At 36.3% G+C, this 108,533-nt stretch overlaps 3 protein-coding genes and 2 long non-coding RNA genes across 10 annotated transcripts; 2 read left to right on the forward strand and 3 right to left on the reverse strand.

Annotated features, from left to right (window-relative positions):
* The first annotated feature begins 932 nt into the window (after positions 1-932).
* On the forward strand, positions 933-77,436 carry LOC101746344 (protein turtle). 4 transcript variants are annotated; one of them, XR_009974516.1, is made up of 18 exons: positions 933-1,831; positions 47,212-47,241; positions 58,531-58,656; positions 58,761-58,903; positions 60,102-60,248; positions 60,610-60,745; positions 60,826-61,067; positions 61,146-61,416; positions 61,801-62,061; positions 62,317-62,387; positions 62,761-62,952; positions 67,171-67,392; positions 67,853-67,961; positions 68,107-68,190; positions 68,563-68,748; positions 69,776-70,003; positions 71,446-71,532; positions 72,423-72,563. XR_009974516.1 is itself a non-coding variant. In XM_038014593.2 (18 exons), exons 3-18 carry the CDS (start codon positions 58,584-58,586, stop codon positions 73,399-73,401), a joined length of 3,414 nt encoding a protein of 1,137 aa, XP_037870521.1. In that variant the 5' UTR covers positions 933-1,831; positions 47,212-47,241; positions 58,531-58,583; the 3' UTR covers positions 73,402-77,436. The 4 variants fall into 4 exon arrangements, 3 of the variants coding, with proteins under 3 accessions (XP_037870521.1, XP_037870522.1, XP_062527527.1); XM_038014593.2 differs by having other exon boundaries at positions 71,463-71,532; positions 72,423-77,436; XM_038014594.2 differs by having other exon boundaries at positions 58,761-58,891; positions 71,463-71,532; positions 72,423-77,436.
* Positions 13,251-51,045, reverse strand: LOC134199869 (uncharacterized). Its single transcript, XR_009974523.1, has 3 exons — positions 51,006-51,045; positions 35,367-35,522; positions 13,251-16,778 (listed from the first exon to the last, which is right to left on the reverse strand). It is a non-coding gene; the product is annotated as an uncharacterized LOC134199869 (long non-coding RNA).
* Positions 68,773-72,416, reverse strand: LOC134199868 (uncharacterized). Its single transcript, XR_009974522.1, has 3 exons — positions 70,755-72,416; positions 69,755-70,066; positions 68,773-68,937 (listed from the first exon to the last, which is right to left on the reverse strand). It is a non-coding gene; the product is annotated as an uncharacterized LOC134199868 (long non-coding RNA).
* A 292-nt stretch (positions 77,437-77,728) lies between the features above and the next one.
* Positions 77,729-80,956, forward strand: LOC101736553 (pancreatic lipase-related protein 2). 2 transcript variants are annotated; one of them, XM_012696771.4, is made up of 5 exons: positions 77,729-77,741; positions 79,357-79,534; positions 79,656-80,053; positions 80,124-80,327; positions 80,627-80,956. In XM_012696771.4, the coding sequence occupies exons 2-5, from the start codon at positions 79,365-79,367 to the stop codon at positions 80,842-80,844; spliced, it is 990 nt and encodes a 329-aa protein (XP_012552225.1). In that variant the 5' UTR covers positions 77,729-77,741; positions 79,357-79,364; the 3' UTR covers positions 80,845-80,956. The 2 variants fall into 2 exon arrangements, with proteins under 2 accessions (XP_012552225.1, XP_021208619.1); XM_021352944.3 differs by lacking the exon at positions 77,729-77,741 and adding an exon at positions 78,396-78,553.
* Positions 80,949-106,945, reverse strand: Psf (PTB-associated splicing factor). Of its 2 annotated transcripts, XR_001140193.4 has the most exons (14): positions 106,761-106,945; positions 106,507-106,675; positions 104,231-104,572; positions 103,492-103,707; positions 103,194-103,415; positions 102,419-102,720; positions 102,221-102,329; positions 101,989-102,143; positions 101,308-101,530; positions 100,070-100,135; positions 82,951-82,994; positions 82,458-82,509; positions 81,886-81,949; positions 80,949-81,361 (listed from the first exon to the last, which is right to left on the reverse strand). XR_001140193.4 is itself a non-coding variant. In NM_001043943.2 (11 exon segments), coding segments are annotated over 10 exon segments (1,926 nt in total). In that variant the 5' UTR covers position 106,675; positions 106,761-106,857; the 3' UTR covers positions 95,346-96,321.
* Positions 106,946-108,533: the final 1,588 nt, after the last annotated feature.

A 108,533-nucleotide genomic window follows, 5' to 3' on the forward strand; every position in this document is an offset into this window, starting at 1 on the left:
AAACACCGACTTATGTCTTAACATCATAAATAGTGACTACGAGTATTAAATACACTATTTTTTCTAGTGCGTAAAAAAGCTGAAACTGTAATATAATAATAGGTTGGGGAAAAAGTATTTTCGCATTTTAGAATGTATGAACTTGTAATAAAATCTCTTTGGCTATACTATTTGTATCTGGCTGGTTTTGGTATCATTAAAAGTTTAAATTTTAAAGAAGATAATTCCAAATTGAAATTAGGAAAATGTGTGATTTTTATTTATTTTTCGTACTGTCAAGATAAGTGAATCTAATCAATAAATTTGATACATCATAAAATTTTACTACAAAAAAGGTAAAAATACAAACGCAAGCCGCGGAAAAAAATTGTGATGTTTATGGACCTAGTGCAGTGTCTGTGAGAGTAGCACAAAATTTGGTTTAAGCGTTTTCAATCCGGAAATTTTTATGTCAAAGAAGCACGTCGCTCTGGGTCGCGTAAAAAAGCGTGGGGTGCTTTTCAGGATATTAACAAAATAATTCTTCTACTCATATCTGTTCATAAAATATTCATAACTACTGATACCACCCACCCCACGCTTTTTTTACAATAAAATCATTTTTTCTTCCACTATTTTTAATTCAAATGTATTAAAAATTATTTTTTAGTTGAATTTTCTATAAAAGCATATTTTGTTCGTTTTTTTAAACTATTATTTATTTTTTGATCAGACAACTTCATGTCTCAAGTTTGGTAATACGGCCACTCTATCTATCAGACGTAACGAATGTTTCGCGGCAGAAATAACAATCAAATTATATTTAAATTTTTTATCACCCTCACCTGTATTAGGTATACATATTTTATTTTCATTAAGCATTTCCTAATGAAAAACCGTCTTTATTTTGTACAGATAAATCACGCTAATGAGAGCGTTAACCTTCAATGCTGGGATTAAATTGCAGTTTCTGGTTTTTTTTAAGCTTATTTAATTACGCCTTTTATAATTCAATAACGTATTGTAATAAAATATATATTATCGTTTTATTAGTACTAATACTTTTATCAAATAACGATAATAAGCTGACTATAACTTTCATCGGTAGGAACTAACCGCCAATTGTTTTTTTGTAAAAATAATATGCGTAAACGGATCGTCTTATGTTACGTTTTGTGCACATATTACGATGTTAGCTAGACGTACAGTTACAGTCTAAAACATCGTTACGTCAAAGCGCCACTCCCACGATTTCTAGTCGTATTCAAGTATACGTGCATGAGTTTGGAACTAGGTCAAATCTGTACTCCTTATATATGACACGATCTCGCCAAATTACCAGGGCGCTCTTCGGCTGCCAAGCGTTTTGTATTCTGATGCTGAGATAACCTGCCGGACTGCATAGAACATTTATAGTGCGGGTTCATGTGTGTAAATGAGGCTTCGCTTTTGGGCTTTCGGTAAAGCTCAGAAGCGAGCGAGCGGGAGGAGTGGAGAGCGCAGGCGCGTGGGGGCGCTGGCGTCGCCCGCGAGGCAGTCCCGTGCGCGTCCTCGTATCCGCGCCACCTGCGTTCTGCTGTCCCGTCCACCGAAAGCAGTCTGCCGTAGATCGCATTCGACCAATGATAAAATAATGATCTCGCACTATAGCCACATTCTACATAGTGTTTGATTAGTTGTTTAAGTGATCAAATCGCTTCAAGTGTAGTCACGAGAGCATTGCGACCGGTCCAGATAGAGAGGCTACGCCGGTCTCACGCCCGACTATAGCGGAATGCGGTAATTTTAACTACTGCGGACCCCAGGACCCATTGAAGAATAGGGATCAAACGACAACGGCCTACGAATTAAGGTAAGTGTACTATGTTAGTGGATTAATCCTATTATTAATTGTCTAGTAGGGCCGGGCTCCACGCCATGGCGTAGACCACTTTTTTAATTTAGATTGGACACTACAATAACTTTACAATGAAGAAAATTACATTCAAACATTGAAATCAAATAGTAGAACTGTAAATGTCTCTTAATATGAGTATTTCTTAATTTATTTTCTCTAAGCTCTTCACCTATCAGAAAAAATTATATCTCACAACTAAATATTTCCTTAGTATAATTTTTTTAAGAACATCAAATTCTATCAAATGTTACGGTCGGTTCCATAAAAGGTTTTACTGAATTCTATATTTTTTAACAAAATTTTAATCCTCCTTAAATTATTGTTCTACAAAAGGAAAATTATATATTATTATAGATTATAAAGTTTAATGATAACTTTATTTGTTAACAAACGGGTACTGAACTCATATGTATGTGTTTCGGAATTGTTTTAATGTCTTTGATCCACTCGTTGTTTTAATATCAGAGAATTAATTGACAAAAAGTAAGTTTTAGTCAAATCTAATGTCAATGGTTATCACTGTAAACCATATGAGCATTATAACAGAGATAATGGTACGATACTATTATTTACGATTTAATGTATATAATAATTAAATATTTACTTAAATTAAACAGTTTTAATGTATGCTATTTTTGATCTCTAATTGTTTGATCTCTTACCAACATTTATTTAAATTTGACAATACGAAATAAACATACTCATTATGTAAATAAGGTTTGTATGACATGCAGTACATAACTATTTTTTATGAGGCAATTGCTACTGTTTTTATATAGTTACTAAAAATATAATAAACGGTAAAATGAGTTTAACGTGGCCACGAAGACAATGAATCATTGAAACCTTGGAATTTTAACAATTTAATTGCTAATTTAACATAAGCGCATTAGGGGAATTAGATGTAATTTTTTTTTGTTATATAATTAGGTATTTTTTTTGTAATTTCAAGAGTCCGAAACGCCTGCGGTAAATAATCCTTTTTATATTACAATTCCAAATATATCAAATAGATACTTTACGTATAAAACTTGAAAATAGTCGATAATTCAATATAACATCAATGGGATTCTCGAATTACTGTCATTGGCTTGTTTTCATCAATGTCATTCCGTAATAAATAAATAGGTAGGTATTTGAAAATCAAAACTGCGAACTTTATATGGCTGTCGTTTGTTGCATCGTACCTCTACCGTAAAGTCGTCTCAGGTTCCATGTCAGGTGATGGAATGACGAGATGGAATGAACGCAGATTGCACACTCATACATTCCTTGTGGTATTAAATACCGGTGCACTGTATCTTAGATCATTTTAAACAAAAAAATATTCATAATTATGTCTACAGTATTCAACGTTATGTAGTAATGTTAAACATTTGAGGAAGGTAACAGCTAAGTTTTGTCGAACAAAAGACTAGCGCATAATTTATACAAAATTTATATTACATAGCTTAGAATGAAAAAAAAAACACAATTTAGCGCAAACATTCTTTTCCAGTAGTCATTCAAGGATTCCGTGATTCTCCAAAAGGCTGTTTTTCCCCCTACCTATTCGCTGGTAGCCTTAGGCTATTCCAGTTATGCGCGGACGGGTAGGTGAACTCACGGGCTCAACCTAAGAGAATTTTCTAACATTAGCCCTATCAAGAGCAGTGTGCTTCGCAGAATCTACCAATGGATCGGAATCGCGACCCACTTAAAAGATCCGGCGAGAAACTCATTAGTCTGTGTCTATTGGACCAGGATCATGATCACACTATGGACCTACACACCTATTACGTACTATTATATTGTCATTAGAGGTGCATACAATCGTCTAGTTTCATGATTACAAAGTACCTATTATAAAATTAGGTGACAATTGAATGGAAATATTCCATCACATAAAACACAAACATACATTACACACATTCATACCAAATTAAAGTACTTAAATTCCATTGTTTAGAATTATTTATAAAAGGGAAAAGGAAGTCATGTGTGTATTTCGAATAGTACCGAGTCATAGACTGTAACACAATATCACGTGTGAGTTGTTCAAGATGCGTAATGCGTATGCACATATTTTTGTTTACGTACTATGCAAATTGAAAATCACAATGTCTTCATTCGAAATCTTGAATGACAATCGTAAGCGCCGGCTTATGTTACAGCAGACTGACAAAGATACGTTTAATGTAGAGTAACGGTGTTCCGTAATTTCGAATCGTTGGTAATACCGCGGTCAGGTATACGGATTAAGATAGATCACTTTCTTTCGGCCGACGTAGAGTCTGCGAGGGATCTATTCAACTTCGCTCTCAATTTCTCACGGTGCGGTGCAACCGAGCGACGTCTACGACAAATGCGAAATGACTATTGTAAGTTTTTTTCATTCGACTGCCAGCTCTAATGACTTCGTGAAGTTATGCAATTGCACTCCGGGTTTTTTTTATTTCTACAATCCCACTACACTACATCGAAGCATGGTAATTATTGCCCTGTTTGATGTTGATACAAAGCAATTACATAATAATATTATGCGGTGAGGGGAGCAGCTTGTATCAAATAAATTAAGTAACACGAAACTGATTGGTATTCGCGCTGTGACCTCTGTGGGTCCGGATAAACACATCACGAGTGCCCTGAGCTCATCTATTTATCTTAACAAAATAATAATGAAACACCGACAAACAGCAAATATTAAATAAATAAATAAATACAAATAAATATTTACTAATAATCACGCCACGTTAACTGGTCCTGTGATAAGTTCGTAAAGAACTTGTGTTACAGGTACCGGATAACGGAAATAAATGTAAGATTTTTTATTATACACATACTCATATTTAATATACATCCATAATCCTGGAAAAGACATATAAATTTATCATACAAATATCTTCCCTTGGCGGGATTCGAACCCTCGACCCCCTTGTGTAGTGACCATGTCACTTACCACTACACCAGACGGCCGTTAAATATTAAAACAAACTCGTATTATATGTAATAACTAGAATATGTACTCGCATGATGTAGGTTTCAGTTCAATGCTTTTAGTAGCCATTACCACCTGCACGGATGTGGTCGTAGTTCAACGTCACTGACACACATATTATAAGGGGATTAATGCAAGTGGGACGACGGGGAGTTATTATTTATCGAGAACAACACATTACGATCGTTATTGAACGCTTGTGCGAAGCTAAGGGATTAACTATGATTAACAGTATTAGAGTGGAACCTAAGTTTTATTGGCTGAATAAAAGCTAGTCAGGTTACTTTATCTGAAAGGTGTAATGTCTGAATCGTGTATGGGCTTTGATAATTTCGAAGCTTTTATTTTCATTTAGATATAATAATGATGTTGAATTTGGAATGAACTCCCCTCCACGGTGTTTTCCGAGCGTTATGACATGTACTTCTTCAAACGAGGCTTGCGGAAAGTACTTTATGGTAGGCAGCGGCTTGGCTCTGCCCCTGGCATTGCTGACGTCCATGAGCGACGGTGACCACTTACCATCAGGTGGGCCGTATGCTCGTCTGCCTACAAAGGCAATAAAGAAATGTTTTAAACTTACATTAAATCATTATTTAACGGATTCTTACCACGAATTTCATGTTTACTGAGTTCCCGAGATTTCGGTACCCGATAGTTCCAAGCGCCATGATCACGGGTTAGACTGAAGATTGCGGGTAGGATGTTAGAGCAGACAAATCTGTCTGACCTTTTTCTAGTCCGTTTTTGGGTGTTACCACTGAAACTCGATGATTCGGCCTGATAATGTAATTTGTGTTATCGGCTGTTTTACCGAAAAACTTTGAGAAGGCATTATTTTTAATAAACTCAATACTGGATTTCATTCGTTTCATTACCTGAAGCCATCACCCGTATTGAAGTTTATATATTTCACTATTTCAATCGCATCTTTGATCAGTTTCGGTATATAGTGGATCGGTATTAGTTTCGGTATCAGAAGATAATATTTGTGGTTTATAAAATTCCGGTATATGAATAATTATGAAATTAGGAAATACTGGAGTATGTGTCCACTAATGGCATATTTATGCGTATTGTGGTGAGAACCCGTTAAATAATGGTATTTATAAACTTGAATACACATCTCGCAAGTTATGCAATATGGAACACCTGTGTGTCTAATACTTTTTATGACTTTGTATAAAACGTAGTCCCGAGTTGAAGTATCTATATGTGAGGTATCTTTTCGTCAACATGGGAAGATTGTTTATTACATTTCGTCTTGGTCGTTAATCGGACACGTTCCGAAATTTATAATGGGTGTTATGTAGGGAGTGGCCCGACCGCGGCGGAGCCCTTCTGTTATCAACCTACCGCGTCGTGTACAGACCATTGTGACAATTCTGTCCCTTCATTGTGAGTCGCGTCCTTGCCTTCATTCAGACTTAAATAAAACATGGGATGGCTGATATTCAAACATTGTATTATATGTCCTTAGACGAACAGGTAAGATAGATCGTGTCAAATTTAAACAAAGGTGATTTTTGAACAAAGATTTGTATCGGGCCGGGTTTCTGAGTAGAACTACATTGGGGTTTTGCTTGTATTTTTTTTAACAGTTATCTCTGAACAGATATTTCTTTGTTTTGGTGAAGATTATTGTGTTGATTAATTTATTACGAATGTGCGTCGTTTTAACACATCTAAATATTAACAATTTAAAAATGTAGCATCTGCTCTTTTTAATTTATTGCCATTTATATTTAATGTTTTTCTATAAACCACTGACTTTTTTTGTTTACTGTAATAAATACATTATTATATATGATTACGCGACTGTGTAGACTATAGTAATTATCATGGACAAACACAAAAAATACAAACACTAAAAGAATAATAATGATAATTGAAAACTTGTATATTTACAAACGTACAGACAAACATGTAAAAATCTAAATATGATTTTTTTTTAATTGTTTACTAGATTAATACGGCCATTATATCTGTTTTGTGCTCGAACCCATACCGAATATTGTGTGAGAACTTCAAATAATCTCGATGGTCCATTTACAAAAAGCATCGGGTAATGTAGGAATGTTTCGACGAACACAAATATTGGCTTTAGAACTAGAAATGTCTTCAATTTTTCCACATAAACCGGAAGATCTTGCTGCAGAGCTCTCCGTTCACAATAAAACTGTGAGTGAAACTGGTTTTCTGTTGAGTGTTTATTCATAAAGTTAAATCTGGGCGCATTTTCATGGTTCCCTATCCAAATGTGTAGAAACGAGACCCTTATAATTAGGCGAGTTCCTCCGTCTGACAGAGCATTCTTACGTTATTATCATATGTTTTAAGATGATATCTAAAATTGCATAGCGTCGTTGTCAAAACAAAATCTGCTATGTACACTTTTGGAGATTTTTACTTTTTGAACTTTTCGTATACTTCGCAGCCCTATCTGCCGTATAAAAAAAACTGTTATGTGTCTATAGCTTCAATATTTATCTATAGCTTTCATTTGATATAGTTCTTAAAAATTCACCTTCATATAAAATTTTATACGAAAATGTTTTTACTCGTTAATTCAAAATAGAGTTTTTGCACATAGCATATTTTGGTTTGACAGCGACGATATGATGAAATTTTATATGAATCGCATAGACAACGATGTTTCGGAAAAATTAGGAATTGCAGTCTTTACAGGGTCTTATTTAAAGTCCCTTAATATTTAACGTAAACGAACAAATATTTATTTCGTTAATACAAGCAACTCAAATTACTTGCCGTCTCAATAAGTCGATATCTCGTGACTGTTGACGAAGACTAGTGGGTAAAGCTTCCCCGTGCCTCACGACAACGTAAGCCCCGCGCATGGTCATATTTTAAAATGGAACACATCACGTTCAACGTAAAATATTATTGAAGAAATTTTTTCGGTTGTGATTTTCTTTAATTATTGTTCTAGGAACTGTCAACACCTATCCCGAGAAAATAGATTCTGTTATAGATTCGTTCGTCATTCCTGATACGAGAGTATTATAAAACATATTTCGCGTTGCACGCAATGTAACACGATCAGAAATGAACTGACGTGAAGAGCTTAAGGTCTCGGAGTAGCCGGGGTGTCCGTCTTTGTCTTCTATTGCGGGTTCACAAAATATGAACTCCGGAAAACGATATTAATTATTTACGCCTCGCTTAGTACATTAATATTGCGTTCGTTTACTGTAAGATAGCAGTTGACTCCTTTTTTGGTTCAGAAGCGGTTTGTTACTTTTATTTTTTTAATGTTTAAATAGGTGGATGAATTCAGTGGGCCACTTAGCAGTAAGTACAACGGCTGTCCCACCCTTCAAACCGAAACGCCATACTGCTTCACGCAGAGGGCAGGCTCATAAGACACCCTACCACCACTTTTACCTACGCATATATGTAATGATATTGTGTATTTCAGAATTAATAAACAATATTAAAAATTAAACAAAATTGAACTCTCTTTTTACTTCATGACAGACTTCACTCCATGTCACTGAATGACATTGATAAAATCCTTTTTAAAAACTAAAGAGTTTTAAATAATAAAAGTTTTTCTTTATATAGGTATACATAAAATAGATAAAAGTGGTGGTAGGGTATAATATACATGTGTAAACAGTTTACACTGTGTATCCATATGTATCTAGTGTAGGTAAAAGTTGCGAGATGAAAAAAGTTGAGCGTTCAGAAACGAATTTACACAAGCTTACGGCATTAGGTAGCACTTTGATAAGTTCTTTAAATTATTTTTAAGTCAACTGTTAGCGTGATATGCGCTTTTAAAGTTATATGAGATACCTCTAAGTTTTCCACTACTAAGCGGAAAATTCTGAAAAAGAGTATCGAATTTCAAAGATCTTTTCAATTATTAGATATTTTCAATTTTACACTATATTACGTTACGAGAAATAACAATATGATACATTAAAAATGATTTTCTCACTGTATTTACTTTACCTTTTTATTCTAAACTTATTCTCGTATGCAAGTGGGAACACCTACGAGCACACGAGTAGGTCACGTCAGCGGGAGTCGACAGTATTGCTCGAGGGTCTGGCCACAAGCTGCGCGGTATCACGGGTTAGAATTCACGACGCGTAACTATGGCGAGTGCGACCCGACTAATGATCACCCTTTTGTTATTCCACTGTGTCGAGCTTAAAATATTAAATGTCGCTTTTCGGTGATCGTGATTGAAACGTTCTTTTCAAATTGAATAATTAAATGATGTTCTAAAACGAGTTAATGAAACAATAAAATTTTAGAGCAAACTCTTTAAAAGGGTTCGGGTGAATCGTGTGTAGTAAATTTAAATTTTAACTTCATGTAAATATCGAATAGAAGAAATGTGAGGTGCGTTTAGAAATGGATTACCCTGTTTTATAGATAATGACCGCGGAGAAAAACTTTTATACCACCCTGGATTATATCATATTCCATATCTATGACTGCCATGTTTTTATGATCTTTTAGGCCATTAAGTCGTGGACGACCGAAAGAGACAGTAATACTTGCTTATATTATATCTCGTATATCATTATACCCATTTGCGTGCTGTTTTAAGTTTGCTTTCAACGTTCTATGCGTTTGAAATAACATACACAATCTGTTTATGTAAAATGATTAAGGTCTACCGTAACGTCGCGCATCACACAAAAGCAACTGAATATATGTATTCCATTTTGTGTTTAGACACTTATCAAAAAAAAGAAGTTATCTTAATTTATATTCCTATGAGCAACAGATCAGGGATAAAATAAATAAATTAGTGTACATTGATTCATTAGTATGTACATACATAAAGACGTGTTAATTTCTTCGCTATCGCCTTCTTGAGTAATAAAACTCTTAGATAATAGAAATTAATGAAAACCACAAAAGTGTACATAGAATATCTTTCCGTACCCATTAGTATCTAATTATATTAATCTCTATATCACTAATAGCAGACTGGGTTGCACTCTAATCTTTGTTTGCAATCGCTGGTCGCTTGGAATTGCATCGTTTTTCTCGTTTCACGCTTTGCTGTTCAAATTCTGTGTTACCGCATTCATTCTGTGTTGCTGGTCTGATCCTTGCTATTTATTACTATTGTTGTCTGTTTGTTTATTAGTGCTAGTTTTTGTCAAAAGATGACCGTCATCACTCGATGCAGTTCTAACAATTTAAAGTTATTTAAGTTTATAAGTGCGTTAACAGCGTTCGATAAAATGAGAATAAAGGTACAATTCAAATTCAAATGCATTTATTACAATTTGAATATCATCAAAACACAAAATATACTCCATAATCGAGTCCAAGGAGAGTCACAGTGCTGAGGAAAGCCGATGAAACAAACTCAGCGTGGATGTCCTTTTCTTTATATTTATGTTCTTTTGCAAGCACAACAGTATTGTGAATTGAAAATTTCAATAGAAAAATGACATAAACATAAAATAAAATACACTGCAAAAGCTGAAGAAGCCAAGAACTAGTGTCTCACTCCGACACAGTGAGTGCCACGTAGTCATCGATATATTACCACTCGATGCATGTAGTAAACAGTATTTTACTTTGTAATACGTTCTACTGTACAAACATTCTTTGACAGATTTCTTTAATCTACGAACAAGTAGCGATTTAACATTTTGTAGAAAGATGTATGGCATTATCAATCATCTGAATAGCGCTATGGTTTTGTTACGTGTATGAATATGAAAATGCATTTCCAAGCAACTACATAAATACTTAGGATCACTCAGACGATATCGCAGACACAGCTATCCAAAATACTAATCCCCCAGTTCTACTTGAACGGTATCTAAATTCAATGAGTGATACCATTTATATGGAAAGAATATTCATTCTGATTCTAATCTACTTCCCACGGCTTATCGCATTCTATGGAGGAATATGGTAATTAAAACGAAGACTATGCAACACTAATGATTTCTTTAAAAACGCAATATTTGGAATGTTAACTAATGGGCCTAAATACAAATTCGTCGGGCAATCAGTGGCCAATGGAGATATTTTAAGAAACAACAGGAACGGACCTCATTCTCTTGATGATGATGTATTTTTCATTTATAAATATTACATTTTCTTAACCTAAAATATAATTAAAACTAAATTTACGGTTTAGTTTCTCGTTTTTCTTTAATTATAAAACTTTGATTATCCGTAAAAGTACTTCAATTATGGCTCGCGAAAATTGAAGAAAATACTAACCTAAAATATTTAACTGCATCGCAAATTAGCAACAATGATCGATCTGTGGTTTAGTGCTTTAAATCAAAAACTGAATTTGTATTTAATGATCATTCGAAGATCTAGTACGTAAGCCGAAGGAACCCACGACTCAACTGGTGAAAAACCTTTACGGAAATCCATATATAAACACAAAACAAATGAGTTTCAATTTATTACGAACAGAGACAAGCTCTGTCGTTCACGTGTAGTCGGATTGTCAATGAGGTTGAAGCATGAATCGTAATGAAATAACTGGGAATAACTTTATGATTGACTCTGTCAAGAAATTGGAAAATTGTATTGAAGTGTACGAAATCTATATATTAATACGTGAAGCAAAAACTTTGTACCCCTTTTTACTCCTTTTTACGCAAATTGCGTGGACTGAGGAGTATGAAATTTTCCCACACTTAAAGAGAATATAGAGAAGTAGTACAGTATGCTAATATTTAAAAAAAAAAATGCATTAATAATACATTAATTCAATAAAACACATTACACACATTACAATGTATTTGACACACAACATGTGTATAAATACCCTTTATTTACTGTCAAACTTTTGTCATTGCATTAAAGTCTGTGGTCAAAATGAGAATACCTAGATTAATATTGTTTATTTTCATTAATATTTGTCTATAGTGTAGTTTTGGTGAAGTCTGTCATTATAGAAGTATGATAGTCTTTGACAATAGAACCTTAATAATGTCCAAAGTCATGTATAATTTCAAATAATTATAGTCGAATTTCGACTACAGAGGGACCACTAATAATGATAAATGTTTATTATTTAGGTTAGATATTCTTTAAATTATTAACCGTGCTTATTAGTCTGATCATCACAATTAAAATTTGCGTAAGAATATATTTTTAAATAATATATTTGAATTTTTCATAGATGAAATAATAAGAATTCATTTATTTAGTAAGGTTTAGACGCTTATCCAACTGGTATCTTTTTGTCGTGAAGATGAAGCAATAAAAAACTATCAGACCTCAAAATACTGTTAGTTGTCTACATGCAAAAGAACCTAAACATCATTGAATAGCTTATAAATTACTTGACGGTAGTTAAGACAATATTCAGATATCGACTATTAAGACCTTAATCGTACGTGGTTACGAAAATCTAACACGGCATTTTCATTCCACTTTATTCTTTTTTACTGATATTTTTGTGTGTAAGAAAGTTGTAAAAGGCATTTAATTGATTTGTTATAATTTATCTGTTATAAAAAGATATATTTACAAGTACCCACGTTGAAATAATACCGCAAAAGAACACTTATAACTCTTCGTTACTTTTCAAACCAAAGTAGGTACATAGTTTCGTGCTCCAAAATCATGTTACAACACGGATATCATGTGACATGTTTATTGAATGTCGAAATAATATCGTCCAGCGGTTTCAAAAAAAGCCACATCCGGCCAAGTAAACTCAGGGAGTTTGTTTTTTTAATTATTATTTTGTATTGCTTTTTAATCGCCAAAACTAATATTTTTTAAATAGTAAACAGGAATTAAGACTTCACGAGCCTCCAATGTAAAACGAAGTACCTAACTAAACAATTCTCAGAGTTTCACGAGGGAGACCGTGGATTCTGCGTGTTAACTGGTTTGCTTTGGTTTTTTTTCAATTGCGTTTTATTGAATAAAAGTTACTAATATAAAATCTGATATTACGATCTTGTTTTATTTAATTTTTACATAGACTAAGAAATATACCTAACTTTAAATCAGAATCATGCTTACTATATTTAAAAGATAAACCCGTAGAGGTGCTACAAGTTCCAATCCGTGGAAGATCTTTTGTTGTTTTTTGCCAGTATAAGCAGGCGATAATGAATCGCACCTGGTGGTGAGTGAATACTGTCACTCATGGACTGCCAGCCGTGTTAGGAGCACAGCCAAACTCTTGAAGTCGTCGTGGCCTAAGGGATAAGACGTCCGGTGCATTCGTATCCAGCGATGCACCGGTGTACGAATCCCGCGGGGGGTACCAATTTTTTTAAAGAAATACGTACTTAACATATGTTCACGATTCACTTCCACGGTGAAGGAAAAATATCGTGTAATTAAAATGAAACTCGCAAAATTATAATTTGCGTAATTACTGGTGGTAGGACGTCTTGTGAGTCCGCACGGGTAGGTACCACCACCCCGCCCATCTCGGCCGTGAAGCAGCAATGCCTATCGGTTTGAAGGGTGGGGCAGCCGTTGTACTGTTACAAGTGAGACCTTATAACTCATGCTCAAGGTGGAAGGCGGCATTCACGTTGTAGATGTCTACAGGCTCCGATAACCATTCAACAGCAGGTGGGCCGTGACCTCGTTCACCAAGCTAAGCAATAAAAAGAAAAAAACCCAACCTACTGCATTTTCCTTATCATTTCACCCCCTAAATTTCCCCTACTTTCACCTTAAAGTACTATCCGTATATACTGTATATATGACGGCAGGAAGTCATACGGCTTAAGAATATGAATGATAACAATGTAATTTTATAATTTGAAAACGTGAGATAGATGTAAAGAAATTGATTGTTGTAAGACTGTTTTTGTATTAAATACAACAATTGGTTAGTGTACGTTTCATCCGCACTCAAGCCGCCGCACGGTTCACATAATATCGTCGGCATCACAAAGTACTCTATCGTTCAGATCTAAGAAAACAGCGTGCTATAATTTAGAATAATCTCGTTGGAAACTCAACATCTGAATTTTATCTTACGTTCTGCGACGTCAACGACGATTGTGACGTCATTTAAAATACCGAAACGACCGAAAGCACCACGCCGAATTTATTTTTGTTTCGTGCAATATTCTTGTGAATTTGAGCATTTCGATGTGTTAAAAAAAATACATTACTTTACAAACATCGAGGCGAACGAATAACATTCAGATGTATGAAAAACTATATTGTTTATTTGATAATTCCGTTACCAATATTTAGAAATTGGACAGCTATAGTTACACACGCCCACGATTCATAAAAGCGACTATCTTTTTGTTGGGCATTACATTGGGTAGGTTTAAACATGCATATGGGTGGTTGAATAAAAAAATGAATATTCAAAACACTAAAATAAAACAGCAGATCTGCATCCCAGCATTAACTGTAGTCTATTATATAACTCGAATCAGCTTTTATTACTGTAGTAGTACTGCGCTTTACTACTTCAGTATATTGTGGAAATATATTCGCACATGCCAAGCTCAGACGCCACGCCCCGCTGACCCAGTCCTGGTAGGTACTTGGTCACTTGCCTCAATTTAATACGAATTGTTAATGTATGTAATAGCGTAAATTATCCGTTGCTGTATATTCTTTTTAGTAGGCTTTCCACTGCAAAAACTTAAGCAAAAAAAGTTGAGTTTTCGATTTATTTATGCCTTTACGGCTTTGAAAACGATTTTATTGAATATAGCGACCTGCTCCGGCTCCGCTCGGGTCTTTAACAAAAATTTCAACGACGTTGTTTTATTTTTTTAAATAAAAGACTTATTGCGGCATAACTATAATAGTTAAACATCTGCTGTCGCGACATTTTTTATAAATAATAATGTGTTCTACAAATTTATTCTATCATCAATAGTTTTCGCAGGGCACACGATGTAAAGAATATTTTAGGTATTGTTTTTACACCTTGGGTTATATTATTGGAGTTTTAGTAAGGATCCCTATTTTTTTTTCAAAAAAGATTATAGCCTATGTCACTCGGGAATAGTGTAGCTTCCAAACAGTGAAAGAATTTTTCAAACTGGGTCAGTAGTTTCGGAGTCTATTCAATACAAACAAACAAACAAATCTTTCCTCTTTATAATATTATTACTAGCGACCCGCCCTCGCTTCGCTTCGGAAACATTAAAACAAACATGAAACAAAAAAAAAAAAAAAAAGTAGCCTATGTTCATCAGGGACAATGTCGGCTTCTAATGGAAAAAGAATTTTTCAAATCGGTCCGCTAGTTTCGGAGCCTATTCGAAACAAACAAACAAACAAATCTTTCCTCTTTATAATATTAAGTATAGATTAGTATAGAAGTATAGATGTTTTTAACGTTGTTGCGTTACGTTTTAGTCTGCAATTTTACTACAAAATATAAATTCTGTTGGTGCAACTTAGTTAAGTGCTAGACAGAAATTGAAATGGCACGTACCTACTCATGAATGCATAGTGACCGATTTTGTCGGTTAGATTAGATTAAACGTAAAAGACAGTAACAAACATAATACCGAAACCAGAACTGCATTGCACTCACGTTACTAATGGAGCACTTTCTGCGAGCTATGTATTCATTTCGACGAGTTTAAAGGTTTTTCTTTTTAATACGCTTTTATTAGCTTCAGACGTATGTATGTTAGTCATTGATTTAAAAACCCTATATCAATGATGTTAGTATGTAACGGAATCTTTGAACATGATTTTGACCCCCTTCAAAACGTCGGATTAACTCGAAATTTGGTATATGTACTTATTAAAGACCGATGACAATTCAATATTTTAAAAAATAATCAAAAATTGAAATTCAACCAAAAAATGAAATATAAATAATAGTTTAAAAAAAACTAACAAAATACGTTTTTATAGAAAATCCAATAAAAAATAGAAAATAAATTTTAATAAATTTGAATTAAAAATAGGTAGTGTAAGAAAAAAAATTTTTATTGTAAAAAAAAGCGTGGGGTGCATGGTATCAGTAGTTACAAATATTTTATAAACAGATATGAGTAGAAGGGTTATTTTGATCCTGAAAGCACCCCACGCTTTTTAATCATAAAATTATAATCTTAAAACCATTTTTTAATTCAAAGCATAAGATTTTATTATTGCAAGCTTTGAAAAACAATTGACTTTGAAGTCTAGTTTTCCGTTTCGAGACGCAAAGGATTTATTGCCGACACGACTTGCCGCTGTTCTTAAGTTTTTTTTTTTCGCTATGCTTCCCTTCTTTTACCTGTAAGAACTACATTATTTTACCACGCTGAATAAATTTTCTTACAGTTATATTGTCTATAATGTACATAGTGGTTCCCTTTGCTCGATTTGGCACGGAAAAACAATTTAATGTATTATTATTACTCGTTATTCCTCAATTTTCTAGACACTATACATTATGTGCGAAAATATAATATAATAATAATAAAACATAATAAATAAGCTTTTGTAACTAAGGCCAGTCGGCATTTGACCTCGGTATTTGATACCCCAGGCCACACAATGAAGTCTTATAATACCCGACTTAGGAATTACATATGTTTAAACAAAAATCATTGTAGCGCAATTGCCAAGACGCATATCAAAACAATTAACCTTAATTTTTTTATTTACAACTCCAAAAATAGTACAATGTAATAGCCTAATTTTATGTTTTTTATATAACGGAAAGTTGGAACATCCGTTTTCGTAAAACATGACGCTCTCAAACATGTCTGGGTGAAATACGTCGAGTGTTAACAACTCATGCTATTTGTAAGCGACGAGTGTTTACAGAAGAGTCCATGTGGCATCTCTAATGAGCAGGGGATCGGTGAAAGTGCTCGTGTGGGACGAAAACCGCAGAAGCCGCAACGGAGCTTCACAATTGTTTTGTGTGCACTATTATCACTCAGCGTGTTGCTTCTCCACCAGCCTCTTGTTATTCTACACTACACGAGACATGTATCTCCACGCCTGAAACAACATTTCCGGATAAACAAAAGCGCTAAATTGAAAAATAACTTTTAGGATTTAGAGTACAAATTACACATTAAAAATTTTCTCATTTGATTGACAAATTATGATAATCAATTGGCTATTTAGTCTGAACGACATGTGCATTGTCAGCTCGATTACATCGTCTATTGACGAAACACGACCACCGCTATTGATGCAGATATCGCGATAACGTTGTTTCGAACACGTCTGAGATCTACAAAGTCAATTAATCAAATGATTTTCTCTTTGTTAATGAAATGAAAGACCTCATGAGGTGTTTGCATAATTAAAATGGACATAAAGAGACGAATGTCGTGTCGGTGATAAGTCGTCTTGGACAGTCGATGGATCGAAACCTGTCAAGCGTGGTTCGATGCCCGGCAGCCGAGGCAGTACTTGTCGCGGCTACCAAGCTCGCCCGAACATTTTTCTCGGCTCTCCCATGAGCGTACCAATGGCGCTCGGCTTTTTATAACCTTGACATTTTTAAAATGATACTCGAATTTAGCAACGGCCAAATAAGCAAGTGGCGGTTGTGCCTTAGACGGTTACATGTAACTTGTTTAATGTAATTATTATTAAACTTGCTGTTCTGCTACAATGAAATTGATGTAACAGGCTATTACAACGAAGTGTGATTGCTACGCCTTATTCACATAGATATTTTTCATCTTCTCACAAATGGTACATCTATTAAGCTTAAATTTTATTTTTACTGAGCTATGAGTTAGTTTGATATTTCCACTAAAAAAAAGGTTAGCTACATTTAATTTTATAGTGATTGGGCTAATTACGATCTGTAACATTTTAGAAAGTAATAAATATACCTGAAACAAAATATGTAATAGTTATTGAAACAGGAAAAGGACTCTAAAAAAGGCTGATCGAAGTCGGGTTAAGTGGTTACCGGAACCCATAGACAACTACAACGTAAATGCCGCCACTCACTTTGAGACGGGAGTTCTAAACAGTACAACGGCTGCCCTACCCTTCAAACCGAAACGCATTACTGCTTCACGGCAGGAATAGGCAGGGCGGTGGTACGTACCCGTGCGGACTCACAAGACGTCCTACCACCAGTAATTATTATGCTGTATTCTTATTAGTATTATTCTTACTAGTATACAATAATTATTATATTTTTTACGGGTTTGATTTTTATTCCACGATGTTATTCCTTCACCGTCAGAGTCACTCGTGAACATTTGCTAAATATCTATTTCAATAGAAAAATTGGTACACGTTTGCGGGATTTGAACACCGTTGCATCGTTTGATGCGAATGCACCGGATGTCTTATCCTTTAGGCCACGACAACTTCAAAATTTTATAAATGTACGGTATTTTTTTTCGAAATGATTATAAAGAATAATTATTTACTTTTACTCACAAGCGATCCAATTTAGTATAGATTGGGAAAGCTTTTACGTTTAAATTTCGCGTTCGTGAATAATTCAGTTATCGCTTAGAATTTCCGACCGAATTGGTACCTGGTCGGAGACCATCAAAACTCTGAGATTCAGGGTTTTAAAAAGTTTAAATTCGTAAAAGAGTTTTAATAAGGCACACAATTCACGAAACAAGCTGAGAGAATACAATTTCATTGTGGCAGCTTAATAATATCGCTCAGCAAAAAGGGGGGTAGCGTCGTAGTACCGGTGTTTACGTAGCTCCGGACTCGGCGTTGTTTGCTCTCAATAATCTGGAGTAAACACTACGGCCGAGCTATTCTTCATCTTCTACTCTCAAACACACGAACTTTGAATCGGATCCTTACTTAGATATTAATATTTACCTTCTCAACCCTCGTGTAGCGCGTATACAATTTCAGTTTAGTCGCCAATGTCGGCAACACTGAACAAAATACAGGTAGTTTTCCAATTACAGCACAAGAGCGCATTATGCGGCATAATGCTAAAACTACCTGTATTAGTTTTCCAATTACAGAGCATAATGCGACTCAGTGACGCACAATGCCGAATTATGCTGAAGCTTAGTTGAGCATTATGCCGCATAATGCGCTCTTGTGCTGTAATTGGAAAACTACCACAGTTTGTTAATACATTATTTAGTTCAAATGTCACGCAAGCGTACGAAAAGTTTTTATTAACATAGCACGGGCATAGTTGTCGTTTTGTTAAAAAGAAAAAACTAACAAATTATATGTAAACCTTCCTCGCTTATTATTCTTTCTATTAGTGAAAATCTTATCAGAATCGCTTGTACGGATTAGGAGAAATAGGAAGCGCAGAAACAGAGAGAATCAGACAGGGACTGTTTATGATATATGTATATATAATAGGAAGCTGTGACATGACTGCTAATGAATATGAATGAATAAATCGTAACTGTAACGACGAATTATTTTTCTTTTGAAGATAATGAAAATTTCTTTTGAATATCATAACTTATCAGTATAAACTTTCATTGGACAATCAATAGGAGTTCTAAAGTTGGTACATTATTAGTCTTGAACTCACATAATTTCTGAGCTTATGCACATAATATTAAAGAAACTTTCGCTTTGAATAATTATACTTAGCATTAATTCAGTAAAGGCAGATGGCTCGCGTTGTAGATGCCCGACTTTTATACAGTTTAATTTACATTTGATGTTGGTCTCTGGGTTCTGGCGACAGAATTTTCACTTAATAATTCAAGATTAGAAATCCCTGCGTAAATAACAGGAAATATTTAGATAGATATTAATAAGTTATATTATTAATAAGTCGGACAGAAATCTGGACTGCTTGGCAACAAATCATTATCATTTCAAATTTTTTTATTTGCGCAAAATGATTAGTTTCTTTATAGCGGTAGCTATCGTATCCGAGGGAAGAGATCCGACAAAAACTTGAATTGTGCTAACGACATTTTCAAGATAATCTTGCATATACACAAGTTTCGAAGGACAACAGTCGGTCTACCGAGCAAAAACACCCGCTCGGTATAAGATCTTCCCTTTGTCGTACCTTATATGAGTTAATAGCGCGAATCCATACATACCTCTGATGGGTCTGCTCTGTAAACTACACACATGTCTTTATTGTAATGTATATATTTTAATAATTAACTTTATATGAAGGACAAAAATAGTTAGCTAAGGTGATTGTACCGCTGACATACATACCTAGATTTCCAACAATGCAAACTCCCAGGCGTCTTTTGAAATTACCGTGCGTGCTTATATTGTATTGTAATTTTTTAGGTCCAAGTATTAAGCATGGTTCGCGTGTATGGATTTCATTTCTCGTGCTGTTTGCGTTTACTTTTAGATTAGCTTCATTATTAAGTTTCCTTATGAGTTCGTTAATTAAGCGTGGCACTGAGATTTTTTTTAAGACGAAACAATTGTTGTCCTATATTTTTATTAATGTTTCTTAAGACTTTTGAGACAGAACAAGCGTACGGTCCACCTAAAGTTGAGCGGTTACCATCCCTAATGCTAGTCAGCAATACCAAAAGTACAGCTAAGCTGTGGAATATCGTTGAGGACTCTACTTAAGCCTCGTTTGTAGCAGAACCTCTTATAGCGCATAATAGCTTTAAATCTTACTTATATTCAAATGGGTTATGTCGTTATCCGCCATTTATAGCTTATTAAAACGTTGTTACTATTCAACACGCTCTGACCATTCCTGGGTGTTTTGTCTGCTTTAAGTGTATCTTTGTCTTTGATGTCAGATTTGGGTACAAGCCCGTCTGATGGAGTGTGATCACCATCACTCACAGTCAAGTCGATTGTGATGAGAATGAGCGTCGGTGAGGTCCGATAACGTCAATCATCATCTCAAACAGTTCCCCAGGTACCAATAATACCCCTATAGAATATACCATAGAAAACAGAGGAATCCAAAGTGTTTGTAAACCCTAAGATCCTATATGATCCGTGATTGACTGAGAATAAAAATAACAACTTAAATGTCATCGTCTCATGATATGCACCTGTTTAATCTGTTGAATCCATTGCCGGTTCCAAAAAAGACGCGCCGACTACAATCGAAAAAAACTAAGAGTACATTTTATTATTTTGTAATCTCAAGCTTCATTTTACAGTATTGCATTTATTAAAATAATGATGACTTTTATAATTATTCCTACTTATTTATGACTATAAAAAACTTTTTTTGTACCTAGAACAGAAAAACGAAGTTAGTGGGAGCAACAATAATCCGACTACAGTCGAAACAAACTAAGAGTAAATTTTATTAGTTTGTAATCTCAAGCTATATTTTACAGTAAAGACGAACTATTGCATTTATTAAAATAATGATAATTTTTATAATTATTCGTATTTATAGCTACATATATAAAACTTTTTTTGTACCTAGAACAGAAGAATAAAGTTAGTGGGACTAACAATAATTTCACCAAGTCACTTCATGGCCTCAGGCGAGTGAGTGCATCGCGTGATCGCATGAGACGCCGCGAAGGCTAATTCTGATACAGCCTTCAAACATTCATTCCGAAAAACAAAGAGGAATTAAATTGCATTTCTTTCTCGTTTACTTAATTTCTCAATATCACGAATATTTACGTAAAAACTTTCGATGCAAACAGATATTTTAATTTGCTTGTACGGAATACTTGAACTATTAAATACAATATCTGTATATGTATTTATGTATATACATAAAGTGTGATTGAAGCACATATGCAATATAATATGACGGAACATTTTTTCCTTCAAAATTTATTAAAACAATTAGCAACATCGACAGCATTCAATCAGTAAACCACAGTCGTTTTTTTTTTAATGACGAAGCGATAAGCATTCGCGGAGTAAGGGTGCAATAGCTGTTGTTCGACCTCATGTCTCAACGTGAGATATCATATTGTGATGCATAAGGTATCTGCTAATAACTAGTTATTAATGACTGATTAGTTAGATCATCGGCACATCAACGGCCATCTGACATGACTTATCTGAATGAAAAATTAATTGTTTTATTAACACCTAAATTAATGAGAGAACTAACAACCTTTTACTGGTGGTAGGGCATTTTGTGAGTCCGCACGGGTAGGTATCACCAACCTCCATATTTCCCTAGAAAGAAGCAATGTGCTTCGGTTTGAAGACTGAATCAGCCGCTGTATTTTAAAACTGAGACCTGGAGCTCATCTCTCGAGGTGGATGGCGACATTTATGTTGTTGGTTTCTATGGGCTCCGGTAACCACTTAAAACTAGTTGGGCCGTGAGCTCGTTTTCCCATTTAAGCAATAAAAATGCAGGCTTACAATACAATTTCACCACTAAATGATAGCTGGCGAACGCTGTAAGCTGTAAGCTTTTATGATCCTCAGAAAAGGCTGCTGCTCATTCTCTGGTGAATCCTCTAGTCGCATTTACGACACCCACGGGAATAAATGAAGTCGTAATATCCTAGGCACAGACAGTAATAGCGGTGTTTTACTAGACACTAAAGCATACTTCCTACCGTAACTGTAGGTGCTGGAATGTGATTTCCAGATAGTTACCATGGCAACCATTCATGTAATAGCTATACTAAACAGCAAATTCACCTACCTATCTGCCAACATAGTCATTGAAGCAGAAATGAAAGCTCTAAATTAATAAAATTGTACGTAGTAAGTGAATTGAGAAATAACAACTCTAAGCTATTGACCCACTTACCTTGCGTTTCCGTCGTACTGGCAATTCCACATTCTACGTCACCGGTCCAAGGATACAAAATATTACTTACCGCACCCGAGGGGGCAATAATAAAAGATAGGAACCCGGGAAACTCTGATAGAGTTCCGCTTTCACAATATAATCTCAAAACGTTTCATTAAATTAATTCGAATTATGTATAAGTCGAAATATTTATAACAATTGATGTCACACATTTCGAAATTTTATTTCACTAGTAGCATTACAAAAATAATGTTAGTAAATAATGCAAAAGACCGAAAAGAATGGAGCGCATATGAAGAGGCCTACATACGCTCAGTATTGGGTGTATACAGGTTGAAAAAGAGAGAGAAGAGAGAGTAAAATAACTATTGCTATATTTAGTAAATGGAAAAGGAAATAGGTTTCGCTAATTTAGGATAGATTTTTTTACGTATTGCTGTCTACGGGACTTCACGACCCAAACCTGCTGAGCAGAGAGATTTTCTGCCCATACAGATAAATAAAGTAAATGTGCAAGATTGTTTGCCAAGGCTCAAATATCTGGTTCTTAATGACGCCTTCTCTCGTATTCGTGCACTGATTTGTCCCAAAACGCGTTGGACGTTACTTTTTTTTACATACTCTATAATAATCGTTAAAGAGAAATGTTCCGCCTTTGGCCCGGACCAGGAATCTATGATATCGCAGCAAGCACTTTTTTATCCTGCCCTCTCAGTTTGACTCTAAATCTATACTAATATATAAATCTACAGTGGTTTTTACGGATCTTCCGTTATAACTACTGAACCATACATCCGATTGACTTGAAACTTGGTATCCATGTAGAAAATACATGTACTTAATGGATAGGCTAATATTTATATGAGTATTGGACTCCCTAATAATAATGACAATAAATAATAATGTTAACTTTAAATGACCAGCGAAGCGAGCGAGTATGGCTAGTTGTTCATAAAAATGAGGCTAAATCATAAACATTCGAGCGAAAATGATTTAAAAGCTCAAACTTCTTTGTAGTATTTTTAATGCAAATTTCCATGTTTGTAGGACTTAATACTTCAGATGAAGATTCAACTTATGTTGATTGCATTGTAACATGTTGCTCCATATAATAGAGTATATCCAGATGAGATGTAAATAAGAGGTCTTACCTCTTTCTTTCTTATCAACAAAATTCGAAGTGATATTATTTTATTTGAACGAGTCTAGAGGTTTCTGCGTTATTGTTTTTGCGACAGTAGCTGGATATTCCATTACCTCGCATGAATTGAATTTGAATACGTTTCCCATTTGACCGTAGTTACGTCTTAAGTATTAATGGGTTTCGTGGTAGTTTCGCACATGTTTAAATTTTTAGAGGTAAAATTTACATATTCAGTAGCCGGGAGGCAGCCGCGAATCTGGCGCGAACCCAGTTTAGGTCACGCAAATAGGTTAATAGCCACGAAAAACGAGAAGTTTAATCAATGAAATATATAGGCTACTTACTCCTTTAATGACTCTCGAAAGGAAGACATAGCCTTTTAATTCATTCCAAAAAAGATTTGCTCTAACGTATTTCTTTCGTCGATTAATAAATGAAGAAACGTAATTAAGTAATGTTGAAATAGAACAGAAAATAATATTATTCAATATCTTGTTGATTCGCTTGTGAATCCCGGACCGTATCTTGTGCGGCCATCTTAATCGATGTTATGTATGTATATTATTTATTGCTTATATATATGGGTGGACGAGCTCACAGCCCACCTGGTGTTAAGTGGTTACTGGAGCCCATAGACATCTACACCGTAAATGCGCCACCCACCTTGAGGTATAAGTTCTAAGGTCTCAGTATAGTTACAACGTCTGCCCTACCCTTCAAACCCTGTGCGGATTCACAAGAGGTCATACCACCAAAAAAAAATGCACACGTAAAACACATACATTTTTAAAAACAAATCGAATGCGATCTGTGTTGTGTTTATAGGACTATATAGTTGCATTTACAAGGGACTCATGTTAAACTATAAACAAACCTATCATTCGTGCTAGCTACATTTTTTTAAACATTCCCCTAAGACCCTTCCTATAACCCTAACAAACGTGAAAGTTTATCAAATTACCTTCGCATTAATAAAATCAGTATGGACGCTAGAAACATTCCCTGTACAATTTCAATTCAATCGGATAAATCAACTAATATTTAAATTAAAAACATTCAAATAATATAATAATAGACTTATTGTAAATTTCGTTTAAAACTGCCAAACAAAAATTAATATATATTAAAATATATATTAAAACATTACCATCTGTTTCCGGTTAAATTACAGATTAGTTTCAATATTTCCTAACATACTCAGCGAGTAGATTATGACAAATCAGTATCCAGTGTCGGAAAGAGAACGAGGTTAGATAACTTGAGTTTTTCGTACATGCTACTTACTACACTTACTGTATGCAACGGTTACAAAACGAGCATTCCGCCTAGTCATTAGTCTCGTGTACAGTTATCAATGTCGTAACGTCTCTATAACGTTTACAGTTCAATGAGTTGACACAAGAAATGAGAAATATCGATAATCGACTTTCTAAATGAAATTTATTTCGAATCAATTAATTTTAATCTGTTTAATAAATACGTAAATTTAATTTAAAACATTAAAACACACACGCTCACAATGAACCGAGTCATTGGATGATAATTTGTGGTTTATTTAAATAGTCAAGCTCGTTAAAATGTTGAAACAAAGCAGACGGGGAACTAATTTTCCGAGCCAGTGAGGAGTTTCGATTCTAAAACACTGATAGGCTTTGAATTTTTAACGGGTATAAATAAACAAACGTAAACTCCACATACAAATACATACCCCAGAATGTAGGTCTAGCAACTAACTCGTGTTTAAATGTTTTCTTTTCTTTCGTCGATATAACAATAACATATTTCATATACGAAGGTACGCAATGATGAAAACAATGAGGATTAAAATGTACATTCAAACATTGTGATTGTTGTTAAAACTCGATTTACGTCTTAATCTCTATCAGCTAAGGGGCTGATAGATTATCATAGTCATCATCAACTTGAGAGATGTAACGTTTATGCGTCGAAAATATACAATGAAAATAATAAATGCGAAATCAAACCTAACCTCGCTACGTGTGAAATGAAACATAAAAGTTTAGAAATGATTTTTATAGAAAATTTGGACGATAGTTAGCACAATATTCAAATGTCGACGAATAAATACATTTAATGTCGTCCGTGACCACGAAAACTTTACTGAAGCGTCGGAAATAAATAAAGACAATAATAAATCAGCGATTAAACCGTAAAAGTTGTTTTAATTATGTCTATGGCTACCAAAAATCGATAAAAATACTATGATATAAAAACCGTAAAATGAGCTTTCATAAGTATAGGATTCTCGAAAAACGACCTATTCCCCGTTAGCGATTTCACAAGTATAATTTAGATTCATCAGCTCTGAGAAATAACTCGTAACTAAATTATCAAAACTAATTTAGAATCGAAATTTGATTTAAAAAGCATTGTGTATGCTATAACACAACTAACAAGAGCATTTGGCGGTACACTATCTAACTGCAGCATCTAACTATTAGTATTCCGTTGTATAATTCCGAGTTAAGTATAACATCAGTAACTACGTTAATGAATTCAAGCAAAGCAACTAGCGACTGCAATCAACAATGTTTATCTCAGTAAACCAAACGGATGTCGCACAACATCCCGTGTGCACGATACAAAATATATATAACTTTTATTAAATCGTCCCTGAAGAGTTATGGAGGCTGGACAGAAACAGGTCCACGGGACACAGTTATTTTATCGTATAAACCCCGCAAGAATACGAATGCCGTGTTATTTTTACGTAAATAAATGTTTCGGTCGATGACTTCGATGATAGATCGCGTTCTACGTGAATCCTGTTTTATTATTTGGTCGAAACTGGTAATTCGATTCGATTAGAATTATATTATTTATTGGTTTATATTAGCGTCTTAACGGGTATATAAGCTGTTATTAAGTTTTTTACTTATTTAATGTTAAAAAAATAAAGAAAGACAAAATGCTTTGACAAAAAATAAGTTGCATATTAATAGCAAAATTATTCAAAATAAAAAAAACCTTCCATGCTTTTTTTTTTTAATTTTAACATAGATTGAAGAACGAACACATAAGCGACCTGGTGTTTAATGATTACAGAAGCCTATAGACATCACAAATAATCACAACAAGATTGGCGCTACCGCAATTGAAATATTTGGAAATAATAATCACCGAACATGGCAACATATGTATATCATAATTTAAAACCTCAGAAACAATGTCTATTATACGTATTTAACAATAACGAAAACGTTAATGAGGCAATAATATCAACTAGATCTAAAGAAACCGCGGTGGCGAACCACCGGTACCATTACGTAAAATTGCGATCATGTGGCACACGCTTCACTTTGGTACGATATTAGGTAGGTAGAAGTTCTGATTAAACCGTAAAAGGGATTGGTTCCTCGGCAGAGTGCTTTATCGTTGACGTTATGTCGGCAATTTGGTATCGTCTCACCCCCAACGTCTCTTGTAGGGATTTCACTCGAACGACCTACTAAGGAAATGGTATGAAAAATATTAGTTCATCCACAAAAAAGTGTATTTGAAATTTAACTTTATTTTCAGATAACAATAAAAAAGGTTTAATAATCGCAATATGTACAATAAAATATTAACTTTTTTTTGTATATATCGAATAATTGTTGCACGTGCTTTCTTGACACGACTCCTTAAATTTCTAACGGTAACTTGACAGTAGATTATGTCAATTTATGTTAATCAGTATTCATGACATTGTTAGACAAGCTAATAAGTTACTTTCGTCCATTTAGTCCTCCCAATTATGTCTTGGTGAGAAGCTCTAAGAGGTAGCATGATTTGGTCAAATATTGGAATAAGCCATTGATAGATTGCAACTTAATTTGTACAAGTAAGGTACGGCTTTAATATGCGCAAATGTATTTATAATAACCATCCTCAAAACCAAGGAATTTATCAAAGCGAGTACGTGTTGAATAGGGACAAATCTGTAACACAAGATTGAAGTCCGGAACAAGATTAAGCTGACGATTTTTGCTAAAATTTTAATCATTTTTTTGTTTAATCGGGTCGACGAGTTCATGGTCCACTTGGTGTCAAGCGGTAATCGAAGACCATGGACATCAACAACGTAAATACTGCCACTCACCTTAAGAGTTTTACACTACAATAGCTACTCCACCTTTCCAACCGAAACGCATTACTGCTTCCCGAAAGAAATAGGCAGAACTAGTAATTTAATTTTATTAAATATGATCAATTATAAGGAAATTCTAAATGGAAACCGAAAAATCTTCCAAAAGCATATTTACCTAGTTGGTTTCAGGTAGCAATTTAGACAAGGAGTAGTAGTAGCTATATCCTTAAAATATTCCATACCTAATACAGACTTTCAATTTCAGTAACATTCCCTGGTATCTGACCATGCGGGTCCACAGCACGCCATTCTACCAGTAATTACGCAACTTATAACTTTTTGCGGGTTTGCAATAATTCGTGATCACATATAAGTTAAGTACATATTTAATTGAAAAAAATGGTATAATATATAATCGGCATGAGTCTTGAGCTTGATATGCGCAGAAGTCTATTTTTTGATCGGTTTGAGGGAACGAGACAAGGGGTTGAGGTGGCGCTGCCCATGTTGATTACGTGATTGGATCTTCCCGCGTCGCGTCAGATGCCATCAGTTGTGATTGGTTCCCTGTGTTGTGCACGCGCATCACAGCAGCAAACTACACTTTCGTCCAATTTAATTAGCCATACATTTTTTATTAACCTCATTTAATTTATATTGTTTTTGGTAAGTATTCATCAACTTAGGATTATTGTAATATTCTAATAATGTAATATATTATTTTAAATTTTATTCTCAAAATGATAATATATACAGTGTTCGGTAATAAAGTAGCCAATAATGCTGATTAAATAAAAAAATAACAATAATTAAATTAATTAATTGATTTAAATTGATTGATGAATGAAGATCGCATATCGGATACCGAATATGCAGATTATTTCCATCATGACACATGTGATGATGATGATGAATATAAAGTTCCTGCCGCTAGTACTTCAGGCCACGACGACCTCGCAAATGCAATTCGCAAAATACAATTGATTCGCTTAGAGAGATTTGAATCTCTCTATGATGTTGTTTTGTTTTATTAATTAAATATGCAAATATAAATGAAGCATTAAAACCAATTTTAATTTATTTGTCACGTGAGCCTGAGCGCCATAATTAAGAGGTCATGTTATTTTAGATAATTATTAGCATAGCACGCTAGAATTCATTCAAAGCGAAATTTATAATTTATAATCCTACATTACTATGCTCAAAATTGATTTTCACTGAGTAAAATTTAAGGGGACTCAAATTTGCAAAACAACAAATTTTTGAAGATTTCCCTATGTTTGAATTAAAAGTCGTACCAGTATTCTCTGACCAAACAATGCACTGAACTATGAATAAAATTCATATTAAAATAGTTTTGACCACTGATATCGATTGTCATGTTTCAAGACACTGACATCTTTACAATACGAATTTTACGGCTCAGCGCTTTCATGACGGAATCTGTGACCGATATCTATGCTTCACCTTTTTATTCATTGTACAAATCGTAGCTTTACTTTTTATTTCCATATTTCTATTTAAAAAATAAATTCAAATCAATTAATATTCACTGTGTAGGCCGTAGATGTTTAGTTACAGAGCTAGGTCGTTATTTTTACGTTTTCAGACTAAACAAGGAATATCAAAACTGTATATAATTAGAATTATGTTGAACAATAAAAAAAGTTACGCCTAATATTAGAGATGTTGCGATATTTTTATAGCTTATAGTGCTGTGACATTGCATTTTTTTGTCCATCTTTTAGTCTCCTAGTTTATAGTAATAACGGAGTAGGTGGAATTATATAATACTATTGTTTTTAATCTCTATACATATATAAATATGAATTGCTGTTCGTTAGTCTCGCTAAAACTCGAGAACGGCTGGACCGATTTGGCTAATTTTGGTCTTGAATTATTTGTAGAAGTCCAGAGAAGGTTTAAAAGGTAGACAAATATGAAAATTCTCGGAATTAAATAAAAATAACAATTTTGTATTTCCTTTGATGTGTCCCCCGTCGGACTGATTTCTTTTCTTTGTTTTAAGTTTATTTTATACAAAAGCTTAGGTCTTTTATGTATCGATTGAGGCACTACGAAGTCTGCCGGGTCAGCTAGTCTTTAATAATATCACGTTTTTAGTAAATCCGGCCACGTATGATGGGCAGCGTACACGGTTAAAAGGGCATGTAGACTCTTGGCGCTTGCAGCAAAAACAGCGCCAGATAAAACAGGTGCTGCCTACTCGCTGATATATGAGTCCGCATTGCCGAGCCTTCTCAATGCAGCTGCTCCAACACTACACTTGGATAATTTATTTGTTTATATGCGACACTCACAAATTGTAACGATGCTTATTATCCGAGATAGTTACGATTTTTAAGAAATATTTACCTTGAATACTAAATAACATTACTTGAATTTACGATGCATTTTATACTTACTTAGATACGACATGATATGAGAGGATAATGCTTTTGTTATATTTGACCTCCATAATGACAAAAAACATTGGCTGTATAGACAGAGATATTAAAAAAAGATGTAAAACAAAGAATTAAGGAACTGAGAATCTAACATAAATAAAGTATTTACAACTAACAAATGCTAAATCACATCAATGTTTGTTTTCATAACAGACATGTTTCCGTCAAAGATCATCTGAAAAACCTAGTTTCATACATATCTAACGATGTACGAAGCGCGTAAGCTCTCTTAAGGTCGTTGACCGTGGACCGGTCTGACGCGTAGTTTCCGACTTAGCTGTCCAACTCGACTGATAAGTGTATTAAATAGAATTTGCTATACTACGATACGATGTTTCCGTGCTTCGAAAAGATACGGAATAATCGGTTTGTTCTGTAAATGTTGACAGTGGTACAGATTTTTATATTACCAAAAGATATCATAAATTAACCAGAATATATTTTCAATAGTTTATACCACAGTATAATTTAGTGCGAATCAATCTCATTGGGGAAAAATCTTATTGTCTAGAATAACCTACTGTAACCTCAGAGCCTCAGAAACTATAAAAATCGTTAAAATAAAGCATTTAAACCTACACAATGCGTAACTGATTTATGTTAAAAAAAACTGTAACTACAGAATCGAATCGCCGCGGGCAAATTCATTGTATTGCCTTCACGTAATCGAATTACTTAACGTATATCTTGGAAATAGGGAGGCCTCAAAACGAATCCCAAAAAAAAAAAAACCCGCAACTATTATCTTGTTCAAACGATAATCAGATGAAATAGGCAAATCATTAATGAGAACTGAAGCTTTTAATCAGAAAACAACAGTACTTGGAGAATCGCTAACCGGTTCGGCTTTATCCGAATCACCGCTTGTTTGTCAAAACAACACTATACACGTATTGTGTTCCATCTATTTTATACTATAAATAAATTAATAGCAATTTCATTTATGTGAATAGTAAAGTACATGTCAACACATCCATGTAATGTGAAGTAATATTTTTTTAAACACATACTGATGCCAGTAGGCGCAGTTGTTATTACCTAATATATACCAACCTTTCCTCGTGTTGTTTCATCCTCATCGATTTAATGATTAGTGACGCTTATTACGGTATTAGGACGTATACTTTTGATTACGGACCTAGTATTTATTGTTAAAGATATTCAGTATCCGGATCTAAGTGTTCTTGTTTTAAGCCCCGTTGTTTTCATTACCTATGATAATTTTAGGTTTAATTTAAACAACTTTTACTGTTTAATCTAGCGTTTCTTATTGGTTGTGCTAACAGCCGTTAACTCAAATGTCGAACACCTAAAGTATTCGAAATGACGGAAATATTAACAATAAAAACGCTAGGTTAAACCGTAAAAGTAGTTTAATTGTTTCTACGTCTCACAAAAATCATAGAAAATATTATAATCGTTGATTAATATCATAATGTGTTCATAAGTACTGACTAGAATAGATGATGATCGAGCTTTGCTCGGTTTTTTTTTTTTGATAACGCCATCTTGTTGTGTCTTTAAAGCGGTTAGTTGCCCTCAATTAAGAAAAATAGTATTATTATTCGCCAATAGATGTCGGGAAGAGTTAATTATTGAAAACACGAATAAACCAACATTTCTGAAAATAAATCGTAGCTAGATCGTTTTATCGCCCCCGAAATACCCTGTATACTAAATTTTATGAAAATCGTTGGAGCCGTTTTCGAGATTCAGATTATATATATAGATATATTAATATACAAGAATTGCTCGTTTAAAGGTATAAGATTTTTACGATTTCTACAAATTTCTACAAATTCTTTTTACTGGTGGCAGGACCTCCTGTGAGTCCGCACGGGCAGGTACCACCATCCTACCTATTTCTGCCGTGAAGCATTAATGCGTTTCGGTTTGAAGGGCGGGGCAGCCGTTATAACTATACTGAGATCTTAGAACTTATATGACAGGGTGGGTGGCGCATCTACGTTGTAGATGTCTATGGGCTCCAACCACCGTCCAACCATCTGAGCAATAACAAAATGATATGGCATTAGTGTTTACAATGGAAATAGTTCACGTAGTACAGTTAAACCAACATCTGTTTAAGGGACAGCCTGGTTATACGAGTGAGTACGTGTTAATTTGGCGACACAACGCGGCGCTGAGTACGTGAACTGTAAAGTAGATGGTTGCGTAGGTTGCGTAGGCGCAACCTCCCACGCGTGTAGTGTTACTCCACTGACATTCATGTGCCTAAGTCTACACCAGTGATTCTCAACCTTTTTTTTTTGTTGCGGCACATATTTAAAGATTTCAAAATTTGGCGGCACACAAAAAAAAAGATAAAAATTATTTACTTACTACAAACACACTGCATAAATAGTTTATCAAAAAATTTTAATATACGAAATAAACTAAAATATACTATAATTTTTTTTTGTGGATTTAAATATATATACATGTTTAAAATATTTTTCTTTAAAAATGATATAATTTAATAATATTAACATTATTATATATTCCCAAAATTTGGCGGCACACTTTTGAAATTTGACGGCACACAAAAGTGCCGCGGAACAGTGGTTGAGAATCACTGGTCTACACTGTATATATACATATTTATACGACAACACCCGTACATTCTACGCTACACATTGCCTTAGTTTAAAACGAGTTATAAAACTTGTAACTCCTTTTAGCAATCTTCATTAACTTTCTTTGATTGTTGTTATGCGACTGCAACCCAACATCAAAATGAATTCTATAGACAATTTTGAGTCATTCACACATCAGTTTCGTTAGAACACTGACTATTCTAGGCTCCTCCAGAAAAATAAGCGGTGGTATTGTGACAACTAGTGGGAGACGAACAACACCCACCATCACTTGTGTGCCTAAGATATTAATTAGGAAAATAGTGGAATAATTCATCGTGGCTTAAAGGATAAGACCTCGGGCGTCCTGATATCAAGCGATGCGATTATCGATTCGAATCCCGGCAGAAGGTATATTTTTTTCTAATTTAACACGTACTTAAAACGGCTGACTTCCACGATTAAGTAATAAAATCGTAGAATAAAAATCACATCCGCAAAAATATAAATTGGCCTAGTACCAGTAATAGAGGGTCGTAATGTAAGCCCGCACGGATAGTTACAGCCATCCTACCCATTTTTGCCGCGAAGCAAACATGCATTTTGGTTTGAAGGGTGGAACAGACGTTATAAAATACATTTTTATTTATTGCCTAGAGCTCACGGCCCACCTGGTGTTAAGTGGTTACCGCAGCACATATATGTTAACAACGTAAATACGGCGACCCATATTGAGACATAACTTCTAAGTATCAGTTTTATAGTAGAACGGATGCTTTATCCTTCAAACCGAAACGCATTACCGCTTCACGGCAGAACTAGCCAGGGTGGTAGTAACTATATGTGTGGGCTCAGCACGTCCTATGACCAGTCATTAAGAATTCGGTCTCATGTGTCAAGGTGGGTGGTTCTTATATTATATTAGGTTACATCAAGTTACGCTAATATTTAAATAATGTATTCTACCTGTTAAAAATTTTAAAGCATTTCATTTATCTTGAAGCGTTGGTGTTGTATTAGCATAATAATGAGAAATGAATCGAGGTCAAGGTCGTATAAGAATACCTAACACACCCAGCGTATTACGAAACACTAAGAAACGTATTGTGATTCGTCAGAGACCACATTGTCTCTAACCTTTTAGGGCAAATAATATTAACAAATAAAAGATGTTCAACATTCTCATTAATAATTATGATAATGTATTTTGTGATGACAATGAGGATCCATGTTCGTCTGGATGGTATGAAACTGCATTAAAAACACCCGATCTACTTCTATATTAACTGCGAAAGAATAATATTAATAAAGCAACATCTCCCTACAAATCACGGTGGCTCATAATTTCCCCGGTTTTCATTCCGAATATAATTTAATTTCTTAAAACTCGTGCAACAAAATGGGATTCAGAGCTTCATTAAAAGTGATCATCTAGGGAGTTGTAATTTAACTTCCCCTCGCTAACAAGTGGAAACATCCAAGTAAAAATAAATGAGAAATCTACCGTAGTATCGGTTACCTATTCACCCGTAGTCTAGATTTGATTGCTATCTCCGCCAGTTACGGAAATGCGGAAGGCGACGAGCAGTGGATTCCGAGCCACCTAATTACTTAGGAGTTACCGATAATAATTTGATTCCCGCTACGGCTCCCGCAGTTAACACTATTCACAATTCTGTCTAAAGATTTATACATACGTAGATTGTAGATGTGTAAATGTATTAAAAATTACCATCTATTTCACTGTAGATAATGTATTAAATGGATCTTTCGCGATCTTCTTGTTAAGTGAGCTTAATTCCAGTTTGATATTTGCAGATGCGTATTATCATCTTCAACCTGTGTCTCTCTGCAGAATATAGGTCCAAAGTCGTATGCCCTTCGGATCCAATACCTACCCGCCAGTCGCCTCAGACCATTACCAGTTCATTTTAAAATCAGTCAAATTATGTGTGGACTTTTTTGCTTGAGTTAGCGAGTATTTCCCAATACGTTCAAATATGATTGTGTTGTTGAATACACGTGAATAAATAATGAACCCATCATTTAAAAAAAACAATTTCCCACGAATTACATTGATTTCTGTATTCTCTTTAGCGTGTTTATTCTTTCTTTTTTCAGCAATCCATTGGATTTATCTTAGTTATTTGAAAATTGTAAACGCTAATTCGAACAGAAACCATTCATGTTAATATAGTAAAAATACCCTTTTAAAATTTACTGCACCACCAGTTGTGTTGCCAGAGCAACAACATCCATTATTAATATGCACTCACCAGCTACCTTTTGATACACCGTTTCACTCGCCATCATAGGGCTATCACAGACAATACGTTATTTATATTAACGTTCACTTTGGAACGTTTGTAATATTGAAATCGTATTACATTTTAGTTTATCCAATGCGCGAAGCTATTTCAAAACTTTTCTAATTTAAATATAATGAAAACTGCAGTTAGCAGATGTTCAATGGTCGATTCATAGTAGCCCGTATCGACTTAATTAACAAGAGTCCGATGAATGGACGAATGAAATTGAATTGACGACCGGGGATTCCATGGGCAGCTCGTTTCGGAGCCTAATCCCTAATCAGCGGAGTTAATGAATGTGTACGTCAATCTCGTAGAAGCAACTGATAACCTGAATACCCTTGTATCCGTAGCCGCGGCGAGATTCAGCATCAAATATTCACGTGTGGAGGTATGGTTGCCGTTTTACTGCTCACCCCGTCCCGCGCCGGTCCGCGTCCCCTCTGCCCAAGCTTACCGGGGAGGCAGGCTTACTCGCGCCCTCAAACAGCCGGTCTGTAACAACAGAATGTGCCAAAATCAATAACTGTATTTTGACTACATTTTGACTCCAAAAGTCCCTAACAGTTAATCTTTATGGAGCTGTCCAAATTTTTACGTTTAATAATATAAAAAAAAAACAATATTCCAAGATATATAAATACATGTCAAAAGAGGTCTTATTTTGTCGACAGTATGTTCTTGTCACTAAAAATATTTGTTATTTCTGACAGGTTGTTTGTAATGTTATCAAGATAACACTTACCTCACTTTGCTCGACAAACATTTCAATCACATTAAAAGACGGTCAACATCTGAATTGAAGGGAAACCACAATGAATTGTCAACATTGGTTGACAACTGTTTGAACTACCATGTAATATTTGAACTATTGTTTAATACAATTTAAATATTTTTAATTATGTCACACGTTATAGGTATATTAAATTCATCTGTTTTCGTGAGTTTTACACTTAATTAAGAGTCCTTTTACCGTTTAATCTCGCGCTGTTAATGATAATGTCATTTTATGTATTATTTTCGACGGTTCGTATACTTTACAGTTTTCGTGGCCACGGACGACTATATGTGTTAATACAATATTCCAATGTTGATATATAGCTTTCGTCTAATTTTTTACAAAAATATTTCTTGAGTTTTAGGTTTGATTTCACACAAAACGATTTCTTCCGTTCTTCCCGTGCGCTGTGTCATGTCTTTCTCCAAGCGATGGTTGAGAAGAGAGCCTTTAGAAGTAGCTAGCAAGCCTGGCCATGCATCTGGCATTGCGATGCCCATGAGCGATGATAATCACTCACCATCACGTGAACCCATCAAAACTGTAAATCTATATATATAAAAATGAATTGCTGTTCGTTAGTCTCACTAAAACTCGAGAACGGCTGGACCGATTTGGCTAATTTTGGTCTTGAATTATTTGTTGAAGTCCAGAGAAGGTTCAAAAGGTAGATAAATATGAAAACACTCGGAATTAAATAAAAATAACAATTTTGTTTTTCCTTTAATGTGTCCCCCGTCGAACGGATTCCTTTTGTTTGTTTTAAGTTTATTTTATTACAAAAGTTTAGGTCTTTTATTTATTGATTGAAGCACTATGAAGTGTGCCGGACCAGCTAGTTACCTATAAAAATTATATTATAACAAGCTTTTGCCCGCGACTTCGTCCGCGTGGAATAGTTAGTTTGGCATAACGCTAAATTTTACCCGCCTCTTCATTTACGTAGAATATCATCTTTATAAAAACACCTTCACAAATAATGCTTTATTTTAGAAAAAAATTGGTTAGCATAAATAACGTTATAGAGAGCCAACTTTAACATATAGATATATTCTGTCGCGGAATTTTTTTAGATTTCTTTTAAAGGGGAACAATTCTCTCATACATAATTTTGGCGAAACTTTAACCGTTTCCGCAGCGCACGCAGTGGAAGCTCTCAAAAGGGGAAAAAACCCCGATTTTTAAACATTCTTTATTGGTGCTCCGCTTGCATTGGTCTTAGCTTGATGTTATATAGCCTATAGCCTGCCTCGTTAAATGGGCTATCTAACACTGAAAGAATTCTTCAAATCTCACCAGTAGTTCCTGAGATTAGCGCGTTCAAACAAACAAACTCTTCAGCTTTATAATATTAGTATAGATTATAAAAACTATAAATTTTGCGGTTCTTCGTGCAAACGTGCTAAGTAAGTGTTTGCTTAGAATTTAAACACCGAAATAGAGATATCACGTTTTGTTTTCCCTACCCATTCGCTGATAGCCTAAGGGGCTATTCCAGATTCTCACGGGCGGGTTGGTAAGCTCGCGGGCGCAACCTGCAAGAATTTGCTAACACTAATCCTAACAAGAGTAGTGCTTCGCACAATTTGCCACCGGATCGGAATCGCGACCTACTGAGACGATCCGGCGGGAGACTCAGTACGCAAGAGGTATCGCCCAATACTCTAGATAACACTACATATACGTGTACATCGGTAAATCAGGTTTGTCAAAATACGAATTTTTATTCCAGAATCATAGTACCAGTTTTCAACACAAAAAGTTTTATCTAATTATATATGACCTTGACGTGGTACATGCCATCATACAACTGGTATGGCATGTACTGCGTCAAGGTACTGTACCAAAGGTACAAAGTACAAACTTTTTTTTTAGTATATTGCACGGGGTTTCAATTTTTCCTGACTCTAAAGTCGACCCGCCACCCCGCAAAAGAGGCCCTAGAAGTTGGTTAGGTTAGATACCTCGACTTTCGGAGCCCATGGGCACCCGAGGGCCGAGCCGGCATGAAGCGATTTATTTGTTGGTACATTATAAGTTACTAAAATAAAGGATGCGAATCTCAATAGCTAGTTTTAAATTGAAGCAGCGCCATCTATTGATGACTAACACCAACAAACGATAACATAACTTAAAAATGACACTAGTCTAACTAAACACGTTTACAATTTTGAACTTCTTTGTTTTCATTTATACGAAGTCTTCTAAAAAGAAAAATTGATTTAGTGATTTTGGCTATGAACAAATGAAACAAATAAAATTATTGATTGACCCTTTCTGACACTTGTCAGATGTCTAAGCAAAGAACTATGAACTAGCGGACTTTATTCGTGTCGAAGGCATTATTTTGCTTACAAACAGTAGGATCGGTTGGTAATATCGGGATCGTACCTTGACTGTTGCATTCAGCACCTACAACAACTAAATTATAACAAAAAAGAAATAACTGCGTAAATACTTAATATTATCAATTTAAATATAAGAGAAATAATAAGAAACCTCTTTCCGATGTTCCGACACTAAGTCCCCACTATATAACTAGTCAGGTCATAAGTATTGTCACACAGTAAAAACTTTTCTTTTAAAATGCTGGCCACAAAAAAGTTTATTGAATTATTGCGTTGCATCGTTGCGGTTACGCGCCAATTCAAATTTTTAACATAATGAAAAATTTCAATATAACCAAAAGATTCGTTTATCGTACCATCAAACGATACAATGAAGACTCTAGTGTAGATGACAGGTCAAGTGGTCGCCCTCGGTCTGTTAGGACTCCAGCAGTGATAAAAGCTGTGAGGGCGCGAATTCAAAGAAATCCCAAACGTAAGGAGAAACTGTTGGCCCTTCAGATGGGGTTAAGCAGAACCACGGTGAAAAGGGTGTTAAATGAAGACTTAAGGCTTCGGGCATATCGAAGAAAAACAGGACATCGTTTGAATGCTCGTCTAATGGACCTGAGACTGAAGAGATGCCGCGCTTTGTTGAAGCGGTACGCGGGAAAAAAATATCGGGAAATTCTTTTTTTGGATGAAAAATTTTTTACCGTAGAAGAGAGCTACAACAAACAAAATGATAAGGTGTACGTACGCACACAGTAGTGAAGAAGCGAGCAACCGTATTCCGCGTGTCCAACGAGGTCATTTTCCATCCTCGCTCATGGTATGGTTGGGAGTTTCTTATTGGGGCTTAACAGAGGTACATTTTTGTGAGAAAGGTGTAAAAACGAATGCAGTTGTGTATCAAAATACAGTCCTGACGAACCTTGCGGAACCTGTTTCTCATACCATGTTCAATAACAGGCACTGGGTATTCCAACAAGATTCGGCGCCAGCTCATAGAGCGAAGAGCACACAAGACTGGCTGGCGGCGCGTGAAATCGACTTCATCCGGCACGAAGACTGGCCCTCCTCCAGTCCAGATTGGAATCCGTTACATTATAAGATATGGCAACACTTGGAGGAAAAGGCGTGCTCAAAGCCTCATCCTAATTTGGAGTAACTCAAGACATCCTTGATTAAGGCAGCCGCCGATATTGACATGGACCTCGTTCGTGCTGCGATAGACGACTGGCCGCGCAGATTGAAGGCCTGTATTCAAAATCACGGAGGTCATTTTGAATAAACTTTAGTGTCATAAGAATCTATGTTTTGTTAAGTTCATTTTGGTATATGAATGGTTACATAATGAATAAACTTGTTTCAATTATTTTACATTAAACATGTGACAGAACAGAATTTATGACCTGACTAGGTATAGTGCTGTACCCTACAAATTTTATTACAAAATTAATAACATTGAGCGTTTGTTTTTAATAGTAACGTAAATAGTAGCGTTCAAACGTAACGTGAAGTTTGTGTTTACGCTAAATTAACAACATCTCCCTATAATTTTAGTCGAGATAAACAGTTCACACAAGACAAAAACCAGAATCTTCTCAATAACAAACACACAAGCTCTAAATAAAAGTTTACATTCATTTAAATAAACGTAACATTTTATTTCACAGAATTCTTTTGAAATTTTTCAAAGTACATAATCGAAACGAAATCAAATGCGATGGAAATAAAGTGGATATGTGGAACACGTAAACATATATATTGTAAGCTTGGGCAGCTGTTTTCTCTATTACATTTATAAATTCACACGCATTGATTGAATGTTTATTTTATTTTATTTTTTATTGCTTAAATGTGTGGACGAGCTCACACATCCCACCTGGTTTTAAGTGGTTACTGGAGCCCATAGACATCTACAACGTAAATGCCGGCACCCACACTGAGATATAAGTTCTAAGGTATAGTTACAAAGGCTGCCCCACCCTCCAAACCGGAACGCATTACTGCTTCACGACAAAAATAGGCAGGGCGGTGGTACCTACCCGCGCGGACTCTCAAGAGGTCCTACCACCAGTAATTACGCAAATTATAATTTTGCGGTTTGATTTTTATTACACGATGCTATTCCTTCACCGTGGAAGTCAATCGTGAAGATATCTGAAGTACGTATTTCATTAGAAAAATTGGTACCTGCCTGCGAGATTCGAACACCGTTGCATCGCTACATACCAATGCACCGGACATCGTATCCTTTAGGCCACGACGACTTGTGTTTCGACAATGCTCCATCAACGACATTCAGCAGGAATGAATGAAATTAGTTACTGCTGGTCGAACGTCTTGTGAGTCCACACGGGCCTGAACTACTAACATGCCTATTTCTGCCGTGAAGCAGTAATGCGTTTCGGCGTTAAGGCTGGGGCAGCCGTTGAACTGTAAAAACTGAGATCTTAGAACTCATGTCTCAATATGGCTGTTGGCATTTACGTTTTAGATGTTTATGCGCTCCGGTAACCACTTAATCTCACGTGGGCCGTCGTCCACGCATCTAAGCAATAAAAATGAAATTAAAAAATAATTAATAAAATTGCGTAATTACCGGGCGGTGCTTTAACTGGCACCAAAGTTTATTGTATCCACCATCTTGATATTTTATACTAGTAACATATATTATTTTTCTATCAATATGTTCACCGCGCTTAATTTCTTTCCTTAGAGGTTTCTTTTTCACCTGACGATTGTCTGGAAAAGATCGCTCTTACCGATAAGACTGCCCATTGTACATGTATATTTCATGTTTTGCATTTAGGTGTATTTTATATTTGTGTATTCATCTACTCTGTTCTCTACTTGTACTATTTCGGCTGCGAATCAATCTTACAATTTTGTTAGAAGAGTGAGACAGTCTTTTCTAAAAATAAATAAATAATAAAAAACAATTGAGACTTCGTTTTTTTCGGTTTTCGGTATACTCACAATAATGCTTACTTTGGGATGCGGATGGGATTACTGGAGGGTCCGCCTGCGATTTAAGTATCAAGGACGAATGGGTGAGCACAGACCTTGCTAGAAGGCCAGTTGCTTACTCAACTACGGCAATACTTTTAAGGTTTAATTCATTTTCGATCGAAAGGAATCTCACAATCCAATTCACGAGTATAAGATAGATTTAACGCATCACGTTTAGTTGCAAAACCGGTAACACAAACTGTAAGCATATTTCCGGGTTCCAGCTTCTGAAGCCATATGAACAAACTACCGTACTTTATAGTATTTTCTTCGGCTTTCACGCGTCAGAATTAAAATTAGTTTTACAGTTTAATGACTTCGTAGTTCGTGACCATGAAAACTGTAAAGTATACGAAACACCGAAAATAATATAATGACCATAAAATAAACGCGCTTTGGAACTGTAAAATCAATATTAATTATACTCTAGTATCAAAGCTTTTGCTACAAGTACTTTTTTTTTACACTGATATCTCTGTTCCATGACTAATAATTATTTAATGTACGTACTTATTGATATTCATACAAAACTCAGGACTGTATGATTTAATATCGTATGCTATTATCCTGTTTTTACATGTAACTAGCTGACCGGCAGACTTCGTAGTGCCTCAATCGATAAATAAAATACCTAAACTTTTGTATAAAATAAACTTAAAACAAACAAAAGGATTTGTTGTTATTTTTATTTAATTCCGAGCATTTTCATATTTATCTTACCTTTTTAAACCTTCTCTGAACTTCAACAAATAATTCAAGACCAAAATTAGCCAAATCGGTTCAGCCGTTCTCGAGTTTTAGCGAGACAACGAACAGCAATTCATTTTTATATATAGAAGATAAAGATGGATTATCATATAAGGCTGAAATTCGCGTTATAATCTATGACAAAAAAAAGGAAGTACATTGTTATTTAAATTTTAAGAATAAAATGAAATTAAACGGGCAGGCGAGGTGATAAGGGAATTGTAGATTTTTTGCGCATAACGACTTCCTTTGGCAACAGCCTCGACGGGAACTTTACTTGAACAGCGAGCCTCGCAAAGCCTGTAAGCATTTGACGGGATGCTTTCTTTTTTACGGCGACGACGTCCGCTGCAACGTGATTCCTCTCATTTCCTTCGGTTTGCTCTCACAGTAGACTTGCGGTATCAGACAGGCCTCATTTGTCGCTTAATGGTTTCCGTTCTGAAGCCTTGCGGTTGTGTTTTGTGCTTTACCGTATATCAGCTTACCGTTCGTGGGTCGAATCAGAATTTCTATGGTTACTTAGAGCTTTGAAACTTTGCATTAACATATTAGTCATTTTACTTGAATTGTCTAAAGTTTTCATAAATAGATTAGCTGTACGCGTCCGCTTCGCTGGGCATTTAAAATTAACATTATTATTTCTCACCCCCACAAAGATTCTCATCATTAACGTCCCCGCAGCTGGTATAGGAAGTCCAACACTCATATAAATATTAGTCTATCCATTAAGTACATGTATTTTCTACATGGATACCAAGTTTCAAGTCAATCGGATGCATGGTTCAGTAGTTATAACGCAACATCCGTAAAAACCACTGTAGATTTATTTATGTATTAGTATAGAAAACACTATAAAGCACCTAAATATTATGTACATACAAAATATTATAATATATATTTCGTGAGTAATTCGGTTTCCTTTACTAACATTATAAGTCATTTCATTCTCGCAAAACCAAAAGTAAATTACGTTTATTTAGAGAAGTAGTTGATTTGATTTATTTCTTTTTACCTAGAATAATCACAATAAAACAAAACTGATAGCAGTCTTCCAAACTACGCAGTTTTGTGCAATGCGCGTAGCATTCAAAGGCACTATTAAATAAATAAATCAATTCGGTCAACGAATCCTTTATTTGCATGTAGAATAAACATAGGTCGTAATATATTTAAACACATACCTAATGTAGGCGAATTTGGTGATTATACGAGGCAGCGTCTGTGTCGAACAACTACACCCCTCGATGATTAAAACGGTCGAGTTGATTACGTTACGTGTTTGTACCCTTTCACGCAGCGCCACGGACGCCACCCTATAGGTTCATTTGAGGGTGAATTTGCGTTTTTTTTTTTTTTCAAACTGCCATTTTACAATATAAACGATGATGGGTTTTTTAAAATGTATTCCGAGTTTCGATTCATTTGTGTCATTTGTGGCATTTTAGGAGAGATAAAATTGAAACGATTTATGTTTCACCAGTTGATTTTTCCTCTTACAAATTATTCGTAAACGTTTTTTTGATTTAAAACATTCGATCAATGTGTTTTTAGTCTTCCCATGAACATATGCAGGTTGTTACTTAGGTCTTATTTTAAATGAGATTATGAATGCTCTTGGTTATGAAAGAAAGAGTATTATTTTTTTAAATAAAATATGTATGAAGTAATGTAAGGTAATGATTTTACAAAAATTTTAGTTTTGGTAAATAGGTGTTGGGAGATCAATTCTGTAAATTCTGTCATGGCGCCGCAATTCCAAGGAGTATCCCTACAACCTTCCGCGAGTATCGTGATACTTGGGGTCGACATTTCGAGTGATGTCCAATTTCGGAGTCATTTGGAAGACAAAGCCAAGTTGGCGTCCAAAATGCTGGGAGTTCTCAACAGAGCGAAGCGGTATTTCACGCCTGGACAAAGACTTTTGCTTTATAAAGCACAAGTCCGGCCTCGCGTGGAGTACTGCTCCCATCTCTGGGCCGGGGCTCCCAAATACCAGCTTCTTCCATTTGACTCCATACAGAGGAGGGCCGTTCGAATCGTCGATAATCCCATTCTCACGGATTGTTTGGAATCTTTGGGTCTGCGGAGGAACTTCGGTTTCCTCTGTATTTTGTACCGAATGTTCCATGGGGAGTGCTCTGAGGATTTGTTCGAGATGATACCGGCATCTCGTTTTTACCATCGCACCCGCCACCGGAGTAGAGTTCACCCATACTACCTGGAGCCACTGCGGTCATCGACAGTGCGTTTCCAGAGGTATTTTTTGCCACGTACCATCCGGCTATGGAATGAGCTCCCCTCCACGGTGTTTCCTGAGTGCTATGACATGTCCTTCTTTAAAAGAGGCTTGTGGAGAGTATTAAGCGGTAGGCAGCGGCTTGGCTCTGCCCCTGGCATTGCTGAAGTCCATGGGCGACGGTAACCACTCACCATCAGGTGGGCCGTATGCACGTCTGCCTGCAAGGGCAAAAAAAAAAAAACATGTTATAGAAATGATTGCACAGATCATATCCATGTCTCTATAGTTGCAAAATAAAAAATATATGTAGTTAAAAAAAATAATTATGTTACAAATTTTAATTTTTTTTTGCATAAGGATAACACAATCTTTAACGTATCCCAGACTCTGTCCGCCATAATGCATTGCGTCATAGGTCAATAGATGAAATAGAACAACTGAACAGAACACCGAACACCGCCGGAAATTCGGGCTGACAGGAAACCAGAACTAACTAACCGTCTAATCGATACTGTTTGATACATTGTGCAGTGGACACTACATGCAGATAGAGCTATGCATAATCATGTCATGAAATTATCCGCCATTGAATGATTAACATTGATTCAGTAACATTAATAAAACAGTATTTTTAATGATATCCAAAACATCTGCGGTTTTTTCGTACAATTTCTAATGTTTCAAAGATCTTTCGGTTTGGTGTGTTACTAGGTAAAAACGTGACATAAATGAATCGAGCGGTATTAGGTAGTGAGAATTGCTCCGTTGGTGAGTCGTCTGAAGATAGAAAGGTAATGATGGAATCACCTCAATAAACCCCTTCCTTAGATATAAAACTAACTTATAAAACACCGTAGAGTTCATACGACAAAGTTTACACATATATTTCGTATATTTCTTTGCATATTTTGTGTTATTTTTAATATTAGTTCTTATTAATTAAAAGCCTAACATAAATCTTGTACTGTGTGAAATAAACATTATAATCCGAGGTTAACGGTATCGGCGGCATGCTTAAGTTTTCCGTTTAAATTTTTTCATTAATGTTTTTGCACTCCGTCACTGAACGAGTTCACGGCTACGTTAAAGTTACCGGTGCCCGTGGACATCACCAAATGAATGCCGCATATTAATGAATACGTTTTTCTTTACGTGTTTTCTTGCACAAATATCGCCTGCTGGATTTGAACACAGGCATAGCCGCATCGCAGTTGGACTAACCAAGCGTTTTATTCTTTAAGCCACGATGACTTATGATCATTGTACACTAGCTTTCGGCTCGCAACATCACCTGCGTAGGTTATACTTTATATCCTGTGGACCAAGACACGTGCTCAACAATGCGATGAAATATAGCCTATATTCTTTTACATCGCACAAACAATTTTCATACCGAAATTTCGTCAAAGTCGGTTCAGTGGTTTTAGCGCGAATATGTAACAGACAGACATAGCTACTTTCGTATTCATTATGCTATATAACTTCTAACATATAACAGTGTTAAAGCAAAAGAAAAAATATTGAAGTTTTTGTTTCAATGTTTATTTTTAGTGGTTGTGTGTAATCTGAATGTAAAAATTTCAAAATCCAATACATATTTGACCTTAGATTACTTAAAAAATCAATGAAAAACTAAATACCTAATTGTATTACTTTGTTAAGACTAAACAACTGATCTTACTCCGGTAAGATTTTCAACGCATGCCTCTCAATTTCCACGTGACGCTTCCGCCGGCATAATCACCATTGAGACGTTTTTGATTGCATTCTTAGGATTCCGAGTCTTTCGAAACGGAATCTTCAACATTTTAAGTGGAATTTAGACGGCAGATCGATTCTATTCTATAAATTATTTATGAGCTATCAAGCTATGCATCTGTAAAGAGCTGTTTGTTTCTTCAAATTGTTGTTTTGTGATTTTTGCATTCAGAAGTATTTGCTGCATTATTTGTTTTTGGCTTTTTGTTTTTTCATTGTAATGCTTTATAGTTTTTCAATATGTCCTATATGTCATAAACTTGTCCCTTTATTGTGTTGGCAGATACATGACAAAGTTTAAGGTTTCATTAACCACTAAAAGTTTTGTAAACTTTATCAACACTTCTCCCCCAAACTAATATGACTTCGACGAGAACAAATACCGTTCATCTTAGGGTGTAACGAAATAATTCAATAGCTATTATTATCGTTTTGTTTCCACGTCCCAGTATTCTCATATGATTCATTCTCAATTTCTCTTATTTAGTGTCATCGTCATCTAAAGATGCTAATATAAAAATCGCTTGTACGTCTATCTTTTGTCAAATCTCTCACACTTTCTGTCAGATTTCTTATAATATATCTTATTAGCTTACAATTGAGGCCGTCAGCGTAAAAGTGGCCTAACCCACAATTTTTCATATTCGTGCTTACATATTGCAATTTATTTAAAACATAATAATTTTTTATACAAAAACGGTTTATCCCTAGTTTCACCCATAGATAACAGATGGCTTTGTGAACATAATTTTTTCGCGAATTGTTTTTGGCTACGAAGCCATGTAAAAGTAAATTCATACCTCATTATCTCCATACTAACTATGGTAAACTTAGGTCACTTTTACGCTGACGGCCTCAATTGTAGCGTTGTAAGGTAGGTTTAAGTACGAATAAAATTTTCTGGTTATGTTCCACAAAACAATTTGAATTTAGCTCTATTAAAATACGGTATTGTTAGTTTTCGATTCGATAAAGTGGAGGTCTCGTTGTTGGCAAGAGTGCCTGTGGCCTGTGGTCGGCGGTCGCAACGCCAATCAATCATGAGCGACGGGTGACAGTCACAGTTGGAGCGACCCGGGCCGTGCGGTTCGCTTCGTCCCCTGAAATTAGCCCCCTCCCTCCGCTTCCAATACCCAATCCGAAACATCTCTTTATCTATCGATTGACTTTACTATTTCTTTACATTTACTTGTGTTTAGTTTTTTTTTTTCCATTAAAATACGAATATTTTTATAAATATGTTAATATTACGTCAAAAACCTATCATACTTAATTAGGTAATTTTTGTTAAATTGTCTTTCTCGTTTGTTACAGATTTTGAAAAGAAAACATTAATTGCAAACGGTGAGTTAACTTAAAATTTTCATTAGAGTACATTTATAAACGTTGCCGATTATATGTACAAATAATCTTTATTAGGAAAAAATGAAAAGAAAAAAAACAGGATACATATATGACGATTTCTTTGTCACTCTCTATTTTTAATTTCGTTAAGTAGTACTTAGCGAATGGTAATGCTATTGATAAGCTGTTCGGTAATATCAAAGCATAAAAATGTAACCGATGCACTAGATGATCGGGAGCACCTTTGGCGGTGATGATGCTGGCTATCGGAAGCTAAAGACAAACACGTCACACCCATCAAGGCAAAGATACACATGGTTAAAATGTCAATTTCTTTAGAATCAGAGGGGTCTTTCTTACTTACAAAAGATTGTGTTCAATTCGCGGTTGATACCATTTAAAATCCCGCTCTTACAAGTACCTAATAAAGTAATAAGGGGGATGTCAATTAGGAAAATGAGGTGTGAAAATATTATACTACTATGCGGTTGTGAAGCCGGGGTCGCATTTTTTTTGTATTGCTTTGATGAATGGATGACCTTACGGCCCACCTCGTATAAGTCACCGTGGTTCTTTCGACGATGATACGCGCTTCACCTACAAGAAACATTAATTTAATATTCCAAGAAATATACAATAAATAGTAACGCCAATAGTGTCACACCTAAACTAATTATTCTTTTAAATAAATCTTTCACACAAATTTAAGAGAGTACGTAACACAAAGGTCGCCGGTGGCTACAGCTTTTTCGCAATAACAAAAACTAGTAGCGGTCTATCAAACAATTTACTTTATACGATGAGGACTCGTTCCTACCAATTACCTATTGTTAGTGGTGGAACAGACGCCAGAGCTCTGGATAAAAGGCAATTTATACACGCCACTCATTTCATTACACAGAGATAAGGGTCTTGTGAATATTTGCGTTCAATTACGTGCCTTTATATTTTGTTGCATGCTGACATCAAGTGGGAATGGCGAGAAATAAAACCAAGCGAGAATATTATACGGCTACTCTACCTACTTAAACCCTGAAAGTTGAGCGGCTAACATAGCCTGTTATACGTGCCCATATGGTTTGTATTACTTTTGCGGTCAACTCAACACTGCAAAGTATCAACCATCAAAAGAATAAAATAGCGAAGATACTAAGCGAGTTGTTGTTAATTTTTCTTTGGAAATGTCTACCCTACTTGTCAAACGGATAATTGAAAAGTTGAACGAGACCTCCTTGACGTAAGCCTCTGGCACTGGTGTAATTCACTCCAATTAGCGGATAGCCACGGAGAATGGGGATGTTCAAAGCCGTCTTGAAAGGCTAAGACGAGTTCCAATAACTGAGTTATCGATGCGATGTCCTCGGGCTAGAGCGGGGAAGTCTGAAGCGGGTAATCCGCTTTGGTCCCAACAGTCACAACTTCGCCGATACCACTCGAAACACTCAATTTTAAACTTGCACGCCGCGACAAAAGAGTAAGTAATAAGATCCATTGTTGTGCAACTTTACAACTTGCTCTAGCTGTTATTTAGTTTTGTGTATTTGAAATACAAATTAATGACTTCATTCCTAGAGAGTTCGTTAGTTAATTCTTGCGTGCTACCAAGGATTAAAGTAACTACACTAGTAACGATGAAGAAGTTTGCTTTGAAGCGAAACTGAATTTTAATTCTACATTAGTGCAGTATAGCACTGTAGCAGAGTTGCCAAACAAAGCAATTAGTAAGAAGGGTCAGTAATAATAAAATGTAAAAAATAATTAAAACTACAAAATCCTTAGATGACACCTACATACTTTCTGTATGTGTGAAATTGAATATGAAAAAAAACATATAAAGATGATATAATCTCGCCCAGAATGAGCCAAGGAAACTTTTATATGCGAGTGTGGGGGTAGTTGTCAAATAACTAAACATATTTGCTTAAAAATGAGAAGGAACGCGATTGCCATGAGAGCGTGCGAGAAGAACATATATTTCTCAAACACATATGTACAACATACATATTTCAACTTCTTCATCTATATACAACCAATTTTAATCGTACGCTTAAAGTTTCCTTTTAATATTAGTAATTGTTACGTTTGAAATAATGTGCGTAATAAAACATATGAAACACCATCATTATACTAAGATTATACTAGCATTGAGCAAAGTTGCCGCATTATCTATAAGTCTTCCGTTCCGTGGACTTTGCAAACTACCTACGATTGCTGCATTATTTTACTGCATCCTGCATTTTCAATAAACGTTATCGAAATAGCTGTTATATTATATGATATTATTTATAATATATTTATTGATATTTTATGGATTCTAATTTTTATTTATTTATTTATACTTGAAAATATTTATTAAAAAAAAAATTGATGTTAGTTTTTTTTTACAAAGTAATAAATACATTGTCGTTGGTGACGGTATCTACTACACAAATTATCAGTAGCTAGGCCTCTAAAGTCAAAAACCTCACGATTCGCGGCGAATCTAGAACATGTACTTTCTGCACCAGGCCCTTAAGGTACCTACTTCGTAACAAAATGATGCCCTTTAAAACATTTTTACCGTCCGTTATAGCCTATGGAAGTGTAGTGTTCACTTACACGGCCCGTACATACATTAACTCTCTCCAGGTCGTCCGATACCGTTTTTGCAAAATAGCCATCGGATCACTCTAGTATGTGAGGAATGTAGATCTTCACGACAATTTTCAATTAGAATCGGTTCGTAAGTATTTGAAGACAACGTCAGAACGCTCCTTCGAAAAAGCGGCACCACACGGTAACTCTGTTATCGTGGCCGTTTCTAATTACATAATAGACCAGACGTCGGGGCAACGCAAAGCCGCCGTCGTCCTAAGCATGTCTTATCAGATCCTCCCATCCACTGCTTTTAGGCATTCCAAGCACCTGTTACCGTTCTCGTCGGAATCATAGACGCAATCCATTGAGTTTCTCGCCAGATCTTCTTAGTGTGTCGCGATTCTGATAAGGTGGTAGATTCAAAGAAGCACTGCTCTTCATAGGGCAATATACTTTCTTTATTTCCCGTGTAGGCAAACGAGCATACGGCCCACTTGCTGGTGAATTGTTACCGTTGCTCGTGGACGTCAGCAATGCCAGGGGCAGAGCCAAACCGCTGCCTACCGTTTAATACTTTCCACAAGCCTCGTTAGCAAGTGTTACCAAATTCTCTCAAGTTGAACCCTTGACCCTTAGACTACCAGCGGTTAGGCAGGGATAAAAAAAATATAAGTGTTGGTCGAAAGTTATCGCTATAAAAGCTTACACCGACACAACTATTAGAACAATGATAATTTAATCAACATGCTACGAGTACATACGGTAGTCTCATGGGCCAGGTCTAAATGGTATTATTATTATTAAGCGTACAATGCGTTCGGGTTCATAGCACACTTGATATTAAACATTTATTGTGGCTTAGACACAACATGATTTAAAAAAACCCATCTAATTTAAACTAAAAGATTTATTTGAAAATTTAAAATGGATATTCAAAGCTTCGGTGTACTTTGATTACAATGTAACCCTTATTTTGTTTATTCAGGGTTAATGACACCGCACAACGCACAGTAATTATTATTGACCATAGTGATGTCGTTTTCACGAATACGTTACAAGGTTTACACAATCTAGCGTAACCTTCGATGAACAATAGTTCTAGATCGTAGGGCTAAATACTCAAAAACATTCAATGCGATTCATGTAAAATTATATTTACTTTTATTACCAACTTAATACATACCTACCTAATTGCCAAAAAGAGCTGCTTTGTCAATTTTTAATATATATCTTATACAGCTATCATAATATGATTTGCATTTTTCTAAATGGTCATCTTTGAATGGTACCATTTTCTTAGATACTATATTGGTACGTCTATTGCAAAAAACAAAAAAAAACTTTATATATCTAAAAAAACATCTAGTTTTCAAGAGCACCTGTTTTTTAATGACTATGAAATCCTTATTAGAAATATTTGTTTACACTGTGCGGAAAAATGCTATTAATGCTTAATTAATACCGACTGCAAAAGGGGTGAATGCCTACTAAAAGATTATTTTCTGGAAATTGCTATTGCTATTTCATTTAAGAGGGGTTAGAAGGAATTCGGCTTTTCATGAAAGACAATTAATTTTGTAAAATATTGTTTTCTACCTGATGAAATAGATACAAAATTAGAAAGTACTTTCACAAGGCTACCTTAATATAATATCTAACCTTAACTTTATTATTTTCAACTAGTGTAACATTACCTTTCAAAAAAACACCTAGATATAACATTGTAGATATACGACAACAGCATCCTTGTCTATAGTGCATAATTGGGTGTATACAACTCACATCAGCAACACCTACGGTAACATTGGGTCCGGATGATTGACCAGTTATTGTATATCCACAAAACAACATCTATTTTTGCAACATCATCTGATTACTATTTATAAAATGATGTCGGGAGTGGAGTTATCGAGGAGGTGCGACAGTCCCCTGCTAGGTCAGGACGAGCAGGGCCAGGCGAGCACGTGAGCTTTTCACCGGGGACCATTCATGAGCGAGGGCGGCGGCCTGCGCGCGCATCGATCGATACGGCGAGCGCGGGCGGCAGTGGCCATCCCGCCGCGCGACACTGTACACGCGCGTCTCGCCGATACGAACCGTCGAGCCCATGACCGCCCTCCACAGATGACGGAACCCGCCCGCGCCCAACTGCAACGCCGCACTAGCCCCGTGCTCCACACGATCGCACTCCGCACTCTGTCCCAGCGCGCGACGTCAAGGTACGACCACCGTAATCAATACCCCGCATGGTGCGACCCCGCCGGAGCTACCGCAACATCGAGACGAAGCACCTTACTTACCGTGGTAACGACAAAAAAAATTACAGCGCACGATAAATGTGTTATAGAATTAGCTGAATTCGTACCAGCATAGGAACGATAGAATTTTATTTCATACAATGCAACAGTAAGGTCGGTTGCATAAATAATAATACATTTTTGTACTTTCCGATAGTAAATTCAATGTTATCCTAAAAAAAATTATAAAAGGTACCTTTTCTTCTTTATGAAATGATGGTACAAATATTATACCATTTCAGAATAAATGTATTAATTATTGGAAGCACATTTCTACCAAACTGTACATTTTCATAGAATTTTATTGTGAGCGATAATATGATGTGCACAACAAATCTAGTTAGTATTTGTAGTAAACCTACGAGAAATTGTGAAATCTAATTGTAATTATAAAATTATAATTTAATTATATAGGCATTCAGATACATCGGCAAGTAACAACTGACATTTTACGTGATAAACGATTCGAATGTATGTTACGAGTATACACCGTGTAAAGACAACGGCCGTCTGGTGTAGTGGTAAGTGACATGGTCACTACACAAGGGGGTCGCGGGTTCGAATCCCGCCAAGGGAAGATATTTGTATGATAAATATAAATGTCTTTTCCAGGGTTATGGATGTATATTAAATATGTGTATGTGTGTTAAAAATCTTATATTTATTTCCGTTATCTGGTACCTGTAACACAAGTTCTTTACGAACTTATCACGAAACCAGTTAACGTGGCGTGATAGTTAGTAAATATACAAAAAAAAAAAAACTTGTATGGAGCACTAATTTCGCAGGACTAGGATTCACTATTAAACAGTGTCATTGTACATCATTTTGGAGTAGAGCGACAAAAATTATGCTCTATCCAATCAAAATTTCACGATTAAGCCGAAATGAAACCATTATTCGTGGTAACTATGGTAAATTCATAAATTCCCAAATCATTTAGGTCACCGTTTAATAATGCATTATTAAAACCCATTTTCCGCTTCTGCGAGTAACAACGGCTGTACTACTCGTGTTCATTTCTATGTTATTTTTATTTTTTCTTTTTTAGAAACACTGCAAACATGAATGTTCGATCATAAATTGAACCTGAAACAGCTCGTTGGAGAGCACGCTTTTAAGCTCAAGTTCCGTTAAAGTTAAATAGGACCATAAATTATATATTACTAGAGGTCCCGCAGTAGTCGAAATTCGACTATAATTAATTGGAATTGTAAGTTTGTACACTATTATGATTGTATTTTATACTTCTATAATCACAAATTTCGCCAAGACTACACTATAAAAAATATTAACAAAGACAAACAATATTTAATCTCAATTTGACAACAGACGTCAAGAACAAAAGTTTGACAATAAATAGTATGCATGCGTGTGTGCGTCAAATACATGGTATGTAGTGTAGTGTGTGTAATGTTTTCTTTATTGATTTAATGTATCTTTTATGCATTATTTAAAAAATATATTAGCATTGTGCACTTCTTCTCTATATTCTCTATAAGTGTGGAAAATTTCATACTCCTTCGTCCGCGCAATTTTCGTAAAAAGGGATACAAAGTTTTTGTTTCACGTATTAATATATAGATACTCGTACAAGTATACTTTTAATATAAATGTGTTTTCGATTCGGTATATAGGAAATCTATTAAGCACTTTATCAAAAATTTCAACTTTCACCACAGAATCGGATTGTTCAAACTTTTAAATATAAACACTAGTACATACAGCTTTCTTTTTTCTATTTATTTTTGTTACTATGTTGACACATTGAATTTTGAATACAGCTTAGCAAGTTGGTCATTCGAAGACGTATTTCTAAGACAAGTGAAACGTAACCGTTACCTGTTTAGGATAGGTGGTGTAAGCCCGTACTATGAATCATTGGTTTCGGTTTGAAGGGAAAGCTATATACCTAAATCTATAACTTGGAGTTTGACCTCGTGATGACTCGATCAAAGGTGGCATTGACGAAACAATGTCTTAGGCAGTAATTCTTTAGCAACAGTTCGAAGACTGTAGTCTGTTCATCAACCAAAAAAAATTAAGAGAAACACTTCAATATATAAATACACTACCAAGAATACCATCTGATACAGATGATTTAAGTTTAAAATATTATTTTAATAAAAAAGCATAAAGCATATAATACGCAGAATGTAGATAGATATATAAGTGTTTTTAGAAATACTAATCACAATTATATAAATATTAACATTTAAAAAAATATATATGCACAAATATACTTAGTCTAACACTATCTTAATTCAGTTCGTTTATAGCCGTTTCTTCCAAAACATTGAGTTATTTCATTAGTACTGTCTGATATCAGTAAAGTGCTTCTTGGTATCTCAAGTTAGGAACAAGTGACGGCCAGCTTAATCCAGCCTGCAGTGACTGGAATGCTCTGAATCACAACGAACAACGAATATAGTCGTCGTCGTGGCCTACAGGATAAGACGTCCGGTGCATTCGTGTTGAGCGATGCACCGGTGTTCGAATCTCGCAGGCGGGTACCAATTTTTCTAATGAAATACGTACTCAACAAATGTTCACGATTGACTTCCACGGTGGAGGAATAACATCGTGTCATAAAAACCAAACCCGCAAAATTATAATTTGCGTAATCACTGGTGGTAGGATCTCTTGGGAGTCCGCACGGGTAGGTATCACCACCCTGCCTATTTCTGCCGTGAAGCAGTAATGCGTTTCGGATTGAAGGGCGGGGCCGCCGTTGTAACTATACTTGAGACCTTAGAACTTATATCTCAACGTGGGTGGCGCATTTACGTTGTACATGTTTATGGGCTCCAGTAACCACTTAAACACCAGATGAGCTGTGAACTCGTCCACCCATCTAAGCAATAAAAAAAAGAACAAGCCAAAAAAACGACCAAGTGCCCTACAGCTCAGTGCTATGTTTAAAATAGTATGTTTGCTATGTTTATATAGTCGTCGTGGCCTAACGGATAAGACGTCCGGTGCATTCGCGTTGAAGTGATGCACCGGTGTTCGAATCCCGCAGGCGGGTACCAATTTTTCTAATGAAATAAGTACTCAACAAATGTTCACGATTGACTTCCACGGTGAAGGAATAACATCGTGTAATAAAAATGAAACCCGCAAAATTATAATTTGCGTAATTACTGGTGGTAGGACCTCTTGTGAGTCCGCGCGGGTGGGTACCACCACCCTGCCTACTTCTGCCGTGAAACAGTAATGCGTTTCGGTTTGAAGGGTGGGGCAGCCGTTGTAACTATACTGTGATCTTAGAACTTATAACTCAAGGTGGGTGGCGCATTTACGTTGTAGATGCCTATGGGCTCCAGTAACCACTTAACACCAGGTAGGCTGTCGCTCGTCCACCCATCTAAGCAAAAAAAAAGACAAACAAAAAAACGGTGCTATGTTTAAAATAAACAAACTTTGATCAACACTACTATGGCAGAAATGTAATAATTAGTCCCCTTCTAACTTTTTGACTATCATCTGATTGTCCTCTCCCTTTAAATTAATGAATTTTTTAGGTATTTGTCCTTTTTAACTTATTCAACGATCCCTCACATCATATACGTGAACAACTTTGAAACTCTACCGTAAACATGTGAGGTCCATAATAAAAGCATCCTTTCAAATTAGCTTAAACTTCCTTGTTATTGTTGTCTATAACATACACTGAGGGTCCGGCTTTCTAAATAATTCATACAGAAGACACGCACTCATTTAACTTTCAATTTAATTATGTGTTAATTAGAAAATTTGTAAGGACCTTTTCATAAAAAACTAATTAGGACCTTTTGATAGAGACTAAAGTAAATAATTAGCATTTGCAACTGTCAATTCGGTAGGTACATTAACTGTAGTAGGGAATTTGTTTCTCTTATTTTCTCTCTCTCTTCTTCAACCCATGTCCACCCAATGCTGAGTGTAGATCTCTTGGAATGCACCCATTCTTTTCGGTCTCTTGCATTTCGCATCCAGTCCACGCCAACCACTTTGACCAGGTCATCGGTCTACCGCGTTGGCTGTCTGCCCACGATACGACGTTCAGTACGAGGTCTCCACTCCAGTATGTTTGTGCCCCACTGATTGAGTGCAACCGCGGGAACCCCCCTACTCTGACCGGGTTCTAACCCCGGACGGATATCGGACGTCGGGTATAAGAGTTCAGGGGAGTCCTCTCCACTCCAGTATTTTTGTATTTTTGCAACGGCATGTGTGGCCATCCCACTTCCACTTTTTCCGAGCAATCACTTTGGCTATGTCAATCAAACCAGTTCTTCTGCGGATTTCGGTATTGCGCACTCTATCCCATATAAAAATGCCTAACATAGCCCGTTCCATGGCTCTTTGCGTGACTTGTATTTCGGTCATAATTTATTATTATTATATTCTTATTTTCCCAATGTATCAAATATGTTTTTCATTAGGTATAATTTATTTACACCTTTTAAAACCTTGGTATTCTTCGCTGTGTTCTCGGTAATTAAAACGACAAACGTATCACCTCATGGTACATTGATACCTACAACGGCTACAACTTACTGTATGGTTGGAAATATTTTTTATGGTAATACGTATATAAAATATTGTCAAATAAATGAGATATTATACAATCTGCAAGTGCATAAAAAACAACTATAGATTATACAAATTTTATGTAGGTCGCAATGTTGTCAGAACCGTAATCCATACATATAAATAAAATTGGAGTGTCTGTTTGTAATAATTTAAATAGCCTCTTTTTACTACATGCATATGTATATTCGATACGGTACGGTATATATACGGTACATACACCAAAATAACATTTTTTACAATTTTTGTCTGTCTGTCTGTCTGTTTGTTCCGGCTAATCTCTGGAACGGCTGGACCGATTTTGACGGGACTTTCACTGATAGGTAGCTGATGATATTTTTTTAGACTAGCTTCGCCCCGCGGCTTCACCCGTGGTACGACAATAACCGCGGGTAACATGGTCGATAATAAAATGTAATGTTTCCGAAGCGAAGCCAGGGCGGGTCGCTAGTATGTAATAAGTCTGTACCTATAAAGTTGTATTTTTACAATACTATTTGAAACGTAATTTATGTATGACTGGCAATAAATTCTAAATTCAAATGATTTTTATTAAGAAAATATGAAATTCTATTTTTAAATTTAGTCATTTGTTTATTAATTAGTGTTTTATTTTTATTAATCAATAAACCTAGCACCACAACGCAAACAAGCACCTAGACCATGCCCCAAACGACAAATTACATCTAAAAACAAAGGTCACTATTTAGTGGTCTAGTGCCGGCATAAATTATCGTAGCATCTTACAAAATGGCACCAACATTACTACGAGGCACTGCACTGGACTGGACTCTAATCTCTACTATGGACATCATAATTGTGGCACAAATGTCTCAATAATCGTCTCCATATCGCACCATGCTAGCACGGCCCAATCTCATTCTAAATCTGTGGTCTAAAGTCTATCATTTAAACCAGTTAACAAGTTTGAATTTAATAATAGTACATCAATGCCAACGCAATGAACGTCATCCCATTAAAAAAAATAAAAATTATGTACGTGATATGAACAGGAGATTATTGACGAAAAGTCTTAAAAATTACAAAAACAAAATTTTAATGTAGCAATTTTGATAACCTATGATGATAATACTATCAATATTAACTACCTAAAAACGAAACTCGTATTTAATTTCAAAAAATTGTTGCAAACAAGAGAAAATAGCACTTACCTGCCATGTCTTTGTTTATTTATTATTTTTCATTTACGATTTTATTCTATTTTATTCTTAAAAGGATTATTTTCTTCAACCTATTTTTGACGGTTATGACGTAGTGCCCAAGGAACTTTTGGGCGGGTAATTATAATGTCCGTTTCGTGATGCAGCGTAATTACGGCCTAGCAAAAGAAAACGGATTAAGACAAAGTAGTATAGGGAGGTTACACCTTTTTTGTAGAACTTGAGATCTTATAACTTGGACATTGCATACAAAGTTCACAAAAAATGGACAAATTATGGTAAATAAAAATTAATTGAATAATTAACGAAAATTAAAAAATGTTTTCGAAAAATTGACAACGCCGGATATTAAATAGGACACAATCATGATTGCAAAACAACGTCTCTGATATAATTAAAGCTAAAGACTAGCCGTGTTCTACTTGTAATCTTATGACCCTCGAATTTGACTTAAAGTTGGTTTATTCTGATGAACTTTACCCCCGGGAATGCCCCCTTTTTTGACAGAAAAAGGCTTTAACAGATAGAGGGATAACTGCTCCCGATAACCAACTGCTCCTATACTTGCTCTGGTCTTTATTTCATATTGATCCAAAACACATAGACGTAAAGTAAAAAAACTATAACGTCAAAATCCAAGAATATTGTGATGGTTCCAGATGATCCATCAACAATGAGTCGCCGTGCGCGGCCGTGACATGGGAGCGCAGGCATGGGCTGGCGCGCCGTGCAACCGCCGCACATCGCCGCCGGCTTGCTCCTCCTGCTGCTTGTCAATCTACCAGGTAATATGTACTATCTACCAAGAACACTCAAATCTAGAATGTTCCAAGGAATTATGACGTTTATAAAAATGTTAAACCAAAAATTAATTAAACACATTTTATAGTGACCTGCCATCAAGACCACCAAGATGCCGTGCACATCACGGCTATCCTCGGTGAAAGTGTCGTGTTCAACTGTCAGGTGGATTTTCCCGAAGATATCCCGGTGCCGTACGTGTTGCAGTGGGAGAAGAAGGTAGGCGAAACGGTACGACGGCCCACACTCCACTCTTTACAATACAACGCTGCTCATCTACCGTGTGTGTATTTCTGTTCAATAGAGGATGGCTCGTCTCCGCGACGCGCCTGCTGACTGTAAAGTATATCTCGTGGTGTTGTCGACAACGACACCTCGTTTTGTCCCGCGGTAGTGGTAACGCGCGGGCACCGCGGGCCGGGGGCGAAGCCCCGCCGCCCTCGACCCTCGACTGCCTCTCGCACGCATTTTATGTTATCTGCCTCTTCTGCGTAATGGCTCGTGTGCGTACCGCGCTCGTCGACTGCGCGACTGGTCCCACTCTCTACACCACAGTTACAAAGGCCTTCATAACGAGTCCGAGAGAGCAGCAGATCTCCGTTAGATGACGAACATACACTTACACTGTCACTTTACATGGATGATACGATTTTTCCCTTACTTATAATTTCTTGGCGCACTTTGTAAATTATTGAGATTGCATCGGAAGCACAACCGCTTACACGGCTGACACGGGGCTCGCGCACCTCCTCGCGTACTGGCGGCGGATCTGTCTGTTTCTCTCTTCCTGTGGCTGTGGGCTTCCCCCACGCTCTCTCGCCAACTTGTAGATCGAGCTAGATGTATGTCGTATTTTAGGTGTGTTAAGCGTATACTTTACTAGCATGATGTAGTATTTATTTATGCTTTAATTTAATTTTGCATGATATCAAATTTTTATTTGTCAAGTAAAGCAAGCATTTAATGTAATAAGTGAAAACGATGTGTTACCTCTCTAATAATATACCAACAATAAATAATTACGTACTAACTGAGGGTAAAGTGTTAAAATCACAACGCCATAACCGTTTATTTTTCTTTTCGTTTATAATGTTATCGGTGTGCATGAATGTTTTGTGCGTATTAAGTTAATATAATAATTAAATGATGATTGTATCTTGTAACAGCGAGGAGCAGATACAGTTTTAGATTTTCTAGTGCTCTAATAATTATTAACTTGAGCTAGTACAAGATACATCTGTTGTGGCGGTACACTGTATATTCTATTCTGTTACTCGGTATACGCCAGAACGAGAACAGAACTAGAATTGATTGGTAGAAGTAGCGAAACGACCAATGCTCTGACCGATTGGTGTTTAGTTAAGTGGTAGTCGTTAAAATTAGCACCGATCTCGGCTCGGTGATTAATCGTTGTTTTGGGCGTGCGTAGGGACAGGACATCCCGATCTACATCTGGTACGAGAGCTATCCGACGCATAGCGGGGAGGGCTACGAAGGCAGAGTGTCCCGCGTCGCAACCGACTCACCGTACGGCGCCGCAAGCCTCAACCTCACCAACATTCGAGAATCGGATCAGGTAATAATTACAAGGGCATAAAAGAAAACCCACTTCGTATAGAAATGAGACTGTCGACGATTTGCTACCAGAAGGTTCTTAGTTACTTTGGTCACATTGCTTGGCGGCCACCAGACAACCTTGAAAGATTGATTGTGGTGGGCAAGGTAGAAGGGAAAAGACCCGCCGGCCGGCCACCAAACCGTTGGTCGGATCAGATAACTGCGCTCACCGGACTCTCTGTTGCGAACGCCCTGAGAGAAGCCGAAAACTGAAGCAAATGGAAGCTGATGGTAAAAAGAGCCACGAAGGGCTTTCAGAAGAAAAGAAAACACATCAAATGTTTTTTAAATGTCTATTTTATCTGGGTTTTTTTTTCTAGGGTTGGTACGAGTGTAAAGTGGTTTTTCTCAACCGATCACCAAACCAGCATAAGAATGGTACATGGTTCCACTTGGACGTGCACGCGCCACCTCGCTTCTCCATCACACCGGAAGACATTATATACGTTAATTTAGGTACATTATTATTATTAACAACAATAATAATTACAATTCCATTTAAAAATAACTTAACAATACGCAAATTGTATTCATAGGCGATGCGATTATACTTAACTGCCAAGCAGAGGGAACACCAACTCCTGAAATACTATGGTATAAAGATGCAAACCCCGTCGAACCATCCGGTACTGTAGGTATATTTAACGATGGAACCGAACTGCGAATTAGTAACATTCGACACGAAGACATCGGTGATTACACGTGTATAGCGCGGAATGGAGAAGGTCAGGTATCTCACACGGCACGTGTCATTATCGCTGGTGGAGCTGTCATAACCGTAAGTTTAATTACGAATATTATTATTTAAATTGCATTTCAACGATTTGTTATGTTTAATGTATTTGTTTGACAACAGATGCCACCGACAAATCAAACTAAACTGGAAGGAGAGAAAGTCCAGTTTTCGTGTGAAGCGAAGGCTCTGCCCGGAAATGTGACTGTGAAGTGGTTTCGTGAGGGTGCACCTGTGGCCGAGGTGGCGGCTTTGGAAACAAGAGTCACCATCCGCAGAGACGGAGCTCTTGTCATTAACCCTGTAGCTGCTGACGACTCCGGACAGTATTTGTGTGAAGTTTCTAATGGCATCGGAGACCCACAAAGCGCATCGGCCTATCTTAATGTTGAATGTAAGCACATCAGTTTTCAATCTATACTCATAATATTATAAAGCTTAGGAGTTTGTTTGTTTTAACGCGCTAATCTCAAAAACTACAGGTCCGATTTGAAAAATTATTTCAGTGTTAGATAGCTCATTTATTGAGGAAGGCTATATATAGGCTATATAACATCACGGTAAGACCAATAACAGTGGAGCACTAATAAAGAATGTTTCAAAATATTTTCACTTTCTACGTAAATGAAGTGGGGGGTAAAATTTAGCGTTATGCCAAAGTAACTATTCCACGCGGAAGAAGTCGCGGGAAAAAGCTAGTCACAAAATAAAACTATACTACAAAAACACATTAATATTAATATGAATTTTTCAAATAAACAATGCTATTTGTTCTCAGATCCGGCGAAAGTAACCTTTACACCCACAGTTCAGTATTTGCCCTTCCGTTTGGCCGGAGTGGTTCAATGTTACATAAAAGCCAATCCACCTCTGCAGTACGTTACTTGGACAAAAGACAAGAGATTATTGGAGCCTTATCAAACGAAGGACATTGTTATAATGAACAACGGATCATTGTTATTTACCAGAGTTAACCAAAATCACCAGGGCCGGTACACTTGCACTCCTTATAACGCTCAAGGAACCCAAGGTTCTTCTGGTAAGTAAATTAGATATAGAATACAGTGGCGTAGCGAGGCCAAAGGGGGGCCAAATGGTCCGCAAAACAAAAAAATTGCTGGATAATTTTTATTTTTATTATAATTGATTAAAAAAGTATTGTGCCCTGGGCGCTTGCTAAGCTTGCTACACCACTGGTAGAATTGGGATAAGGAAACCTATTCAATGAAAGCTGTTTATTTTACGAATTCTTCTTGAAGTGTTTTTAACGTTAGATACTTTATGTATTTCGCAGGTCCAATGGAAGTTCTAGTTCGGAAACCACCGGTGTTCACAGTGGAACCCGAACCATTATATCAGAGGAAGGTTAGTAAATAAAAAAAGGTACATTTACTCGATTAAATTTGAACATTCAAAACATTTCCTTGACTGAAATATCAGTTCAATTTTTTTTCAATTATAATAATTATAAATCATTTACCATAATTTTCGAGTCACGCAACGTGGAAAATCATTTTTGAAATGTTAATTTAAGAAACACACTAGCTCACGGCCCATCTAATATACCTGTCACCAGAAAAGTTAGGCATCTAATATTACCTGTAACTCGGGCACCAAAAAGTGAACGGTGCAATACAACGATTATCTTCGAATCTAATTGCTGTTCCTATTTGATCACCACAATGTATTAACTAACAGCACTGTTACTATGCGATGCATATCTTGTTTTTTTATTTAGGTCGGTGAATCTGTAGAGATGCACTGCGAAGCACAAGAGTCTGAAGGCACACAGCGACCGAGCGTGACGTGGCGGCGGCGTGACGGTCTACCGCTTCAGAAGAACAGAGTCCGAGCTGTGGGCGGAAACATCACCATCGATACACTGCGCCGACAAGACTTTGGTATCTACCAATGTGTCGCGTCCAATGAGGTCAGCGTTAACGAAATGAAATAAAATGGGTTTATTTCAGGCAACTTAAGCCCATAAAATTTCACAAAAATTAAAAAATAAAATTATTACTAGATGGTCAACGGCTCTAAAAGTTTTATATGAATTCATCTTGTTCCATAGATTTTCAACTTCGTCACTATTAACAAAGTAATATTAATAAATAAAAACGATTTTTTTACAGCTTAGATGGGTGGACTAACCCACCTGGTGTTAAGTTAACCTGGGGGTTGATGCTTCCCGCTTCCGTAGGTTTAACCCGCGATTCCCTACAAGTAACCCCTGGGTGGTGCTAAACGGGAGCCGAAAACACAATCGGTGGTAGGACCTAGTCCGACTGGCTGGCGACCACCCTCCAACTAGAGTCTGCCGCCAAATAGCCTAGCTGTGTTCCGGCATGTGGGTTGGAGAGCCAGTTCTATTCCTTTCCTTTCCTCCTCCTTGTTGGGGGTGAGTCTTGGTGATGCTTGGAACAGGCAGAGCAAACGTGCGCGCAAGTCCGCGGGGCGTGGGTTGCTGACGGGGGTATAGGGAGACCCAGTGAAACGGTGCCTGCCGCCGCCCGCCGGTCAGTAGGGGACCTGAACCTGGGTGTCACAACTAAACTCCGCCCCAGGAAGCTGTCCCGCCAACCGGTGTAAAATCCTGTCATGCGGTCGTCGTGCCGGAGTCGGAGACCGGAGTGGATCCCGGCGATCGTATGCAGGGTGGACTGGGGGCCCTTCCATGCCCTGCGTCAGCTTCTCGCGCACCCCCGGATCGAGTGTTCATTGTGCCCTGCGCTTTATTCAGGTATTGCCTTGATCTCACCTCTAGCATCCTACCTCTCCAAATCCTTACTCTCCAACTAAAATTATCTATCATGAAAGTCGACAAAAGAAAAAGAGTTTTTTCGGCGGATCCCTATTCCACGTTTAATGTGGATTTCAGCAATGTCAGGGGCCTACACAGTAACCTTGACGCCGTACATCACCACCTTGAGACGGCGCAGCCTGCCCTCTTTTTCCTGACTGAGACGCAGATATCTGCCCCGGATGATACGTCGTACCTCGGATACCCCGGCTACGCATTGGAGCACACCTTCCTGCGTAAAGCCGGGGTGTGCGTGTTTATCCGGGAGGATGTCTGCTGTCGTCGGCTTCGGGGCCTCGAGCAACGGGACCTGTCCCTCTTGTGGCTACGTGTGGACTATGGGGGCTGTACCCGAGTCTACGCTTGCCTGTACAGGTCTCACAGCAGTGATGCGGGGTCAGCTCTGTTTGAGCATGTACAAGAGGGGACTGACCGCGTGCTTGAGCAGTACCCATCTGCGGAGGTGGTGGTCCTTGGTGACTTTAACGCTCATCACCAGGAGTGGTTGGGGTCCAGAACCACTGACCTCCCGGGTCGGGCTGCCTACGATTTCGCCTTGTCCTACGGCCTCTCTCAACTGGTGACACAGCCCACCCGTGTCCCAGACATTGAGGGGCACGAGCCTTCTTTGTTGGACCTTCTGCTGACCACTCACCCAGCTGGATACAGTGTGGTGGTCGACGCTCCACTTGGATCGTCTGATCACTGTCTTATCCGTGCTGCCATACCACTCTCTCGTCCTAGTCGTCGAACGACGACCGGGTTTCGAAGAGTTTGGCGGTACAGGTCAGCAGACTGGGATGGAATGCGTGAATTTTACGCATCCTACCCATGGGGGCGGCTCTGCTTTTCCTCCGATGATCCTGACGTCTGTGCGGACCGACTTAAAGACGTGGTGCTTCAGGGAATGGAATTATTCATTCCTTCTTCTGAGGTGCCCGTTGGGGGTCGCAGCAAACCCTGGTATAATAAAGCCAGTAGGGATGCTGCACGCCTCAAGCGGTCTGCATACGTGGCATTTAATGTTGCTAGGAGATGCCGGGATCCTGATATCTCGGAGAAAAGGCGGAAATTTAACGCCGCCTCTAGGTCCTATAAGAAGGCTATTGCCAAGGCGAAGTCGGAGCACGTTGCCAGAATTGGCGAGCGACTGAATAGCTATCCCTCTGGGAGCCGTGCTTTCTGGTCGCTGGCTAAGGCTGCAGAAGGTAACTTCTGCAGGTCTAGCCTTCCACCACTGCGTAAGTCCAATGACAGTCTGGCTCATAGTGCGAAGGAGAAGGCTGACCTTCTGGTCAAGCTCTTTGCCTCATACTCGACTTTGGATGACGGAGGAGCCACGCCGCCCAACATCTCCCGGTGTGACAGCTCCATGCCTGAGATTCGCATCACACAGCGTGCGGTCAGACAGGAGCTTCGGTTTCTTGATGTCCATAAGTCGAGTGGGCCAGATTGCATCCCCGCAGTGGTTCTAAAAACATGCGCCCCTGAGTTGACACCCGCGCTAACGCGTCTATATCGCCTCTCGTACAATACCAACAGGGTTCCGTCTTCGTGGAAGACTGCTCATGTCCACCCTATCCCCAAAAAGGGTGACCGGTCGGACCCCTCGAATTACAGACCTATCGCGATAACTTCCTTGCTTTCCAAGGTGATGGAGCGAATCATTAACATCCAACTTCTTAAGTATCTTGAGGATACAAGTATACAAGAAGATCGCCAGCTGATCAGTGACCGGCAGTACGGTTTCCGTCATGGTCGCTCAGCTGGCGATCTTCTTGTATACCTCACACATAAATGGGCTGAAGCCTTGGAAAGCAAGGGCGAGGCTCTCGCCGTGAGCCTTGACATCGCGAAGGCCTTCGACAGGGTCTGGCATAGGGCACTTCTATCGAAGCTTCCAGCATACGGGATCCCTGAGGGACTCTGCAAGTGGATCGCTAGCTTTTTGGATGGACGGAGCATCACAGTTGTCGTCGACGGCTGCTGCTCCGATACCATGACCATCAACGCTGGTGTTCCACAAGGTTCGGTGCTCTCCCCCACGCTTTTCATACTGCATATCAATGACATGCTATCCATTGATGGCATGCATTGCTATGCGGATGATAGCACGGGGGATGCGCGATATATCGGCCATCAGAGTCTCTCTCGAAGCGTTGTACACGAGAGGCGATTAAAACTTGTGTCTGAAGTGGAGAACTCTCTGGGGCGGGTTTCCAAGTGGGGTGAACTGAATTCAGTTCAGTTCAACCCATTGAAGACACAGGTTTGCGCGTTCACTGCGAAGAAGGACCCTTTTGTCATGGCGCCGGAATTTCAAGGAGTATCCCTGCAGCTTTCCGCGAGTATCGGGATTCTGGGGGTCGATATTTCGAGCGATGTCCAGTTTCGGAGTCATTTGGAAGGTAAAGCCAAATTGGCCTCTAAAATGTTGGGAGTTCTCAACAGAGCGAAGCGGTATTTCACGCCTGGACAAAGACTTGCGCTTTATAAGGCGCAGGTCCGACCTCGCGTGGAGTACTGCTCTCACCTCTGGGCCGGGGCTCCCAAATACCAGCTACTTCCATTTGACTCCATACAGAAACGGGCTGTTCGGATGGTCGATAGTCCTGCTCTCGCGGATCGCTTGGAACCTCTGGGTCTACGGAGGGACTTCGGTTCTCTCTGTGTTTTATACCGCATGGTCCATGGGGAATGCTCTGAGGAATTATTCGAGATGATTCCCTCATCTCCTTTTTATCATCGCACCTCCCGCCATCGGAGCAGAGTTCATCCATATTATCTGGAACCGCTGCGTTCATCGACAGTGCGTTTCCAAAGATCTTTTTTGCCACGTACCATCCGGCTTTGGAATGAACTCCCCTCCACGGTGTTTTCCGAGCGCTATGACATGTCCTTCTTCAAACGAGGCTTGCGGAGAGTACTTTATGGTAGGCAGCGGCTTGGCTCTGCCCCTGGCATTGCTGACGTCCATGAGCGACGGTGACCACTTACCATCAGGTGGGCCGTATGCTCGTCTGCCTACAAAGGCAATAAAAAAAAAAAAAAAAAAAAAAAAAAAAAAAAAAAAAAAAAAAAAAAAAAAAAAAAAAAAAGTGGTTACTGGAGCCCATAGACATCCACAACGTAAATGCGCCACCCACCTTGAGATATAAGTTCTAAGGTCTCAAGTATAGTTACAACGGCTGCCCCACCCTTCAAACCGAAACGCATTACTGCTTCACGGCAGAAACAGACAGGGAGGGGGGGGGGTTACCCACCCGCGCGGACTCACAAGACGTTCTACCACCAGTAATAATTTTTTAGTAGTAGAATTTAAGCGATTTGTTGGCAATCTCGTTGTAGGTGGCAACAATCGTAGCGGACACGCAATTAGTGATAGAAGGCACGCAACCCCATGCTCCGTACAATGTGTCTGGAACAGCAACTGAGTTCCAAGTTACTTTGCGGTGGCAACCAGGATACGCCGGAGGTCCTGACTACAAACAGGACTATACGATATGGTACAGGGAAGCTGGATTTTCTGAGTGGACCAAAGTTCCCGTGACGCCCCCTGGTGCTACATCTGTGAGTTAACATAGATACAAAAAAAGACATAATTTATTAATCTATTTTTAATGTCATTATCTGGTATCATTACCAGTGAGCGGGTCTCTTCCACGTAGGTCGTTTTGTTAATTTTTTGTTTTTGATGATGATGATGATGATCAACCACCTCAAACGACCCTCCATATTAAATTTCTACTATCACAGAACATGTTTCTAGGGTAAAATAGCATGGATGTATAGTGCGCTTGCCTACATGGTAACTACCCAAATTAATAAAATGTTATTCTATCTTCGTGTGCTTCATTTGTGGACATGAGCTGAGTGATTTTTTCATTCATTCATTCAATCGCAATAGAGATTGGTACTTTGCAATACGATTTGAAACAAAATCAGATCACTCGATAAATCGAACGTAAAACGCTTTAGCCTCATGTTTGTGCCAGGATTCTTGCATTAAATTTATTTTTAAATTTCTTAGGTAACAATTAACCGTCTACAACCTGGGACAACATACGAGTTTCAAGTAAATAGCAAGAATACTATAGGCGAAGGAATGATGAGTAAAGCAATTACAATAAGAACGCTCGGTGAGTGAACGAATATAATTGCACAAATTTATTTGCTGTTAACATAACTTTTGGTGTACTAACATTTATTTATGAATATTATTAACCTAATCGGACAGTGTTTGTTTTGTGGTGTTTGGGATTAACAAAAGCTTGTATTTTATAGATGTAGGTGCCAAGCCAAAGGTACCCACGACCGCCGCTGGTCCTATCGACGAAAAGATATTTCAAAACGCACCTGAAGGCTCCGGTACAATACTATTTACGTAACACATTAATTCTATGTAGCTTCGTATTTATTTTTAAACTATTTTTATTTATTTATGTGAGACGTTTTAAGCTTTAATCTTACTAACATGGCTAGCATCTGAACTAATCAGTAATATCGTAGTTTCTGTACAGTTGTACAGTGTTAAAAGTTGTTATATTTGTAGTTGCTTGAATTTTGATATATTTAAACATTTCAACAGTCCTGTTTGCTGGATTCTCCAATTATTATTTATACATCTCCAAATAATCATCTACTAATTGAAATTCAACTATAGAATCTCTCGTCTACATACATTTTCCCTGTTTGTATAACATTAGAAAACGTTACCAATTTTTTATTCATTTTTTTAAGGCCCGAAACCAGGTCCCCCACGGAATCTGACAGTGACAGAGGTTCATAATGGATTCTTAATAACTTGGCAAGGACCTTTAGAACGTGCGCAGCTTGTTCAGTACTACACCATCAAGTACCGCACTGACGCGCAGTGGAAGACCCTCAACAGGGGCCAGATACGACCTGAAGAGACCAGTTATTTAGGTGAGAATTTTGTTATTACCATGTATGTTGTTGTGAGCGGCGGCTTCATGAGTTCCTCCGGTCATTGTTCTCGTCGAACCCGTCGCTTGCGACGAAGGGCTCAGCGAGTAAATGAACCCACAGACACAACTCAGTGAGTTTCTCGCCGGATCTTGTCAGTGAGTCGTGTTTCCGATCCGGTGGTAGATTCTGCGAAGCACGGCTTTTGCTGGATTTCGTGTTAGCAACATCGTCAGGTTTGAGCCTCGTGAGCTTACCTACTAGCCCGGTGACGCTAATATGATCCCCTAGACCTTGAGTTTAGGTAGGAGAAAAAAAAAAGTTCCTAGACTTGCTGAAGTTTTACAAAAATGACGATCACAACCCGCCCCCTGTATCGTCTGGCTTCGCTAGGAACAAAATGACTTTCATATTTATTGAAACACGCAATCATAAAGGCAGGTGGAACCTTCACGCTGCTTATGGTAAATCTATTATATTGCGTACACACATAAACGCATAAAAATATATTTTTTGAATGACTCTCTGCTGACGAAATCGGCACCAATATCGTGTCTTCGTTTTCGGGAGCGATTCATTTTTACCCGCGGTATTTTAAAGTAAGTAGGTTGAGTTTACTTACTGGTGGTAGGACCTCTTGTGAGTCCGCACGAGCAGGTACCACCGCCCTGCCTATTTCTGCCGTGAAGCAGTAATGCGTTTCGGTTTGAGCCGGCAGCCGGGGCAGCCGTTGTAACTATACTGAGACCTTACAACTTATATCTCAAGGCGGGTGGCGCATTTACGTTGTAGATGTCTATGGGCTCCAGTAACCACTTAACACCAGGTGGGCTGTGAGCTCGTCCACCCATCTAAGCAATAAAAAATAAATAAAAAAGTTTTAATGAAAATAATGAGCATATTATCATAAATCAATGAACAAAAACTATTAAATCACATGTTTCAAAAGAGCGGATAAAAATCCTCATTAATAAGGCACAGTGTGGGTGTGATTTTAAGCACTGACCCGTTGTGTCTCGCATTCCAGTTAAGAACTTAGTCGGCGGGCGTACTTATTATTTTCGAGTACTCGCGAACTCGGCGACCAGCTACGAGAGTTCGGACGAAGTGAGGTTCCCGGTGCCGGCACGCGTGAAGCACAAAGCGATCACGGCTGGTGTCGTGGGTGGGATTCTGTTCTTCATCGTCGCCATCATACTGTCCGTGTGTGCCGTCAAGATATGTAACAAGCGTAAACGGCGTAAGCAGGAGAAAGGTGAGGCCAACACGCGCGGCGGCCGCTCGCCCGTCCCGGACATTTCCCATTCACGGACTGTTTCTTTAATTAAAAAAAAATAAAAAGAAAAAAAAAAGCTAGATAAATCGATGCATTTTACATACAATATCATTTAAAATTGAAGACGAGGCCGTAAATGTGGATACTACAGTACATATCGAACGATAAAACAATAGTAATGTTTGAAAATTTTTTCTGTCAAGTTTGAAGATATTTCAATAAAAAATGCCCCGATCTTAAAACTAAATATTACGGTCTATAAAAGAACCAGCTTGTTCGATAAATAAATAATTATAACATTTGTACTGCTTGTTTAAAGATTTAAGTCTTGTTAAATGCTATTTATTTTGTATCTTCAGTACACATTTCAGAATTTTTTTGTTTAAAATCAAAGAATTCAAGATTAAATCTACATAGATATAATAAGATATTTACGACACACATCGAAATAAATGCTGCACGTAGCGAACATAAAATTCAAGAAACAGTCCTGACTATATTGCAACTTAATTCCTCAATGTAGTTACCAGAGGCTATACCTTACCATATTGTCGATGACAAAGCAGGACAGCTTTTCATATAATCCTGTAGTATATACGTGGTCATTGTCGTTTTGTGTTCATATTTAGTTTTAAGTATATATTCTATGTACGAATTTTAAAACATTTTAAATATAAATATGTTTTTTTTAAAACATTGAGCACAAAGCGTCATTACGTCAAAAGCTTACCAAAAATAGCTTGGCATGTTTATTTTATTTTCCAACGCGCTCGCATGCTGTTCTGGTTGAAGATTTCTGCTTAGTATACGTTTATTTGGAAAATATCCTTGAAATATTTTTTGATATAATATATAACATTTATTGATATAATAGCCCAATCTTTTTTAAGCAAATACGGATAAGATTCTGTTCTCATAACACATTTTAATGCTGTGTATTTTCACATCACCACTTCATCTGCTATTTTACTGTCATAATGATTAATGCACTGAAAAATAAATGAAAAACAATATTGTAAAACAAAAGACAACATACCTTTTAATCGAAGAAACATACAAACAAAATTAAGACTTTTTTTCTACATTCGTTTTGCTTCCGAATTATTTTAACCTAACATATATTCATTGCACGTCGGTTTTTAAATCAACAATAAAACTTTATCTGAACTACATATAGAAACTCTGAAAGTAATACTCACGTGTTTTTTTTTTGTCATGACGACCGGACACCTGCACTTCGGATATCACATGTATCATCATTTTACATATTACATTGATATTTTTGAGTGCATGAAGGCTTAGAGTTGACAATATGGTGGGTGGTGGTGATGGATGTATAAGGATCGGGTGTCGGGTGGCGGGCGGCGGCCGCGTTCTCCGGCGAAACGACGGACCGAGCTCTACACCGCGTTAATGCACAGAAATTATACGATTACAGCATACAACATGGTAGCGGCGCGACTCACAGACCTCCGCGCAGCTGACAGCACTCAAGTGCCTTTTAAAAAGTAAGTCGCTTTATTCAGAGAATAAATAACAAACGTCTATTTATATTGTCTACTAGCGACGCGCCCTCGCTTCGCTTCGGAAACATTCAATTTTATTATTGATAGCTGAGTCCCGCGATGTTACCCGCGGTTATTATCGTACCGCGAGTGAAGCCGCGGGGCGAAAATAGTCTAAAATAAAGTAGCCTAAGTTACTCCTTATATCATCAGCTACATATCAGTGAAAGTCCCGTCAAAATCGCTCCAGCCGTTTCAGAGATTAGCCGGAAAAAACAGACAGACAGACAAAAATTGTAAAAAATGTTATTTTGGTGTACCTATGTACCGTAATATATTCATATGCCTGTAGTAAAAAGAGGCTATTTCAATATTACAAACAGACACTCTAATTTTATTTATATATATAGATTATAATGTAAATTTATTAATCTTGCACATGCTGCTGACTTCGCAGGAAATCAGGTAGGTTTTTTTTCTTTTGCCTAACTTCAGATTGAATGTTTAGGTACAAATAGGTGGTTACAGTACAAACAGCGTCGCTTCTCAAACGTTGTCACCTAAAATATATATATACGACAATAACGGCATGTGCAATGTTTACTTCAATCATTGGAAACTTAATCCGATGATTTTTATGTGTTCAATGTCCATCTGGTTACATACTTGCATGATAAAGGTAAAAAATTATGTCATTAAAATGAAACATGAATGAAACAGACATTCTTATTAAAAAAATTGCTGTATGGACAGTTAAGCCCCGCTCCACCCAGTGTTAAGTAGATCACAACACGTGCCTCGCAACGTAATAAGAACAATGCGACTTACAGTACTCCTTGTTACAAAGCCAGCCATGAAAACAAAAGCTACAAATGTGCTTTACTTTATTACAGATTTAGTGAACGCGGAATATCGAGTTTAGTGCAGTGTTTGCGGTTTACTGCGAATTGGGTATGGCCGGCGTCGCGATGCGGAGGTGAGGCGCCGTACTGGATGCAGGCGCAGGTGTCGGCGCCCTCTGCGTCCCCCGCTCCCTCCCTCGCGCCCTCCGTCGCTCCCTCCCTCGCACCCTCGTCCTCCGATGACGGTGGATTCTTGCCGCGTCTACGCGCTCCTCTTCGCCCTTCTGCCGCACCACCTATGTTTCGTGCCTCGTCGCCGGCGCTGGCAATGCACTGGCCGCGGTGGCCGCCCTGGCCTCCTTGGGCGGCGGCCTGGACGCCATGGTCGCCTCTTCACGTTTCCGACCTCAGTTCGGTCCCGTTTCCGAGCTCAGCTGACGGATCGTTTCCGACCCCTCCGTCGCCTTTCCGTCTGCGATCCATTCGGCAAAGCGGTGAGCCTATTCGTGGCGTCATCGGTGGACTTGGGCGGCCGAGGGCCCGGCCGCAATCGAGACACGCCAGGCCTCGCACGGTCGTAGACGCGCCTCCACCTCCACACGAAGCTTCTCCCGAGAGTCGATCGTCATCCAGTGGGTTTGGAAGCAAAAACGCGTCTTCAACTCAGCAGAACCGGAGCAGTCGGACCGGCAGCCTGGCGGAATGGCGACCACCGCCGTACCGACCTCCACCACCGGCGCCCCCGCCTCGGCCATGCTCAGGTGAGGCAGGGGATGCGGGCTCGGTGGACGTGCACTATGAGTGGGACCGCGCGACTCGCACCCCTACTCCTTCGACTCCGGAGCGCACACGTGCTCGACCAACGCGGGACGATGTAGAAGCACGTGTTCGAGCCATGAAAGAAGAGTTCCTGGAGTTCCGCAAGCGCCAGGCGTTGCGTCGGCGCTCACCGGAGCCGCTGTCGCCCCTGGGCTCGCTGGTCGCGCCCGCTCCCGCGCCCGCGCCCGCACCCGCTGAGACCGTCTGCTGATCGCCACCGGCTCTGCTGCTTCCCACCGTATCACATTTTAACTGACGCATGTTAATCGCTAGAAATCGAAACGAATATTTCCACTGATTTACAAATACGGATGTTAGGCGCTTCGTCCTCGAACACATTCAGCAAGATGTAAATCGTTCGACGCGCTCCGAGAGTAGGACAATCGTGAATTAGCCACGATTTCATGCGTACTCAGTTTAAAGGTTGATGCATCCCACCACGGTCGCTACGATCCTAGTGGCCATTATTTTTAAATAGTTTAGGACCGACAGGTGAGTCGTAAATCGACTTTGACTTTAATACTTAACGTATGTTTAAAAGTGGATGCAGTGACGTTACGTCCACGTTGCCTGCTCGCCTTAACCGATAGTTGAATGCTCTATCTACGAATGAATGTCAATTATAATGTTGTACAACTTTTTACATCTGAAAGTCTGTAAACAATTTAGTGATCCAGTATGTTTTAAATAACCATCTACACAGGTACTCGTACGTCCTCCTCATTAAAACTAAAACCGTGCCTAAAATCTTAGTATAGGTATTTAGGTTTACCCTTGTTTGAATAAACAGAAGTGCTATAGAAACGTGCCTATTATTAAAAAAAAAAAACATTTTGATATCGATCAATTGTAAATCGCATAATCTTAATATTTAACAACGAACAATTGAAACTATAATTCATGTCCTCTGGGATGTTACGTTAGATGGGATGGGATATACATGGATTATTTATAGGGTTCCGGTATAGTTTGTTGGTACGGTTGCGAGTCCTGCAGGCAGCGCGGGCGGCGTGCACCTACACGCTTTAGGTATGAGCGGGGAGGCATCCACGACACCGCTCATACCAACATTATATTGTAGTTATTAACGTTAAATTACGAATAATGTTTAATAAACGAGTCTCAACAGCGGACGGTCACTGAGGGGGGACGCGTGCGAAACATATTAATGTTATTATTACTTTTAGTGTGTATATACAAATTCGGTATGGGACATTTTGATTGGGCTCCAGATCGTGACACGACAGCGCCTCGTCCCTGAGTGACCGCACTTGATAGAGTTCGAAAATAAATATACAATCAAAATAATCATTAAGTAGATCCTAGATATAATTTAGAATGATAATGTGATCGGATTTGTTTTTTACTTTATAATGGATTATAATTTTTGAAGTACAAATTTTATTATTATATTATTATTACTATTTTTATTTTAGTTTTTCATCTCAAGATATAATTTAAAAACTGTACATATGTAAAAACTTAGATATTATATTACATTCTTATTTATTTTATAAATTATTGTAATGGAAAAACTTATTGCAAACGCTTAAGGCATTGCACGCTGACGTTCTAGCCTTCAAAAGACAAATCAATTGATAATAGTTTAATAATGAAAATTTTAATGATCCGGAACAACAGTTAGCTAACTGAATTCAATAAGAAATAATATAATATTTGATTATACATTTACATACGAGTGTCTACGTTTTATATGCATTTCCTGCTAGCGTGGCGTGTTAATGACCTGTGTACTTTGCATCATTAAAGTCAATTGTTTTATACTGTACAAGTTTCGTATTGAATGTTAAGTTTTTTTCAACGTTATTACTTGGTTTAATTATTGTTGTATTGTAGAGCTACAAAATTATATAAATCTGATTTAAAGCACGTGTACTGATTAATTTCACTTATATTTTTAGTCATTTAATAATTTCCACCTTTCGAATAAATAAAAACACGAGATTAATACGTACAAGTGCTTTTTAAATGATCGTGCACTCGTAAAATCCTCACAAAGTTCTATGTATCGATGTTATTTTTCCCTAAATCCTTATTTACGTTCTTATCGGTTCCTGAAGCGATCCCACCTATACTATAGTTGACCAGTCAAAACACAAGACTGTTTAGTGTTACGTTTGTTAGTAGATTTATCAAAAAAAGTGCTAGAGAACTCCTTAAAGTGCACGTTACACTTTTGTACTTATTATTTTGAAGGCAATACTTTTAATTCGAATATCAATGTTAAGGAACTTTTAAGAAGTAAGATTAAAAATGTACGCTTTAAAGAGATTGAGTAATTAACATAAACGATAGATAGGTACGGTAAGATGTAGTTAACGCGTGCATGTACTTACTGGAGTGACGCGCGGGAATAAGTACGCCTGCGTTCTCGACTGTTTTAAAACGGATTTCTTTATTTTATGAACAATCTGAAATTACAATACCTTGTCTTACACAATACAGTTTTAAGTAAGTCCTCTGGAAGTTTACCTTATTTTTAATGCCAAATAGTTGGTTGAGAGTGAGCTCTCTGAGCTCAAAAGTTATGAGCCAACGAACTGGATATTTTACTTGTAAAATTTGCAAGTGATTCTTCTTTTGCGGTAGATATTTTTAAACTGGATAGATAATAATTAGATTCGATAATAATGTGCAATAAAATTTACCGTAATTAAATACAACATAAATTATTATAATTATGCTCAAACTTTTTGACTGACCAACTGTAAAATATTAAAGGTTAAAACAATCGTATTACGATAATACGCCTAATTTCATAATTTGGTACGAATCAAAGAAAAAACTGTTCCGACTTTAAGGTTCATTTAAATTTAAGAAAATGTTTTCTGTGTACAGTAAATCTTAATTTTACGTCAAATACTGCAGCAAGCATATCAATCGAGAAGAGCATTTACAAACTCGTTTATGATTATCTCGTTTATCTACATTGGTATATGTACTTACTTACACATAAAATGGTATACCTAGTAGAAATCTTAATTGTAAATTAAAGTGGATTCGATCGCATCGCAAACACTGGGAGAGCACTGAACACAACATTTATTATTACGTAGCTGCACAACTTTTAGTGCCTAGTTTGAGTAGGTTCTATTTCTGAATTTTATCGGAAGTGTAACAAACAATATTGAATCGAACAGCATTACAACGTCGAAGACTTAAACTCAATTAAAATGTGCTGTCTAAGGTACATCGTAATTACTAATTATTTTGACAAATTTATAAGTACACTATACAATTCATAGAAGATGATAAAATATAGCTCAAACCATGTGATATCTAGTCTTTGCTTTATCGTTACAAAATAAACCTCAACGTTTTAATGCGTTCAAAAGGACGTACATACGTAATAGGACTGCATGCTCAGCAACGAATTCTTAAAAAGAGTCCTCCGTCTATATGGTCGGCCTGAGATATCAGTGTGCTTAGTGCGAGTTTTTTAACGTTTTCGATAGCGTAAAAGTTAGCTCATATTTGTATGGAATGGGATCGTTTGCCTACGTTTGCCGTCAGGGGCGCTGTTCTAACTGCATACAAAATTGGGTTAACTTTTACGCTATCGATAACGTTAAAAAACTCGCACTAAGCACAATGGTCGATGGTTTTCGGCGAACTTTAAATAATACATTACATCAAAAAATTTAATCCTATTAAGTACTTATTTTTCGTAACTTTACTAACGAAGCATTGTACCCGATGTCGGAGCATTTTTATTTTGTTTCAATGATTCATTTGAATGAAATGATTATAGCACCTTACGTATTATGTTCATTCGCGACTCGAACATAGCCTAATAAGATAATATCCAAATTAACTATTATGGACTAAAATGAAAAGATAGCAATATTTTAGAATAATGTAAATCGTATATCAGTTTGAATATAAGCAAAGTAATTAAATGAAAATTCTTGCACGACGGCAGTTATGTATTGCGATGAGAAGGCACTCGATATTAAAACGTAAGGCATTATGCACAATATCTCAGCACAATATGTAACAATAAAGTGTTTATATCCAACATTTTGATTAGCACTTTCGAATAATCGAATATACATTTGCCTTGTGAACCTGAAGTTGCTCGAGCAACGTTTTTGGATTGTGGTCTCTATTCTAATTTTTACACATAGAATATTTTTAGTTTATAAGTGTTGAGATCGTGTGTTTACTGTGTAAGCACGAAAGGTTCAATTCAAAAGAAAATACAATAACGTTGCTACGATAAAAATGTGGTATTATTTATTTGTAATGATCTCCTCTTTATTTGTTAATAACATTTTTTTTTGTTATTCAGACCAAGTTTTAACAAAATGTCGAATTTACTATTGACGATCGATGGTATAGTACCATTTTAACTATTACAACATTGCTCAAAAAATGTGTGACGCCCTTCCAAAAACGATTAGTAGTCCATTCAAATGTTTACACTTTTTAGAGGACTCAATTTTATTTTTGGGACAAGTGAAAAGAAGCTTAACCTCAAGTTTGTGGAGTAGCCGCCCTTGTCCCTTTGCCGCCATCTTGGAAAAAGAGGTGAAAACCCTTTTTCGCAATATCTCGGAAACTATGCGTCTTACAAAAAAATTGTAAAGTCATAATTTGTAGCAGATTGTTTTGCCTACAAATATGTTTATATAACTTTTCGAACTATTCGGTCCTTAAACTGTAACATTCCAATGGACTATAAAGCCTTCAGTCTGTCACACAAATTATTAAAACTAATAGCCGTAACCCTTTGTCTCTTGATGGGGTGCAACAACACAGCAGTAGGTATACTTCGAAAAGTAACTGTCGACGAAAAGTAACGAGATGGCGCGGATGCCTACTATCTTATTCTGAACATGAATATTCTTAGGGTGACAAAGCGCATGTTATTCAGGCAGTGCCATCTAAGATTGGCTCTCAATGGCACTAATGACATGATAAACTGTAATGAAACTAATTTTACACTAAACAAAAACAGTAACATAATTTTTTTACCTCATACCTCATTTAGTAAAGCTTTACAAATCACAATATAACTTACCATAACACTCGAGCTAGTTTGAAAGCTTTTTAAGAAATCCTAGAAAATTTAACAAATGAATAGATAAAATTTTAAGAATATTTAATTGAAAATTTTCCCTAATAGTTTCGAGATCCAATAGTTATACGTTTTAAAAGGAAGCAACTGCCTACTGAAATTTCATTTTTGACAAAGACAGCTAATTATTACCTACGATAATTAAGAATCGTGCAATATGGAAATGATAATTGGTTCTTTCATACACTATTTTACTGCAGTTGACTCGACAACATGTGTACATCAAGACGTCTCAAACTTATCAAAGCCTTTACTTTTTTAGGTAAATATATTAACATATTTAAAAGCAGAGAATTTTGAAAACATTTTCAATCTTTAATCAAAATTACTAGAACACATTGAACAAGGTGGACAGTTTTTTTAATATGGTATATTTTCATTAATACGATGCTTAGTTTATCGATTTTAACTATTACTTTGGAATTTAATAGAGGTTCCTCCTGCCTGCTGAACTGTCAAAGGTTAGATTAAATAGGGAAACTAGGCCAGGTTCACATTTTCTCAGAACCGGGATTACCTTCAGTGCCGCCCTGGGGCCACATGAAAAATGCCAGCCCTAAATATCTGCTTATTTATATCCTACATAAATTGAGCAAAGGATCGAATACACGTTGCCTTGTGACATCAGTTGAACGCCTGCTCGAATTTGGCGCCTACATATACCTACCTAATAGGAAACAGTTGTTTTAAAAAGGATATTAATTATAAAATCTATCAATTGGGAGCTACTTCAATGACAAGAAGAACAGGGGGGAAATACACAATTTGTTTGGATTTAATTCGGGACTAATGAGGGTAATGCACTTTTAATATAAGTAGGTCAGTGATACCGGTACATTGCCCCACCAGCCTCTGATTAATTTATTTTCTAATCTAAAACATTTCTACGGTTGTCATTTAGATAAATGATCTTATTACATAGTAAATAAAAATTAGGCTGAGGATCGATCTACATAAGTCGATGGGATCGGCGTACGACAGCAGACACGTTTTCTTTTCAAAAACAAATTTCTATAATGTAGAATACAAAATCACTAAAATGAATTAATATCCATTTTTTTGTAGCGTCAATTATGATAGCCAACGCTCTTCCTTATGAAAACGAATACGGTCCAGAATATGGTGAGGAGTGGATAATGTTTCTAGATGACAATGGTAACACACACACATTAAATTTCTCTGTAATGCCAGTCGATAGTAGAGGTCTACTGTTCGGAAAGGTATACTTTCATCTGTACACAAGGTACCTACTTACTTCCAGATTACTAAATTAACGCTAAATGGATTAAATACCTATAATACAAGAGCGCTTGGCTTTCATATTTTGTCACACATCCTTCAAATTGAAATTCCAATTTTTACAGACGGAACAACGTCTCAGAATTACTTCTGCTTCCCGAAAATAATGAACAAATCAGAAGCGAATATTTCGATGCCACTAAATCATTGACACTTTTAACGCACGGCTGGCTATCTAGTAGTGACTCGGAATGGCTTCAATACATCAAAAACTCACTACTAAAAAGGGACGACTTCAACGTGATAGCGGTAGATTGGAGAGAGATATCTCGGAACAAAATATATCCTTGGCCTGCTTTCAGTACAAGATACGTTGGCAAACAAATAGCGAAGTTATTGCAGGCTCTTCGTAATTCGTATCGAGTCGACAGCAAAAGCATCCACCTCATAGGTCATAGTTTAGGTGCTCACGTCATGGGGTATGCAGGAATGTTTCACGAAGGAAACATCAGTCGCATCACTGGTATGAAGTTTATTTACCAACTCTCTCTTTACTGTGAAACTTAATCCATAATCTATCGTTTTAAGCATAGGTTTAGACCCAGCCCTACCACTTTTCGAAATACCACAACTGGGCCCTGATTTTCGCTTGGAAAAGAGTGATGCTGATTTCGTGGACATCATACACACCTGCGGTGGTATTTACGGCTACAGGAGGAGTCATGGTCACGCCGACTTTTATCCCAACGACGGTAGACCTAAGCAACCTGGATGCGATGGTATACAACCTATTATAGGTGAGTTTCATCATATCATTAGACATTTGATAGCTTTCGTCAAGGAGACATCTGGCGAAACCATAAGTCTTTGATGAGCTTGATTTCCATGCATATTGTGCCTGCACGGATAATTCTAATACACGATTAGTTTTATTACAAGATTCGACTACTCGACCTCACGCCGGAAGTTACCGACATTGTCGTTGTGATTTCTTTGGGCTCGGTAACCACTCAAATATTAGTAAGCATATCAATAACCTTCCAGTTTAAAAAAATGTTAAATCATGTGGCACCTAAATATTTCTGATTGACCACAGAAGGTTGCAGTCACGGCAGATCAACAGAATTCTATGGCGAATCTATAACTTCTAAAATTTCCTTCAATGCGTACCCGTGTGACAGTTGGAGAAATTATGAAAAAGGAGAATGCAAAGAGGATCCCACGTTGATGGGTCACGACGCGTCTGCCGCCCGTCACGGCGACTTCTATCTATACACAAACGATGAAAAACCTTATGCCAAAGCAGAAAAATAAATTTAACGGATTTAGCCGAGCGGTTTTGTAACAGAAGTGCAAATAACGTTCTCTGCAAAGAAGTTGTAGCTAAAATTTCTTAAAAGTAAAATAAAACGATTGAATACTAAAATATCGTATACATTTATTTTATTATAAAACAAATTAACAAAAATATTTTACATTTTTCCTACAAGAAATACCCTAAACAACAAATACAGTCCTCTTAAATTTGCTGAACAGTTTTAAAATTCACTAGCACTACATACCGTTATGGTAATAAGTATTACTTATCCTGCAAAGATAACATGAACAAGACAATTTATCACGAAGTAAGTTCGCAGAAACATGTACAAGACTAAGTAGATAAACTGTAATTAATATGAACTTGAAACTATTTTTTTATGACACTAACTAACATTTTGAATTTACCAGTCTTTTATATAATACAAAACTACGTCTATGAGTACAGTGAAATATTATATATTAATAAACAATATTTTAAGGCCAATTTTGTTTAGGTCACTAAAATTTTTACCTGAAATAAGAAATAATACTAATTAATAATTGTGAAAATTTTACTATCTTCAATTTATTTTTCTAAATTTACTCAGATATAATTATTATATGCTTCATTATGAATCAGTCGGGAAAAGAAGACAAAAAATAAGAATCATCACAGTAGCAATCTTGAATAAGCTTTTCTTTTTGAAAGTTTTGTCTCAAATGCGTCCATGGCCAATGATTAATTAAGACACCCGATGTGCACTAGAACCATACTCGAGTGCATATTGAACCATTTTTTAAAGTAAATACCAATATATCGGTACCCAAACATTCATAAACAACTTTCACAATGAAAGGGGTTCTAGTGTAACAAAAATCAATCACGTAAATTTAGACTCCAAACTCGTATCATGGGAGGAGGCATTCACGTCGCGCTATCCACAGGCTCCGGCAGTCACTTAACACAAAGTTGGCCACAAACTCAACATAAAGCTATAAACAGAGATCGTAGACAAAAATAATTTTGAAAATCTATCGATTGTTACGTTTACTTACACATTTTTTCAAGTTTTAACGACACCATCTGAAGCTAGTCCGCCGACATCGGAAACACTGCATACTGCAAAATCATTTGTCTGGTTATATTGGTGTTTAGTTAACCAGTAGTTTAATTTAGAAAGGCATCGATTAATCAAAGATTGCTCACTGTGTATCCGTATGACAAGAAAGAAAATAGATAAATTTTCCGTTACACTTTTACCGAAAGTATATTAAAAACAAAAATTTGTTATCATGATATTATTCATTAAACTATGTATTTTTTACTATTTCGAACGTTTTGAGTTTCGAATTTTAAGTTTTCATCGACTAAGAAGATAAGATGCTATATTTAAATATATTCGTAAAGCAAATATTTATTATAACGTTTACGTATCTTTGAACTCGAGCTTAAATTAATACTGGAGGACAGCGCCCTACCGTCAGTAATTACATAAATTCACGAATCTTGTAATAATTTATAATTAATGGTTCGCTATTAATTGAATTTAAAAAAACATACTCTATGTTCATTCGTTTTAATTAATGATGCTAACTAGCATTTAAATTTGTAAAAACTATATATTTACCTTTACGAGATCAATCACTTTTTTTCTTAATCAATGCCAAATCCAAAAACCACTGAAACGAAAAAAAAAAGACTATTAAAACAGTTATTTCAAATTGTTTTTTATTAAACAATTTGAGAAGATGTATCTTGCAAAATGTTATGAATAAAATATGCAAAAACTAGTCATTTTAAATACTGGTCAACCGATAAACTGAGAAAGTTAATGAGGTAGGGTAAGGGCAGCATTAATGAGCTTGACTGAATAAGACGTGAAATGATAGTGTGAGAATCCATCAGATGTTCAGTCTCGTATTTTGCTGTGAATATAATTTAACCAGCCTCTCACCTAATTATAAGATACTCCACTTAATTTTCTGATTTGCACCGAATACAGAATTTTGTATTGCTTTTACATTTAATTATGTATGTCGCTTCTTAAAATCCCTTCATCCATACATCAAGATCCGTCTTAGTTATGCAGTAGGTATAGATAAATTAATGTTGATATTTACCTGACAAGAAATCTAGGATCCACTAGCTAACTGTAAACTGAAACCTGAAAACATAATAAAAATATTTTAACAAATCATTAAAATTTCAATATTTGGTTCTTCCCTATAATATAATATTCATTCAACTTCCAAAAACAATGTTAAAGTCACATAACTAAAAATCTTTCAGGTTCTATAGAAACTGTTTTCGTAAGCGCCCATGGAATATAATAAAATTATGGACTGCATCAAATAAATGCAAACCACAAAGATAATGTTCATCAAGAGAGAAATTCAATACTGAATTTCGTTTGTTATTTATATAACTTAGACACGATAGTGCAAATATCTATTTGCTAATTTAAATCTTATAATTTTCAAGTAAGTGTGAAATGTTTTTTAACTTTATTGTACATTCAGTGCAATAACTATTTTAACTTTATAGCAAATGTTATAAACAAAGTGTAAGACAGTTTTTTTAGCCACAACGTCAAATTGTAGCAAGGATTAGCGAAGTTCTTGCAATTTAGTATTTCGTCTGTTGTAAAAGTTCAGGCTTAATTTATTGTCAGTTTATTATACCAAAATTTTAGGTTAGGTGGTCTTAAGGTTCCATAACATTTCTGAAAAAAATCTAAATTGTGAAATAGCGATACAATTTACGTAATATCGTAACTTTTTTTAAATGAATATATGTTATTTCCATTCAGCGAATTTATAAAAATATTGTTGAACTGATACGACCGATAACGTCTATGCTATGTAAATTAAGTTTAAATGAAGTTTTTTAGTTGAAGTTTAAAGTCGTCGTGGCGTAACGGATATGACGGCCGATGCATTTGTTGAGCGATGCACCGGTGTTCAAATCTCAGGCGGGTACCAATTTTTCTAATCAAATACGTACTCAACAAATGTTCACGACTGACTTCCACGGTGAAGGAATAACATCGTGTAATAAAAATGAAACCCGCAAAATTATAATTTGCGTAATTACTGGTGGTAGGACCTCTTGTGAGTCTGCGCGGGTGGGTACCACCACTCTGCCTATTTCTGCCGTGAAGCAGTAATGCGTTTCGGTTTGAAGGGTGGGGCAGCCGTTGTAACTATACTTGAGACCTTAGAACTTATATCTCAAGGTGGGTGGCGCATTTACGTTGTGGATGTCTATGGGCTCCAGTAACCACTTATAACCACTTAACACCAGGTGGGCTGTGAGCTCGTCCACCCATCTAAGAAATAAAAAATAAAAAGTTTTCTACGCATATAGAATATCAATAGTCCATTTTAATACATCACAATCGCAACCCCCTTTTTGTAAAACATTACATTACAGAAGGTTTATAAACTTTTATTCATAAAAAACACATTTCACGTCGAACACGAACTGTAGATATTCAATAAGTCGCTCGTGGTCTAGCGAAATCTAGCCCACATTGCAGGTTGTGCCCAGTTTGAATAGATAACGATGATCCTGCAAAGTGTCAACGGCTTGGATGGAGACAGCGGCTGTCTCTATCTGGTATTGCTGATGTCTATGAGCGACAGTAGCTACTCATCATCAAATGGGCCGTATGTTCGTGTGCCTACAAAAGCAATAAAAATTCTTGTCTGTGTATACTTTTATTACATTCTAAGCTATCCGCAATTGCAGTATCCTCCCGTCAATAAATGCGCCTCTAAGCTGTCCCCAGATAGTTCTGCAGGGATCGCGATGGTCAGCCATACGAATGAGTTAAATAACCCTATCTATTGCTACTTCGTATGATTCATTTATTCAGGTCTAAATGGTAGGACAGCCGTTCTACTATTTAGACTTCCACCTCATTATCGACTTTCTGATGTCTATGATTTCAGGAAATCACTTAAAATTGTCTCGGCTGGCAGTAGACAGCAACGAAATCTGTAAGACAAATTAAACTTATTTATATATCACGCCAAAAAAAAAACAAGCAATGTTGTTTAAAAAAAAAACAAGCCCTCGCAGACTATTTGAATGCCGCTTTATCGCCTTCATTTGAATTCTCATGATAATATGGTTATTGTTAAGGATGCTGATGAGAGTAAATTAATACAATAAAATGAATCAATAAACTTAAAGCAACCAGATTACGGTCCCAGCCAAACTTACTCTAATTTAAATCTGTATATTATAAACTCTCACGTTGTCGATATTTGGTTTGAAATGTGGTATAGAAGACTTCTTGTTAAGATTCTTGTGCAGATTTCGCTGTTCTGAACCAATTTTTTGGGCAGGTATTTTAATTATTCACGATTTATTGCACAGCTTATGATTTTTGTTAACAATTGTATCGCTATTTCAAACAGCCGTATCAACGAACATTTTTTTTTTATGATTGAAAGTTTACTGGTGGCCCGAAGGCCTTTCCAGTTTCACCAGGACAGGTGGGCGAGCAAAGGCTCAGCCAAGAGGGGTGGGATTTGCTAACAACTGCCCGAGCGCCTCCGAAGGAGACCTAACAACTCAAGAGCAATTGTTTCGCGAATGAATCTACTACCGGATCGGAATCGCGACCCGCTGAGAAGATCCGGCGAGAAACTCAGCGGGCTGATGCATGGGTTAGGTTGCACGTCGACCTCTTTGTCGAGTTCGACGAGTACGGTTACCGGGGTCCCTAAGCCTGCCCCTAGTATTAGAGCTGAAGGCATCTAATGCAAAGGTTATTGGATCTGATGGATCCGTAAGGACGTGGGCACGTCATAATGTATTTTCGTTTGATTCGGTAGGATTTAAGAACATTTCTTTATTATTTGGTAATAAGAAATGTGTATAAAACTTAATCTTAAATTAATAAAGTTTCAGTCAGTAAAATACTAAATAATATCAAGAAAACGTCGTTTTGAACAACTTACCACTCCTGAACAAGCCGCAGAAATTCAGATAAATTACGAAAACAGCCGTTCGACGACAACAAGCAGGGCTCGTTTTAACGCTGTGATGCCCGACACCAAGTTTCTTCAAATAACCGCTTTGAGATTCTTCTTTTTATGTCTAAATTCATGATCCTGGGTCTTATTAAGGTTGGGAGTTTATAATCAGAAGAACGTTCGACACAAAAATCCTAACAAACCCTATCTTATTCTATCACAGAGACAACATGTTTTTAGAAGACAAGACTTTTTTTTCAATCCATACCGTTTTACAAATACCAATCTGAAATGAAACCAAAATAGAATTTCCAAATAGTGAAAAGTCCAAGAAATTGTGACAGACCCAAAACGTTTCGAAAATATTACGACAGTGGCGAAAATTTTCATACGAATTTGTTTACTTAGGTTACAAAAAAAAGAGGTTTACGTATGGTAAAACGTGACTGGACAAAGCAACCTGCAATAAGGAACCTTGCACCTGGCGGGAACGTGATGCCTCCTCGCAACTCCGTCTTAGGTACCGCTTCCGTTCAGTATTGCGTCGCGGCGTCGGTAAGAACAATTAATTATTAAGAGATCAATCACTATTTGTTTTTCTCAGAACCGCAACTCATACAAAAAACTTACAACTACTCTGATAAAAGCGGCAGATATGGTTGATTACCTATTTAATTACATATTGTAGGTATCCCACCGAATATCATTCGTAAACGCGCTTTTCCATATTCACGGTTTCTGTATTCGCGACCTGTTTACGGAACATATACTCTGCGAATAAGAAACTTTTACTGTACTGAAGTAGTGAAAAAGGTCGATCAATATTTACGTTAGCTTGTATATAAAACATGAGAAATAGAGAACGCAGATAAACAAATTCAGAACTCCAGTAAACTTAAGGTACTTTTTTGGAAAATTAAATTGTAATACCTTGTATGTTTTCTTTTACTCTCCCTTTTTCAGCTTACTTTTTTTGCAGTTATTACAAAAAAATTGACGTGGTCAATGCGAGGTGCATAGTTAATTGGTACGAATGGTAGACATTACGTTGGGCACACCAAAGTAAATTTTTCACACGATATATACCAACAGCAATTATTAAAACAAGAAAAATCTAAGAAGACACATTTAACAACCCTTAAAAATAGCCAATTGAAATGTATTCATTAAAATATTAAATGAACAATTCTTTCAGCCTTCGGAGAGTCTTTTTCATTACTATTGTTTTAAATGCATTCTATAATCGATCATTTATAGGATCGAACGTTTTAGACCATTGCTAATATTTTACATTTCAAACGTCTGTAGATGATTATTGATTATTTATAGCACAGTAGTACCCAAGTTACAATAATTATAAGTGCGGTCAGTGGCTTCTATCAAATCATGTCTATTTAAATCGCCATGAATAAGCTATTCCGATAATCAAGACTCTGCATTTTTGATGCCGACTAAGCAAGCTACAGCGATAGATCGATGAATTATATACAACCCAGCGGCAGACTTAAAACCGTAGATGATTCATCCAAACGCAATCCAATCGGAAATAGAGATAATATCTATATAACTTAAATCTTCTGGTGTCATGAGTAGACGTCTTTTAAAGTATTTCAGCAACGATGACAATATCCTGTTAAAATTAAAATGGCCTGTTGATGAAAATGAATCAAAAGGTGTTTTGGATTATATAAATACGGAACTATGTAAATACTCTATGATTAAAACAGATAAATACATCATATAATACAGGAAAGGTGTAGGAAAGTGAGGAGTGTAGTGATTTCCAAGATATGTAAATGAAATTTAGTATCAATGAAGGTTGATAGTGTATTAGTGAGAATATAAGTGCATATTGTGATCTAACGATACCAGTAGGTATATTTTGTTTTCACTTTGAAACAGTTTTAGGGTGTTAGTTAGAAAATCGCGCTGCTTTTAACTAATCTTATGAACGTATTTCCCATTTTCCTCCTTGGACAAAACAATACTAAAGCAAAATTTTAAAATACTATGTAATAATTATTGATAGCTACAATATGCCTACTTTTTTAATAAAATAAAACTTTACAATATTAAGAATCTTTATGTTTTATATTTTATAGCTCCTGCAACTTTTGAAGTTAAGTAAATCAAGCTGATCTCTCTTAAATGAATTCTTTATGACACATTTAAATTGACCCAGTTTTACAGGAAACGGGGAAATACGAAATGTAATGTAATTATTTACAATCCCATTCACGGTCTGTTCTGGAAAAAGGTTGAGGTCGAAAAGCGATTTTTTTCTTCTAATCTGTTCATAAATTTGTCGGAATTCATTTCCGCTGAATTTTGCTCTGAATTTACAGTATATTAAACTTCACATTCTTTTTTTAAAATAAATATTCTTAAAGTGAGATCTAAAATATTTGGGATTAGTATAGTTACATTAAATTTACATTTCACGCTCGCTGTTTTAATGAACATAACGCCGAAGTTATTTCTCTTCTGAAAATTAACTGAAAAAAAGAAGATATATTTCATTTTCACGCTCCAATCGAAGACAATTTATTTCTTTTACTAATATTTAGATAGGTAACGACAAAATAGCTAAGTACCATTTTCTCATCCGTTTGTGAACCTATCATATTTTTTTGGTTATGTAGCTATTGACGAACTTCAGCGTTCAGTTTTTTTAATGGTCAGTTCTGTTTTGAATTTGTCAATGACAATAAAAGAATAAGTAATACATACATCTAAATCTTACAATGTCAATGATTACAGTCCAATTTGGATCATTGGGCGAACACTAGTTTATACCCAGATGTAAACATATCGTTGATTTACGCTGTCTGGATCCCCTCAACTCGCCATACGCACTCACACCTAAATTCTACTACTATTGGTCTTCATGCAACAATGTAGAAATTTATTATTAAATAAATTTGATTTAGTTCAGAATAATTTTAACAATGGGCCACCATGGCCACCATTACAAAACATATAAATTTATAATTTTACACGGGAGTGAATTTTCAATTGAGCGTGTAGTGTTAAATAACTACAATAAATAAATTACATAAATAAACCCGAAATGATGCACAGTAGCAAAGGCTTAGCCCACTGAGTTTCTAGACGGATCTTCTCAGTGGGTCGCGTTTCTGGTCCAGTGGTAGATTCTGCGAAGCACGCTCTTGCTAGGGTTCGTGTTAGCAACTTCAGGTTTGAGCCCCGTGAGCTCACCTACTCGCCCGGTTACGCTGACATAGCCTCACGGCTCTCACGGCTCTCACGACTTTCAGGTTAGGAAGGAAAAAAAAGCAAAGGTTTTAATTAAGCAAATTTGAAACTGGTGTTGACAAAAATGAATTTATTATATTATATATCATTAGATCTTTGAAAATTAGATCAAAAAGCAAGCACAGAACTAATTCATATTGAAAAAATACCCCGTGTATCACGATTTTTCGAAGGAACTATGCGAGCCAACTAAATTGAATATTTTCTTATACTGCTTTGTACCTATATAACCCAACATTCATGCGTTACCAACTCAATGTACTCTGAAATAGAACTGTTCAATTAATAACGAAACATAGAGTATATTATATAATAAAGAATATTTTACTTAGAAAATATTTCAAAAAATGTAGTACTGGATCGATTGAATTTGAAGTTAAATTCACCAATTCTTTTTTTTTTTAAACCAGGTCCATCTTTATAACACAATAATACTTACTGTAAACAACCTATTCTGTAAAATTTTAACGTATTTCTCCAACGGACCTTTAAATATATTGTATAAAAACAGTGGAATAGAAGCAGTTTGGATATTTGACCATGCATAAACTATTTAATCAGAATTGTATACTACATAGAAACGGCACCATATTAATCAAGGATTAACGATTCATGACAAAGTAAAATAATTTTGAAATCTATGTGCTTTCTAATTAGCTTTACTTGATGGAGTATGTAACTTTTCATGAAAGTAATGAAATCTTTCAATCTATTATTATTGTAATCCACTTGGAATAATTTTGATAGTCATGAAATTTGGCAAATTGTGTATTTTTAATGACAGTAGATGTATGTATGATACAAATGATATGAAACCGTACCTGCTGGATTATATTTTTTTAAACCTTAACAGTGAATTTTCTCTAGCAGAGCAAATTCCACTGGCAACATTTTCAAGTATATCATGCCGTCCCGTGATGATATCATTTTAATCAGGGTCGCTTGAAGCATCGTAATGTTTAAAAATCGACCATAACCATCCCACAACCCAAGTATACTGTGATATGATTTGGGGTAACCACGCATTAGGATAGGCTCCCAGCTTTTGGAATGCCTTTCAAGTTTAAAGTATTGTCTCTGCTTAATGTTGACGTTCCTCGATATCATCAAGAACATCAACAACAAGATCAATAAATTAAACACCAATCTAGTATTTGGTAAGCATTTAAAACCGATGTTTCAAAAAAGTAGAGTCAAATTGTTTTTAGTGTTGAGATTTTATCACATAATATTAATAAATTGTCACGATACTGAAAATCAGTACCGAGCAACGAATAGTTCGCAGCCCCGACGATAAACCAGCTGTTATCGATTCACAAATTGCTAAAAAATATGTACATACGTACACATGTCTTACCTTAAACTTACATCTTTGAACCAGTCATTTTGTTAACTTTCCTGGATAGCTTCATGGAATTTCAATTTTATTTAATAATAAAGGAAAAAATAATGACTGGTTATTTGCAGTACCGGTGTCGTAGTGTGCACTTGGAGGTGACCGGGCGTGGATATCTCCGGGATTTTCAGAGACATGTCGATCGCTCTTGATCCAAGGGCGTTCATGGTTTTGAGGAAGATTGCAAATTTAAAGAAAAAGGTTGTCCTTTTCTCCACAAACAGTAGAAAAGTGTTGATACAGTCGAAAATCTCAGTAAATTGGAATATATCCGCTAAAGTAAAGGAACTTTGCAAAGTCGGAACATCTCGCTATCTTTTCGCAGACCTGCTTTCACTTAAAAGCACATCATGGAACCTATTTTATGGTTTCACAATTATAATTACAAAGCAACAGATGTCAATGTAGGTAGCTAGCTTATTCATTTTGACACGGATGTATATAATTGCTATCCTTTTACTTTCGATAACGTAACATTTGAAACATCCGTAGCCCTATAGGGAAAACACAGAGTAATTTGTTTTTTCGAGTTCTACCCGAACCCCTTACGAGGTATCTGCGCCTAGGATGCACGCGCGGTATGTGGGACTTGACGGTCTCCAGATGTTGAGAGCAGACCGCCGGCCCAAGAATATTTTTAGGGCCCTACCGCGTCAAACGACTCCACCTTGCACTCTTTCATCCGATGTCCGATCTCCACCCGGGTTCAGAACCCGGTCAGAGTACAAGGGTTCCGCGGTAACCTTAACTTAAATAATTAGCCATGCTGCGATTCAGATCCCGTGACCAATTGTTTTCAAGTAAAAGCATACATAACTTATAAATGAATTTCTTCGACGACTAAACGCTTCGTCAAACAGAACGCGTACTTAGCGCCGCGTTTTAACGTCGCGCTCTTTTCATGTCACACCAATTGACTAGATGAGTCTAACGCTCCTTGACGCAACGCATTCGCCAAATCATAGTGCCTTTCGATAGCAGTGTGAAAAATAAAAAGTATTAAGAGATAGAGTGATTCCGATGTGGCATTGTGTAAACATGGGTATTTTCTAACAATTTCTATCAATTTTTCGGGCATTATCCAGTATTTTAATACACATTCACACGGACGCTAAAATAAAATTTGTAAAAAATTACAACGCCTGACGTCAAAGCGTCCTAACGCCACGACAGAGTGTTGTGTACTTATAACGCTGGGGCTCTGTTTGACGGTATGTTACCATAGTAGTACAAGACATCTCGGCGTCATAGCGCGCCGTCTGTTTAGCGCTCTGACGCGCGCTAATTACGCGTTCTGTTTGACGAAGCCTTCAGTGCTGGCTTGTAAAAGTTAAATCCACAATCGTTAAGACAATCGTTATTACAATAGAATATAACCGGACAACAAACGAAAAAAATATAACAAATGTAAATTAAATCGAAACGATAATCCAATATAAAATTTTGTGTAAATGAATGAATTTAAACATTATCATATTAAATGCATCAGTAACATTTTAACCCGTCAACAGAAGCCAGTCGTCGTTACTGAAATCAGGATGGAATTTATTATCATTCTAAAGTTGAATCGTCTGTTATGGTCCCGAATTTCCCCTCACAGGCATGAAGTTGCGAACAGCTTCGGGTATATTGCGTAGTAATTGAAAAATATGTCCTGTTCCTCATATACCTAGACTTCGACCTCAGTTAAAATGTGTAGCAGGGTTCAGGTTGTTGTGTCTATGGGCTCCTGAGCTCCTAAGCTCCTACTAACACGACGTCGGTAGTGAGGACATTTGCTTATCTATAACAATAAAAATAAAAGGAAACAAAGAAATAAACTGAAATATTTTCTACTTTTATGAATATTTGCTGAGGATTAAAAATACGATCAAATTTACAGCAAGAGAAAGTATTTTCAAGCCTGAATAGATAACTGCTTCTTGGCAGATATCGCCAGTCACAATTAGCCAAATTAGTAAAATTAGCCCAATAATTAAATGCATGTATTATGATAAATGAAAATATATTGCAAAAACTAGGTATATTGCTCATTCATGTACTAGTTTTTTCTTTCATTGCTTATGTACTAGTGTTAATAGGTTGTTGAATTTTCGGATATACTATTTTATATCGATTGTATCTCTGTCTCGCAGTCTAATGGTCGGCAAGCCGGGTTCGCGAGCCGCATGCGGCACCGATTTCTCGGCTACGGCTTTTCAGCGAACTGTTTCGGTATTTAATTGTTATATAATTATTTCCGTAATAATGTCTTACTAAAGCAAAGCATACGTTAAGAAAATGGCTCTTTGATTAAATTTCAATTGTGTATTTATTTTATTTAGCATTTTCAGTTGACAGGGCTGCCGACCAGACTCGTTTTTTTTATTTATTTCATTCACACTAGTGAATACAGACTAAATGAAACCCGCGATGTAAGCAACTCAAATATGTATGTACCCATAATTACGAAAGTGGTCCAAGTCATGTTCCTTCTGTCGACATCTTCAATGTAATGTATTTGTATAAATTAAAAAATATATTTACACTACCCGATACTTTAATTTAGAATTTTATTAGTCTTGATGAATGAAGAAGATGAATGAAGAAATCATCTTTCTTCCTTTATACGGTCGAGTGGTGGCGTATGATACAAATTAATATAGCCATATATTTCTGGCCTTCCTCTTTTAGGTGAAAGATCTACAATGTGAATTTAGAATCATTATTAAGTCTTTATCTTGTAAGGTTCATTTTTCAATAATCCAACTCATAGAATTTTTAACTATGGGACTGATTCTCACGCCGTACCTTTACTCTTGTTGTCGTTAACTCTTCATTCGTGATTTCATTCAAATAAAATCCTGCTGCGACATTCGTTTTATCAAAAATGTTTTATTTCCACTTTTTTTTAATCACGTCAATCCTACTTTTTTTGACACGATTTTGGCCTGAACAATCATTACGTGTTTTGAGTAGTTTTCTATTCACATCTTGCAGCTGTAGTTTCAACTCCTACATCTTGAAATTGTGATCATAAAAATTATTTAAGCCAAAGGAGTATACGTACATATATACAATATACCTGTTTATAATAATTATTTCGCAGGAGCCCAACTCCATATATTGTTAGGTAGACTGATATGTTTTCTCATATATGTTTTATTGTGATTTCTCGTCTCTTTATTGGCGTGTAGTTCAGAAAGACGTCAGTGTGCCACGGCGTCATTTTACAATTCATAATTAATAACAGTAAAATAATTTCATATGATGTTTGAATTACTATTAAATATCATCTAATGGTTAATTATTAATAATATAGAAAAAATTACCGTAAAATAATTTAGTTCAAAATAATGCGATGTGATAACTGATTTTATTTAAATTTAGGTTTATTAAAATGTACACTTAAACAACAATCATAATTATGGGCACATATGGAATACGCAAATGCTTTATTTTGAATAAATATTCGAAATAAAGACTGCGTCAGCTGCTGGTATTTAGATTATGCTTGAAACTTTGCTGGAAGTGTCAAGAACAACTAAGTTTCAAGCCGACGACAGTGAAGGATGTGCGAGCCTATTAATTACAGCAAATTTTCAGTTTTATACTTACTTACTTTTATGCTTTGTTACTTCCCATGAGTACGCTTTTCCTTTAGACAAACCATATGCAGGTACCAACACCATTCAGCCTATTTCTACCGCGAAGTAACCTTGCGTTCCGGTTTGAGGGATAGGATAGCAGTTATTTAAATGCAATGGAGATTTAAGCTCCAGCATCAAGATGAGGCAATCGACAGTCGCCGTGGCCTCAATGATAAAACGTCCAGCAGATCGAATCCCGCAAGCAAGTACCATTTTTTCTAATGAAATATGTACATAATAAATGTTCACGATTGACTTCCACGGTGAAGGAATAACATCGTGTAATAAAAATCAAACCCGCAAAAATTATAATTTATTTGCGTAATCCCTGGTGGTAGGACCTCTTGTGAGTCCGCACGGGTAGGTACCACCACCCCGCCTATTTCCGCCCTGAAGCAGTAATGCGTTTCGGTTCGAAGGGTGGGGGTAGCCGTTGTAACTATACTGAGACCTTAGAACTTATATCTCGAGGTGGGTGGCGCATTTACGTTGTAGATGTCTATGGGCTCCAGTAACCACTTAACACCGGGTGGGCTGTGAGCTCGTCCATCCATCTAAGCAATAAAAAAATTAAAAAAACCGAGATTCGAGGCCCAGAGCTCGTCCATTCGTCGAAGCAATAAAAAAAGTGAAGGATAACTGATGTTGATGAACTATAATCGTTGACCGGATCTCATAAATCAGAATCCGTGTACATATTTGTTTCTGTTTTATTTTAATATTGTCCATCATTGGTAATTTAATGGGCTTTGGTTCCTTCCCTATTAATGGATCGTGCAACTCTTAACATATAGCATCGTCTGTACCAAAAAAGGTACTACGTGCACTCACCATGGAAACTTACCTATTTGTCGTTGTCGATATTTGAAGAATTGACTAACTGAATGAATAGGGGTCAAAGGTTTGTCAACATTTGCAGAAAAATTGAATGAACAAGGTACAAAAGCGTTTACATTGTTTACATGTGATCTCTGCTAAAAAGTGTCTCAAAAACCGTTAAATGTTTGTTCATATTGTTTAACATTTTCGTATTATTTATCGGGTTGATTAAATAAACAGATTACTTTAAAGTTTGCAATTATAGTGTCTAATAAAATTGCCTAGCATATTTAATTTGGAGTATACTTAGGTAACACTCAATGTCGATTATCTTCTAAAATTTAGAGCGTAAGAGATCGTTGATAGACTAAAATTCAATATTCTGGGCTGTATTAGTTTTTAATTTTAAGTAAGAAAGTTATAATATAAGAAATAGGTTCAAAATAACAATTCTTCGCTGTTTACCCGACTAATTTATTTATTAGAGCACAATATTTAAGTGTGGGTTCTCCACAATATATATATACCGGTTCAAACCATAAAAGTTAAATCTCAATTTAATAAACACTCATATCTCGCGCTATAATCTTAATTTTAATCAATAAAAATGGACACTAAATATCAAATTATTTTAACTCTTATTTTTTAAAAGACATACGCTAATAAGAATTATTTCATTATCTCCTTTCAAACAGCAAGTTTGCTGTATTTGATATAAAGAGATTATTAACACTGAAAGAATCGCACTTTAAAAAATAAGCACGGAATTCTGATAAGTCTATTTTAAAAGATACTACTATAGCAGTAAATGTATAAATGTACTGCACATCCCAAATTGTATAGACATCAGTTTAGATTACGTAAATTATAAGTTCTAAATATCTATGTACTAAATTGTTCAAGCATTCATGATCCAATGCAGACTAAATGCGAACTAAAATCCCTATACATTGCAGTACTACGTGTGTCAATTTCCTTATAAATATGAAAAAGGGGCTAAAATACAATTTGATTTAGAATATTCAAGCCTGTAGTTAGACAAATAAAGGTACTTCGCAATAAACGTTTAAATTACTTATAACTATTTCAATACAAAGTTTGTTTTCTTTTACATAAACCAATTATTGTAGGCATGGTTTGTAATTTCACTAAACGTTAAGCTAACTTATTCACGGCTAAGACTTATTTAGTGAATCCCTACAAACTAAAAATCGAGAAAATTGCGAAAATTTTATTCTACCTTATCTTGCGTCCAAATATTAAAACTCTCTCTCTCACACACACCCTTATTTGAACTAACAAAAGACTTGATACAAAAGTAATATGCGCACTGATTGGAAGACGTGCGCTTTTTGTCATCGCAATGTGTGATGTATTTATGTTTGTTTAGAAACGACGACGTTTATTAGGGTAATCATCCAATGGGCGAGGTCCATCCCAACCGCGGCCTGGCGGCATGTCGTCATAACTCCCGCACTGCATGTCGTACTGGTCTCTGTAGCCTCCATCCTAAACGAGCAATCATAATACTTTCCAATAGTTTTCATTTCAAAAAAGTTTATTTACATGAGATTAAATTTAGCACCGTTGCATAAATACAGCCGCCAGTTGCAGTCGGTATTTCAATGGGTAAAGTAGATTTATAATTTTTTTATAGTGGGCAATATTTCAGCACACTTCTTTTCGCAGTTTTAAAATAGTTTAACCGAAGTATTCATTAATATTGCAAGTCGGAGCTTTGTGATGTTTCAATAGATAAAATAAATTCATTACATACTTTTCCTGCCAAATCAATGAAACGTATACGATATTGTATTCACATAATTTGTGTGGTTAGCATCCATATGTTATGGGTAATATGGATGTACATTTTGTTAACGTGTGACATGAACTTAATTAAATACGTAGATTAATAATTTTCACTGTCAATGGATAGATCAGGCGTCACCGAAACCCGGTTTTATAAATGAAAGATTTATAATTTGTGAACCAGTATGGTACATCGAAGGCAGCTGACGAACATTTGCGTGCAGTGTAAAAACCTTAATTTGTTAATATTTTATAATAACAATTCTAGACTGCGATTTTCATTATCATGCCGAGAACTATCAAGACTACCCTGATTTTCTTGCGAACACAAGATGATCACCGTAATTAACTACACCTACTGTAAGGGTAGTAAAACGTAATGTAGACGTAAGGTAGTAATCAGAAGCAGCACAAATATCTTGAAACAAATTCGTGCACACTATCGCGTGAATGTCAACGTAAAGCTGGGTGTTTCCTCTCAGCGGGAGCTCGCGCAGCAGAAATAGAACAGTAGTATCTAATGCTATGGAGCTCGCCGCCTTCCTTATACCCCCTCTTTTACCACTTTACAATCTGTTGATCGTTATGAAGATAATATTTTATAATATAATAATCATCTAGTATCAAGACACAAATTATTATGTTCATTTTTTCTATTCTATAGCTGTTCGTTATAGATATAATGTTCGACGTATCTATACAATCATCTCATTATTATTTGAAGTTTTCCTAGCAGCAAATATGCAGCTCGATTTGGACAAACGAATCCGCTTAATATGAAGTCGAAATAGAAACGGTGCTGTACTTCACCATAAGCTACATTTGCTGGATAGCATACATAGTCATCTTTTTAAAAGTTCATATTTAATATTCATATTCATATTTAATCAAAAATGTCGACAGCTGACCAACGGCCCTCATGAACAGTCTTGTGTCAACCCCGGGTCGGCTGAATTTTAATAATTATATTACATATGTGTAGTGCAAAAAGCGTTAGTAAAAATATAGGTTTATAATAAAGAGTTTTTTTAAGATATCGTTTCAGGAATCACTAGCACTTGTTTTCATTTTCAAGAACCGTTTCGACACACCTTGTATTTTAATACATATGCTGTTTTGTACCGATCAATCAATGAACAATAAACATCCGAATCATCACCAGTCTATTAACTATAGATAAAATTGACTGATTTAACGGATAGATCAAGGAAAATGGACCCATATTTACACAGCGGTCGTTTATGGTCGGTGTTAAAACTAACCATTTTCGTTCGCATTTCATACAACGCTGAACACTGAAAAATGTAGCTTTCAAGAAATGTTAAAAATGCAAAAAATTCCCCGCGGTTTCATTAGTGTTCAATCTGTAATGTAGAGAATAAAACAGGGCATCTTCCCGATTTTTTCCATAAATTACTAGCCGATATACGGATCTGTTGGTGCGTAAAATATACCATAATAATAATATAAACCAGCGAATCCACATTTATTACAGATATACCTTAGCGTTTCCTAACTCATGTCGTTCATCGTAATAAAAATAATAAAGTGCGTGTGAAGCACCGCATACATGATGTAAATGATATGTTATAAAGGCGGGGGAGCCACAATTATATTAGGACCGTCTCATTTCTCATGGTAGGTGGAGGCATTCACCTATGACCTAAAAGGGCAAATTACCAGATGGAAAACAAATTCTGCTCATCTATAGTAATAAGTAGATTAAAGCATTTTTGTTCCATTAAAATTTTGAGTTAATATTAGAATATTTTTAGTTTGTAACGGTTGGTAGAACTGAATCGAAGAACGAATTCAAAAATAAATCCTTATAAGTAGGTATGTCAAATTGTTACAAAATGTAGTGTATTTTAATTAGATGAGCAAGCCGCTCACGTCTTCATAAGTATGCGAGTTTTGGGTCAAAAACGTGCGTTTCGGATATTTCATGTTACTCGGTCTTTGAAGTAATTGTGTATCAAGTACATAAATAGTGCTAATTTTTTTTTACTTACATTATGTACCTGGGTTGAAAAATGCAGATTATCAGATTATTGCTAAAATAATATCGTTTAAACTAAATTGAACTCGCAGCTCCCCTTGTCTAAAGTGCTTCTCTTAACTTGGATAATCTACAACTTGAAAAACCGCAACACAACTATTGGGATTTCTACAAAAAGTAGATTCGACTTAGTCGATCTACTTACTTATGTATAAATAGTTTTTTTTGTATGATAATTTTAACAGAGTTTCTGGACTCTTCTTTGTCGCAAATTAATGATCACCAATAATAAGTATTTGAAAGTTTGAGACGATAGCAATTGTTTTCTTCATTGTACTCCATTTGATCAGAGCACATTTACGAGGCTACTTCATGGTGGTATCATTCCAAACCAAAATCATTGATCTCAGAACATACTAAAGATCATTTTGCATCATCGGACTGAAATGAACTCCTCTTGTTGGTGCATCCTTAACATATAAGAATGTATTTAAATCTTTGAAAAATAATGACCTTAGTAGCAGATCTTTTTACCGTAGTCTGTGCATAACGCTCGGTCGATATACAAGGATTGTATAATTTCAATATTATTTAACCATTTTCACCTTTTGTAATTGAATAGTGTATCGATTACACACCTGAACATAATTTTATCTATGAAACACAAAATACTTCCTACTTGCAATTTAATGATTAGATTAATTAAAGTAACTTATGTTACGAGTTTCTACAGTGTACTAAACTTAGTACAGTTTCCTTGTAACATCTACGTGAGTGACAATTTTTTTCAATTGTGTAGGATTTGCGCTTTCATGTGGTTTTTTTTTTATTGCAGTCGGATTTTAATTCAAATATTTGGCTATAGGCCTGTGGCATATCACAAAAAAATACATTTTACTACTATGAAGAACAAATAGGTACGTGAAATAAGTCTTCGAAAGAAAACCAATGAGTCACGCATCTGTCCCAAATGTAGGTAAATCATATAGTCAACAACAATGTGTAGACCTGTCACTGGTCTATATTCTCCAATGAATATTCTTTGACTAACATCTAGTCATGATTTACATTTATTATATGACTTTCATTATTACGATTCAAATGTAATAAGTATACCTGTAAATAAAAAGGAAAAATGGTATCCTACAGAATAATAGAAACATTCATACTTTAGTTTTCCATGGACTGTTTGCCTGATTTAAGTATGATAGGCTACCATATTTGAAATTGTGGTATAATGGATCACCAGAATGAGAACATCGGAGAGGCAGAAGTAACTTCAAATTAATCTTCTGCAGCTCATACTTTAAATAAAAGTGCACTTACCATTGGCTGCTGTTGATCAAACATTCCTTGTTCTTGACGATCCAGCATAGAGTTCAATCTCTGGGCCTGATAAAACAAATTACAAAATTATTAAATGTTTGATATTTTACTAATCACTAACGAATTTGAGCTTCATTAAACGGGACTGTCGCTAATTAAATAAATACATAAATGGCTGAATGAACACGCCGCGCCTCAACGGTACGTAAAGAGTAATAAGTTATAAATGAGTCGTCTATTATCAAAGGCGGCAATCTGTACATTTGGACAAAAAAAAATTATTGATATGTCAATACAGATTTATTTGAATATAATCGTCTCCTTCAAAGAATACGGTTCAAAACCTGCATTAAATAAAGGTTAATAGTTAACCTGTTATTTATCTAAGATGTCGTTCCGAAGAGTTTTGTGACTGCCAATGGAATACAAAGTCAATAATTCGTTTTTCTGATTTACCAATCATTGTCCAAAAGTCAGATTGCCGCCTTTGATAATAGTCGACTCAAATATTCCTGCTCTACTTATGACAACTATAGTTTTAACTGAACCATTTAAAATTTTCACGAATTGTAAAACATAACATATTTACATTATTTTAGTTATATTATGATATGTACTTGGGACTATCTGAATTAAATATATATTCCTGAACACGTATTATCTATATATTAATACGTGAAGCAAAAACTTTGTACCCTTTTTTACGAAAATCGCGCGGACGGATTGTGAAAGTTCCCACACTTATAGAGAATATAGAGTAGGAGTGCAGAAACCTAATATTTTTTAAAAATTATGCATTAATAATACATGAAAACAATAAAAAAACATTACACACACTACCATGAATTTAACACACATACATAAGACTCCTTGTTTACTGTCAAACTTTTGTTATTGCTTAAAGTCTGTGGTCAAATTGAGAATAGGTTAATAGGTATTGTTTATCTTTATATTTATTTGTCTTAGTGTAGTCGAAATCTGTGATTATGGAAGTATTTATTTGACAATAGATCCTTAATAATGTTCAAACTTATAATTTCAATTAATTATAGTCGAATTTCGACTACTGCGGGACCACTAGTTTTAATTATTGAACAACATCTTAGTCATTTATGAACTACCAAAAATCATATTGGCAAAAAAAAGATTAAAATGTATAAAATAAAAAACTTGCTAATATAAAAAAATCGTCAATTTGAACAGACTTGTAATGGCACACAGGGTGGCGCAGTTCGGACCTGCACGAAGAGCGTGTTCTCCTGCTGGCGGCGGCGCAGCTCGTCGTCCTGCAGGCGCATGCGCTGCGACAGCTCCTCCTCGTGGCGCATGAGCTGCTGGCGCTCGGCCTCGCGCCGCTCGTCGGCCGCGCGCTCCGCCATCTCCCAGCTGCGCTTCTGCCGCTCGCGGTCCTGCTCGCGCTGCCGCAGCTGCTCGCGCAGCAGCTCCGTCTCGTGCTCGTACCTGCACAGGACATCCATGAGCGGAGGTACACCAGAAATATCGCTATGTTAGTCACAAATAGACAACAGACGTATAAACCTTTACAGATGGTAGGAACTCTTGTGAGTCCGCGCGGGTGGGTACCACCGCTCTGTCGGTTTCTGCCGTGAAGCAGTAATGCGTTTCGGTTTGAAGGGTGGGGCCGCTGATGTAACTATACTGAGATCTTAGAACTTATATCTCAAAGTGGGTGGCGCATTTACGTTGTAGATGTCTATGGGTTCTAGTAACCACTTAACACCAGGTGGACTCTGTGAGCTCGTCCACCAATCTAAACAAATAAAAAATAAAAACATCGTATGATAAATCGCTTACATTAATGAACTTTTCGCTCATTTTATAAAATAATCTCATAATCTCCCAGCATCAATATTCCAAACGAGATGATTTTTTTTTTTTTTTTTAAATACTGGACTTACTTGGCATACTCCATTTGTGCCTCAAGTTTTTCTTCTTCAGCAGCAAGCTCTTTCTTCAGCGCCTCTTCTTTCTGACGATGAAGTTCATGCAGTTGCTTCCATCTAGTTCCATATTCATGTTCGAAACTATTTAACTCTGAGAAACGTGGTCCAAGCTAAAATGAAAACCTATTGTTAATTTTATTTATTAAACTAAATAGTTTTCATATCATACAATAACACTTGTAAATACCTCACGAGCTTTCGTAAATTCTGGATGTTTCTTGGGAAGATTCTTTTCAGGATATCCATCGAATTCATCGGGTTCTTCAAAGCTTTCAACAATGACTGGGCGTAGGGATCTAAGTTAAGACAATGGTCAATTAATAATCATTGATTAAATCAGCACTTTAAGTTTTTTCTTGTTATTAAAAATGTTTCCTATACTCACGATGTCAAGAAGAAACATTTTTCTGTGCAGTTACGAATTGCAGATAAGGCACTTGGTTTGCGTGCAAATTCTACAACACCTTCTCCTAGAGTTTTTCCTCTTTCATCAACTTTTACATAAGCCCTCTCAATTTTTCCAAATATTTCAAATGAACGATATAATAGCTCATTTGAAACAAATGGCGGAAGGTTTTTTACACGCACTGCACTATTGTGTGGTGCAAACCTTACTCTCAGGGTTCTACTGTTCCTCAATTTTCCATCCAATTCACGTTTTGCTCTCTCTGCATTAACTCTATAATCCTACAAAAGAAGTTTAGACTACTATAAACAAAAAAGTATTGTTATCCTTCATTTTTTTTACTTTAAATGCGCACTGGATTTGCATGACCACTTCAGCCAACAGCATCACCACATAAAACTTGTCACCTACTTTAGGACATGTTAAAAACTATCACACCCCTCAAACAGATGACCACTTTGCAGGAATAGATTGGATTCAATCCAATCCATGTGGGTGCAGAAAATAACACCAGAATTACATACTAACATTTTTTTTTGCCTTTCTACTATCATTTCATTTCTATTATTATCCTTGATTGTTCATGAATATTTTTTGTTACAGGTTTAGTAAAACGGTACATGGGCAAGATGGACACGAACACTAGTATAGTTCAATCACTCACACAACAATCACAATACATGTTCAGTGGATATTCAGCCCATTAAACCAGAGACAATAAAAAATACATATATATAAAGGGGTTCTTTTTTACCATTTTAATGAATCCAAAGTTCTTTTCTTTGTTCAAGAATAATTCAGAAGCTTCTCCAAAGGGACTAAACATCTTCATAATTTCCTCTTCAGTCACATCATTTGTTAAATTGCCTATGTATAATCTGCTTCTCCCATTAAACTTCACTTCTGATTGTTCCATTGGTGGCAAGTCAAACAGAGGTCCTTGCAAATCCTTGAGTTTATTAGATAAAATAATTTCCTGCAAATAAATACATCTTTGAATATATTTTTTCTCATTTATTTAATATGCTTATACTCCTTTGGCAGGAACAAACCTCTCTTTGGGCAGGCTTCATGTTATCCTGCCCTGGGGGTCCCCGCATGTTGCTATTACGCTGTTGATTGCGAGCTGGACCAGTACCACCAGACCCAAGTGGACCACCAGAAGACTTAGAACCAAAGGGTTTGTTTCCTTGTTTGTTCCCAGGTCCACCACCATGGTTCCAGGATCCTCCTTGTTTATTAGGTCCACCGAAGTTTCCATTAATATTCTAATAAAAAAAAAAAAAAACTATTAAATAAATGACAAGTAATGCATGGCCAGAAAATCTAACATGATAAGTTCATTATTCATCAGAAATTAAGAGAGTGCAAAGCCAACCTTCACCTGCTTGTGTATCTGTAGTGATAATTTCCTTAATTTAGTAGTGACCTCCAATTTCCTAAAAAAATTTTATGCAAACAAGGGAATGGTCTTATGGAATATTATGAGTATCAATCAGTGTTTTATCTATTTACAACCTGAATACTTTATAACACTGAATGTAAGCATTCACATTATAGTTTCTATTGAGCATAGTAACTGCAAAACATACATCATTGAGTTTGTATGCTAATATTTAAAAAAATGAGTAATACAGGTTTAAACGGTGGGAGTCATTTTACAGTATAACTGAGATTGCTGCCTGCCACAAGTTCAGAGTCCAGTACTCATATATTATTATATATATATACACTACACTCAAACAAAATAAATTCATGAACACTAAAAATGTATTTTTAAAACAAAAATACCTTTTGTTGCTGCGTGTTTAGATTGTTATGTTGATTAATTTGTTGGTTCTGGTTATTTGGTTCAAATTTCGGTTTGTCAGTATTTTCTTGAGGTTCCGATTTTGCAGGAGCATTAACAGGTTTCTGCTGTTGTTGTTGTTGCATCTGTTTCTGCTGTTGTTGTGGTATTTGTTGCTGTTGTTGTGGTTGTTGTTGGCTCTGTTGTTGTTGATTGGTGGATTGTGGTACATTTGTAGTTTCCATTTTTTGCTGTGGCCTAGACGATTGCTGTTTAGGTTGGTTTTGCTGCTGCTGCTGTTGATTAGATTTCTCAGCAGGCTGATTCGATTGTGATGTTGCCTTCTAAAAATAAAGATACAGGTTTTATCTGTTCTGTGACTGTGTCACTTAATCTAAATTTTAATAAAAATTTAACTTAAATAAAAAACATGGTTTGGTAAATTGATGTTTTGAACCGGATCAAATGAGATGCCAATAAAAATAAAGTTTTATAGGTATAACACATTTAGATACTCTATTTCATTCTATTATTATTTTTATTACTTTTTTATTTTAAATACCTACTAGTTTATTTTCAAATGTAAATGCAACATTTAATGACATACAAACCTACCTACCTACATAAGTCATACCAATACATAGGTCATAAGGTCAATACAATTTACAACTGCCTTTATACTAATGAAAGTGCATACAATTCTATCTGTAATGGTGGGTAATGTTTTATCTGTAATGGTGTCTATGACGCCTAGAATAGAAACACCAATCTCTTCCTGTATAGAAAAAGGCTCAGAAAATAATGAGAATGCCGGCATATGGTGATTGCTAATCTTCATTTAGGGGAGATAGGGCTAGGAAACTTTTCAGTATCTTTTGAAGGGCAGTACAACTGTTATACAATTTCAATTGTGACATTAACATTACAGTACATGTTGGGTGGTGCCATACTTTGATGACAAGGGTTCCAAAGAACATTTAACACTTAAAAATTATTATGTAACTGGGTTTTCAGTCATTTAGCTGTTACAATGTATTAAACTTTATTTTAAAAATGTGCAGAATTATACAGTGAAAGTTAGCATTAAAGATAACAAATGCAAACCCGATATTAAAAAAGTTCAAATAAACATCACTTTTCATTAAATAAACTTAACTCTCAGATCCCTAATTTATTCTATATGTTTTTATTATCATCATGCTTTTAGTATAATTTTTGTAATGTAACAACTTGGCGTCGCTCGGTGGAGCAAGAGTTAGGTGTCTTAGGCATGACGTGAGAGGAGCTAGAACAGACTGCCCAAGACCGATAAAAATGGACGGATTTGATTCGAGCCCTACACCCCAGCAGAGGGAAATAGAAAAGAATGATGATGATGATGTATTTGAAAATTCTAAGATAAGTTATTTTAATACCATAAACTAGTGTCCCCAGAATATTATTTCAAAGTGGACATGTGGTCAAATTAAGTTTGAAAGCCTGTTTATCATTTAAAAATATTTACTTACAAATCAGTAGCTAATGAATACTGAACAAGGAATAATCCAAATTGTAATCCTGAATTCTTCACTCATATTATACCTACTATACTTTGATAGTGTGGGATTAAAATTCAGACAGGCCAATGTTATTTTTTATTGTTTGTGCATAATGATATATAAAGCCAATGGTTTTAAAAAAAACAATTTTAAAATTTGAAGTATTTATAATTGTATTGAATATTTATTTAGGTACAGTCCTTTCGACTCATTAATGAAATTTAATTTCAATTTTTAGGATATCTTTTTTAGAATAGGTATTTATCTTTTTGTAGATACCATAAATTCGTACTTGTCAAATTCTTACTATATAATTATCAATTTGTAGAGTTTGATGATTCAGCGATGTTATTCATCAATAGTAGATACCTTCATAGTTACCTACTAGAAATACAATGATGACGTTCAAACTCACTACTATGTACTAATTGTGAAATTTAGTTTGATATAATTTGGTAATGGAGAACATCAGTAATGAAGAGTTTTTATCGAAAGCCACTTTCTATTAGAATTTTTATTTATTTATTAAAAATAGACAAACATTATTCTAAGCGAAGCCGAGTTCTTAGTAAGGCAACTACAAAATGGCGGGCATGAATTACTTTATAGAAATTTCAATCAACCACAAAACACTTGAAGCTTTTAAAGAATAGTCAAAAAACCAAACATATCATTATTAAATAGAAGACTATTCCTAATTATTGCGTTTATATAAAAATAACGGTACTTTTATTACTCACCTCATTACTAGGCCGTTGACCTCCTTGTCCCTGTTGAGGTCTATTATGCTCAAATCTCGAATTACGAAATCCTCTGTTATTACCACGACGACCTCCTTGCCGTTGAGGTTGCGGTGGTCCACCAAATCCTCTTTGATTGCCGAAGTTATTCATGGCTTGCATTTGCATTCTACAACATCGTAAAAGTTAGTTGTCCGCGTACATTTATTAGCAGCATAATTAATTTTAAAATACACTAACTTAAACAAACTTACCTACGCACAAGGACTTTCTTGTTTTGATATTGTTATTTTTACGTTAATATTTATTCACGTTCAACTAATCCACGCACGAGGAAAAGCTATGGCGTCGCTGGCGTTAGTTGTACGAAAGAGCGGACAACCGTGATATCTTAAAATGTCGGACCAAGTATGTATCTAAATCCGTATCCGGCTTAGGAATGTCAATCTCATATCGATTTATCAAAATCGATAAAAGCCATGGAATCGATATCAACTAGTCGATGATCAAACTTTCATCTTTACTGTTTCGGATGAAACGCAACCATAAAAATCAAACATAAAAATATAATTATTTTAGGTAATTTTTAATTAATTCCTCTTTTTAATTGTTTTTATTGGAGTTTGAATATGTAAGTAATGGTAGGCAACACTTGTCACATGTGAAGTAACAGTTTTCGAATATTGGATCGCTTAATTATATGTATAAAGCAGATGATTGTCTTCTCTTCAGTGAGGACAATGAGTTCTCATCTAGACACGGACAGTGCAACATCTTATGCCGGCCACTCACATGCGGGCAAATATTCGTACAATGTACGAATGTTTGCGCGCATGTCAAACATTCATTCGCAAACTTAGCAGCTGTGCAAATGGGTTCGCATACTCAATTTGCGAACCCGTTTGCGCTTCCTCCTACACTTGTTTACGAATGTCTCACGAATTTCTCCTCCTTTTTAATTCGTCAATAGAACATTGAAGAGAAAAAGAGTTTTGAATTCTTTCTCAGACATCATTAACAGCCATGCTGTTTTTATGGGATTTCTTTTGATGAAGATACGCTACACAGTAGACGTCACGATCTATGAAAATGGCGATACGTCCGTTACATTCGCAATCGTCGGCGCAACAGGGCAAACGAATGTGTGGGAGACTACGCGAAGGTTCGCGGTTCGCGCGCTTTGATGTCTGTTAAAAAACCGACACAGCTTGGAAAACCACGAATGTAGCGAAAACTTTGCATAATCATTTGCAAATGTCGTCCTACACTTGCGGGTTTGCGTATTCGTGCGCATGTTAGTGACCGGTGTTAGGGTTTTATAAAAATAAAATATTGTAGTGATGTAATAGTATACAAAGTATCAGCAATATAATTATATTAACCATGAAGCAGAGTGTTTTTTAACAGCCCCTCACCTCTAGAACTGTCCCCTCAACCGTCCAACAGTTTTGTTGTTGATGAGTGGTCATTGTGAAGTCTTTCTTGTTACACTCGTTTAAATTTAAGAATTTATTTTAAATTGAACGCACGTAGGCAATCTAATAATAACGTTTTTCACCTATTATTTACAAAGTCGATAGCTTCAGATTTCGGAATTTGAATAAAGAAAAATAAATCAAAAAAGTTTTCTTTGCAACTGAAAATGATCTGTAATTGATATTATATTAGTTTAGAGGCACACTAATAGGATAATCCTTGTGTAACGTGAATTACCGTCCCGTACGTATTTGTTTTCCACACACATAAAAGTTCAAATTTTTCAATAAAAATCGATCATTACTTAAAAATCGACTTTTTCGACTATAATGTAAATTGATCCTTTTCGGAAATATCCGCAATTTCAATGCGGCCTCATTAGTCAAAATTTAAAAAAAACTTACGAGCTCTGCCATAACTTCATTTTAGGTAAAACTAATTTTTATTGATAGGTGTTGCAAAGGACCTCAAGTATAATTTTTGAAGCTAATTTTTGCTAATTTTTTGAAGCTAATTTGAAGATAATTTTTTAATTATAAATAAATAAAAGA

The sequence above is a fragment of the Bombyx mori genome, chromosome 12 (assembly GCF_030269925.1).
Source record: "Bombyx mori chromosome 12, ASM3026992v2".
In the NCBI taxonomy this organism is placed as follows: domain Eukaryota; kingdom Metazoa; phylum Arthropoda; class Insecta; order Lepidoptera; family Bombycidae; genus Bombyx; species Bombyx mori.

What these genes read in the sequence shown, in the direction of transcription:
- LOC101746344 (XM_038014593.2), top strand. Translation starts at nt 58,584, where the DNA reads ATGGGCTGGCGCGCCGTGCAACCGCCGCACATCGCCGCCGGCTTGCTC. An exon ending in CATTATATACGTTAATTTAG is followed by an intron (nt 60,746 to 60,825) that starts GTACATTATTAT and finishes TTGTATTCATAG; the next exon opens with GCGATGCGATTATACTTAAC. An exon ending in AAACGCACCTGAAGGCTCCG is followed by an intron (nt 68,191 to 68,562) that starts GTACAATACTAT and finishes CATTTTTTTAAG; the next exon opens with GCCCGAAACCAGGTCCCCCA.
- LOC101736553 (XM_021352944.3), top strand. Translation starts at nt 78,505, where the DNA reads ATGTGTACATCAAGACGTCTCAAACTTATCAAAGCCTTTACTTTTTTA. An exon ending in AAACATCAGTCGCATCACTG is followed by an intron (nt 80,054 to 80,123) that starts GTATGAAGTTTA and finishes TTTTAAGCATAG; the next exon opens with GTTTAGACCCAGCCCTACCA. An exon ending in TGGTATACAACCTATTATAG is followed by an intron (nt 80,328 to 80,626) that starts GTGAGTTTCATC and finishes GATTGACCACAG; the next exon opens with AAGGTTGCAGTCACGGCAGA.